This window comes from Lepus europaeus, chromosome 6, assembly GCF_033115175.1.
Source record: "Lepus europaeus isolate LE1 chromosome 6, mLepTim1.pri, whole genome shotgun sequence".
Lineage (NCBI taxonomy): Eukaryota > Metazoa > Chordata > Mammalia > Lagomorpha > Leporidae > Lepus > Lepus europaeus.
Window position 1 is genome coordinate 108,871,131 of NC_084832.1, and position 144,179 is coordinate 109,015,309.

At 38.2% G+C, this 144,179-nt stretch overlaps 1 protein-coding gene across 1 annotated transcript; it reads right to left on the reverse strand.

Moving 5' to 3' along the window:
• Positions 1-22,534: 22,534 nt before the first annotated feature.
• Positions 22,535-115,888, reverse strand: SLC15A5 (solute carrier family 15 member 5). Its single transcript, XM_062195508.1, has 9 exons — positions 115,528-115,888; positions 107,852-108,074; positions 92,385-92,554; positions 76,015-76,235; positions 70,683-70,869; positions 54,039-54,227; positions 47,139-47,270; positions 27,273-27,381; positions 22,535-22,682 (listed from the first exon to the last, which is right to left on the reverse strand). Exons 1-9 carry the CDS (start codon positions 115,886-115,888, stop codon positions 22,535-22,537), a joined length of 1,740 nt encoding a protein of 579 aa, XP_062051492.1.
• Between the last annotated feature and the right edge of the window lie 28,291 nt (positions 115,889-144,179).

The following is a 144,179-nucleotide window of genomic DNA, read 5'->3' on the forward strand; positions in this document are numbered from 1 at the left end:
GTGAAAGACCCAGAAGGAATTCCTGACAACTGGCTTTGGCCTGGCCCAGTAGACCCACCTGTTGCAGGTATTTGGTCAGTGAACTAATGTTTGGAAGACCTCTCTCTCTCTCTCTCTCTCTCTCTCTCTCTCTCTCTCTCTCCCCCTCTCCCCCTCTCCCCCTCCCCATCTCTTTCTTTCTAAATAAAAAAATAGATATGGATGTTTGATTCAAAAGCAGGCAAATTTAAATTTCTTTTTCTATAGCCTGGATTTTATCAGGGGAGACATCTCCTCACTTGGGTAATGGAGTCCTTGTAATAATTAGCAATAATTGAGACAGGTAGGCAGATTAAGTAGAAAGTCTGACAACTAAATCATTCATGTTGGTGTCCGAGGGGACTAGACTCATAGGTCCTCATTTAGTCACATAAATGAAGAAGAGAGAGGCAGAACTGATTGAGATTAGTAAGTTAGTTTTTAGGAGGCATTACATTTGTTATAAACAATTAGCCAAATATTTATTTGGGCTAAATGCTATGAAGAGAACACACACACACACACACACACACACTTCTCTCAAGGAGAATTTGATCACTGCCTAATTACAGGCAGAGATCATAGAACCAACAAGATTAGTTTTGAATAATATTCAGGTTCTGTCTACTAGCCTGGGGACAAGATCACATGTGTCTTAGTCATGTCCCTAGAGTATCTTTATGTGACTCTCACTTACTTTTTCTTCAGTTTCTCAATTACTAAAATGACCTAACCTTGTATTCTTTTCAGTTCTATGAAAATCCTTCCAGATCTCTGGAGAACTGTATTTGGAGGTGAGGCCAACATCAGAGAGAGCTGTGAAATTTAGAGATATAAACTCATTAGCTTTCTAGAGTCACAGCCTAGGTAGAGGGGGAAATAGAGTGGGTGTGCAACAAAGTCATTTAAAAGAAAACATTATATTTAGAGAGCTCACAGATGAGAAACAAATTCAACAAAACAATTGGGAGAGTCAGACTTTATGCTGTGGAAAAAAGATGTGTGTAGGTAAGATTTTGGTTTTGTCATATAGACCTAGGGAATTTTTGCCAACCAAAGTTTGCAGGATTTTGACAGTTGGTCTCTAGCCTTTCTCATGAGAATATAGTCTAACAAGTTTTCTAGATTGTATGTGGGTAAATTTTATGTAATACAGGACAAATGCAGCAGATGTTGAATCTATGAGTGTCAGCAACCTTTGCCCTGTTGTCCTTTGGATTTTTCCATGAGGAGAGAAAAGAAAACATTATCTGGATTGCAGTTACAGCTTTGCTATTCACTAGCTGAAAAAAACTCCATATGTCAGGAAGAAGGGATTGAACTGGATGATATTTAATTTCCCATTCAGAGCTAAGTTTCTGTAAGCTCAGCTCCACTATGTTTCAAGAACACTCAATTTAATCCAAAACAATGTTCTCTGTTAGAACTTTCCCTGAGAAATAGAGTAACATTTCTGTGATCTGTAACCCTGAAACTCCTCAGTCATAAGCAAGATCCAAAGTTCAGGTCTTATCCTGGCCAAATTCTTGAACAGAATTAATGTTCTGCTAGTGAGTTATAGGCTTCAGTCCAAGCTGCTGCCACCCAAAGAGTTCTGGGAAAAGAGAGTACTGGGCACCCAAGTTTGCTCTAACTGTTATCCTTTGTAGTTGAGCTTTAAATATATAAGGATGACCATTGTTTCCATCTTCTTGTTTCCTTTAATGCCTCCACAAGACCCGAGAATGCCTGGCTACTCTGCTTTGATATTTGGGTAGCAGAGGGAAGTACAAAATGGGTAAATTTTTTGGTATGGGTCATAAAGGAGGCTTCAGCAAATTGAGGGCTTCAGAATATAGACTCTAGAAAAAGCAATAATAATGCCTGCAACAGTCAAGATACCAAGGGGGCTCTGACAAGTGTATCTACAGTGGTGGTACCTGAGGTGGTCTTGGGAACCCTGGGAAAAGGAGCTTTTTAGTTCATGACCTCCCATTGAGAACATGCTGCAGCTGTGCTAATGGGGTCTTTGTGGGTAGCTTAGAAAGTGTGTGTGTGTGTGTGTGTATTGGGGGTAGAGGTGTGACACCATAATGGTGTACTCCATCCACATGGAGTATAGAAGGTTTTTCCATGAGAACTTGAGGGATGCCCTTCAGTGAGATGTTGAGTAGGACAGACTTTCACAGTAGCGGTCTAGGATCAGGCAAACATGCTGCCATCAGTGGAAATGTGTACCCCTCAGCTTTCACTATCCCTCCTCTATCCCATGTCTCCCCTAAACCCCTTAGTCAGAAGCAAAATCTCATAGAACATATGAATAGAGCACAGTTGAAATAGTTTCTCTTTTGGATATTTCTTTGTTTGAAAGCAATTTGTATAAAAGAAATAGAAATGATTTGAGGTATGCATGATTATTTGAGGTAAATTTGGGGTGATAATGACTAGAAGTCAGGGAAATGTTAAAAAGAAACACCCAAATGAAATGTCATCATGCAGAATTGGTACACATATCATAACTTATTTCTGGGAAAAAAGCTGCAGTATATGGTGTGTTGTACCTTATCTGGTGGTCTTGCTTGGAATGACAAAATAATAAAATAAGTTCTATGGCTTTTTCCAGCTCCAAATCAACTACAATTGCTAAGTTGCTTACCCTGACATCCAAGATCAGGACTACTGTCATAGTCTTCAACATTTTTAAAATTTTTCCTTCCTGCATCCATTTGTCCTAATGTTGACAACTACAACCCAACTTTGCTCTGGATAGATGCCTCTATGATGGATCTTTGAAAAGTTCATGGAAAGTGCACATTATGAAAAAGCTATGCACCAAATAAGCTAATATTTTAATTCTGTTTTTCCATGAACTATTTTGAAATGCCTAATTTTCTGTTCATGTACTTTGTTCCTATGGAGTCACATACATCTCTAGCACCAGTGAAGGGCAGTGGGATAGAACCTGGAGTAATTAGAGATTATGTTGATCAGTTTGCAGTGATTAGTTTAGAAATGGGCACATGGCCCATTGGAATCAATGGGATGAATGAGACAATTGTTGGAATTTCTGAGGAAAAAGATCTATCTAGATTGTTTTGTGCAGCCATCTGGCGACCATGAAATACATGACGTAAGAGCTCAGCTAGGAGTAAAGCCAACTAGGAGGAGAGTCAAAGAACCACTGGGTTATGATATTATCAGGAGCTTCCCATAACATCACATCAAGAGATCAGGATTGGCTTCAAGGGCATATGTCCTATACAGTTGCACTGAGCCCCATGATCACAAGGGCCCTGTGCTTAGTGTAATGCTTGACTGTTGCTATGTTAAAAGTTGTAACACATTTGTCTTTGAACTTGTCCAATGGGATCATGTAGTATGCATTGTGAAGAGGTGTACCTGTAATATGTGTCTGTCATTTTCCCCTGTTATTTGCATATGGCATTCATAATGACACATGAGCACTAATTTCAGTGACCCCATAGTGTGCAGAGATTCAGTGAGATTCAAAGTGAGTAAAAGGTAAGCCTGTGTGTCTATGACTAGGAGTGGAAGCAACTGCCCAGAGAGTCATGCTTCCCCTTGAAATGAGAACTTACTTTGAATGCACAGAGAAGGCAGTGACATTCTAAGAAGCACAAATGACCAAAGAATCTTGTCAGGTGCTTTCTTGTATTTTACTTCTCTGTATTACTCAACCATTTTTTTTTTCTAAAAATGATGACAGGATAAAAGAGAATGATAGGACAACCGTTAGCTGCTTTTCCTTTCAGTCTTTCCTTACACATCAATAAATCTGGGAGAGTGTTAGTAGAACGTAGGTGTATTGTATCAAGAAGTGAAATAAAAATAGTTAAATTAGTGTTTTCAGCTTTTCCATTGTTCTGGCAAGAATGATGTATGAGTGCACAGGCACATGTTCATATGAGCTATGAAATATGAATTGTGCAATTTTGGTGTTCTGCAGTTGAGTTAAGTGCTCTTTTATTTGCATTTAAAACTGGCATTTCACAATATAGAGATGAATAGTAAAATACATGCTAATAATTTAAAATTTTAATTTTTCTTTGCCAAGTAAAAGCAGAAACAAAACATTACCCCTGCCCAACACAAACAACAAAACCACCATTGCAAGTCAGAGGGAGACCACGGAAGAAGGGAAAAAAGCCTTATGCTTTAACACCATTAATGGCATCTTTTCCCTGCTTTTTGAACTATGGAAACGGCAGTTTTATTTTTCACTAGACCCTTGAAATAATAAAGCCAGCAATGCAGGGCACTTTTATTAGTTTGCTAAGGCTGCCATAAAGAATTATACAGACTTGGAGGCTTAAATGGTAGAATTTTTTTTTTTTTGTCATGGTTCTGAAGACTGGAAGTCCAACAAGGTGCTATCAGGCTTGGCTTCCTCTGAGACTTCTTTCCTGGGCTCACACATGGCCACCCACTTGCTGCCTGCTTCCATGGTCATGCTCTGTGCATGTGCACCCCTCATATCTCTTTGTATGCCCAACATTTTTCTTCTTGAAGGACGCCATTTGGATTTTTTTAAAGGATTTATTAATTTATTTGAAAGTCAGAGTTACACAGGGAGAAGAGAGAAAGAGAAAAAGCGAGAAAGAAAGAGAGAGAGAGAGAGAGAGGTCTTCCATCTGATGGTTCATTCCCCAGATGGCCACAATGGCTGGAGCTGCACCAATCCAAAGCCAGGAGCCAGGAGCTTCTTCCAGGTCTCCCATGTAGGTGCAGGGGCCCAAGGACTTGGGCCATGTTCTACTGCTTTCTCAGGCCATTAGCAGAGAGCTGGATTGGAAGTGGAGCAGCCAGGTCTTGAACCAGTGCGCATATGGGATGCCGGCGCTTCAGGCTAGGACGTTAACCCGCTAAGCCACAGCACTGGCCCCAGCCATTTGGATTTGACTGGGGACCACCTGTGTGATCTCATTTAATCTTAACCATCTCTTTATAGGCACTGTATGCAAATACACTTTCTGAGGTACTGAGAATAAGAGCTGTAACATCCAGTCATTCTCCTTTATCAGGTCAAAATGTGTTGCAAGACCTCCAGTAGAAACCTGAAACCATGGACAGTATCAAATCCTATAATTTAATGCCCTTTCCATCTTAACTAAGCAGTTACCATCTTCTGTGTGTGTAATTTCTGCAGTTTCAGGTATGACAGTAAAATTGAATGAATTTCTTTTCTTTCTTCACAGTTTTATAGATAGAAGATTCATTTTTATAACACATTTTAGCAACCTCAGCAATTTTTTTCTTCAAGTCAAGAACTGTCAATATTTTCTTTTTTCAAAAAGATTTGTGTATTTATTTGAGAGGCAGAGTTACAGAGACAGGGAGAGACAGAGAGAGAGGTCTTCCCTCCTCTGGTTCACTCCACAAATGGCCACAAAAGGCTGGAGCTGGGCCAATCTGAAGCCAGGAGCCAGGAGCTTCTTCCAGGTCTCCCATGTCAGTGCAGGGGCTCAAGCACTTGGGTCATCTTCCAGTGCTTTCTCAGGCCATTAGCAGAGAGCTGTATTGGAAGAAGAGCACCCTGAATGTACTGGTACCCATATAGGATGCCAGCACCACAGGTGGAGGCTTAATCTACTATGCCACAGCCCTGGGCCTCTACATTTTCAAACAAAGCACCTTATGCCTTTTATTTGATATATCCAGATTGCCAACATTGTTCCTTTTGTGCTTTGGGGCCATTATCAAATAAACTAAGGGTTGCTTGAACACAAGCACAATGATTATCAATCTGATAACCAAGATGACTACTAAGGGACTAGTGGTTGGATAGCATATACATTGTGGGTACACTGAACAAAGGGATGGTGATTCATGTCTCAATGGATTTTGTGAATTTTCTTCATGTTATTTAGAATGACACACAACTTAAAAGTCATGATTTTTTTCATATCTGAAATTTTCCTTTTAATACTTTCAGACCACAGTTGACCAGAGAAAGTAAAACTGCAGATGAGGAGGAACCCCTGTACAAATCTTAAGCAGACATAATTTTCAATGTCATAAACAAATCAATTCCCCCCCCCTTTATGTAAAATTCAGTTGGGATATTTTTTGGTCTCTTAGAACTTAGGAGAGGATAATGGAGGCATCTTTCTAGTGCAACATCTCAGCATCTACTCAATATTCTGCTACCCAGAGAGTATCTTTAATGGTCTTAAGCAACTTGGAAATGAGGGAAAAGAGATGGATACAGATGTGATTAAGAGGAACAGATGCTTGTGAAAATATAAATGCACATTTATCCATGCAGTTCAGAAGATATTTGTGCTAGTCACCAATACTCAGGTATCAGTCCATTTTCACAAAAAAACAGATGAAAGGCTTAGAGAAGTCAGGTTAATTCCACATAGCCCAAGAAGCAGGTACTGGAGTCCAGAGGTTTTGAGGACTATGTCTATCCTATCTTTCTTATCTCAGTTTCCATCTTACAGAGACAAAGGGCATATTTTTAATCCCTGAGTTGGTTCCTCTGTTGCTAAAAACCCATGTATTATGTTGCCTTTGTTTATTATTTAATTGTTCATTTTAAATTACTTATTTTATTTGAAAGGCAGAGAGACAGATTCAGAGAGAAATCTCCCATCTTCTGGTTCACAACCCATATGCCCTCAAAAGCCAGGGCAGATCAGGCTGAATTCAGGAGCCATGAATCAATCTGGGTCTTCCACATGTAACAGGGACCTAAGTACTTGAGCTGTCTGTCGTCTGCTACCTCCCAGGGTGTGCAGTAGCTGGGAGCTGGTATCAGAAGCAGAGCTGGGACTCAAACCCAGGTACTCTGGTGTGTGATGCGGGCATCTCAAGCAATCCTAATCTCTGTGCCAAATGCCCACCTCTGCTTGTGTATGTTTTAAATAAAGGATCATTTGAATGGAATATCTATGAAAATACTAAGATCCCTACCTAAGTCAAAGCTAGCAAAGGAAATGTTTTCTCATTTAAACAACTTTTTTTTATTAAAAAATAGAAATAATGCAAATGAATGCATTTCTCATTCATGAAAAATCATAAATACTGCAATATAAACAGACTTCAATTACACGATGTAGAAAGTAATCAATAATTATAGAAGTCAACTTCTCTAAGCACTAGTGGGCCTCAGAAGTGAGAGTGGGGTTTGAAATTTACAACACCTCCACCCACTCCCTGGAGTTAATTCCATATGCAGGGCATAGACTTTTGGTCTCCTGAGCTAACAGGGAGCAGAAATAGTACTATTTTACTTGCATAACTTTCTAAAGAGGAGTCACGTACAAGGTGGGTGGATATTTTTTATTTATTGGATGTTCTCAGCATTTCTCATTGGTGTCTCTAAGCAGCAGAACCAAGATCAATAGGAAGGCATAAAGTTGCAAGATGGGAATGAAAAATGAGATTAAGAGTAATGCTTGTGAAAATGCAAAGATACCTGCTTGAGAGACAGTGGAGGCTGTGTGACCAGGCTCTCTTAAGCTTTCCCCTCTTCTTGCATGAAGGTGCCAGTGCTGTGACCCTTTGGAAAAGTGTATGGAAATATAAGGCACTGTGGAGATAAGAGACACTGACAGAGGGCATGAGACTCCAAGGAAACTGTTTAGTCAGAGATGGGATATTTGTCATTGTCCTAAACGCACATGACTGTAAAATAATGTGGGTATTTTTAGTTTCTTGTGATCCACAAATAACTATTACACCATTCAAAATAGTTACCTTGACAATACATGTGTTGCAACACAATAGCCATTGCTTAAAAGAGTCTTATTTTATTTATTTGAGAGAGACAGAGACAGAGACAGAGAGAGAGAGAGAGAGAGAGAGAGAGATCCTATCCACTGGTCTAAAGCCAAGAGCTAAGAACTCAGTCCAGGTCTCTGATGAAAATGGCAGTGAGCCAGTTACTTAAGCTATCACATGCTGCCTCCCAGGTACACATTAGCAGACAGTTGGAATTTAAAGCAGAGCCAGGACTCAATCCCAGGCACTCCAGTGTGAGATGTGGGCTTCCTAAGCCATGTCTTAACCTGCTGCACCAAATGCCCACCCTGCCTGTATTCTTCTGGTAAAGTCAGTGCTAACGAACATTTGTCCATAGAGTTTTGGAAACTGCCATAAGCCTTTGAGAGCCAAGACTGGTGGATAAAGCCATGGTTTAAGTGGGTAATATTTCCCATCCCTCTCTTCCTTCTTTTCTTCCACAATCAAAAATGAGACTCGATACAAAGTAATGGCATTGATTTTTTTTTTTGTGAGGTTTACAAAATGATGCTGAAGGCTGAAGAGTCTGAACAATGACAGTATTACAAACAGAGCCTCTCAAGGTATCTACCATGAAGACTCCACTGCTCCAGTCCATTTGCCTATGTTTGTAACACACACGCACAGACACACACACACATGTATACATGTATACTTGTATATAGGTGGCACTACTTTAAAATATCTTGGTATTATAAAAAGTCACTAACTCTGTTTTATAGAAGTCAACTAAATATACATTCAGATACAATGCTATTCCATGGCCATCAACAATCTAAGTCAATCCTGAGTTTCCCTTCTTTCTGGTCTAACCTGAACAACATCAAAATTTCTTTTCAAATTGCATTTACTCAGTGAAATAAGCCAGCCCCAAAAAGGCAAATATCATATATTTTCTCTGATAGTTAATATAGAATACACAAAAAGCAACGAATAGGAATGGAACTGACATGTTATGACTTGAGTATTGTTTTTAGTCCTTGTCTGTATTCCTGTGGAACAGTGATATTCCTACTTTTTACTTGCTGAACATTATGGTTAGTGGTGCATTAAGCCTGTGATTTAAAGTAAGTTGAAAGTATGCTATTGAAAAAATTAAAATAAAAAAAAAGAAAAGAAAGCTGGGGGAGGGAGGGTTACAGAGTAGGAGGAAAGTGTGGTTATCTTTTTAGAATTTTATCTATTTAATGCATTAAATCTGTTCTTTATATTAATAAAAATTTAACAAAACGAAACAAACAACAAATTTCTTCTCTTTCCTGGAAGCTAACCTCATCCAAGAGGTGTCCATAGTCTCACAGCAATAGTAGGGAGGACAGATGATGTACTTGTTGCTCTTAAGATACTCAATTTTCCCCATTTGGTCCTCCATGCTACTTGCTACTGTCCTGAACTTCCATCATGTCACAAGAGGAGCTCGATCTCTTGTACTTGCTCTTACTGCCACTCTTCTGTCTCTTTCAGAGCTAATTTCTCTGTTAACGAAAATGTGGGGAGGTGCTAGAGACTTGAGGGAAATCTTGAGCCCTCTGCCCCAGACACCTCACCAAGTCATGTGGCTCTACAGCTTCTGGTTTAGTGACAGTCAAAGAATCAAACCTATAAACATATTCCTGGCTCTCAAAGGATCTCAATGAACATTTATTGATTAATTGACTAAACAAAATGTAGATATTCTTTCCTTACTTTCTAGAAGGGATGGTAGGGAGTATGTATTTCTCTCATTCTGGATTCTCCAAATTATGCAGGAATTTTATTTTCTCATTGACCATCTTTGAAATTAATATTGGATGGGAGTGGAGAGAAGAGAATGAAGCTCCTTTGAAGAGACCCTGCCAGAACAAATGTGGCTCTCCGGGGACTTATATTTTTATTTTTATTTATTTATTTATTTTTGACAGGCAGAGTTAGACAGTGAGAGAGAGAGAGAGACAGAGAGAAAGGTCTTCCTTCCATTGGTTCACCCCTCAGATGGCTGGTATGGCCAGCATGCTACGCTGATCTGAAGCCAGGAGCCAGGTGCTTCTTCCTGGTCTCCCATGCGGGTACAGGGCCCAAGCACTTGGGCTATCCTCCACTGCCTTCCCGGACCACAGCAGAGAGCTGGACTGGAAGAGGAGCAACCAGGACAGAACTGGCGCCCCAACCAGGACTAGAACCCCGGGGTGCCGGGCCCACAGGTGGAGGATTAGCCAAGTGAGCCGCGGCGCCGGCCTGGACTTTACTATAGAGATGTAGTCACTTGAGGAGGTTGCCAAGTGTCTCATCTTGTTTGGTTAAATTATACTAATCTTTAGACGTCGGATGAGACTTACTCCTTGATTCCATCCGAAACTATATGCTTTTTGAGGAGATATTTTTTGTCCTCATAATGTTTATATTATTAGGTATTGTACTTAGCATATCAGGTAATTAATACATATCTTTGAAATAATTAATGTGAACATAAATAATTGAAATATTTGAACCAGTGTATTTTGACATTTCTAAATGCCACTAGTGTTTTCTAGATTTTGGTAGTTTGGTGATCTCTAAAGAATGATAGTATTGTCTTTTTACTGGCTGAATCTTTGTGAACCTAGAGATAGTAGGTTTAGAGGGAAAGATCACTATACCCAAGTAAGTACCCTTAAACAGTGCAAAAGTTAGGGAAATAATATAGTTTTAAGGTACCATTTATCAGGCAGGCCAATGATGTGGTATAGCAGGTTAAGCCACCTCTTGCAGTGCCAGAATTCTATATGGGCACTGGTTTGAGTCCCGGCTGCTTCACTTCTGATCCAGCTCCCTGCTAATGCACCTGGGAAAGCAGCAGAAGATGACCCAAGTGCTTGGGCCCCTGCACCCATGTGAGAAACCCAGAAGAAACTCCTGGCTTCAGCCTGGCCCAGCCCTAGCTATTGTGACCATTTGGGAAGTGAACCAGCAGATGGAAGATTTCTCTCTCTCTGTCTCTCCCTATCTCACTCTGTAACTCTCCCTTTCAAATAAATAAAATGAATCTTAAAAAAAAGTTACTATTTCTCTAACTCTTTAGACAGGTGCTTTTAATAAACTTTTGCATGTATTTAATGTTCTATTAGAGTGCTTTGGGACAACTTAAGATAAAACAAAGTCAGTGCTCACTTGGACAGCACATATACTAAGATGTAACAAAGTCAGTAATCATATGCAAATTTTGGTTATATAATCAACAATCCATTTCTTATAGATCAGATTCCTCAGTGCCCATAAGTGACTTTGAAAGGAAGAATATTTCTCACCAACTAGTACAGGGAAATCTCCAATGGACAATTTCCACAGTGAAGAATAGGGATGGTTAGTAAATCTTTAGTGGACTATTGGCTCCATTCTTCATGGCTTATGAGAACAGCTGCATCAGACTTACTAATTTGAAATGTGCATTCTGTTGACAAGGGTCAACTTTCCTTGCTCTTCCCCTCTTCTCTTGATCTCTTCCTTCTTCTCTCCCTCTTTCCTTTTATCTCCCCTAATACATTTCTAGTCAATATGTCTTTAATGCAGTTAACTAGATTGCACAGAATGGTCTCATGATTAGCACATGTAAGGGTGAGAAGAGCGCTTGTGTCCATCTGGTTAAGCCACATTCATATCCCAGTCAGCTGTAATAGCAGCTGAAGTTTTTAGAGTTGACTGTAACTCAGGGAAGATACTTATAGTCTGAGACAGCCTCTGGACACCTGTCTTCCATCCATCAACACCAAAGACTCAGAATTGTTATATGACCTCAACGTCAAGACAAAAATTCCAATGTGTGCAATACTTACAAATGATTTAATTTAACTGATTTATTTTTATTCAGTTGGGAAGCAGAGAGAGAGAGAGTGAGACTCATACAGAGAGAAACACAGACATGGGGAAAAGAGTCCCACCCACTAGTACACTTACAAAATGCTTGCAATGGCCAGGGACAAAGCTGGGATCCAGGAACTCAATTCTTGTCTATCACGTAGGTGGCAGAAACCCAGTTACTTGAATCATCACCACTGTCTCCCAGGATCTACATTAGAGGAAAGAGCTGGGGTTGGGATTTGAACCCAAACATGCTGATATAGGATGTTGGTGTGTTAACTGACATGCTAATTGTCTGCTTCTGCAATATTTGATCTTTATGAACTTGAGTTAGCCACTATGAGGCAAGATAGGTAGTAGAAAAGGCAGAGGTTTTTTTCCTTTTCTTAAATTTGGGAAAGAATATTTAATTAAAGTTCTGAAATTTTGAACTTCTTGCACAGAGGCAAATACATACGTTCAATGTGCTTTTTATATCTCATTTCCTTTCCCTTAGTTTTGACATTAGATCCTGCAAACATTAGATGAGAAAATTGGATTATCAAGAAGCATCTGTTAAGCAACTAATTGCATATGTCACTGACATACTGATAGCATTTTTAGCAAATTAAAAGTTTTTATTATAAAATATTTCAAGCATACACTAAAGTAGTGAGCGTGGCATAATGCACTCTTACATGCCCAACCCTAGTTTCAAAAGGTATCAACTCAGAGCCAATTTTGATTTATCTAAATTTTCATCTACTTTCTTTCATGTTAAATTATTTTGAAGTAGATCTTAGATATCATGGCAATTCTATGTTTCTATGTGGATATCCAAAAATTAATATTCTTTCAAAAACACAATTATTATGTCAATATCACACCTAAAAGTTAGTAATAATTCCTTAACATTATCAAATATTTCCAGTGTTCAAATCTATCCCATTTTAAAAACTTTTGTTTATTGAATCAAGATCTAGTAAGTCCAACTATAGAATTGATAAGTGTAATTATTACCTTTCTTTTCATCAATAGTTGGCCCTACTATTTTCTTTCTTCTTCAATATATTTGTGGACAGAAATTGAGTCATTCATCCCGTGCATCTCCCTCAGTCTTCATTTTGCTGATTTCATTCCTTTGGTGTCGTTTAGCATATTACTACTTCCCTATGTTTCCTGTAAATTGGTAGTAATATCTAGAGGTTTGATCTACTTCATAGGCAGTGGTGGATTTTTCTATTAGGCAATATCTAATGTAAAGTTTTCTATCTTTTTTTGTACATTTTAACTTTTGATTATACATCTTACTTTTTTTATTTATCTCATTGTCCAAAGAAATTTTTAAAACTTTAACTTTAAGAGTGAAATTGACTTCTTGCATATTCTGTGTTGCAGCTGGACGTACAGTAAATGTCCTTCCTATACACAGTTTATTGCCTTGCTTTCTGTGTTTTAAACAATAATGTAGGGCATAACCTTTGGCAAGCATGGAAAAATAAGCATATTTGATTTTATTCTTTATTAAGAGGCTTAGGAGGATAGAGGAATTTGACAACTGCTGTTCATTAAAGAGGAAGATAAGTTAACAAAGGCTTACACTCCTTTAAAGAACAATTCTTATGCAAGCATTTAATGTGCAATCAAGACTTTATTTTACTTCTTATATGGTTATTTTCTGTAAGATAGTCTAACTCCATCTGTAATTCAATTGCGGGTACCAAGGAAAAGGAGACCTGTTAGTTGTGTATCTGGAGAAATTCCAAATTCCACAGAGTGGAGATATGTAATTATGCATCAACAAGGACTTTTTGTTTTGATAAATGAGATTCCTGATTCTTCATCTCTTCCAGGCCCCAAATTTGATGCACTTAGGATCTGTTATCAAGGTGATTGTTATTATTGGAGAAGAATTTTGTCTGGAGCAACATAAGTAGGAATGGCAGAGGATTTTAATTTTCCTGAAACAAAAATAAGAAATTTGATATTACTTAATGTATGTCCATAAATAATTTGGGAACATAGAAAATATACAGCAAATATTTCCTGTCAGAGAAGAAAAAATAATGTCTCTAATTTGTACTGATGACCTCCATATCTGAAGGTCTTTGCCACATGTTATATATGTTGATGTAGAGAGTACTATAATGCATATATTCTTATCTCTATTTTGTAGATGTAGAATCTAAAACTTAGAGAGATTCAGTAATATGTCAGAGACTGCTCAGCTAGGATCTGGTAGAAACTGAGTTCAAATCCAATCCCTTCTAATGCCCAACCCTCTGCTCTTTCCACCCCATTAGCATCTTCAAAGTGACTGGTGAAGAAGACCAGTGCTGAGATGTGCTCCACAGTACAGGATTCCATGGCCCTTTGAATATAGAATATACTGAATACCAAATCATCTTTTTAAAAGATTTATTTCTTTGAAAGTCAGAGTTACACAGAGAGAAAAGCAGAGGCAGAGAGAGCGGTCTTCCACCTGCTGATTTACTCCCCACTTGGCCGCAGCGGCTGAAGCTGTACTGATCTGAAGCCAGGAGCCAGGAGTTTCTTCTGGGTCTCCCATGTGGATGCAGGGGCCCAAGTCTTGGGCCATGTTCTACTGCTTTCTCAGGCCATAGCAGAGAGCTGGCTCTGAAGTAGGAAACAGGGACTTGAACTGGCGCCATATGGGATACCGGCACTGCAGGTGGCAGCTTTACCAGCTATGCCACAGTGCTGGCCCCACCAAATCATTTTTAAAGCAGTTTAAAATGCACATAAGAAAACTTTCTGAGGGATCCTGTAGAAGTAAAACTGAATGGAATTTGTTAAACGAGCCTCTGGCTATGGACACTCTTCTACTTCCTTAATAATTTCTTGGGAACTACATCCTTTACTGAGTTGAGCTGAGAGTCAGAAGTCGTTGGAAGTTTCAGCTCCTAAATAGGTGTTTACCTATGGATAAGTCACATCACCTCTCTAGAATTAGGTTTCCTAGTTTGTAAAATACAGTTTTGTCTAGACATTCCCTGAAGTCCTTTTTATGTATAAATGCTTGATGGCTGTGGTCCATTTCTATATGAACAAAAGGCATTATTCCTTGTTTAGATTGTTGGCAGGACACAGGACATTTCCCCCCAATTTTCTACAGATGTTTTAAATTCATCATACATAAACGTGTTCTTTTGCTTTTCCCTCTCCATCCCTCTTATACTTACTTATCTAGTTAAGTCGCATTCACAATCACTTAGTTGCTTGAGTCAGAAGTTGGTAATGTCCCTAGTTTCCTTTTCCTCTGTCACTGTATATCTAATCAGAATAGTTTAGTAATTAAATATTTAAGCTTCAGTGTTAGACTCCATGAGTCTTGGCTCTACTTGGGGATGTGGCTTGATTTCCTGTGCCTCAGTAACCTTATTTTTGATGGCAATAATAATTCCAAGATCTCCAGTGTATGTGAGAATTAGGAAAGATAATTAAATGCACAGTAGAAACCCAATGGTTGATTTCTTCTTATTATTCTTATTTCCATCCTGTGTACCACAACCCTAACTTCAGACCTTATTACTTTTCCTGATATGTTGCCAGTCATGTAAGCAATCTAACTCTTGTCTAGTCTCTGCTGGTCTATCCTTTGTCTTTTGACCAAATGATATTTTTGAAACACAAATTCTACTTTGCCCTTGAATCTTTGGTCCAGCCCTTCCACGTGACTTACAGTTCCCAGAATAACTGTATTGGTTCACACCTTGGAGTTTTACTTATTCCGCTTCCTAAGGTTACCTGGAGTGTTTGTGTTCTTGCCTTCTGTTTGTCCAGCAGATGGCTAGTCATCTTTAAATTTAATAATTCCACAGCAACATCTCTGGTCTCAGGTGAGTTTTGAGAACTGTGCTATTTCTCATCAAGAAATGGAGCTAATTTCCCCCTCCCTTTAAATCTAGGATCACTTCAAGCACCAGAATGCAGTGGTAGTGATGTTGTATAGTCCTTGAATGGGGAGCATGAGGGCAGTAAGTTTTCTGCCTGGCTTTCTTTCCTTCTTAGAACACTTGTCCTTGAATGCAAGCAACAAACTCTGAAGTGGCTGAGTTTATGGAGAGAGAAAATAGGAGAGCCTGACATGGAGAATCTCCTTGCCCTCCATCATCAGCTGCTGCCTGGTATTCCACATATATGAGGGTATTTCAAGGGTTCATGAGAAAAAGGGAATTGAAAGCTAATTTCATTTTGTTGCAAAATTGTTTGAAATCCAAGCACAATTTTTTCATCATATGCATTTTCCACAAACTTTAGGAAGACTCCTTTAACTCTTTTTGCACCAAAATAAAGTTATCTAATTATACTTTCACAAACATTTTGAAGCACTCATCTATTCATATATGGTGTATGTATATATCTATATAAACACATACATCTATACATATATATGTATATATATATCTGCATATTTAGAGAGACCATGGAAAATATCCTGTTAGATTTTTTTTCTTATTTTCAAAGATTTAGTTTAAAGTTAGAGTTTCAGAGAGATAGGGAGAGAGGTGGGGAGTGGTGAAGAGAGAGAGAGAGAGAATATCTTTCATCTGCTGGTTCACTTCCCAAATGGCTGCAACGGTCAGAATTGGACCAGCCTAAAGACGTGAGCCAGGAACTCCACCCTGATCTCTTCCATGTGGGTGGCTCAAATCATCTTCTGCTGACTTTCCAGGTGCATTAACAGTAAGCTGGACTGGAAGCAGAACTCAAACAGGCACTCCAATATGGGATGATGGCATCACAAGTGGCAGCTTAACCCTCTGCACCACAATGCTGGCCCCTGGATAGACTTTCTAATGTGAAAATTCATTTATTATTTGGCATGACTCAGAAAAGAAAGCTTGAAGGAGAGAATCCCTTTGAATTTTTCCACCTGCTTATCTAGTCAGTGAAGTTCATGGCCATTTATACATTCAAGCCTCTTTGTAATTTAAACCCTTTTTTGTGTGTTGCATATGGCAGTCTGGGCTGGCCGTCTGGGATGTGACTCCTACCTCAAGAGTAATGATAAAGTTTCTAACACTCAGTGTCGTTGTGGGAAGCAGACTGTTGTTGAAGTGTTATTATTAATGAGAATTACTGCTGGACAGCTTGAACTAGAGGATAATTTATTCCCCGTGAACTTCTAATTGCAGTGAAATGGTTCATTCACTGCCACACTTGTCCATCTTGTTTGTTCCTGTCTTTCAGGCATGGTTGGCTGCAATGAAATAAGGCAGAACTGCACAAGCTGCATGAGAAACAGAAGTCTGCCTTTCTGGGGACACAGTAGAAACTGATCAGAAAGAGGTAACTTGTGTAAGACAGGCATGGGGAAATGGAAAAAAGCAATCTGACATGCTTAAAAGAGTAATAATTAACTCATATGAATCAAGGCACCTACTATGTGTGAGGCTTTATGCCAAAATGGGAGACCAGTGTTTCCAGATGGCCACACACTGCTCTCACTTTTGAAGCTTGCACGTCCCCTCCAGCATTTCTGATAGAGAGCTTTGTCTTTTATTTTAAAATTCAGCATGTCCTCTCCACTCTCTTCTCATTTTGCTTCAATAGATTGCTTTGGGGAAATGAACTCTGTATGTGATGATGACATGCATGTATTCTTGATGCTATCTTTGATGGTGTGGCTCCTTCCCCCTGATTTTTGCCAAATTTCTGCTTCCCGTTGATTCCGTTCTCTGCCATCTTTTATCGTTGGTAGAATTGTTGCCATGCTTTTTGTGTAAATGTCATTAAATGTGCCTCTGACTTGCTGCTACCATGGTAATAGACACTTGTGACTGGCTCTTGACTCATTACTGTATTTATATGAGAGTTGGTCACTTGTGGTTTAGCAGGCTTAAGGAACAACTTGATTCCAAGCCAGTGAATGGATTCAAACTTGTCTGATAGATTAGAGTTTGAGTGTTATTATTATTTAACAGTTAGTAAAGTCTCTGACTGGACTAGTGACAGTATGTCCATCACCTAGGGAAATGATGCTGGCTGTCAAAGGGCATCTATTCTACTGTGGTTGACCTTAGTTGGTCATAGCACAAGTTATGGGGTGGTGGTCTTATCATTGCTAGTCTTGATTATCTTTGATAATTTTACACCCACTGGACAACAGGGCTGGAGGAATCCCAGAGAATGTCTGTGTAGATGCTGAGAAAGTGGAGAGCCTTGTTGATCTCCCATTTCAATATAAATAGAAAATAAATATGACAATTATTAAATTGATATACCCACTCATGGTCTGAAATTCTTTCCTTAGAATCTTGTCTTTGAGTGCAAGCCAGAGAGAGTAAATAATCATTAAGGAGAGAGGAGCACAATCTAGTGTGTTGAGAATCAGTCATTTCTATTTTTAAAATTATTTATTTATTTATTTGACGGGGTGGGGGTAGTTTCAGAGAGAGACAGGGAGAGATAGATAGAGAGATCTTCCATCCATTGGTTTATTACTCCCTAAATGGCTGCAATAGTCAAGACTGAGCCAGGTTGAATCCAGGAGCCTAGAACTCCATCTGGGTCTCCTTCATGGGTGGCAGGAGCCTAAGTACTTGGGCCATCTTCCACTGCTTTTCCCATTAGCAGGGAGCTGGATAGAAAATGGGGCAGCCTGAATTCAAACTGGTGCTCAAATGGGATATTGGCATTGCAGGTGGCATCTTAACCTATTGGGCCATAACTCTAGCCCTGAAAATCAGTCATTTCAATCTAGTAATTACTGGTGGAAGTCTCATGTGCTTGGTGTTGAGCTAGAGAAGGATTGAACTCCATTGAGCTAAGGCATTGTCCTCCTTGGAATTCTCCTGAGATTATATAAGAACTTATTGTAGATGACAGCTACACTGGGAAGCCATTATGTGAAGAGGGCTAGAGCCCAAATTTTGTAGCCAGACTCTGCTCTTGACTCTGAATATCCTGCCTGTATAACCTTTAGAAAGTTGTTAATTCATATATGCTTTGTGTTTCTTATCTGTAAAATTGGGTTAACCCTTGTACTTACAAGTTTACTGTGATGGTTAAATGAGCTAATATCCCTCAAACCACTTGGAACAGCATCTTAGCAAGTACTAGAGGAGTCTTCACAAGTAATACTTTCCAGGATAAATTTGTTTTCTCAAATTACTTTTTCCTAAGGCAATTTGGAATTGATGGTAGCTCATCTAGGTTGTTTTGATGAAAGTAGAAGGAAAGGGCACTTTTCAGCTTGACACCCACTCCCCAATGTGATAGGTTGGGTGGGTCTTTTCAGTGGGGTGCTTTTGAGAGTCCAAGGCCACACAAGGACAGTATCCAGCTCTTTAAGGAGAACCAAACCAAGGGAGAACAAAGAGAGAGATGCTTGGTTTTCATTAACTAACCATTTTGTCAGGGTGTTGTATCCTGACATGATCTTTTTTTGTCATTCTTGTTCCCTTTTGATTGCTATAGACAATAGAAAATGTTTCATGTAAGTGGTTGGGGATAATCCAGTACTGTGACTTTGTGTTTATAGAAGGAGTTGGCACTTTAGAAAGGTTTGAGTCCTGTCTGTGGCACCTTCTATGTCTGTAACTTTTGATAAATCATATAATGTCTGAGTTGCAATTTTTCATTTGCAAAATGGGCATGCTTAAATGTGCCTACCTCCCGGAGTGGTGGTGCTAATCCAATGTGCTAATATGTGCGACAGCGACTTGTAAACTGTAAAGGGTGACATAGATTTGAGTTGTTATTATTAGTGGTTCCTTCAATTTCCCTGCTCTCTACAAGCAGACCTGCATTTTAGCAGCACCTGTGTGCTGTCATCACTTAGTGGTAGATTTTATTTGAGGGCTTTACGCATGTGTCTGTGACTGGTAATTGTGTGCTGTCTTGTCTTGCAGTGAAGGCAGAATAAGCCTTTTACCAGACTGGCTCAAGGTACCAATGTGGAAGCTCTGTTACCCATAGAATAAGGGATCCTGACAGTTTTTTCAGAAAGGGTTATTCTCTCTTCTTCAATTTGTAAACCAACTATTCATAGGAAAACTGTTGGAAACACGAGCTGTTATTTGTTGATATGGTTACTCTGATAGTTGATAAAAAAAAAAGCACTTTCAGAAACAAAGAGAATTAGAGGTTGGCCAGTGTAGAATGAGTGCCATAAATCAAGATTACCTGAAAGGTATATGAGAGATAAGAGAGTAAGCAGAGTAAAGAGATAACAAGGGGAAAATATCCACAGAGCTTGAAAAAGTCCGCCAACTTCAGGAGCAGATCTCTCAGTGTAATTTTGTGCTATTAAAAAAAGTCATTCTGATGGAAACACTTTCACTCATATACGAGAGCATTCCTAAGAAAATAGAATTCTCATATGTATACAGACGCAATGCAGTGGCGTTTGGCCACATTGGACTGAAGTGCTCCAAGAGAAGAAAGGAGAAAGGAAAGAGCTGTTACAGTTGTGGATGGGATCAGATGGGGTCAAACCTGTGCTCTGTGGGTCCTGGAAAACATTTTCAAATACCTTGCCTTGCAGGTGTCAATCATAAGCACAAATGGAGACCAAAGGTGCTTCTTAGGGAAGACTTCATTTTTCCAACCTTTCACCACCACTGAAAAATGGCTGGGGACAGATCCTTGGCACCAAGTGGCTGGAGTTAACGGAACACTGCAGGGACACAGAACTTGGCCCCCCACGGAGCATATTACAGGAGCAGTGCAGTACAGAACCCAGCAGGCTTCTGCAAACGACGCATCCCTTTAAGTTAATTGGTGTTATATAGAAGCTGAAATGCTCCGCTTATTTACAAAGCTACAGATTTATGTAAAGCAAAACCAATTACACTTAATGCCTAAACTATTCCAGGTGCTCAATGATAATGTTGCTAGGCACTAGAGAAGAAACTGCTGTGTGAATGCATCCTGTTCCGAATGGAAGCATGTGTAGTTCACTGCAATTTAGCCTAATCACAAGTGTCAACCCCAGTGTGAGAGTTTTAAGCTCTTTTGGTGCTTGCTTTGGGTCAACTTTATAATTCTGTAGATCTTCTACCTCAAAGGAAGAGTGAAAACATAATGAGCATCATTCCCTATTCTAATGTAGAAATTAAGGAGATGAAGGCAAATTTGGGGGTGGAAACAAGAAAATCAGGCAGATCCTTTTTGTAACAGTGAGAGAGACTGTTAGAGTTTGCCGCTTGTACTGAGGTGAGGTGTTTAGAGATTTTGTGATCTTTTGGGTGTTCATTAAACCCAAATTGCAAACTTGGCATTTAACCTTTTGCAACAAGCAAAGCTTCCAAGGTCGTTTAGGAGCCTGCCTCACTGTTTTGCCACTGAACAAAGGCTAAACAAAGAAGGGTTTGGAAAAGTTGCAAGGCAAGACGTTATGACTAAAGAGCTAGTCTTTTCACTTGTCCTCAAAATAAACAAGCAAATGAAAAATAGTTTGAATAAGAGAAACACCTGGAGTTTTACAGCTGCTGTTTTGCAATTAAAATGCGTACCATGCCTAATCAAGTTGAATAAATCTTTTATTTTACAGATCTAAAATATTTTATGTGTACAAAGGGAGGTGTTTAATTACAAGATCATTTGCAATCGGGTGATAATCCCACCAATCCTATGCAGCAGAAACTGTTCTGCAAAGCAGTGGTTCTCAAACTTCAGAGAGCATAAGAATGATTTCTGTGTATTTGTTAAAATCATCCTATTCCTGGACCACAAACTGGAAGGAGATTTGGGTCACCGCAGTCTGTGTAGGGGCCAGAAAGACTCATCTGTAGCAGGTGGTTCTCAACCACACTTTGGCAAACACTGGGACAAAGGTCTGGATATTGGACTTATTCATTGAAAAGAAGAGTTTCTAGATTTATTTGCTTATAAAGGAAGAAACTTTTTTTTTTTTTAATTTGACAGGTAGAGTTATAGACAGTGAGAGAGAGAGACAGAGAAAAAGTCTTCCTTCCTTTGGTTCACTCCCCAAATGGCCGCTACGGCTGGCACTGCACTGATCTGAAGCCAAGAGCCAGGTGCTTCTTCCTGGTCTTCCATGCGGGTGCAGGGGCCCAAGCACTTGGGCCATCCTCCACTGCCCTCCCGGGCAACAACAGAGAGCTGGACTGGAAGAGGGGCAGCCGGGACTAGAACCCGACACCCATATGGGATGCTGGTGCTGCAGGTGGAGGATTAACCAAGTGAGCCATGGTGCTGGCCCCAGGAAGAAACTTTTTGAAGGTGATTTTTTCTGAGTACATGGATAGGTAGTAGTGAAGACTAAAAAGTATCATTTGGGTTAGGAAATCCCTTCTAGAAACTATTTGATTCTGTCACTTTCCCTCCTCTCAACACTTACTTTACCTTCCCTAATTTCCTTCTTTCCTCTACTCAAAATAATTCCATGATTTATGCTTATTTTCCAACTTCTTCAGTATGCGGATGTTCTGTCTTGGTTAACATTACTTTTGAATTCAGAGAAAATTTCCGTAATCAAATCAGGTCTTGATAGTGTCATATGAAGATCAAATACAGCAAAATCATATGTTTATTATTTATGCAGAATATAGACAGCATATGGTCACGATGCTGGGCCTGTTGTAAAGGTTAAATAAATATATTAAAAGGAAGAATATTAACATACTGTTATTTTGCCTTTAATGACTCATTAAAGCTCTAAAACATAGCTTAATGTTGCTTTTAATGGCCAAACCATTGTAAAAAATAGTAAAATATTATTGGGGTATAGGAAATCCACACTTTCTTGTCACAGAGTAATCACCCAGACTGTGCAATTACTTTATTAACTCTAATGCATATCATGTTAAATGGGAAAGCATAATAGTTTACAAGAAGGGTCATAATTGGTCTTTGTAAATAAAATACACATACAATCTTCACAAAGCCACTCCTAGATATATTGACTCTTATACTAAAATGCATAGTGTTTGAGAAGAAAACAATGAGCACTGTGCTCAGAAGACAGGCACAGTCAAGTTCAGTTTCATAGGGCTGTCTCGCAGAGATCAATACTTGCAGAGAATTCCTGCAGACTGCCATAAAGTTTCAGAGACTTCTCATGGAGGAGAAGTGTTTCTTCAAGATTACTTCCACGGATGTTCTGGGCATTAAAATGATTTAGATTACAATATCTAAAAAAGAAAGAAAGAAAGATTTTCTTAGGACCAGATGTAGATGAACTGATAAATCATTTGCTTTCCTCCTGTGCTTGTCTACCTTTTATGATGGGCTCATAGATACTGGCACAACAGTGATGATTATTTAAGAGCGCTGCTCACCAGGGGCAGTCTGTACAACTGAACAAAGGGAGTTTTAGGACATATTAAGGCGTCTCATAAGCACCTTTAGAGGGTGCTCTTTTAAAACCTGCAGCGACTGTCATTTTCCTTCTTTTTTTTTTTTTTTTTTGAAAGAGAGAGAGAGAGCTCCCTTACCCACTGGATCACTTTCCAGGTATCTGCCACAACCACAGCTGGACCAAGCTGAAACCGGGAGAGAGGGAATTCAGTTCAGGTCTCCCACTTGGATAGCAGGAACCCTAGTACTTGAGCCTTCACCTGCTGCCTCCCAGGGTGCATCAGCAGGAAGCTGGAATCAAAACAGGAGCCAGCACTGGAACCCAGGTGCTCCACTATGGTATGCAAATGACCCAAACAACATCTTAATTGTTACGCCAAATGCCTGCCCTGTGAGTCTCTGCAGAGAGAGGCTATGAAAAGTCTTAAACTTTATTGACTTCACAGAGTTCATGGCAGATGGGACTCCCAACAGATTATGTGATGCCCCAGGGATTTGTGAATTTGGTGCTGAGACTGAGTGGAAAACATCACTGTGGAAGTAAGAATCCAGGAATATATTTCTAGAATGTGCACTGTCCAGCCTTGACCTCCTTACAAAATAGCACCTCTTCTGAGTGCCTTCTAGGTACCAGGCACCGTGCTGGGATAGAGATGGAATCTTTCCATTTCATAGATTGGGAAGTGGAGGTTCCAAGAAGTTAAATAGCTTGCTTACTGCTAATATAAATAGTAGTTGGAAGATCATGTTTGGAATGAGAACTCAGTCATTCTGAATCCTGGCTTTTTCCTTCTATGGCTTGCTGACTCCAAAGTTAAATTATTTTCTTAAACACTTTTGGATAAGCTCTGGGAGGGTAGGAATTTGAGAATACTTTATTCACTCTTGTATTCCCAGTGCCCAGATCAGTGTCTGATACCTAGCAGTTGTTCAATAAATACCTGCAGAATGAGCAAATAAATATGGGCTACAAGTTCAGTTTTATCAAATACACATGAGTTTGTGTGGTCCGACATTTGTTGTTGATTTGTGAAGGTTTCAAAAATTAATTTTACCTTCTTTTCCTTCTCAATATATTGTTCAAAGTAGCTGTAAGAAAATGAATACTGCCTGAATAACTCCAGTCGTTTGTCTCTGATTTATGTTACTTTCAATAATTGTTACAGTTTATGCACAAAAGATTACTGGTATCATTGAAAAAATAAGTTCTATGACATCAACTTTATAAGATGTGTTTTACTACACTGGAGGAACAGTAATGTTGTAAAAACAATCTTCCCTGAAACATTTGTAATTTCTTTATCTTTTAGCATCCAGTGTGGGATTCATATTTCTATTAAGCAGTTTATATATGTTTCCCTAAGACTTTCCAGCAAGAAGAAGGCATTTTATCTGCCTACTTCCTTCATCCCCAAGCTGGAGAGCTTTGAGTATGGCATGCCACCATTGCATGTTTCAGATTTTTTTTAAAATTTATTCAAGTACTTGAGCTGTCACCTGCTGCTTTCCAGGGTTTGTATTAGCAGGAAACCGAATCAGAAGCACAGCAGCAGAAACTTGAATCAAGCACTCTGATATGGGATGTGGTGTCCCAAGTGGTGATTTAGTCACCGCTCCACACACTCATTCCAACTTCAGATTTAATATGGGAGGACTACAATAGAGAGGGAATTTGGGGCTGATTGTTCTGTAAACTTGAGAGATAAGTCTGGCCTGACATGAGTAATTCTGAATTACTCTGCTGGAGATTTGATGTGATACTCTAGTTATTATGACAGGATTGATTTCTTTGGTTCTAGGATTTACACTTATATTGTAGCATATTAATATGAGGGTACTTAAAATGCTAATGGAAAACAGAAATAAAGGATTTTTGGGGGGGCAAAAAAACCTCTAACTCCTTACATAAGGAAGATCTTTAAAAAAGTTCATGGAAACTGCATATTATGGAAAAATTTCCTGGATTTCAAAAATTTGGGGCATCAAAATAAGCATCTTTTAAATACATTTTCCATTATATTTTGGGAGTACTTTCATATTTAAGTTTGATGGTGAGGGTGCCTTTGGCTGCTATCACATTGTATTTAGAGAGCTCACAGATGAGAAACAAATTCAACAAAACAATTGGGAGAGTCATATTACTTGGATATTGGTGAGTTTCTATCATAATTAATCCACTTCCCTCAAGATTTTGGAGACAAATATAAGTCAAGACTGTCCTTGATAGATTTGCCACCATTACCTGGCACTGAAATCAAAGCTCTTGGTTTGATAAAAGTTGGACTATTATTGAATGTGTCCTGAGATAAATGCTATTTGACTTATTAAAAATACATTTCAATAATACTGTCCTTGGGACTGTGGTGCTTTGTTCTGTTTCTTTGCATACTTACAAGTATTGTTCATTAGTGTTTGACAACAGCAAACACTATCGAAATAAATCTGAATTATGTGTTCCTTAGTTCAGATGCTGATCTTAGTCCCTTAGATGCCATAATTCTTTTGTGTCTTAATCTTCTGACTTGGCCTGTCTCCAGTCGCCAATGAGTCCCTAAGGCCACATGTTCCTTTGCAATAATGTAGTTGGTTCTAGCTACTGAATCTTTAGAAGCAAATGTTCCAGACTCTTTTTTTTTTCTTTTGATTTGTGACATTCGTTCTCTTCCTGTGTGTTGCTTATCAATGAGTGGCACTAAGCATGATTACTTTAGCTGAGGTGTCTAATTTTCTTCCCACTTACCAGACCTAGGGATTATTAGAAAGAAAGTACAGGGTTCTTCCATAGCATTTATAAGCAGCACAGTATAGGAGCAGATGAGCATGGACTTTAAAGAGGAATAAATTTGGATTGGAATCCCAGTTGCACGAACTTGTTCAATTTATTTAACTAGCCTTATACTTTAGTGTTCTTATTTATAAAGTGGAGTGATCATATGTAAGAGGGAGGTGGTGGAGATTGAGGTTGTTTCTGTGTGTAGCATGCTGACCAATAAATAGAGGGTATTCAACATGAGAAATTGGCTCTTTTCCTACCTGATTTCTTTCTCTCTGCCTCTCTTTATTCCTTCCCTAAAATGTATGCAGGAGAGAAGAAAGTGGAAAGGTTAAGGAGAAAATGTGGAAAGAATCAGATTTATTTCTGAATCAATTCTATTATTTCATCCTTGTTGTTTTCCTAGTTTAAATGAAGCTTTAAAATAATGAGATTGGCTTTAGGGAAGTTAAATAAGTGAAGGATTAATTTGATAACATATACTTTGGATGGTTATAATTGTAAAAATCCAGGAATCTGTGAAGGCTTTTAATTTTGTCATCCATTCTAACCAGCATGGGTTTGAGGGGTCTCTTATACTGGAGCATATGGTCCACGTCAGCAGGAGCACCAATGGCAGTAAACCTTTACTGACTTTACTGACTGTGCATCCCTCTGATTTACTGTGCTGCCCATGGCATGGTTGATGTTCCAATGGAGACTGCTTAGATGAATAAAAGAATGCTTTAGGCAAAGGAGAAGTGATAATGAATGGGACAATTCATGACTAAACAATTAAATAGGTAAATAGGTGGAGGACATGAAGAAAAATGAACATCTATTTAGTTCCTGCTATGTAGTAGGCGACATTGTGCTTGCTCTTTATCCAAATCCACCCCCTTAAGTCCATAAAAAGTTAGTTCAAGGGTGTTTCATAATGTTCATGGGAAAATGCAATCAGAAATAAGGTTATTTTTGTGCAAAAAGATTTTGAGATTCTTGCATAGGTTTGTTTCATAATATGCATTTTCCATGAACTTACTGAAGATCCCTTGTGTTATTGTCCTTATTTTAAATATATAAAAGTATAGGCTCAGAGAGTTTAGAACATTTGCTTAAATGTGCACAGCCATCCAAGACTATGTCAATAAGAGAGACAGAGAGGGAAAGAGAAAGAGAGAGAGAGATGGGTGGCAATGGATGGATGGTAGATGTGCATATTAAGCCACTGAATGGTCTCAAGTGACTGACTAAGGGATTTTTCAGTTTGCTATTGACCTTGAAATGGTCACTGCTGATTTAAAGCTCCAAATGTGATCCAAATCTCAAGCATCATTAGATTCCTAGCTATTTGTTTAATGATATTTGCTTTTTAATGGTAGTGACTCATTCATTCTTATTATCAATCTGGTTATTTCTAATTCCAAAGTGTAGTGAAGAAAAAAAATTTGCTTTAGGACACATTGTAGAGTTGAGTGAAGCACTATTGTATTAGGATCATTTGGAAAGTGAAATCTAAATTGGAATTTTTGGCTGTGAATAATCTGTTAAATTTCTGCACTGTGCTAGTTTTTCCAGTCATGGGATGCTGGATTCCTGTTGACTCAGTGATGGTTTATACCAGTATATTTCAGAGACTTGGAAATTTTTTATCTTCCACAAACTTACATACCTTTGTGAAACACTCCAGAATCCCAGGACGTTCAGCAACGTTAATGATGCCAGTAGGAAAAAGAAGCTTCCTAAATTGCCTTTGTTTAATGTGTTTGGAAACCAATTGCCTGTTTGGAACAAATGTAATTGTTATTCAACTGCAGAGTTGCAAGTTTCTGTGAATATTTTATTATTCCACAATTCATAGAACTTTATTCACTTCAATAATACCCACTAAGCAAAAAAGCTCATCTAGAACTTCTTGTCAAAACTCATTTAGTTCTATAATTAATAATAAAATGATAAGCAAAGCACTCCAAATATTTTGGAGGTTAAAAACACTTTCTTTGCATAGTATAATGTAGGCATGAGAAGAAATGCATTGTAAAAGTAATCTTGCTTACGATGTTCATTTGGAGGAATTGTGTTTGTGTTGTTTATCCTCATATTTCTTTTTTAATTTATTTTTATTTATTTATTTGACAGGTAGAGTTAGACAGTGAGAGAGAGAGAGAAAGGTCTTCCTTCCATTGGTTCACTCCCCAAATGGCTGCTATGGCTGGCGTGCTGTGCCTATCCGAAGCCAGGAGCCAGGTGCTTCCTCCTGGTCTCCCATGCGGGTGCAGGGGCCCAAACACTTGGGCCATCCTCCACTGCCTTCCCGGGCCACAGCAGAGAGCTGGACTGGAAGAGGAGCAACCTGGACTAGAACCCGGTGCCCATATGGGATGCTGGTGCCACAGGTGGAGGATTAACCAAGTGAGCCATGGCGCTGGCCCCCAGAAGAAATATGCTCATATTTCTATCATCTAGAGCAGCACCTGGCATGTAGGGATTGTTTGGCAACTATGTGTTAAATAAGTGGAAAGCATTGCCATGATGAGATGGTAGTGAAGTGAGAGAGGTAATATATAGAGATGATAGATGTTGCATTATTTTCACAGCTTAGAAAATCCAGAATTATTTTATATTAATATCACAAGTCCTACTGGCCAAATTATTTGCAATCTCTGGTTGACATGCAGTGTTTCTTTTGATTGGATGGGTAATCCTTCAATTTAATAATCTCGAGTAAAGGACCCCATTTTCTTTGAATGTCAACTGAGTATATATGAAATTATTCAGGATTCCAAGCAATTGCTTCAATTTGCTCCTAAGTTTAGACTTGACTTTGAATCTTTTCTGCAACTTTCTTGCCATACTTATATCTGTACTCAAATCTGTATCTTTACGCACACTCAATTTTCTTCAGTGGGTTTTGAGGCATTATTGTTGAATATATTACATAAAGTATAATATATGTTTTATATGCACATTTACTTTTAGGTAGTAATTTAAAAACAGAAATAGAATCTAATATTACCAAATACATTACAGACACATAGTGTTGCAGAATTTTAAAAGGGGAAATTTATAACTTTATTTTTATAGAAAGAATGTAATTCAGTTGTTGTTCTGGATGGGTAAAATATTTCTAAAAAGTGTTGTGTCTTCTGAAAATAGAAACCAGTTGTCTTTGAACATTCAAATGCCAGGGTGTTGGCATTACCTGGCTTTTTTAAAAGGACATTTCCAACAATATGTGAGGAAAGGAAGTGTGGGATCAGTGCAATCTGTATTCGGGCCGATAGAGTTGATCTTCAGTGCTGTTGGTAACGGGTTGTGAGTTACTTCCAGAACTGGAAAATGGTTCTTGGGCTTTCCCCTGACAATGCATACTTTTAAGTGGGATTTGAATTAAATGCTGTATTCAAGCTTGATTGTCAGCAAGTGCCTCAGTATGACAGCTGTGATTAATTGTGCCATTGCCCATGGAAAACTCGTTGTCTATTGTCCCAATGACCATTATTAGGGATCAACCATGAAAATTAGCTCTGTCCATTACAGTCTGGGACCCATAAATGGAAGCTGGTACTGAGTTTAAAGCTATTTTCTAAGTTTCACTTCCCTATTTTATTAATCTGTGTTCTCTTCCAGTGGAAATTTATGGTCTTATCGCTATATTGACATGATGCCTTCACCTAGAGTTTAGATGAGTAGTTTAACTCAGTGTTTCCCTATGTCTGTTTTTATGTTGCATATGGTATCTTAATGTGTGTGTGTCTATGTGTATGTGAAGTAAACATGTGCTTGTAATTGAATAGGAGGAACTGGGGGAGAAGTCAACATAAGGTGACAAACGTCCCACTTGTTTTTGGGAAGAAATAAACCATACGGCTAAGCCTATTCAAACAGTCCTATTTTCTTTTTTCTCCTGAATTAATATCCCAGCCGTATTTCTGTCCTTTTCATTTCACATCAGCACTTTGCATGTCATGCGATTATACCATTTTATCACCCGGTTCTCTTGCCAGAGCAAGAGGAGTGTGCATGGGGTATGTGAAGCCTCAGAATTAACATGACATTAATTCTTCTTGGAGCATGAATTTTGGCCCGTAATCAGTAATTGAAAGGACTACCTTTATATTCTAACAAAGTCAGATGAGGGGGAAGAATATAAATTTTGTAAGATCTTTAAAGGTAAAACATAATATTTCTAAGAAATTGTGCAATTACAGCAAATACCAGCCTTCAGGAGACAGAACCAGATCCCCTGAGCATGCCAGCACACTTGCATCTGTCACTGCGGATACCATGGTGGGCACAAATGAGAAGCAGTGTGACTCGGCATATGAAGGTGTGGGGTGATGGCTCAGGAGGATATAACAGAAAGGTTAGAGAAAGGTAGTAGAAATTTGCAGAGATACACAAAACATTCTTGGAGTGCAGTTATTTTAAAAAATCAAATGAGAGATCACCATAGCACCTATTCAAGCTCCCGGTAATTTTCTTATATTCCTTCTTAAATATCATTTTTAGTGTTAATCTTTCTACCCAATGCCGGTCTTCCTTTTATTCTCATATTTCTGTCTTATTTAACGCACCTGAGTTTTTAGCATGAGGAAAATACTAGTATGAAATTTGACAGAAATTCTTCATGAATTGGAATTTGCTTTATTTACATACAGATTGTATAAAGATATAGCATTGTGTGTAACAAGATATTAGACACTGGAAATATTTTTGAAGTCAAATCTTACCTCTATTATTTAACAGTTTTGTTATTGGGCAAATAACTGAGCCACTTGAGCCTCAGTTTCTCTTCTCGAAAATGATGTCAACAATATTTCCCTCACTGGGAGTAGAAAAGAGAATGGCTTTCAAGTGTTGGACACAGAGGAAGCACTCCACAAACACTAGATGTTCACTCCCCTTTAGAGATAACTCACAAAATCACCTAGCCTGAGGTTGATCTTGGGCCCATTTCCTGTCAGATATTTCTTCATGCTCTGTGTGCCATTTTTTTTATCATTATCCCAGGACTGGTTATAAAATGTTCCATTTAACATTGTCAGTTGACTCAGCTCTTAGGTACTATAACTTTATTTTAGTAGCTTATAAACTTTTATTGTCGTAATTCACATTTGTGCCGTTTTTCATCTGACATTTCTAGCAGCTGATTGAAATCAGGGGCATCCTTGCAAAAGGAGACAAAATGAGGGCATTAGGTCTGCAATGAGCCTAACTAAACTTCCTAGATCTCGGCTTATATGGACAGGAAGGTTAACAACGTGAGAAAGAACATGTCACATAAAGAGTTTGGGGTCATTCATTATGTGCCATTCGTTAATGCTCATGGTGAAGCCTAGTCATATACTAATTTTTTTTTTTTTTGACAGGCAGAGTGGACAGTGAGAGAGAGAGACAGAGAAAAAGGTCTTCCTTTGCCATTGGTTCACCCTCCAATGGCCGCCATGGCTGGCGCCCTGCGGCTGGCGCACTGCGCTGATCCGATGGCAGGAGCCAGGTGCTTCTCCTGGTTCCCATGGGGTGCAGGGTCCAAGTACTTGGGCCATCCTCCACTGCCTTCCCGGGCCACAGCAGAGAGCTGGCCTGGAAGAGGAGCAACTGGGACAGAATCCGGCGCCCCGACCGGGACTAGAACCTGGTGTGCCGGCGCTGCAAGGCGGAGGATTGAGCCTAGTGAGCCGCAGCGCCGGCGTCATATACTTTGATAGTTTAACCAGCTAGTTAATAATGATTACTAGGCTGTGGAGAACAGAGCACTCACAAATATTTGGCATTTTCCAGAATTCCCTCAAATATCTCTTGCTCAGCTAAATTTCTTTATTCATTTGATAAAAATCATTTTTAAAGAAATTTTCATGTGTCAGGAAATGGGAATGCCAAGCTACTTAAGAAAGGGAGTTCATAGATGAGTATGGGACATGCAAATGGTAGTTACTCTAGAGTGTTAGACACCTTATAGATATGAAACAAAGTATTTCTAATTATCTTAAATTATCATGATCAGTTTTTAGAGACCAAAGGACTTTCCTAGACCAGCTTTTATTGTGCAGACTAAACAGTGAAAGCACAGAGGGGTAGAGCGAAGCATCGCTCAGTAGAACCTTCATCTTCTTACTCTTACAACAAATATACCCTCTATAGCCCACCTGTGGGTGCTAATGGACCCATCATTTTTATGACTTAATGACTTCTCAACAGTTCCAGAATGTCTTTGAAATAGCTTACCCAAAGTCCTTCTGAAATACCTAACATAACATCTCTCCTGAAATCCTGGCAGTGACATCCAACCCACTGTGAGAATCTTGGAGTAATTTACAATAAATTGAAGGCTTTTAAAACAGTCCTGAGAACCATATCCTCATATATGGTGACACACATGGGTGATGATAGTATAAAAAGCACAAAGTTGCTGATGCGAAAGGGAAAGATATCTTATTTCTTTCCGATCTTATGCCCTATACTGTGCAGCACAAATTTCGTGTGCAGCCTTGATATCTCTAAGCCTCCTAGGGCTCCAAAGGCCTAACCATGTGCTTCCCTGTTCTCACTAGAAATGTTGCCCACCCAGAGGAAGAGCCTCTTCACCTGACCGTTTCCCCTACCACTTAGACCAGCTGTGCTTTACCCAAACATAGACCCAACGAGTTTAACTTCCATGTATCCCTCAAGGTTACTGAAATCAAGCACATCCTCCTGCAGGAACCAGGGGCACCACACCCCTTTGTGACTATGAAGCCTACCACTTAGAAAACCTACTTCTTCATGCCGTTCCTGTGTGCAATGCCCATAGCCCCACATGGCATGCTGAATCTTTGCCTTTACCAGGCTGTGAGCATACGTGACTGATGAGCTGCTATCAGTCTCATCTGTGCCAGATGCATATTTTCAGCCATCTTCTACTACTTAGAGTGAAGGGGTTACTCCACCACCAATGGGATAGGTAGGAGGTGATCAGAACACCACTGAAAGTATAAACCATAGAGAGGGGTTGGCACTGTGCACAGCAGGTTAACACACTGGCCTGAAGTGTTGGCATCCAATATGGGCACCGGTTCCAGTCCTGGCTGCTCCACTTCCAATCCAGCTCTTTGCTATGGCTTGGGAAAGCAATGGAAGATGGCCCAAGTGCTTGGGCCCCTGCACCCATGTGGCAGACCTGGAAGAAGCTCCTGGCTCCTGGCTTCAGGTTGGCGCAGTTCTAGCCATTGCAGCCAATTGGGGAGTGAACCATTGGATGGAAGACCTCTCTTGCTCTCTCTGCCTCTCCTCTCTCTGTGTAACTCTGACTTTCAAATAAATAAATCTTAAAAAAAAAAAGGTATTAAACCATAGAGAAAGTGATTTTCACAAAATAAGAATAACTTTAAGAAGCATGATTTGTAATATCTGATATGAATATGTATCATATAATAGTTAAAAGGAATGAGACCCTAAGCTAAACCAAGAGACAGCTGAAAGGAACAGAATGGAAAGATAGCCCTGACATAGTTACAAGGTCTCCTAAAACTAGGGATGTGTTAAATATGTGTCACTGGGGGCAGGCTTTGGCCTAGCAGTTATGATGCTGGTTAGGATATCACATCTCATACCTAGGTTTAACCCCCAGTTCCAGCTCTCATTCCAGATTCCCATCAAGGTCGACCCAAGGAGGCAGCAGTGATTGCTCAAATAGTTGGATCACATGAGAGACCTGGATTGAGATTCTGGCTCCTGGCTCCCACCTGGGCCAGCCCTAGCCATTGTGGGCACTTGGGAAGTCAACAAACAGATGGCGGTTCTCTCTGTGTCTATGTCTATCTATGTCTGTCTCTCTCTCTTTCCACCCCTCCAATATATACATATACAAATATATTTAGCTACTTAATTTTATTCCATTTATCCTATAGTTATGGAAAACATCAAATTGTGCTGTGAAAGTTGGTTATATAAAGCAAATAAAGGTAATTTTTATTCAACATCAAAATGAAATTCATATGGATGAGAAAATTAAATTCAAATGTTAAATCACTGAAATTCCACAAGCAAAGATAAATGCAATGAAATCAGCACAATGGAAAGAGTTGATAGATTTGATTACAGACTTGAGCAAAACAGTCTCATCTATAAAGTTAAATGTTGAGTTGAAACTGGGAAAATGGTTACTAGTAAATGAGTAAATGATAATATCCTTAAAGTATAAGCTACATAAATTGGTAAGGAAACAATGTAAATAACTCAATAGGGAAGCAGGCAAAGAACAAGACCAAGCCCTTCATTAACAAGATGAAAATTTCAAGAAACATAAAAAAATTTCAATTTTACATCCTAAAAACCAGAAATTAAGGTAATAATAAATTATAATTTTTTCCAGATTCATCAAGATCAAACTATTATTGTGTTCAAAGATGAAATTAATATCTTGAGACAATATTATCATATGACATTGACAGCATAATGGATGCAATCTTTAGAAACAATTTTGCTTTACTTCTTAATTCCTCATTGAAGGAATAATTTCATTTCCATGATTTCATTCTAAGGAGAGAATAAGTGATGTACTTAAAGATTATACAAAAGAATGTTCTCCTTAGTGCATTTATAATATTGAAAAATTGGAAACAACCTAAGCATTTCATAAGAAGGGACAGGTATATTAAGACATAAAGATGTCAAAAAGTTCATGGAATGTGGAAATAAAAGACAAATTCATTTTGGTGCAAAAAAATGAAATCTATCCATTTCAAGAGCCTTCAAAAAGTTCATAAAAATATGTATCATGAAAAAACTATGCATGATTTCAAAATAGTTTTGATACTAAAATAAACTTATCTTTTAATTCCATTTTGCAAGAGCATTTTGAAGTATATATATATATATATATAATGAAATATATCATATAATGGTTAAAATTGAGGATTTTAAAAATTCCAAATGGCATGGACATATGCTCAGAATATTAGTTAAGGGATGATAAGATTGGAGATTGATACAAATTTATTGATTGAGCAATCAGCATTGTTTATTCAGAATCTAATTTTGTTTACAATCTGTCCATGCATATATGAAATTTTTAATTTCTATTTTTATTTTTTATTTTTTTACTTGACAGGTAGAGTTATAGACAGTGAGAGAGAGAGACAGAAAGGTCTTCCTTCCATTGGTTCACTCCCCAAATGGCTGCCACGGCCGGCGCACTGTGCTGATCTGAAGCCAGGAGCCAGTTGCTTCCTCCTGGTCTCCCATGCGGGTGCAGGGCCCAAGCACTTGGGCCATCCTCCACTGCTGTTCCGGGCCACAGAAGAGAGCTGGACTAGAAGAGGAGCAACTGGGACTAGAATCCGGTGCCCATATGGGATGCCGGCGCTGCAGGTGGAGGATTAACCAAGTGAGCCATGATGCCGGCCGCATATATGAATTTAATACCTGCACTCACATACATATGCACACAAATGAAAAAATACTGGGAGAAAATTTACCCAAGTCATAATTTAGACATTATATTTTCAGTCTTTTTCCCCCTTTATTATTTGGATTTCTTTTTATCAAATGTTCCCTTTACAGCAAATAAAAATAATAATAATAAAATAAAATGACTTCATCAAATATACTAGAAAAATTTGACTTCCAAAAGCCATGCTTAATTAATTGTAAAACAACAAAAAGGGATGGTTTTTCCACTACCAACAATTCATCTTCAGCAACTGAGCTGATCTTGGCAGCCTTGATACTGTAACTTAATGGAAATTAGCTACTCTCTACAAATCTGTCCTTAGATATCATTGTGGTACAGTGTATTAAGCTGCCTGTGATGCCAGAACAGCCCACCTCAGAACATTGGTTCGAATCTCAGCTTCTCTACTTATTAACCAGTTCCCTGCTAATGTGCCTGGAAAAGCAGTGGACGATGGCCCAAATGCTTGAGTTCCTGCAACTCATGGGGGAGACCCTGATGGAGTTCCAAGATCCTGGCATTGGCCTACCCTAGCTGTTGCAGGTATTTGGGGAATGAACCTGTAGATAGAAGATCTGTCTCTCCTTTCTGTCATTCTGTCTCTCTTCCTCTCTCTGTCAATCTACATTACAAATAAGTAAAAAGAATAAAATATTTTTTAAAAAAGAAACAGAACTTGATCTATTAGTTCTGATCTAAATGACCAGAACTAGTCAAGTCTGGACATTCAGATTCACTTAATTCAGTACTAAGTTACTCTAACCCCTACAGAAACCACAGAGTTATAATTACCTCCAGTATACAGGACTACTGTGTTAAGTGCTACAGCATGTTGCTTGTGATTTGAGACAGATTTCAGCTATCTCTTTTTGGAGGGAACTGCAAAATCCTTTTTTAACTAAATACCGTTTTGCTTTGAATTAACAGAATTTTGGAAATCTTACAATGTATCTTTTTTAAAAAAGATTTTATTTATTTATTTGAGATGTAGAGTTAACAGACAGAGAGAGGGAGAGACAGAAAGATCTTCCATCTCCAGTTCACTCTCCAAATGGCTGCAAGGGCCAGAGCTGGGCTGATCATTAGCCGGGAGCCAGGAGTCTCCTCCGGGTCTCCCATGAGGGTACAAGGGCCCAAGCTCTTGGGCCATCTTCTACTGCTTTCCCAGGCCGTAGAAGAGAGCTGGATCGGAAGTGGAGCAACCGTTACTTGAACTGGAGCCCATATGGGATGCTGGTTTTGCAGGCAGAGGCTTAGCCTACTGTGCCATATTGCTGGTCCCACAACATGCCTTTTGGAATCACTCTCATTAGATGCTCTTTAAAATTATTTTGTATTGCTGGAAATCTAGCAAGTGTCCAAAATTGTTGAGACAAAATTGGAATGGATTTCTGCCCCGCCTTATTTTGGGTTCTTCTTTCCCTTCACTGTGAGCTTTGTAGATTTGATTTCCAGTAGTGGAAAGTAAAGAATGTGTAATTAAAAAGATGTTAAGTCAGTCGTACTGCAAGGTGGATTTGCTCTTGGACCGTGGGAAATAAACTCAGTGTAGTGAAAAAGAGCTTTGGAATCAAGAATTCACCCTTGCTATATGATTTCAGCAACTTTTATAACTTTGTGAGCTCATTTTCTTCCAGTATATGTTGGGGTTACAAATATCTACCCCCAAAGAATTGTTGTGAAGATTTAATGAAATAATATCTTTGTGAAATGCATAGAGCAAGGTCTGCATATAACTGACACTTAATAAATGTTAATTTCTTTCCTTCCTCCTTTCAGTAACCTGATTTAAATGCTTCATTTGAGATTCATAGCTCTCCTACCTGAGTTAATTTTTAAAACACATTAATTTTCATGATACCTGAAGGAAATAATACCTAACAACTATATTCTAACTTTGACTTTTCGACCATTTTTTTCATTTTTATCTAATAAGAACTCAAATTATTATTACTTTTAATTTACAGACAAGGAATCAGAGGCACAGAGCAGCAGAACTGCTTGCCTAAAGTCATATAAAGGAGACAGAATAAATATTTGTTGAATGAATAGGTGAACTGAGATTGGGCCCCAGATCCACACATGCTCAATACTTTACTCTGGATAACAATACCTGCACCACAACTTCAATTTGCATTCCCAGTTCTTGGGAATTGTGGACAAAAATGAAGTCAGGTTGCTATTTCCAGGAAGGGACACTGTGCCTTTCAAAATTGTAGAGAAGGTGCCACACATTGTGATCTTTGGCATAACAAGCTTTCTTATAAGGGTGAATTCGTTCTCTTGATGAGCACTGGGAGGTAAAAATCCATCAAGATAGTGTGTTCTCATGATGATGTCAATGAATTATCATGGAAATGAGTTTTAGAAGAGAGGCAATGCTTTGTGATAATAGCCCGATAATGCCATTAGCTATGAACTGTAATTGTAATAGCATTAGTCAAATGAATATATCTGATATTAATTTGAGTGTCAAATATTTCTATAAGATTCTTCTTGTTAATTAAACATCAGTTGGCTTTAATAATTCAGTATCTAGCCAATGCCTGCACATAGTAGGAATCCAATATGTATTTGTGGACTGAATTAATAAATCAATCTCTTAGTAGAGTTATTTAATATAATAAAATATTGAATTTAAATAATTTCATGGATGTAACAGGAGCGGATTTTTGCCCAGGATCTGTTTGTCTGTACAGCCTGTTCTTCATTTGTAACTCCAGTTCGCTAATGGTGTAGATTTATTAATTTCAGAATTTTAGAGGAAAGTCTTTCTTATTTTTAGTATATTTGGAGGGAAATAGCCATTTTCCCCAAATTACTTAATTCAGAAGATCAATTTGTTCTTTTCATCCCATGTCTTGTGGTTTTCCAACCAGTTAGTCTCCCAGACATATTCATGCATGCACTGACCACCTGAGCATCACTGGGCAGAATCATGTTTAGGTAGTTTTGCACATTTCTTCATGGTTACCAACTCCACTGGAGTTTTAACATGCCAGCATTCCTAACACCTGTCTTCTGAATCATTTTTCCTGTCCTTGCAGTAACGAATGAAAACCTCTCTCTGCACTTCCCATTCCTCATTTGTGCGCTAATCCCCTTGGCTCGCAGAGATGAGGATTTATGAAGGAAATGGAGGGTTTCAAAAGGTCACTCCAGTATCTTTGCAATACCAGAACTACACATCTGTTTACACCCATGCTCATCCTCTCCTCTTTCTTTTGTTTCAGTGCAGGAAAGAAGGTGCGACCATGTGGAGAGCAGGCAGCAAGCACACTCCTCATCTGTCTGCTTCCTGGCTCACACTATGATCCTTCCCCTGCCTGTGTTCTGCCATTCACCATCCTCACTTATTAGATAGTCTTCATCACACCCCAATTCACTTTTCTTTACCATCTCAACACTGAAATGACTCCTGTTGAAGCTTTCAGTGACCATAATGTTGCTAAATCATGTGGACACTTTCTTCATCCTACTGGAGTCCACAATGCAATTTACAGAGTTTACCATTCTTGGTGTGAAACAGTCTGCTTTATGTAGTGAATACATACATATGCAAGTAGGTAGAGTCTTCAAAAAGTTCATGAAAAATCTATGTGTAGATTTCAAAATTTTTTTGGCATTAAAACAGGCTCATCCTTTAATTCCTTTTTCCATGAAGTTTTGGAAGTACTCTCCTATGTGTGTATGTATGTATGTATGTGTGTATAAGTGTGTGTGTGTGTGTGTGTGAAATTCATGGAAAATTCATATTGCCAAAAAACTACGCATGGATTCTAAATTTTTTTTTTTTGACAGGCAGAGTGGACAGTGAGAGAGAGACAGAGAGAAAGGTCTTCCTTTGCCGTTGGTTCACCCTCCAATGGCCGCCGCGGTAGGCACACTGCGGCCGGCGCACCGCGCTGATCTGATGGCAGGAGCCAGGTGCTTCTCCTGGTCTCCCATGCGGGTGCAGGGCCCCAGCACTTGGGCCATCCTCCAGTGCACTCCCTGGCCACAGCAGAGAGCTGGCCTGGAAGAGGGGCAACCGGGACAGAATCCGGCACCCCGACCGGGACTAGAACCCGGTGTGCCGGCGCCGCAAGGCGGAGGATTAGCCTAGTGAGCCGCGGCGCCGGCCTGAGGTATTCTTCTGTGTGTGTAAAATTCCCTCACGCTCGATCTATCTGGCTGTCATTTTTCTTTTCTGGCACCCATTTCCTTTCCACCCAGCCTCTACTGTTGAGGCTTTTTCAGATCTCAGCCCTGGATTCCTTTTCCTCTTCATTCTTAGAATCCCTACTAGGGAGGCTGGCGCAGTGGTGTATTTGGCTAAGTCTCCTCCTATGGTGCCAATATCCCATATGGGGGCCACTTTGTGTCTTGGCTGCTCCTCTTCTGATCTAGCTCTCTGTTATGGCCTGGGAAACCAGTAGCAGTAGAAATGCCCCAAGTGTTTGGGCCCCTGCACCCAGGCAGGAGACCGGAAGACGCTCCGGGATTGTGGCTTTGAATTGGCCCAACTCCTGCTTTTGAGGCCATTTGGGGAGTGAACCAGCAGATAGAAAACCTTTTTTTTCTGCCTCTCCCTCTACCTCTCAAGTAAATAAATAAACCTTTAAAAATAAAAAAGGAATCCATACTAGGTAGTTTCATTCAGTTCTTTGGTTTCAAATGTTATTTCTGTGCTAGATTCTTATAGTTACATATGTAGCAAATATCCTTTTTCTGGGATCCAGATATGTCTGTCTGAGCACCAGACTTATGTGCTAAAAAGTGAATGAGTGACAAATTTTAAAATCTGTTTTTCCAGTCTTGTCTATTTAGTAAATGGAATCTTTACCATCCCAGTTGCTCAGGGCAGAATCTGGGAGGCTTCCTTCATATCATCTCTTGCATCCTATTGCCTCTTGACTTTATCAAAAACAACACTAAGTGCTATTGATTCTACCTCTGAAATATGAGTATTGCTTGTATCCATTCACATCTCTCATCTACCCACTTCCTCTCTGGCTCATCTCTCCTCTCAATTTGCCTGAATTGCTACAGTTGTACCACTTCTGCTTCTCCCACATCATCCTTTTCCCCTTTTAAAGTATGCTGCACCCACAGTAATCCTAAAACATCAATAGATTGAGTCATTTACCTTATACCTTTATGATTTTTTTTAATATTCAAGTTGAAAATAATTCCTTTAAGCTAAAGGTCCTGTATGAGTTTGCCTGTGTAACCTCCCAATATCTCCTTTTCTGAATATTGTCAAGTTACTGGGTTTCTCTGGTTTCATCTTACACGCTTAACAATTCTCTAACTCTGTGCCTTGGCATGTATGTTCTCTACCAGAACTACTTCAGTCCTGTGCTCATCCAGCTAAATTCCATTTGTCATCAACTGTCAGCTTCAGTATCACTTCCAGGTACTCATAGTGTCTGGAATGTATGTGTCTCTACTGAGGCTTCTGAATTTGCCATGCAAGGAAGTCCTTTTAATGGCATGGGTCCACAAGGCATAGAAGAATCTCCAAACACTGCTCCATCTCATCCCAGTCTGGACCTGGAACTGAAGTAGAACAGGACGACTGAGCCCCATATTCATGGAGCTTATTTTTTTCTGAAGAGTTATGAAAGTGTCATACCATCTGGGATGTTCCTGGAAGACACTGAGACTTTACTCAAATTAGAGTAACAACTACATACATAATTATTTTTCACGCCCTTGTGAATATCTGGTGACATATCTATTTCCTCTTGTCTGCATCAAACTCTTGGAAGTAAGTTATTAATGACACCATTTTAGAGGAGAAACTTGAGACTCAAAAAGTTAAGTATGAAGGTCAAGATCACAGGCTGCATTGATTTTGAACTCAGGTGTGTCTGACTCAAATTCCTGCCCTTTCAACTCTGGTAAGCCAACAGCCATGGAGAGTTTCTTTCCATAGTCCAAAAGGTAATTTGGGTTCTGCCCCTGATATTTTTTATGAACCCAAAGTCCTTTGCATAACTCTAGGGATTCCTATGGATTCAAAGGTTGAAGGTGTAGAATAAATTGTGTCTGAGATCCACTATATTATTTTATAAGAAGTACCCTGCCTCTAATTCTCTCTGAGGATCCAGAGCAGGGTCAGACTGTGGGAGCTGTTGGGGTCTTCCCAGTTAGCCTTAGGAACGCTGACACTAAATCAATTGACAAACAAGTAGAGAAGGGGCCCTGCTAAAGGTGGGCCCAGCAAAAGTAGCAGGCCACTGCTGTTCCACTCTGGGTCAAAAATCTGAAATCCAAAAACCAATAGCTGAACCTAAGGTCTCCATCTGAACCTGAAGCTGTACATCTCTAAGAGAATAAGCGTGAGCCCCTGAAATCCAGTGGGATGTTTTTACGGATGTATAAATATTTTCTTCTTTCAAGTTTACTGGAAGTGCAGATTCCCGATTTAAAACGGATTCAGTGATTCATACTGACATGCCTTTCAGTGGCCTTAATAATCAAAGATATTTAAATGAGGATTTTAAAAGATCTCATTTTTAGTTTAAAATGAGATTGATTGGAATTAAACATTTAAATTCTTTGTTCCTTTCTGGAATTCTGAGAAGGAGGAACTAATGGGGACAGGAACATGTAAATCTTGACCCCCTGATTCTGCCCAATTTTCCCTTTTCTTTTAGACATTTTGCTTTGGATCTTTCAATTACTTGTACAACCATAACTAAGATGTCATTTGTCAGTGAATTCTACTTTGTTATTTTTGTCAAAAGCTAAGTTCGAACTCAGGAGTGTGAGAAAATTGATCTTGTTGCTAATGGGATATAGCCGAAATAAGCAGTTTGACTGACTTCTTTACTCCCTTATATTAGCATTGCTACTTTTAGATAAACTATTCCTGAAATGATTAGTGTAGGAGGATGGGTTTAGTCTTGTATCTTCTCCTTTAAAGCACTCAGAGTTAGAGATCCCAGAAGGATCAGTTTTCTCACTTGTACTGAAAATGTCACTCTAACAGTTATCTGTCTGCACAGTCAAGTTTGGAGAAATCTTTTGAATTTACCGCATTCACACTATTCTCCATCATGGTGCTAAAAATGACTAATGCAGCTTGGAGACTGTGATAGCTGATCTTCACTTCCAATGATACACTAACACACACACTCACATGCACACATGCTCAAATGACATGAATTCTTAAAGGCTGGAAATATTCTGTATGCTAAGTGAAATGGTGAGGGATGTGGAGTACGTAAATATCCACTAGTTTTTGTTTCATTACGATCACATCTGTAAAATAATTGGACTGGTTATTTCAATAGACTGAATGGACCATTTTAATATACGACTCAATTTTATATTTAAAAATAATCTCTGAGGGTATGGGCATCTTAAGCCGAACAGTTACGATGCAGTTAAGACAGCCATGTCCCATATCAGAGTACCTGAATTCAGTTCCTGGATCCAGCCCCAGACTCCAGCTATACCTGTTAATGCAGATTCTGGGAGACAGAAGTGATGGCTCAAGTAATTGAATTCCTGCCATGAAGGAGAACTGAACTGAATTCTCTACTTTTAGCTTTATCCCAGTCCTGTACCCCTGGCTATTTTGGACATTTGGAGAATGAACCAGCAGATAGGAACTCTCTCTGTGTCTCTCAAATAAATAAAAATTAAAGAAAAATAATCTCTGGCATTGAAAATTTTCCAAACTTTATTTTATCATCTCATCATCTCTGAGAAAAGTGAAGTGGGTCATTCTCTTTTTTAATTAAAAGGAAATAGTCTGAGAGAGATAATGACCCACACAGAGTGTTGCTTATGTTCAAAGGGTCATTCTTTTTAGGGCCCCTAATTAGTCAGTATAAACCAGCATGGGATCACTAGCAGCAAGTCATCCAAATGAACCTCATTTCCTTTCTTAAGGGATGCTGTTCTGATAGCTAAAGGAATAGAAAAAGTCTATGTCTGTCACAAACACAGACAAATACGACTTGCAGAAAAACATGACAAAGTTTCCTGTGATGTCATTTAGGGAATGATGGAGAAGTATGTGGGCTGAATGAGTGTAATTAGATGAATTGGGAGCTGATTACATCCAAAGGGGAGGAATAATTGATTGTCATTAACTTGCAGTGAAGTCTCTAGGAATTTTCTATAAGACTCTATTTTTGGTCCTGTCCAATTCAACAATTTTATCAATTACCCAGAATATGTCTGGAAGTTTGCTTACTAAATTTGCAGATGACACAAAATGAGTAAAGGAGCAAAGATTAGTAATTCAGTGGATGACAGAATCAAGTTTCAAAAATGTCTGTTTTTAGGATGATGGATTGACATTTATTATGAATAAAGTCCTGCAGTTAATTGGAGAAAAGTTGTGATAGGATGAGTGGAGCTGAATTGAGAGCAATTGCTGAAAAGAAAAACAAATATTTTGAGTTTGGATTGACCATCAGCATGATGCAACCACTGGAAAAGTCAAACACAATCTCTGTTGGCCTTCAGAGAGGGGAGGGAGAGAATGCAAAATTAACCTAACTATCCTGGTTGTACCCATCTTGAGTAATTTGTTTGGTTTTGGAACCATGCTTTTAAGAAAGATACTTAAAAATTATCATTTGTGTTATAGATGGAGGGGCCTTGTTAGCGAAAAAATCAGACAATCATGCAATATGAAACAGTTGGAGTGGTTTGTCTATAAAACAGAAGTAGATCATGACTGTTATTTTAATTGAGTGCTTACTTTACATATTAATTACTTAATCCTCAGAACAACATAGTGAATTATTTATTGTCTCTACTGACATGGAAACTGAGAACATGGAGTATCTCACTTTAAATATAGGTGGTCTGACTCTAGTTTTTAATCACTATACTACATTATTTCTCTGAATATTAACCAAATGTTTGAGGAGTTGCTGTGTGAATGGAAAATTAAACTTACAGCCTAATTAATTAGCCTATATCTCATCATAGAGAATTTTTCTTGACTGTAGAAAATGCCAGTGCATCTTCCATTTTTTGGTACAATATTAGACCAGAAGAGCACTTTGCTTTGTTTATTTCTTTTTCTTTTTCTTTTCTTTTTTTTTTGACAGGCAGAGTGGACAGTGAGAGAGAGAGAGAGACAGAAAGGTTTTCTTTTTGCTGTTGCCAATGGCCGGCGCGGCCGGCGCACTACGGCCGGTGCATCGCGCGGATCCGAAGGCAGGAGCCAGGTGCTTCTCCTGGTCTCCCATGCGGGTGCAGGGCCCAAGCACTTGGGCCATCCTCCACTGCACTCCCTGGCCACAGCAGAGAGCTGGCCTGGAAGAAGGGCAACCGGGACAGAATCCGGCGCCCCGACCGGGACTAGAACCCGGTGTGCCGGCGCCACTAGGCGGAGGATTAGCCTGTTGAGCCATGGCGCAGGCTTTGCTTTGTTTTTTTTTTTTTTTTTTTGTTTTGTTTTGTTTTGTTTTTTTCTGACTGAATTGTGGCACTTAAAAAAATAAGGATATCAATTACAAGATTGCTGTAATAAATGCAATAATGTATTTTAAAGCTCCTGTCACACTGTGCAGATTGTCAATAAAGATTTAGATTTTCATTGAAACGTTTTTGAAAGAATAGTTGTGTGTAAGATTTTCCTGGTCTGATTCCTGGGAAATAAACTCTAAATCCTTCTAATTTCTTCAGTGGTTGGAATGCTTTTTTTAATTTATGGTAGGCCTATTGGACCTAGAATGATAATTTATGCTAATGAGGTGTCTCATAGAGACTCCAGAGATAGTTTATGTTAATAAGGTGACTCAGAATGCCAGAAAGAAAAACCAATCATGTAACCAGAGGGTTGGGAATCTCCATTGCATAAGATCTGCCCAACTTCTGGAGAGGGCAAGGATGCTGGCGATAAGCTCAACCACCTGATAATGATCCAATCAACTGTAGCTGTGTAATAAAGACTCAGTGAAAACACTGGATGGTGAAGGTCAGTTAGCTTTCCTGGTTGGCATCAGTCTTCCTACTGCCACACTTTGATGTGCCTGAAAGGGACTATGATGAAGGGTGCCTCACTTCTGAAACCCTACTATTTTAAGCTCAGCATGTCTCTCCCTTTGGCTCGTTCTGATTTGTATTCTTTTACTATGTTAGAGCTGTAATCATAACTATTTTTGCCTCTCTGAGTTCTGCAAATCATTTTAAGCAAATGATCAAACCTGAGTCAGTCATTCATATTGGTATGTCAGAAGTCATGATAGCCCTGGAAATCTTCAAATTTGGTGCTGTGCATAAAGTGCAGGCTGCGTTGGGCAGAATTTGACTGATGATGTTTGGTCTAACTCTGGGTTAGAGCAAATTTGGATTTATATAAAAGATACCCTAGTAGTAATATTTGACTTTTCAGTTTTAAAATGTCAAATATAATTTTATAGAATTTTAAGCAATTTTTTAGAAAATCCAATAATGTATGTGAAGAAAGAAAACATATGTCCAACACCTAAAATATTTTGAATGCAGATTTAGGTAAGACTTTTCCAGTTTATCTTACAAAATCTTAGATCCAGTGCTTTACCTCTTGTTTATATACTAGAGAAGTCAGCAACTTGGTGCAGTTCAAATGAATTCATTATTTTAAGTTGGATTTGAGATCTTTGAGAATTGAAACTTTATCTCACACAATTATTTGTAGCACAAGGACATGGCACAAAGTAAATATTCAAGTTGTATTTTTGCTTAACATTTTCAGGTAAGTAAGGAAAGTGCAGAATCTGACCTTATCAGCCATATGTCAAAGATTAGTGGGTTTGTTCCTTAGAATCTACAATATCTATTAATTTGCTTATTACCCCCAATTGTTTTTTATATATATGAAGCATGCTTGAAAAGCAGGAAGAAACAAAGAGACCTTCTGTTTGCTGGGTTCATCCCTAAAGGCCTCCCACATCCTGGGGGCTGGACATAGCTGAAGCAAGGAACTCTGGATCTCCCATGTGAGTGATAGGGACCCAAGTATTTGACCTATCACTTGCTGCCTCCCAGAATATACATTAGCAGGAAGCTGAACAGAGGCATAGGAGCTAAAACCAGAATTGCTGTGCCAAATGCCCACTGCTATCACTCTTAATTTTTTCTTTTTGATTTCATGCCCCATGGAAATTTTGGGAGGGATTAGAAGTATATATTTTGCTTGCCCTGGTATCCCTAGTCTTCAGTATAGTGCCTGGAAAAGAGTGAGTCTTTGATAAATATTTTGTGAATGGAGACTTGAAGTTAAGATGAATTTCTCTCTCATCACAATTATTTTTTCTACAGTTTGAAATCAGGTAAATTAAATTTGTCTGTTTAAGATAATGCAAACCAACATATTTTTATGTTCCTTTAAAGTGATTAAGTATTTTTGAACATAGAGATGAAAAAAAGCTTGTGATATTTTTTATAAAATAAGCAAAAGTAAATTAAAATAAAATGTAAGCAATATCAACATTTTAGAACAAATAAAGAAAAAAGTTTGAGGATTTAAAATACAGCCAACGGCATTTCACTATGACAACTAATCATTAAATCATTATTATCATCCTAATTTTTTTTTACCAACATTTGTAACTGAAAAGGAGTACTTTAATGTTTGCATCTGAATTTTTCTATTTTTTTATTCTCCTGGCCAAAACCTCTACTGAGAAAAATTTTCAATATCATTTGTTGTTCAACTCATACTTTCTCTTTGGTTGCATAGACAAGATTCTTGGCAGGTAATAAAGCAAAATAATCCAAGTACCTCTCTTCTACATTATACAGGTTTTAACTTTTCTGAGAATTGTCTGTACCAGCTACAAAGCATTATTAAATGTGATCTTGTTAAAGACCTAATAAGAACATAATGACCAGTTTGTTTTAAACTATGCTGAAGAAAGACGGCAGACGGAGTCTCATGAGAAGTGACATTCTGTAATTACCTTGTCCTATCAAAAGAAAAACAATTCCCAGAAATTAATGAATACAGCAAGAGTCTATTTCCTATCTTAATTCTATCTTAATTGCAAAAGTGGATCAATTAAAAAAAACTTTACTAGCAAAACCCGTCTATTAAGGTTTTGTCTCTGAATTCCCTAGTTATCAAATCAGTAAATATATATAAGCATACCATGAATCTGTTTTTACCTTCTGAGATGAGACAAACCAATTCCACCAGCAGTGCCCCTGTGAAACAACCAAATCCATTGAACAGTGTCAAAAAATTCATAAAGGTTCCTCTGATGGTGTTTGGAACATGTCTGTGAGATATTACAGAAACTGAGAGAAAAAGAGAAGGTCAGAATTTAGAACATTTAAAACACTTTCTAAATTACTGTTTAAATTAATCAACTTGATCAGGCATCAGACATAATTTATTCAATGATCCAAATTTGGGTTGTAATTTGTTTAGGCTACTGTAGTAAGATATGTTATGATACAACTTAAAGATGTGTTCAAAGAATAAAATATGGCAAAACATACAGTTAGACAGCTATGACGAGAATTTGATTACTTGGTGGTTGAGTGTCCTAATATATTCGCTCAAATTTCACTCCAATTTGAGTATTTCTGATGAATTTTGAATTGAGGTGAGGCCTGTACTAGCTAATATCATGACAATCTGTCAATGAGATCTATGATTCTGTGATTCTATGTAAATCATTAGTTTCCTTATGGAAAACCTAGATTTATTAGGTAAAATTTGCATAGAGTCTAAGAGCATGGGCTCTGGAGTTAGACAACATTGTGCTAAAATCTCATGACAATCATTTACTATCTATGTGATTTTAGGCAAGATGGATAAACTTTGCAAGCCTCAATGTCCTCCTCTACAAAGTGGGAATAATATCATTACTCACTTGCAGAGGTTCTATGATACTTGATGTAATACACATTAAGTGCTTAGTACTATACTGATCGCATATATAGAATAAAAATTAGCTACTTTAGCAACATTAATCTTACCAAATCAAATTGCTCTTACTTGTGCAAGGTACTGTGCTAAGCCTTTTTGATATATTATCCCATTAAAAAGATGGTGCTCTGACAGAGACAATAACTTAAGTTCTGAATCTCCAACATGGTTATCTTTTCTTCCCAAATCATTATTGTGGTACTAGTAATGGTTGTGGCAATAGATTGAAAGAGAATCATGGGGGAAAATGTTTTTTAAAATTTCAACAAAAGGGGATGACATTGCAGTACCGCTGGATTAAGCACTTCTTACGATGCCAGCATCCCACATCAAAGTGCCAGTTTCAGCCTGGGCTACTCGAATTCCAATGCAGTTCCCTGCTGATGGGCCTGGGAAGGCACTGGATGATGGCCCAAATACTTGGGCCCCTGACACCCATGGGGTAGACCAGGATGGAGTTCCTGGCTCCTTGCTTTGGCCTAACTCAGTCCTGGTTTTTGTGGCTATTTGCAGATTGAACCAGCAGATGGAAGATCCCTCTCCGTCTCTCCTTCTCTTCTTGCCTTTCAAATAAATAAGTACATTAAAAAATTTTTTTTCAATTAAAAATATTTTTGAAATCAGAAATAATTGAAAATATATGTGATTTTATATTTGTAGTATTAACAACTATTATTAAATGTACATGGCAATCAGGAATACATGTTAAAATATTTGATATCTATTTTAATATATCTGAAATTTGCTTTAAAATTACACAACAGGGAAAATGAAAATGAGTGAATGAGAGCATAGACGAAATAAATTTGGCTATGTATTGAAAATTGTTGATACTGAAAGATGGATACATGAAATTTATTATACTAATCTCTATTATATATGTAACAAAAATTATAAGGAAACAGATTAAATAACATTAACTAGTTTTAGCTTTGAGTAGTTGAATTATTTGATTTCTAATTTTCGTCTTACTCTTTTGTACTTTGCATATTTTCTACGGTACAATCATCAATAAATATTAAAGTTCATTTTAAGAAGAAAAGTGACAATTGAAAGCAGATGTACTAAACAGCAGTAAAGCTTTAATTTCCTTTTCTATAAAGAGAAATAAATGTTATTATTTCCTCCCTTTCCTCTCAGGAATATCTTCTACCTGGTTTTCTTGTACTGTAGCCCAGGAAAATTCTGCATCTGCCCAAAGGGCTCCCTTATAGATAATGTACATGTGTCGATGCTCCTGCATAAATTTCACATTTCTGTTTTACTTTCTGTGTAGCCTCCACCTATTTTTATTTATTCATACAACAAACATTTAAAGGAATCTCTGCTTGTGTTCCAGAGTTGCTGTGTGCAGTGCTGGTGGTAAGAAAATTGTACAGTTTATCTTTTCAGGATTTTTAAACTTTGGCTCACTAGGCTAATCCTCCGCCTTGCGGCGCCGGCACACCGGGTTCTAGTCCCGGTCGGGGCACCGATCCTGTCCCGGTTGCCCCTCTTCCAGGCCAGCTCTCTGCTGTGGCCAGGGAGTGCAGTGGAGGATGGCCCAAGTCCTTGGGCCCTGCACCCCATGGGAGACCAGGATAAGCACCTGGCTCCTGCCATCGGATCAGCGCGGTGCGCCAGCCGCAGCACGCTGGCTGCGCCGGCCATTGGAGGGTGAACCAACGGCAAAAGGAAGACCTTTCTCTCTGTCTCTCTCTCACTGTCCACTCTGCCTGTCAAAAAAATAAAATAATAATAATAAAAAAAACTTTGGAAAGGTGGAGAGCAGAAATAGGTGCATTATCAAGGGCAGTGATCCCACAAGTACTAATTGAAGATGAAGATAACAGTGGCGATAAATACAATACTGGGGAAAAAATCCTGGTGGCAATGGCTCAGCTCTTGTATGTAATACAAATCACCAGCAGCAGCCCGAGTCCACGCCTTGGAGAATTTTAAGGAAGGTCCAAATGAGAGCATGAAGGTAACACTGAAACAGCTTTGGGAAGAGATGATTCACAGTTACAGTAAGGATTTGGCTTATGAACTTTCCTCTCTGTAAACATGTGAAGACAAACACTGGGCAGAAAGAATAAATAGGTCTATTTCTTTTCCCGAGAAAAGGCAGAATGTACAAGCCTGTTATTACTCCACTAGTTAATTATTAATTCTATGCTTTTCTCTTGCTAGAACTTCTGGTGTGGTATATAATTCATGAACACACTTTGCCAGCTTTCTGCCTGCTGGTTAATCTCTCTTTGGTGTCATTTTAGTCGTTTTTGAAAGCCCCTAGCTCCCTTTTATACAACTTCATTTTCAAGTCTTCAAATCTCCATTTTTAGGCATCTACTTGGATGTTCTGATCTTTTTCAACTTCAGTAATCATCAAGTTGATTTCTTGGGTTCCAAGGTACTTCTTTCAGCCTGTTATAGCATAGATATTATCAACAAGTCTGTCACTATTCTAAAATTCCCATTATAAAATGAAGACACAATAAAAATTATTCAAAGTGTATTGGAAAGCTGATCTTCTTGCCAATGAGAGCTGAAAATGTGCCTCCAGGTAGTAGCTGGTTAGTGTCTGCAAAGATGCCACATCACAGCATATGCAGAATCTACAAAACACAGGGCCATAACCACCTTCCTGAGGCACCTGGTACTTGGGACCCACTGCTGAGAATTTTTTTTTACTCTCATTGTTCTTAGCTAAAACATGTTCATTGTGTTTGGTGAGATGTTATTTGGAACATGTAAAGGAGAGGTATCACAATCTGAAAATGGAACTTTCTCCTATTGCCAGCTTCAAACCATTATACCTAAGAAACTTCAGCTTCAAATCTCATAATAACAGACTATATCATCTGTTACTTCCTTTGTGTTGTCATCTCTAGGAAATTTTCTTCTATTTCTCAGGGTTGTCAGCTCTATACTCATTGTCATACTTTCAAGCACTATTTCTGACTTAAACTATAGCAATATTAACATATATGTAAATCATCGTTCCAAACTTTCATTGGTTTCTCACTTCCTTGACCTCCAACATCCTTATTTTGTACTCTGCCTTAGCTTGCATTCCACTATCACTTATGATTATGGCCTGTGCTTCACACTGTAGACCACGGGATGTTCAACTATGGTCCGATAATGTCCAACTCACCACACATTTTTAGAAAGCTCTATTGGAACACAGCAAATATTATATGTTGTCCTTGGCTGATTTGGCACCATAATGACATAGTTGAATAAATAAAGACAATCCTGGAAAGCCTGTTTACTATCTACACTTAAAGGAAACAGTTTGCTAGTATATGCCCTGAATCAACAATCATGATCGTTCCATAGTCTCAACTCTGTGCTTCCCCCTCTGACTACCACCTTTCTCTCTGCTACTCAACTACAAAAATGCTATAGGCTCTACAATGGCAAAAAATTTTGTTTCTTTTTTTTTTCTTATTGATATTTCTACAGCTCCTAGAGCAGTGTCAAGCACATTGTAGTTGCCCATACAGTATTTTTAAAATAAATAAACAATTACAAGTTATGAAACAGCTAGGGAATCTACTGCTACAACTAAAACATACTTTGAAAAATATTCTATTGTTTCTTTTTTTCTCTCGTAGCTCACCTCCAATGTATACATGGCTTAGCAGGGTAAAAAATATGCACTGGCATCTGTGGAGTGAGATACTGTGTTTTCTTGCTCAATGTCATCAATGTAGGGTGTAGTCAGTGATTTAATAATATATTTATTCTCCCATGTAGAAATAACTGCAGATGTCATTTAGTGGTCATCAGTCATAATAGAACCAGATGTAACTGGAAATGTATGAATAGGCCAAATCATGTAGTCTTCACAAAAAAGAATTCACCCAATGGCAAATTGTAATAGTGGGATGGTAGGGCTAACATCTTTGGAAGAGCATTATAGTTCTTTAGAAGAGAATGCACACATGTTGCAGGAGAGGAAGTAAGTTGAGAAGCTCTGCTAGAATTGGGGTTAATGATGATGCTGTTGTAGACCATGAGAATGATTAAAGAGGTGGTGAGATCTGCCAGGTCTAAGTTGTGTTTCAAGAATAAGACTTGCCTTGGGATTGGAGATGAGGAGTAAGGAAAGAGAGGGCTCAATGATGACTTGTGAGAAAGACACCAACTCACCACACATTTTTAGAAAGCTCTCTTGGAACATAGCAAGTATTATATGTAGTCCTTGGCTGATTTGGCACCATAAGTCCTCTGGTATTTGAGTTTTTGTTAGTAAAAAGAGCTGAGAGCAGCATGTCTGACTTTGATTCCTGAGTCTGGCACCATTGATTCATATGGAGAAATAATAATAGTATATACATATAACAGCTGCCAATTTTTATGTGGTGTCTATGACTAGGCATTGTTTTTTGCTTTATATAAAGTGGTTTTACTTAGTCCTTTAAATAACTCTTCATCATTTTATCAACTATCAGAAAGGGTTAGAAATGCAGAATAATTTTTCCAAAGTCAGCAATAGAAGTGCGTTTGAACTCAAGTCTGTCTAACTTTAAGACCATAGATCTTAACCACTATGCTGTACAACCTCCCAGCAGAGTAATACTTGATTTTATAGCTCAACACATTCTTTCACATTTCATGTCATCTGACTTAAAAAGTAACCTCTCATTACCATTGCTTCATTCCTTAATGCTGTGGTACAAGAAAAAAAGGATACTTATTTCTATTTTAAATATCATGAAGGTGAAGCTTGAAGGTTAAATGGGTTCCCAAGGTCATGGAGGTAGTAAATGAAAAGATCCCTAGCCTATCACTGCTATAGCAGATAAATCAATTAACTTATCTGGACCTCAGATTTACTTATGGATTTACACATTAGCAAATCAAGGAGGGATGGTTCAGTGATTTATAGTACATGATCTGCCTTTTTAACAGTCATTGGCTATCAGTACCTTGCTTCTGTATGTTGAGCGATGATTGTAAGCTAGTTATTAATTTGTCACTGTATTCATTCACCATGTTCATTCATGATCTTACTCCACATCCAGCCCAAAGAATTTTGACTGAATACTTCCAACAGTTTTCTAGAAACATCACTAGGGAGAATCACAGATCTTTGTATTGTGGCATTCGTTCATTTATGCTTCTTTTATGTTCTTGCACATTAAACAATGACATCCCCATAACAGAATCTCACATAATACTCTATTCTTGCAAAATATGTGGAATGAAATTATTCAACATGATTAAAAAAGAAGTCTGACACATGTATAAATGATTATAACTACATACAGTTATTTAATTAACAAGTATATATTTATTAAATATATATTTAAGGAATTTGGAAAGCATGATTATTCTAAAGGTTGTATGTTGGTTGATAGAACAGGGAAGATACTTAGAGGTAGGAAGACAGAGGTTATAAAAATATTCTCAGTAAAGTGTAATGAGGGCTTGAGTTAAAATCAGGTATCCCACTGCAGGGACATATAAGGAAAGTAGAAACATAAGATGTGATCGATTATACTGATAAATATATAGACACACATACAAGGAAGTCACTTAAATGTTATAAATTTTAACATGGCTAGTTTGATTAATATAAGCGATCTAGATAATCCAGAAACCTTTGATATTTAATGAAATTATTTCGTGCCTATCTTATGCAACATTTGCCATTATGTTTAATCAAGTGCAATTTAATTTAAAGACTGAGTTATCTGGAAAATTGGCTCAAATATTCATTTCACTTGCATGTTTATACATGATCAAAGTACATTAAATATCATTTTTTGCAGATATGAGCAAGAGGGACAGATGAATAGTGATTTTCTCTGAGTGTGTTAGAGTTGTCTTCTGAGTTTTAACATTTTGTTCCCTCTTGTCAAGGATCTAACCAAATGGTTATAGCCTTCAGCCAAGTTAGTAAATCTTTCATTCCATCTACACCCAGGCAGAATTGATAGTTTTTCTGTATATGATAGAGGACTGAAGAGAAATGAAGAATTTTTAAAATGAGGGTGATAAACAGGCTTGCTTGCAGCATTGTGGGAAATCCCCAGGGGTGAGTAGCTCATCACCCACTTTAGCTGTCCCTATTCAGGTGACTTGTCTGTGCAAAGGTTCAGGATGTTCTCACAGTAGTTCATAGAAATGTTACTCACAGGCTGGGTTTACCAGTGTTTCAGCCACTCCAAGTAAAATGTACTGAAGAACCAGGTAGACACAGGGCATGGAGGAAACAATGATAACTTTGCCCGAAAGGGGCTGCTCCATGGGAGGGAAGCGTTTTCTGTGTATCTCCATGAAGCCAGCGACCATCACTGACAATGCAGCAGACAGATTTCCAGCAACTAAAGCAGAGAAATGCCAAAGAAAAAATGAATAAAGAAAGAGCTGCGCATCAATGTAATAAGCCATGTATTTTATTCGTTCATTCATGTAATTATGAGGCAGAGAGACAGAGAGAGACAGACTGATACAGAGATAGACAGACAAAGAGAGATGGGGGGAGTATGCTCATCTTCTGGTTCACCTCTCAAATGCTTAATGGCTGGGGCTGAGTTAGTATCCAGGAACCCAGTCCAGGTCTGTCGTGTAGGTGGAAGGAACCCAACCATTTGAGCCATCACTATTGCCTCCCAGGGTGTGCATTAGCAGGAAACTGGAGTCAGGAGTCAGAACTGAGCATGAAACCCAGGCACTCTGATAAGGGACATGGACAGCCCAACCTGGTGTCTCAGTCATAGGCCAAATGCCTGCATTCACAGCATTTCATATACATAGACAAGAGGGGATGATTCCCAACGTTTTTTTTCCCTGTGGGTTATCTAGATGCCAACCATGTTGTATGGGCAACCATTGCTAGGTTCTGACCAGAGAGAGGGCTGAATTGACTCCTTATTGCCTGACCTACTGATTTTATGATCTCAGGCCAATTACTTAAGCTTATTATCAGTTTTGTTAGCTCTCAGATGGGGTTAATGATACTTACTTTGTGAGGTGATTGTGAGATTTAAGTAAGATAACATACTGCTACTATCATAAAGGTTCTTCATAGCAATTAGTAATGATTATTATTCACAATAAAGCAATGGTTTTGAACTTTTATCCTCAGGTAAGATACTCAGATATCATTATAGATAACCTCTTAAGAGATATTTATGAATCAAAATGATTTAGGGGAAATTTAAAATAAAGTTATTTCTTCATACAGTTTTAATTATTATCTTAAAATGGTTTTGAAATTACCTGAAGGCATTATCAGTCCTCAGTTTTCTGTCACTTCTCTAATCTTTGCATAAAAAGTAAAAAAGCTATTAGAGAATTAAGGGCTAGAAACTTTTGTTTTGGAAAAAATGTTTTAAAGAGCTGAATTAATGTGGGTAAAGAGTATAAATGCAATTATTCAAAAGATGGTTAAAAAGTAGATCTACTCTTCTTTCTACTTTTAAGGAGTTACCTAGGAAATTGTGGTTGAAAATGAGTAAGGATTTTGTTACAGGTTTTTTAAAAATTTAATTTATTTAATGGATAAAGGGAGAAAAGAGAAATATCTATTTTTAATTAATTGTACAAATTTCATAAATTATATATATAGGTTTAGGAACATAGTGGAACTCCTCCTCCTCCCCCCCCCCCCCCCGCCTACACTACAACCCTTCCTCCCCATCCCTCTTGGATTCCCATTATTAATTTGTACAGTGATCTATTTTCAGTATACTTAATGATTATATAGTTAACTCTACTCTAAGTAAAGGAGTTCAACAAATAGTATGAAGAGAAAGAAAACAAAATAACACAAAACAAAACATTGCTCCCCATTGGAAGAGACAAGGGCTATAAACAATCATTTATTTTCAAAATGTCTATTTCACTCCAATAGATTACATTTCAGGTATTCTATTAGTTACATTGGATCAGGGAAAACATATTACAACTGTCTTTTTGGGACTGGCTTATTTTACTAAGTATAATGATTTCCAATTGCAACCATCATGTTGCAAAAACAGGATTTCATTTTCTTTTACAGCTATGAGTAGTACTCCATAGTGTAAATATACCATAATTTTTTTATCCAGTCAACAGTTGGTGGACATCTGGGTTGGTTGATTCCATATCTCAGCTATTGTGAATTATGCTGCACTGAACATGGGGGTACAGATAATTTTCATATACTGATTTCTTTTGGTTTGGGTAAATTCCAAGGAGTGTTATGGCTGATTCTTATGGTAGGTCTATATTCAGATTTCTGAGGTATCTCTATACTGCCTTCCATAGTGGATGCATCAATTTACAATCCCACTAACAGGTACCTCTTCCCCCACATCCTCACCAGCATTTGTCATTAGTGGATTTCTGTATGTGAGCCATTCTAACTGGAGTGGGGTGAAACCTTCTTGTGGTTTTGACTTGCATTTCCTTGAGGCTAATGATCCTGAGCATTTTTGCAAGTGTCTGTTAGCCATTTGGATTTCCTCTCTTAAAAAATGGCTGTTTAAATCCTTTGCCCATTTCTTCACTGGATTGTTTATTTTGTTGTTGAATTTCTTGAACTCTTTATTGATTATGGATGTTAACCCTTTATCAGTTGTGTAGTTTTCCATATTTTCTTCCATTCTGTCAGTTGTCTCTTCACTTTGCTGAGTGTTTTTTTTGTATTTGCAGAAGCTTCTTGACTTGATGTAATCCCATTTGTCAATTTTGGCTTTGATTTCTTGTGCTTCTGGGATCTTTTCCAAGAAGCCTTTGTCTATGCCAATGTCTTGTAGAGTTTCCCCCATTTTCTGTAATGATTTGATAGTATTGGGCCATAGATTTAGGTCTTTGATCTATTTGGAGTGGATTTTAGTGTGAAGTATAAGGTGGGGGTCTTGTTTCATACTTCTGCACATGGAGATCCAGTTCTCCCAGCGCTATTTGATTGATTAGAGCTCCTTTATCAAAGATAAGTTGGCTGTAGATGCATGGATTGATTTCTGGGGCTTCTATTCTGTTCCATTAGTCTACAAGTATGTTTTTGAGGCAGTACCAGACTATTTTGATTTTTTTTTTTTGACAGGCAGAGTGGACAGTGAGAGAGAGAGAGACAGAGAAAAAGGTCTTCCTTTGCCGTTGGTTCACCCTCCAATGGCCTCTGCGGCCGGCGCACTGCGGCCGGCACACCGCGCTGATCCAATGGCAGCAGCCAGGTATTTATCCTGGTCTCCCATGGGGTGCAGGGCCCAAGCACTTGGGCCATCCTCCACTGCACTCCCTGGCCACAGCAGAGAGCTGACATGGAAGAGGGGCAACCGGGACAGAATCCGGCGCTCTGACCGGGACTAGAACCCGGTGTGCCGACGCCACAAGGCGGAGGATTAGCCTGTTGAGCCACGGCACTGTCTGACTATTTTGATTTTAACTGCCCTGTAGAATGTCTTGAAATCAGGTATCGTGATGCCTCTTGCTTTGTACCCTTATCTGTTGGTTCACTCCCCAAATGCCAAAAATGACTGAGGCTGGGATGGAGATGAGACCAGGAGCCATGAACTCCATCCAGATCTTCCATGTGAAAGAACCCAATTACTTGAGCCATCCCTGCTGCCCCCCAGGATCTGCATTAATAGAAAGCTGGATAAGGTGCAGAAGTGGGTGTTGAACCCAGGCACTCAGATATGGGATGCAGGCATCTTAACCAGTGTTTTCGCCACCAAGCTAAATGCCCACTCTTGTTACAGAGTTCATATCTACCTCAACCATTTCATTTCTCAATTTGTCGTTCATATTACTGGATTTAATTCTGTCGTTAGAGCCCAGGCAAACTTTAGCTTGATGGGATTTACTTAAAATTTAAAGATAGTCACATTTTGCTAACTTGCATAAAATTTCAGATAAGGCAGAGCTTTCAATTCAGAAAAATCAATCTAATGTTTAAATAGCTTAGTGTTTGTTTTGGTTGATAGAGAAACTGGTAGGTAAATTTTTTGATAATATCTCAGCATTTAAATGTACCTATAAAGACTGCTCTTTGCTGGGACTCTAAGAAATGGACAGTGTAAAAAAGGAGAAAACACAAATAACAGTTCAAAAATTGGAGGAATTTTTAATTTATTACCATTTTAAATTAAGTTCTATATAGGCTCATTTATAGTGAAGTAGAGATTTTGTTTCTCGAAACAATTCATATTAAAATAAGAATTTTTATATATGATCTGCCTTTAAGATCAAAAGCATCACATAGTTGCACTTATCTACATAACTCAGTACATTATAACCTCATCAGATGGAGTGCTAATATGTCAATCCAACTTAACATGTACTCTTTGTTATATGCTGTATGTATGCTAGGTGCAGTGAGGAACATAGAAAAAAGATCTGTTCTCAGTCATTGTCAACTTGTATTTTGTTGGGGAACGTAAGCAGAAGAACTTCTTGTTGAAGAGAGGTGAGAGGCATCATTTTATGCTTGCCAGAAAGGTTTCAGTATGAAAAGGTAAAGGCAGCACAAGTGAGGGCAAAGACACAGAGTTAGGAAAGTGTCAGATAAATTTCTGGAACAGCAAGAAGATCCAGTTATTTGGGAATCAAGGGAGAAGATAGATTGAGGTCAGATTGTAAGAGGCATTTAAAATACATGGAATTTTGAAATGACCATGAATATAATAGAATTATTGAAGATTTTATACCCTATTGACAAGATTAGTGTTTTTATTTAGGATGATTGCTCTACAGGTCATGTGATAGTTGATAGAATGGGAGACGCTGGAAATTGCAAAACACGAAGTTACAAAAATAATCTTGGTAAGGCCGGCGCTGCGGCTCACTAGGCTAATCCTCCGCCTTGCGGCGTCGGCACACCGGGTTCTAGTCCCGGTCAGGGCACCAATCCTGTCCCGGTTGCCCCTCTTCCAGGCCAGCTCTCTGCTGTGGCCAGGGAGTGCAGTGGAGGATGGCCCAAGTCCTAGGGCCCTGCACCCCATGGGAGACCAGGATAAGTACCTGGCTCCTGTCATCGGATCAGCGCGGTGCGCCGGCCGCAGCGCGCCGGCCGTGGCAGCCATTGGAGGGTGAACCAACGGCAAAGGAAGACCTTTCTCTGTCTCTCTCTCTCACTGTCCACTCTGCCTTTCAAAAATAAAAAATAATAAAAAAATAATCTTGGTAAAGTGTAATGGGAAGCATGAGCTACAATCAGGGATTCTAATTCTGGGAACTATATGGAAGGTAAAAACATAAGATTCAGTAAAATACACTGATAAAACCATAGCAACTGAAACAAATAGCAAAACAGAGGCAGATGTTAATATTAAATATGAGTCCAGGTGACTGGAAAGATGGCAGTGACCATGATCCAAATAGAATCCATATGTAGATATGGAGAAAACAAATTTAATTTAAATTGAATTGGGGTAATAAGGGGTCACATAAAGAGAAGGGCTCAGGAATCAATTGCAAATGTGAATCATAGCTCAGGATATTGGTTGAACCAGGAGAGAAAGATGAATGAATCATCTGCTAGGGTGGGAGTTTGGGGTCAGGTGAAATTGAAAGAGGGTTCAGGAAGGAGAGAAGAGAATGTGTCTAAGCAATGCCTTCCAACTTGTTTTCATTTGCAGCAAGAAAATAGAAATTAAAACTCTTGGAAATGAAGTCAGATAATGTCTGAGAGAAGGTTTTTGTGAGGATACACAAAGAGAACTTTCAGTCTGTTCCTCTGATTCTTTTCCTTCACTCTTCTCCATTCTCCAAATATGAGGTGCTCCTTCTGTCCTCTCATCTCCAAATATGTCATTAAGCTCTGGAGATTCTATTTCCAACATATATTACAAATCAACCTGTTTCTCTCCAGAAACACTGCAATCATCCCTTGCCAAACCATTTTCATTTTAAACCCAGACTATGTGTAATAGCATATTAACTGACCTTTCTGTTTCCAGTGTTGTCTACTATTAACCTATTAAACATGTAGCACTTAGAGTACTCTCATGCAAATGCAAATTGAATATTACTCTGCTACTCAAATTCCATTCTGTGTGTTTCCATGCAATTGAGAGGAAATAAAAACACTGCCCATGCATGGCTTGTGTGATCTTTCCTGTGCTTCTCACTTCACTCTAATTGTTTGTTACCTTCTGCTCATTGACCATGTTCCAATCACATTGATCTTCTTTGTCTTTCTTGATTATCTCAAAGCTCTTTCCTACCTTAGAGACTTTGATTTGTTCTTCCCTCTGTCAGAAACTTTTCCCCTGCTCATTACCTGTCTAATTCTTATTTATCTTCTGATTTGCACTTCATAATATAAATTAAATACTGCCTATTATTCTCCCCATAATATCCATTTTCACCACACTTTTGCATAATCTGAAATGAAAATTTTTCAGTGTATCCATTTGTACATGCTGGTTTCAGTTACTTGATTAGAAACTTCATGAGCATCGGAATCAAATTTTTGTTTGTTTACCACTCTTTACAACCAAGAAAAGCACTCATGTTCACTGTAGTCAACCTATACACACACATGTGCACATGCATGTACACACATGTGTGTGTTTATATATTAATAAATGGATAAATGACCATAGAGTGACATGTTTTGAGAAACAGAAGGTGATAAAATATGTGACAAGTCAATTTTATTGATGATTGGATTATTAGTTTCCTTTTATACTTCACGGAATTCTTATGATGGAATCAGAAGCAAGGCACTACAGTATAAGTGACTGGTGAGTATGTGTATCTAGTGTAATCTACTCTTCTAAGAAGCTTAGTGTGTTGTAAAGAAGGAAGCTAAGCAAGTTGCTTAAGAAGTTAGCAAAATCACAGGAAGCTTTTTTATCAGAAGTGAAAGGCCTGGTTGTGTTTTGTATGCAGAGTGGAGGAGCAGATGGAGATTAAAAGGTGTAAGCAAGAAATAAATAACAGAAATATCCTGAAGTAAAAAAGAAAGAATAAAAGATTGAGGTCTGAAAACAGTTTTAATTGTTGCTAGGAAGGAAAACTTTCAGAACTTCAAAGAAAGAAATGCATAGAATATTTAGAATAGAGAATACTGAGAAGTGGAAAACTGAATTTGAGGTGATATTTTTCATATGACCTTGATATTGCAATTTAAAGAGGCTAGTTACTTACTGAGTGAGTGCATGGGGAGAAAAATGAATGAATGGGGCAGAGAGAGAAAGTTTCAACAACCACTGCGATGAGTTTAGCTACAGATGGAGCAATGTTAGAATCTGTGCCTTTGATTCGCAACTTATGTAACTGAGCCCTTTCTTTCTCTTGACGGTACAAGAGCTAAACTGTCCCAGACAATGGACGTACAATTCAATACTTTTGTCACTATGCTTGGCTTTTGATATTATAATAAACAAGTAGAATGATGATGAATTTTGTGATTTACTTATAGAATTTAAATGAATTTTTAAAGTGTTTTCACCAAGAGAATAAAGCATTTGATGATTTTTAATTTTTTTTATAAAAAGGACAAAAATTACCTTAAAGAGGCTAGTTATGATTTACACAAAATTTAGTATTAGATAATGTGTGTTAAAGGTGAAAGTCTTTTGCAAATTGGGAAGAAATATGCACAAGTAGAATAATTTCAAGACCCTACACTGTAATAAAATGAATTTTTATCTATATTCCAATACTTGAAGAGAAATAGAGAATTTTAGATAAGATGCTGATTAACTATATAATTTTATTTCTCTCTTTCCTATGATCCAGTAAAATGATAGAAAAGAAATATTAAATAGGTAAAAAGTCAGAGGAAAGAGAACAATTTCAAGACTCCATTTTGCTTCATGAAACCAGGAGTATACTCATGGTCTGTTGCCTACTGAGACTAGAGATTACTCTGCAGAATTTAAATAGGTGTGATCATGGACTCAGAAAGAAAGTAACTGAAAATTGGGGGCCTAAATCAGGGGGTTGGTGCTGTAGCCTAGTGGGTAAAGTGGCCCTCTGCAGTGCTAGCATCCCATATGGGCACCAATCCTGGTTGCTCCACTTTGGATCCAGCTCTCTTCTATGGCTTGAAAATGCAGTGCTTAGGCCCCTGCATCCATGTGAGAGGCCTGGAAGAAGCTCCTGGCTCCTGGCTTTGGATCAGTGCAGCTTTGGCCGTTGCAGCCATCTGGGGAGTGAACCAGTGGATGGAATACCTCTCGCTCTGCTTCTGCCTCTCTGTAACTCTGCCTTTCAAATAAATAAATAAAAATATTTTTAAAAAATCCGGATTCTGACTGTGAGGTACACCTCCCACATACACACACACACACACACACCTTACTTGCTCTTAGCACTAGGGAATTTAGCTCAAAGCAGGAGATTGAGGGAGTCTTCTATCAATAAATAATAAGTTGAATGATTCCATGGAAAGATCTCTCCATACAGTAGTTAGGGAGAGGTCCTCACAATGACATGACTTGTTCCTTGATAGATGATTTTTGTAGAGAAGTATACCTTTGGTTGGGTTCCATGTATGTATATAGTCATGCTATCCTCAACAATAATATAGCCTCATAGTCATACTATCCTCTGTCATACTATTGTCTCATACTCTATATGAGTGGATAACAAAAGATAATCAAACATTTGAGAAGAATTTCCAGTGTAAAAAACAGAGATAAATGTGTAGAAAATGAAAATAACTTACAGTTAATATCCTCAGAGATAAAAGAAGCTCTTGCATCCATAAAATATGAATAAATTGCCATGAAACAGAATGGTAAGAAACCTTAAACTAAACCATGAAATCACTACTAAAATTCAAAATTTGGTGGAAAATTGTAAGATAAAGCTCAAATAAATTTCTAAGAAATTAGACTAACAGCTGAAAGAGGGGAAAAAAGCAACAAGTACACAAGTCAAATAAAAAAAATCAAGATTATAGACATTTACATAGAAAATATTAAGAGGATTACTGGATTATTTCAGGAAGGGCCAATACCTGATCAATAGGAATTCAAACAGGAAATGTAGAGAAAATGGAAGGGAGGAAATTATTCTTATAAAAGAAAGGAAAATTTTTCTGGTTGAAAGAGCAATAATATAAAGGTTGAAAAGACTTTTGCAAAAGCAAAATCAAGTGAAATTTAAGTGCATAATGGATGCTGAAAAGAACATCTCTGTTAAGAAAAGAGATCGTAAACACAGAAATGAGAGATGGAAGAGAATTGGGTTTCTCAATAGTAATACAAATTGTTTACTTTGGTTTGGCTTTTGGAATTTGAATTCTATGAGTATCTTCTGAGACACCCCTCATTCTAATTTAAGGTAATTTAGATTTTAAAAAAATCCTGCACTATTGCTTTTTAGTTATCATGGGTACTCTGTTAAAACTTTATAGTTTAGGAATGTTTGTGGCATTTCAGGCAATATTGGATACTTGGGTCAGAAATTTTATTTTTCTATAAAAGATCAGTAATAAACATTTTAAACTTTGTGGGCTAAAAGGCAAAGTTGAGGATATGTGTGTACTTACATAACAAGACTGGAAATAAATTTATTCAATTTTTATGAATGAAATTCAAAATAATTATTTATTTGGGGAGAAGTGATAGAATTTCAATTTTAAATAGGTTTCAAATTATTTATTTAATTGTGGGGCAGAGAGAGAGAAACAGAAAGAGAAATCTTCCAAACACTGGTTTTACACCACAAATGCTTACAAAAATTGGGACCTGGGGCCAGGATAAAGCCAGGAGGCAGGGACTCAGTGAAGGGCTCTCTTGAGGGTGGTAAGGACTCCATTTAAGTAATCACTGCTGCCCACCAGGAAGCTAAAGTTAGGGACCAACATGGGTGTCTCAACCAGTGATTTAGTGCTAAACCAAATGCCTCCCCAAAATTTCATTTTTAATTAAGACTCAAAGTTAGTGTTTCTTGTCATCAGATCAATTGCAAAATGTTCAACTATGACAAACATTTTTATAAGACATAAAATAAAGATGGAAAACCAAATATGGTGCATGAGTTGCAATGATTGGCAAACCCCTAGTTCAGTCGCTCAGTCATCAGCTTTTATTGCCTGTTTCTGAATTTTAGCTCTGGGCTAAATTGTAGCATTTTACCTGGGCCACTGTTACCTATAAACAGGCATGGTGCCCAAGAAGGCAGTGTTTTGGAATTTCCCTCTGTCCTAAATATTCAAAGTGTTATGCCTGAGCAGTCATCTTCTTGGGAATTTCTGGAAGATGCAGGATCTCAGGCTTCCCTCTTGAATGACTGAATCAGAATTTGCACTTAAAATTAGATCCCTAGATGATTCCTACACATGTTAAACTTTGGGAAGTGCTGATCAATAATAGAGTACTTTTAGGCTTGATCCCTAAAATCCAATGAAAGACAGGGCTCCAGACAATTTCAAACAGAGTACACATATCTCTGTATTTTAGTCCATTTGTGCTACCATAGAAATTACCTGAGGCTGGGTAATTTATAAAAAAAGAAATTTATTTTCTCCTAGTTTTGGAGGTTGAGAACTTCAGCACCAAGTTTCTGGCATGTTCAGTTCAGTTGTCTCATGAGGTCTGCTTTCTGCTTCCAAGATGGCACTTTGGATAGGGGAGGAATGCTATGTTCTCACGTGGCTGAAGGAAAAGGATAAAAGAGACCAATGTCCTTTGTCAAACCCTATGAAAAGGGAGCTGAATCCCATTCTTGAGGGACTCAGTCACCTCTCAAAGAGCCATACTTTCCTATGGTGTTGCACTGGGGAGTAAGTTTCAGCATAGATTTTGGAGAGAATCAAAATATGTCAACCATAGCATTCATTTACCTAGATATTTTAGGATAAAGCACATTTTACCTAATGGATGTAGATAATTGTGTTTGCTTTTGTTTGCTGTTGCACACTGGTGCCAGTGAAAAATGGTTTGTTTAAAAATTCAAAGCAAAGTTTGATTCCAGCCTAAATTTCACGCACACCAGTTTTAATTCTTAACTTGTATGAGATCATAACACACCCAAAGCGGAGTGTAGTTTATCAGAATGCACAAATTTTAAAACTCCGGCAGATCTTTACAAGATAAAGCACAATGGCTCCAAAGGAGATATTATATTCAGATAAATAATGTATGTTTTAATATTGCTGTGTGGTTGCAGACAAATCCATGAGAGTCTTCAAACTCTTATAGTTTATTTTGTTATCCTACCATGTAATAATTTTTCAAATTAGACCCAGTGAAATAAAGAAAAGTCATAATTTCTTCAGACATTAGGGTTGTACTTCCCAATTCGTATTGAAACAAAATCTAATCCTAAAAAGTAAATATGTTAAGATTCTTTGTTGACTATGAGGTTTTTTATGAGTAGTCTGGTGTCTGATGTCTCTGACATGTAAATTTGCAACCAGGAGTACAAAATTCTGTCGAATCCTCGAGAAATCCTCCTTGGATCCATGACTTTGGCAAATTTCCAAAACAAGAAATTAGCTCATGTGGGAATCTAATGGTATCCATGAGCCACTTTAATAAAGGTGCCTATATTTGACTGTCACATGTATTTCCCACCTCTGGGGAAGGTATTTTTCATTCATATTAGGATGACATTTAAAGGCTTTTAAAAAATTGTTTCTACTATAAGCTGCATGTACTATATTTTATTTGAGCAATCCACCTTCTCTCTTTTGTTTTTGTTTAGACCACTGGAACTCATTTCAACAGAGGGAGCTTCAGTTTGTGATGTAAATACTGAATTGGAACAGATAACCTATATACATAGAGATCAGATATACAAATAAATATAAGGCATCAGGTACTGCATCAGGTGGTGTGTGATAGTCTACTTCACCTCAAATTTAATTCCAATTTTGTCAACTTAAAGTACCGAGAACATTACTGTGCTTTTTTAAAAGATCAAATGAATAATTGAATAATGATTTATTTATAAGTTACTTCTTTTGGTGTTTGACAATTCCTCCAGTCCAGTATTTTTTCAAGGGTATTTGTTGATATTTCTGGAAAATGTATCAGTTTGAAAACTACACAGAAAAAAGTAATATTTTCCTGAGATAATCCTACTTATGATGAAAGTGAGTGGATCGCTGACTTTGCTTTTAGTTTATCAATCACTTTGGTTCCAACCAAAGCTGGGACTTCATGTGACTGCAAGTTACTAGAACCAGTAGTGGTTATGTCTAAACAAACCAACACTTTGGCTAACCTGTATCATACACAACCTTTAGTTACATGTTGAATTTTCAAGTTTTTCTTTTATTTTTTTCAACTTTTATTTAATAAATATAAATTTCCAAAACACAACTTTTGAATTATAGCGACTTTTCCCCCATAACCTCCCTCCCACCAGCAACCATCCCATCTCCCACTCCCTCTCCCATCCTATTCTCAATCAAGCTTCAATTTCAATTATTTTTATATACAGAAGATCAACTTAGTATATACTAAGTAAAGATTTCAACAGACTGCTCAGATTTTTCTTTTAAAGGGAGGGTTCCAGGGTGAGCTTTGTGGTGCAGTGGTAAGCTGCTGTTTGGGATATCTACATCCCACATCACATGTTCCTCTGCTTCCAATCCACCTTCTTGCTAAGGTAAACCTTGGGAGGTGGCAAATAATGCCTCAAGTAGTTGGGTCCCTGTCATGCGCATGAACAACTTAGATGGAGTTCCTGGATTTTGTCTTTTGCCTGACTAGGTCCTGGCTGTTGTGGGCATTTGGAGAATGAACTAATGAATGGAAAATTCCCTCTCTCTCTCTCTCTCTCTCTCTCTCTCTGTCTTCTTGCTCTGCTTATAAAATGATAAATTTTAAAAACAATCTTACAAGTTATTAAAAGAGAAAAGTTAGGAGAATATTTGGATATACTTCATCTGTATTTCAATTTAAATGTTATTTAAAAGCAAGATAATTGCTACCTACTGTGTTGTACATTTCTGCTTTGTGTAAGACTTAATAACAGTCTTAATTAGGCTAATTTTAGTCAGATTAATACTTGTGTATGTCAGCACTAACTGCTGAATGCCACATACTGCAGGATTTTAATTAATGCTACGAAAAGGAAATACTCATGGTGTAAACGTTTTTAAACTGAAAAAGGCTAAAATGGAGTATGCTCAATAATGACAAAGGATAAATCACTATGATATCATTAATTTTAGATTCTTAGTGAATTAAAGTTGAATTTTAAAAAGAGAAATCTACTTAAGTGTAATATTAGGAAAATAAAGCCTTTGTACAACATTCTGAGCACATGAAATCTTTGCTTTTCACAATCCTGGAAAGTTTAATAATTAAAAAAAATAATTGGTACCCTGGATACTTGATCTCATTAAGTGATGAACGTAGGAATACCATTTCTTGAATAAGCACGTCTGTTACATTGCAATTTAGAAAAAGACAATAACCTAATTTTAAAAATCTTTTTCCTTTATTAAATTTCTAGTTTGACCAATGGGATGAATTCCTGGCTGGGGTTTTGCATGTCAAACGGGCTTTGGCATTGTTTTCACCCTCTTCTTACTTAACCATCACCCTGTCTGGAAGGAGTGTGACTGAATACAGAAGGGAACAAGATTGTAGAAGGAGTAACTGCTCATTGAGGTGACAAAAGGAGCTTTCCAGATACTTCAGACTGCTGGTTGGAAATCACAGTGTTTTAAGTTAACACTGATAATTTAATTTGTATAATCTGACCGCTACATATTGGTCAGTAGGATAGTAATAATAATGATAATAATAATAGTGCAGTGGCCTTAGAATTAGAACCCCTGATATCAAATGACACTATCTTTGTGACTCTACATCTATTAAATGATGGTTTATCATAAGGCTAAATGTAGTATACACAGGAAGGTGCCTAGGTTCAAGTCAGGAACTCATAAATACATGTTCATTCATAATTCATAAACTTATGTGCTTCACCCCCATTTTCAGACACTTGAGTTCAAAGTGAAAGGAATTTTAATTCACTTATATAAATTAGCATCAAGGTACCCTACATTTGTACTTTTATGTCTTGTGTTAATCTTCCGTAATCATAACCAGAATATGGAAAACAAGCAAATATCTAGTTAAAAGATGTGTATCATCACACTTTTATATTCCCTAGCAAAATATTATGCAAATAAATGAACAAATATGCAAATGAATGAATGAATGGAGTCTGGTTCAGGAAGAACTGAATTCAGTATTCTGTCCCCAGTGGAATACAACTTGGTTTTCTTTTGAAGTAGATCTAGCTTTTCCTTTTGCTTATGCAACAGGTCTTCTTACCATCTTGAAGGGGAATATTTAATTCATTAACAACATTAAACAATACACTTGATACTGTGTCTACCTTCCCTCAGAAAAGAAAACTTCTCTCCTTTAAGAATAGACATGACTTCAAATATGCAGGAGTGCAGAACTGTCCAGGAGAAAGTTACTCATATTTAGACTGAATTTAAGATTTCTGACTCTTAGGGTGGGAAGATTTCTAATTTAGTTCTTTAGCAACGTTGTATAATAAATTCACTCAGAGTTTTAAATGTTTAGTAATTAAACATCATTTGGGAGCTCACACATAATATCTCATGCTTCTGAGAAAGATTGCCAAGATTTTTGGCATTTTGCAGTTTAAATTTACACTCATTTTCTCCTTTACTCATTCTGTTTCAGGAGCATTGAGGCTACATACATATAACTTTTTAACTTTTTTTATTTAACTTTTCTTCAAAGTGTCCAAGATAATGCAGGACATTCACTAAAGACTTACTGATGTTTGGGTTTCTACACTGGCCGACAGAAAAAGCACTTCTTAAAATCTGGGAGTTGTCAAAATCTATTGAAATTTATAGTTTGCTAAAGCCTATTACCAGAAGCAAAGTCAAGGTTACTGAATTAAGAAATAAATCGAAAAAGATATGTACTATGGGCATCTGCAATTGAAGATAATAAAGTACATTTAGGTGAGTTTAGTCATTTTGTGTTGTTACCCAGAATAAACAAGTCTTGTGGAGTCATCTGGTTGACAGCTTTGATAAGTCCATGTGCTAAAATGTTGCCTCTGTAAACAGAGAAACAGCAAAAAATATGTGTGTCTAAAAGATTTTAAGGTAGATTCTTTTTAAAAAATATTTATTCATTTATTTAGAAGTCAGAGTTACACAGAGAGAGGAGAGGCAGAGAGAGAGAGAGAGAGAGAGAGAGAGAGAGGTCTTCCATCCGCTGGTTCACTCCCTAGATATCCGCAACGGCTGGAACCGTGCCGATCCGAAGCCTGGAGCCAGGAGCCAGGAGCTTATTCTGGTTCTCCCACGCAGGTGCAGGGGCCCAAGGAGTAGAGCCATCTTCTACTGCTTTCCAAGGTCATAGCAGAGAACTTGATTGGAAGAGGAGCAGCCGGGACTCAAATCGGCGCCTGTTTTGGATCCTGGCACTGTAGGTGGTGGCTTTACCTGCTACACCACAGCACTGACCCTCCATAGATTCTTTTTCTTTTTTTAAGATTTATTTTATTTATTTGGAAGAGTTATAGAGAGAGGCAGAGACAAAGAGAGAGGTCTTCCATCTGCTGGTTCACTTTCCAGATGGCCGCAATGGCCAGAGCTGAGCTGATCCAGAGCCAGGAGCCAGGAGCTTCTTCCAGGTCACCCACATGGGTGCAGGGGCCCACGGACTTTGGCCATCTTCTGCTATCCCAAGCCATAGCAGAGAGCTGTTTCAGAAGAGGAGCAGTAGGGACTAGAACCGGTGCACATATGGGATGCCGGTACTTCAGGCCAGGGCTTTAACCTGCTGTGTCTCAGTGCAGGTCCCAGCCCTCCGTAGATTCTTAAAACAGAGATTAAGAACAAGAGGATCCTTTCTATGCCTGACCTTGACTATTTCAATGAGATTATTTTTCAAGTAAAAGGCAAAACTTTGGGTACCACTGTATGATATTTCTTAAGAGTTTCAAACTCCCTTTGCTTTCTGTTTGTGCCTGTCACACAATGAGAGGTGTTCTGTGCAAAGGCCAACTCCTAATAATAGCTAACATTTACAGAGCTTTCCCTATGTGTAAGGGCTATGTTCCGGGCATAAGTGTCATCCTGAGTGATTTCAAAAGTCTTACAGAACAAAGAGACCAAAGATTGATCCAGGGTATGCACCTTAGTGAAAATATTAAGGAAAAGTTAGGTGTCTTTTTCAAAGACACCTAGTAGTATACCAGTGGCAGAGTAGGTGTTAAAACACTTTCTTAGATTGAGACTGGTGGTACTCTACCAGCCCTTGCTCTCCTGTTTCCTAATGATGCCTTGAGGAACACAATTAGGCAGAGGAGAATGGACTTAGAGTTCCTTCTCTCATTTCAATCAGATAAAATTTATTTTATGGTCTGTTGATTGTGTTCTAAGATATTCTAAAGTGTTTCACTTAAAAAATCTTGCAATCTTGCAAAAATCATTGCCACATACATTACTAGATGAAAAATACTATAGTGAAGTTGTGAACATGATACAAATTTTTAATAAAGTTTACTACCAGTTCAGCAATTACAATTATTTTTGGTGATTCATTAAATATGTTCATTTGTAAGAACACATTTAACCTTGAGCTAGTATCAAGTACTGCCTCAGTTGACCATAGATAAGCCCTTTTATAAAGGGTGCTGGAAATTTCATTGTCTCATTATATCAGGTGTGTTTTCTGATGAGGCTAAAAGGAAGGGGCACTGATATCCAGGTAGAGATTTAGGAAACTGGATGTTCTTACCCAAAATTCATCTTCTATCCAACTTGTCAAAATCTGATCATACTCAGAAACATATTACTTATTTAGATCTTAGCAGAGTGGTTTTGTTAAGTTGCAAACAATTCACTTGAAATAATAAATTTTACTTACTGATGAATGCTGATAGCAATGGCCCATCTTTCTTAGAAGGAAACAGGCAGGTGCTGAAATACTCCATAAGTGGTGTCAGTATGAAGAAAGGTAGGATGCTGATGGCATTCATAACTGCGATGGGCAGAAGGAATCCATCCACAAGCAGGTTGGAATTCATGGTCTGCAGATAATATCCTGAAGGAATCTGTATTTGAGGAGTGAAGCACCCAGGCAATAAAAAGGTGGTTTCACGTTGAAGAAAGTGTTCTCTGCCTGATGCACCACCATCTCCACCCCCCGCCCCCCACCCCTGTCTGATGGGTCAGAGGTTCCTGAGCTTTTCAAGGTCTCAATTGCAACTTGATCTTTATCTCTAGCAGTAGCAGCTCTGTTTAGTCTATAGACAACACTACTGAATCTTTGTGGAGTTCCCTTTTGCCATTCTGTCTCTTAATTTCGCTATGAGAAGTAATGGTGGCCTTAGTTTTGTGCTTAAGATGACACGTAACAAATCAAATAACTGAAGTTCTAAATCTAAGCACCACTTTTTTTCAGGAACATTAAAGCAAAAGCCAAGGACAACATATTAAGGATTTCTCATTTTGCTCTGATGAAAAAAGATTGGTACTATAATAGATTCTCTGAGTAACATTTGTTTGGTGGCAGAATAGGTTGGAATGATCTTTTTTTCCCCTAGGAAGAAGGGCCCAATGTGGACACATTATTTGTTGTGAGCTGTCCTTGTGGGCTCCCTGGGTTGACTTTGTTTCTGATGTGAGCCAAGTAACATGAATAAAATGAAAGAAAATCTTTCTGGACCTCTTTTTAATTTCATGATACTAGGATACAGCAAAGGGAATTACGTGAAAAAAGTTTGCATAATAAACTAAAAGATAAGAATTATTTTTAAAAGAAGATTCTGTTGTACCTCAAACCCTCAAACCCCAAATTGTTAGAATTCCTTCATTTTTTAAAATAATCCCAAAGCTAAGTATAATTCTATTACTAACATGCATTCCAGGCCTGTCGATAGGTTGTAATATCAGAATTAATGATGTTATAAGAAAGGGAACTATTTAATTCATAAACTTAATTACAATCATCATATCATTATTATAACTAGTACATAGTACTTTCTTTTTTTTTTTTTTATTTTTTATTTTTTGACAGGCAGAGTGGACAGTGAGAGAGAGAGAGAGACAGAGAGAAAGGTCTTCCTTTGCCGTTGGTTCACCCTCCAATGGCCGCCGTGGTTGGCACGCTGCGGCCAGCGCACCGCACTGATCCGATGGCAGGAGCCAGGTACTAATCCTGGTCTCCCATGGGGTGCAGGGCCCAAGCACTTGGGCCATCCTCCACTGCACTCCCTGGCCACAGCAGAGAGCTGGCCTGGAAGAGGGGCAACCGGGACAGAATCAGGTGCCCCAACCGGGACTAGAACCCGGTGTGCCGGCGCCACAAGGCGGAGGATTAGCCTAGCGAGCCACGGCGCCGGCCCATAGTACTTTCTTAGTACTCAGTAGCACCTAAAGTCACTGAGTAGCATGGACAAAAAGTCAACTGTTCTCCTTGAGGAATAGATCCTGTAAACTATTCTTCTTACACAACAATAACTGCGTCAGGATTCCTGCCTTAGCACCATCCTGGGAGAGCAATCTTGCTCAAACATCCTCATGGTAGCTTCTCATCTGAAACCTTCTTCCATCAGTTGTACATCTTGAGAGGTATACACAGAATCAGAGACACGGAGTCAGCATGGCTGATAAGTGCACCAGTTATAAAATGAACCAGTTGTTTTGTTGACTGCCTACACAGAGAAGAGGAACACACTGTCTCTGAGGCTCTATCCAGGTGAAACATTTCCTGGTGATAATTTATCCTCTGATCTTCAATTTGACCCATAGGATAATAAACAAAGATCACTTGGGTTGGGAACAGATGACAAGAGTGAAGGGAACATCAGCTAATTCTGCCCTACTTCAATAAAATTATTAAGCATGGATCCCCAGTCAGAGGGAAATGAGTGATGTGTTTTTTAAAAAAGTGCTGGCAGCAGAACAACTGTAAGACTAAAAGGCTCCCAGCACAACTTGGAAGTTTCTGTTACTGATTTCAAACGAGAATTACTGTTAATAGGAATAAAGTTATTATCGGCATGAATCACAGACACAGAGACCTGTTAACTTAATAATGTGGCAAATGTACTATTAATCTTTAGTGAAGCAATATTAATATATTGCCTAATCTAAGAAAAGGCTCCAGTGTCTTGAAAGCTTGAAATCATTTCTGCTTCTGCCTCAAATTCTGAAATCATCCCCTTTTAAAATTTTAAATACTTTTATTTCACACAAGCCTCTGAGTATTCAAAAGTAATTGCTGTCAATAGAGATTCATTTTCACCTTTGAGTGGCCAGTAATGTCAAATGGCTACCTTATTGGCTGAAATATCAACATATTTTAAATGTATGTCTTGGAACTGAAGGTCAATAATGGCTACTAAATCTAAAATATGGAACGCTATGATGTTTTATTCTTGGTACTTTGATTGCCTTTGTAATGGTGATTATTTCATCCAGGGGCAAAAAGCTAGTCTCAGCCTATGCTGGTGGAAGTTTCTTCTGCCTCCCGGGAAAAGTGTAGTCTAACATTTCCTTTGAAGTTCCCAGTATAATATCACTGTGTATAATTTTGCAACCTATATATCAAGGATTTGTATTCTAGAGCAAAAGAGGTACTGTATGTGAGAGCAAGGCATGGGGCTTAATACTGGCCTTGAGCTCAGATGACCGCTTGGCCATGCACCTGCAAGGTAACCACAGCAGGTTGCAAGTTACTGTATTTGAGCCTCTGATTGAGGATAATACTGCTAGTAATGCAGGCTTGCTGCAATGATTAGATACTGTTAGACGATGTTATGCATAACACGTGACCAATAAATATTAGTTCTTACTGTTTGCAATAAGCAGGTCATCTAGATGTGATGATATGCTTAAAATTAATTTACCAAAACTTACAATTTCTTTCTAATTAAATTATATATGATAATTTTCAGGGAAGGCTCCAATTAAGTGGGAAGAAATATCAGGTGTTATTGCATTATGAGCATAAAGAATTGGAGGGGCCAGTGTTGTGGCATAACAGGTAAAGTCGTGACTTGTGATGCTGGCATCCAATCTGGGTGACAGTTTGTGACCTAGTTGCTCCACTTCCAGTCCAGCTCTCTGCTAATTGCCTGGGATATGCAGCATAGAATGGCCCAAGTGTTTGGGCCCCTGCCACCCACATGGGAGACCCAGTCTCAGCTGTTGTGGCCATCTAGGGAGGGAACCAGCAGATGGAAGATCTCGCTCTCTCTCTCTCTCTCTTTCTCTGTGTGTGTCTCTGTCTCTGTCTCTTCCTCTCTCATTCTCTGTAACTCTGACTTTTAAATAAATAAATCTTTTTAAAAAATTGAAAATGTGGGACATTTGTATAGAGATTTTAAGATTAGCTATGGATCACTTGCTACATTTGTACTCCCTATTAGTTTTTCTATTTTACTATTTTTTCATTAAAATTTACTTGAAAATCAGAGTTACGTAGAGAGAGAGAGGAAGAGACAGGGAGGGAGAGAGATCTTCCATCTGCTAATTCATTTCCCAAGCAGAAACAATGGCCAGTGCAAGGCCAGACCCATGTGAGTCTCCCACATGGCCCAAGCACTTGGGCTACCTTCTTTGCTTTCCCAAGCCATTACCAGGGAGCTGAACTGGAAATGGAGCAGCCGGGACTTGAAACAGCACCCATATGGGATGCCAGCATTGCAGGCTGTGGTTTACCCACTACACCACAATACTAGTCTATATTTTAAGAAGTTTTTATGATAGTAGGGCTATATATTAGGATACATGGAAAAGTTTGTGGAAAATAGAAGTAAATAATAAGCTAATTTTGATTAAAAAATGAAGTTTTTGAGCATTTTTATCATGATATACATTTTCCATGAATTTTTTGGAGACCCCTTGATTTGAACTTTTTGCACTAAAATGAACTTATCTTTTTATTTTTCATGAGATTTAAAATATTTTAGTTGTATTCTATTTTTGTGCCTGTTTCTATTGTTGAGTCAGGAAGGAGGCTAAATTTCCTAAATGAGACCAGCTTTCATGCATGGTTTAGGCTAGGGTTCAGTCAACTTTTCTATAAAGGACTAGAGAGCAATTATGTCCACATCGGGGTCCTGTAGCGGTCACTAGATTCTGCTGTTTCTGAGCATCAGCAGGCATAGATAAGACAAACTAATAAGCATGGTTGGGTTCTGATAAAACTATTTCAGGACACTGAAATTTAAATTTCACGTTTTTTTAATATGCTACAAAACATTATTTTTCTTTTGTTTTTTTTCTACCATAGAAAAATGCAATAAGCCTTCTTAATGTTCAGGATGTACAAAAAAAGCAGTGGACTGGATTGGGCCTGTAGTTTGATAATATTTTTTCTAACTTCTGATGTAATGGAGTCAGCATTATTAAGTGTCATAGAGTGAATTCCACTTTTCGTTTCACTACTATTACCTAGGGCCTACTATCCACCTACTCTCTCAGCTCTCTGAAAATATCACATAATTTTTCTAAGCCTAAGCTTTATCATTACCAAATGATGTAGTTGTTTATGACTATAAGTCATTCAAATGCCTTCTAAATCCCAAGTTAGGAGTTAGCAAGAAAGTCATAAATTTGCCCAGACTTTTATAATCATTTATTTTTTCTCTAAGTTTGTCTTTGACTATAACCACACTAAAGAAAAATTTAAATTCCTTATATCTGGAAATGATACTTTGGGCTTAGTGTTTTCTCTTTGATTTCCTCACAGCACAGGGACTGATTCCCCAAGGAACTAATAGAGTGGGTGGAGAGAGAATCAGTTGCTCATTAGTACTTCCACTTCAGAGTACGGCGAAGGTGGTGCTCAAATCAGTCAAATTAGTTGCTTGTTAGTACCACTTTTTAAAGGTTTAATGAGGGAGGAAAGCAAAACCTTTGGCTAAAGAGAGGTTTGGTAATTGCCTATAGATTTGATGTTTTTGTCTGCATCTCTTGTACCTTATACTTCTGCACTCTGAAGTGTGGTCTGCACCCACTGACGACCATTTATAGTTGTACAAAGGCAACACATACCCAGGGATCCTTGGGTTTGCCCCTGCCTACCCCTCTTAGCTCTTGAAATCAACCCCCACAATGGTTAGAAGCATCTGTGGGCTAACCACCCGACTGTGCATAAGAAGCATGCTGTTGGATGAAAATAAATGAGACTGGTTATGGTACCACACGATCACTGTGTTGTTGACGTAGTACCCATTGTCCCTCCTTACCTGCACGATGCACATTCTGTATGGAAGCTGAAACACGAAGAGAGGGAGGAGGGTAAAGAAATATTTTGTGTCTTCTACGTGGCGTTCACTGTAGCAGCCACCATTTGTTTCCTTGGCATGGTCTAACCAGCTTGTCACATCTCTGCCACCTTGGTAAAATTGCAGGCAGCATGTTTTTAGGGCGTTAACAAACACCCCACATGTTGTTACGAGGGAACGACCTGCAGATAATTGGAGAGATTATGTGTCAGTATAGGAATTGCTTTCCCATTTTCCAAGATGCCAATTAGAAAGATGGCAATTGCAAGGATGAAGGGCAGAAAAGTGACTGAGAAGGTTTTAGCACCCAAGGGGTTGGATTCAAAGGAATAAGCTTCTGACAAGGATTCTGGCATCCTGATGACCAGCGCAGGGTGGTGCCTGACAGCTGATGTAAAAAATGAAAAAGGTAAGATCAATGGGAACATATTAAAAAGGGAAGAAAGGTGACAAAATAAAACACCAAAGTAAAGGATTTCAGAATCTCTCAGAAGTCTCTAACTTTAACTTATTAATGAATAAGATAACCTGAGCTTTCTTTTATATCCTTAATACAAAGAACTCCATACTATTTTTTAAAATATAAATCACTATATAAATAGTCCTCACTTTCCTTGGCGGGTAGAGGGTGGTTTCTTATTTTGACATGGAGATGAAGGGAAATGTATTCTCTGCCTTGACTTTATCCTTGAATTTCAGACATAAGGTTAAACTTTGAACTCTTTAAATGACTTTATGCATGTTGATAGTGTCACTAAAAGTTCAGATTGGATTCGTTGGCTTTTGGCTTTTCCAGTAGTTTCCTCTGCATTTATATGGCTATGGTGTTAGTATCAGAAACATTTTATTGCCTAGGACGTCAGTAGTTGCTGATTGCTAGTGATTTGCAACCTCATTGTTGCTTCCTTTATGATCTTTCGAGTTCCACCTTTTCTTTGAGTTCATTAGGACTTCTTGATGCAATGACAGATAAGAGATCCCCGTTTAGTGAGCAGTTCACCTGTGCCATCATAATAGATATAATCTATCATAGTACTCCAATTGACCAGATAAATCCCTCAACAAACTATATAGACACAAAACTGCAGGATAAATGGTATAATAAAAGTGAAAGCATTTGAGTTTCTCCAAAGAAACTTGCTATAGAAGCTCAAAGTATACATTCTGAATGTATTCAAGTATGCTGTAATAAAATTCTAGATATAATGCACTCTGATGTCTTGTATTTAAATAGCATTGAGTATTTGTATTTATATTTAAATACTATTTATTAATGTTTCTTTATATAGTTATTAAGTGATTATATTGATTTGGTCTAGTCCTTTTTTAAAGAGGTGTGGTAGACCCATTGTGTCAGCCTTTGATTAATTGAGGGAGCTGGGGGCCTGGTAATTGAATATGGAGCCTTTCACCTCTAAGTCACTGAATCAAATCCAGCCCAAATTGGTAGTGACCAAGAATGATTGTGGTTGTGGCTTTTTGGTGGCCTTTGTGAAGTGTGTTTAGGTCATGTGGAAGTACTCAGGGATAATTACTGACAAGAGATGGGCTCGTATCTATAGTTACTATTGCCTCTTCACCATCAGTATTGCCAGAGAAGAAGGCCCAGAACCAAGGCCCAGGGACCAAGGCCAAGGAAACAGAAGCACCTGTGTGTAAATAGCCACGATTTATATCTCTTAGGAAGGAAGTACTTTATTACTGCAGAAATAACGGCTCTATTATGAGACTTTCCTATCTCAATTAGTTTACTTAAGGTTTAAGTAAGATGAGAACTGAGATTGTGCTGATGAACAGTCGAGACAGTGCATTTGGACAGGCATGGGCCAGCATGCTTAACTCCCTCACGTTTCCTCACAATCTTGTTTCTGTAGCTCATCGCCTGTTCTCTGCTCAACTCTTGCAGTATAGAGACTACAATTATAGTATCGTTGATTCAGATTCCTCTATTATTTCAAATAGACTTTATTATTAAATGATAACTATAAGCAGAATCAAAGACTATTTCCAACAGTATTTTCCCCAATTCCCCCTCCTCCTACCTTGTATTGTATTTTTAAACTCAGTATTCTTTTGGTAGAAACAAATTACTATTTGCAGCAAGATAAATTTGGATCTGCTCCTAACGCATGATAAATTGAAAATTATAACCTTATTAAACAATTAAGTATTGCTATCATATTACTTCTTCTCCAAAGCTGTTTATTTTATTCTATTTATTTGAGAAGAAAGGGAGAAGGACAGAGAGAGAGAGAGAAATCTCCTATCTGCTAGGTTCACTCCTCAAATGCCCACAAGGGCTGAGGCTGGGCAAGGTCAAAGCTAGGAGCCAGTCCAACTATTTGCACCTTTACCTGCCATCTTCCATGGACTGCATTTATAGGAAGATAGAATTGGGAGTAGAGCCAAGACTTGATCCAGGCACTTCAATATCAGATATGAGAATCTTAACAAGTGCATCTTAACAGGTATGTCGAAAGTCCATAGCTGCTATCATATTATTTCTTTTTTTTAAGATTTATTTATTTATTTGAATGTCAGAGTTATAGAGAAAGAGGGAGAGACAGAGAGAGAAAAATGTTCCATCCATGGGTTCACTCCCAAAATGGCCATAATGGCCAACCCTGGGCTAGGCCAAAGCCAGGAGCCAGGAGCTTCACCTGGGCCTTCCACATGGCTGGTGAAGGCCCAAGCTCTTGGGCCATCTTCTGCTGCTTTTCTCAGTGTATTAGCAGGGAGCTGGATCAGTAGTGGAGCAGCCAGTGCTTGAACCGGCACCCATATGGGATGCTGGTATTGCAGGCAGTGGCTTTACCTGCTAAACCAGAAAGCCAGCCTTGGTCATATTAATTCTAAAGAGAGGTGGTTTAGATTAGTAATCCTCAAACTGTCTTAAAGCATCAGTTTTCCAAAATTCTCAGTTGTCATTGTCAATATATTTGTGAAGCACAATAAAAATGGAATATCTAAAAATATAATAAAGGCATAAAAATATAAGCCTTGATGTTTTTATTATTAGATTCAACAGACATAAAATGTGATTCCATAAATATTTCTATGTGTTTTCTCATATTATCTGTATTTATTTTGTTGCATGCTGGTAAAAAACAGTTCATAGTTCAGTGCTACTCTGTGGCTCAGGTTTCAATTAAATATGCACTTTGGAAAATGAATTTTTAAAATAAAATTGTATCTGATAGACTGATAAGGAGTAATGTAACAAGATGGTCAAAACCCAAGAAGTATGAAAAGAAGTTTAAAGTACTAGCTAGTACATCAAGTGTGCATAACTGATACCAAAGAAATTTGAATGTAATCATTCATTTGTTCAGTGTATTTATTAATCACTATGACCCAGGGACTTTTCTGCATCCTGAGAATATAGCAGTGAAAACGAGCTGTAAACTCTCAAGTCTTCTTTGTGGACGGAGAGATACCACAAATAGGAAAATAGTAGGCAATTCTATGGCTCAAGGATTGAAGGCCTGGAAATAAGCGAAAAAGACCGCGTAGTCCCCAAAAGACAGATATCAAATGTTTCCCCTGATTCGAGATAACTAATAGATTACCTAAAATGTAATGTATTGGAGTGAAATGGACATTTTGAGATCTGATGAATGTTTACAGTCCTTGTCTCTTCCATTGAGGAACAGTGTTTTACTTTTTTTTTCTTCATACTATTTGTTGAGCTCTGTTACTTAGTTAAGGGTTAACTTTACAATCATTAAGTAAACTGAAAATAGATCTTTGTAAAAATTAAGAGTGGGAATGGGAGAGGGAGGAGGAAGAAGGGTTGGAGCGTGGGTAGGAGGGAGGGTAGTGTAGGAAGCATCACTATGTTCCTAAATCTGTATGTATGAAATACATGAAACTTATATAACTTAAATAAAATTAAAAAACATAAAAGTCATATCACAAGTTAAAAATAAGATTGGACAGACAGCAAAGGCCAATGAGGCAGTAATTCAGTGAGAAGAAGTTTGGGAAGAGATGAATTCTAAGAGGTGGTCAGAGGTCAGACCATAAAAACAAGGTAAGGAACGTGAGATTTATCATCAATTTATGGCAAACCACTAAAAAGTCTTAAGAAGAGTAATCATGTAATGTGTTTTTAAAAAGTTACTTATTCATTTGAAAGGGAGAGAGAGAGAGAGAGAGAGAGAGAGACAAAGAGAGAATCTTCCATTTGCAGGTTTACTCCCCAAATGGCTGCAAGAGCCAGGTCTGGTCCAGGCCAAAGCCTGGAGCCAGAAATTCCCTTATAGTCTTCTATGTGGATTGCAGGGTCTCAAATACTTGGGCCATCTTCTGCTGTCTTCCTAGGCACGTTAGCTGGAAGCTGGATCAACGTCAGGGGAGCTAGAACTCACACCAGGCACTCTGACATGGGATGCTGACGTCCCAAGTGGCAACTTTATCTATGTCACAACACTGGCCCTGTGAAGTATGTGTGTGTGTGTATTGTGTGTGCATATAGACACATACATATATACATATATGATTTTATTTACTTATTTGAAATTCAGAGTTATAGAGAGAAACAGGGAGAGAGAGAGAGAGAGAGAGAGAGAGAGACTTCCATCTGCTTGTTCGCTCCCCAGATGGCAAAGATCAAAGACTGGGGCCAGAAGCGTCTCCTGCATGGATATCAGAGGTCCAAACAGGTGGGCCATCCTCTGCTGTTTTTCCCAGGCCATTAATAGAGATTTGGATTGAATGTGGAGAATCTGGGACTCAAACCAGCACCCATATAGGATGTTTGAAACATGGGCAATGGCTTTACCCATTAGACCACAACCAGTCCCCTTGATGTATATTTTTAAAGAGTGCTACTCTGGAACCCTGATAGCTTCATGAATTTTGGATTTTAGGGGACAGAGAGGCAGCTAGGAGACAGGCAACAGAAAGTGATGGCTTGGATTAGTAGAGTAGTAGCAACAAAGAGAAATGAACTCAAAAGTGTTATTGAAGAATCAATAGAATTTTTCAATGTGGAAAGGGATGAGGAATTAGATTTTAAGATGACTCTTTTTTTTTTCTTGTTATACAGTTGGGTGTTGGTGACCTACACTGATAAGGGAAAAATAAGAAAGGAGGCAGTTTGCACTTGATGAATCAGAAGTTGAGGTTTGGTCCAGTTAAGTCCAAAAAATTATTAGATAACCAAGTCCAAATAGGAAACAGGATGTATACTTCTCAAGGTGAAAAAGAGTTCAAGGTGAAATCAAGCATTTGATGTGTAGATGGCATTAGAAGCCCCAGAACTAGAGATTACTTAGGCAAAGAGGATGGGAAGAGAAGACACAGGGGTCCCTGGAATGACAAGCTAGTCTAGGAACTGAGAAGAGAAAACTGCACACTATATGGGTTGTAAACAGGAAGGAAGGAAAACAGCAAAATAATAAACCTACACTGATGAGTTGGACTGAGACAGAGTAAAAAAGCCAGATAGAAAGTGCAAGAAGAAAAAACACAGGAATCTGTCCACTCAAGGGGGAGTGGCCATGAATCGTAGCTACCACTGAATGTCAGGATGGGTATCCTGTTGAAAGCATTTAAACATTGCATCATCTCTTTGGATTAATCCATTGGACTTAGTAGAAAACTTATTGTCTCCTATACAAATAATTTCAGGTGTCATGTAGACACAGCCTTAAAAATATCTATTGTCATTATAATCCCCAAATTGCTTTTCTGCACCAGGAGCAGAAAAGGGAAGTTGAAAAAAATTGGAATGAAAAATTCAACTGACACTTCAAGCTCCTGTTTAAATGTGCACGGCAAACACACCAGGCGTGCACATTTTAAAATAAAACAGATGAGCTATTTTAAATGTTTTATTGCAAAACTTAAAAGAGTGTAGCTATTACTATTTTAAAAAAACTTTCAGGAAGCAATTTTTCTATTCTTTGTACCTTTAAGTCCTTGGCTGTGATGTTCTGCTCTTCTGACCTTGATCTAATCATGAATATCTATGCTACTTAATTATAATAAAAAAAGCCTACATTGCACTCTAGATGGTAGATGCACATTTTTTCTTCTTTGGTCACCTGCCAGTTCTCAAAATTATAGCAGTGGGAAGAAATGCAAATGAAGGCCGTGCTTGACAGCTAAACATAATGGAATGCATGGTCCACATTTGAAAAGTTACCTTAAAATAAAAGGTAGCATATAAAAAATCATTTCTTTAAGGTCACCTATGGCTTTGAATTACAGCTTTGAGGGATTTCCAATTTAGTCATCAGAGAGGAAGGAGCCAAAATAAGGATTATATACTTTGCTGGAGGGAAGACAGAGTATAACTTCAGTTTTGTTGGGTGATCTTACAACTTGGAAATAGTAAACAAAAAATAAAATGAAAATGAGCCCTATGATATTTATTTCATAGAACCTGGTGTGAAGTAAACCATTGGCAAACATTTTCTATGCTAATCATTCTTGCAGCTAATAAACATTTTCATTCTAGCATCCTAAGAAAGTTTCCTTATCACATGTTAAAATATACAATATATGGACTATGATAGGCTAGCAATAAACAGAGTTGATTACATAGATCTATATTACTTTAAGAAAAATTGTATTTATATGGCTATGTTCTTAAGTAGATTAGGAAGCAAATGGATGGGAGTTGAATAGTTACTAGCAGATTTGTATTTTGTGTGTGTGTGTTCACAAAAAAAAATTATTTGATTATTGAACAGTCCAGAAAGTACCAAAGTGGTCTTTCAACAAAAAACATATAATTTACATTTTCCTTTTTATTTATTTATTTATTTATTTTGGTCATTTGAGACTGACAGAGGCACAATTTTGTATATTGACTCCATCCTATAGACTACAAAGAGGACTTGCAGTGCTAAACTGTGGTCCTCAGACTACAGAACTCAAAGAAGAAGGTACGGGGGGCTTCGGTGGGTGATATTTGCACTGTTTCACTGCCTTTGGGTGTGGTGTAATAGAATGACTTTTAGCCTGGGAAACTAACGCTTAAAAGTCCTGGTTCCACTGCACCTATTTTCTGTGAGATTCTCATTTAATTGAAATATGTCTCAGTTTCTGCACTCAGTTTAATGATAAACACTGAACAACTATCATATTTGAAGTATTTATAAGACAGAAGTTTTTAACTGTATTCATAAACATAATTTCAACACGTGTAGTAAATGACATGGTAAAGAGTCACTCAGGGTGCCACCAGAGCAGAATCAAGCCATACAGAGTCGGAGCTGCAAAGGGATACGGTGTACTCTTCCAGTCCACCTCACAGGTATGTGGTATTAATGTAGTAAATCTGGTGAATTTGCATAATTTTTAAAAATACAATTCATGCCATTGCTATTGGTTGTACAGATAAATAGTAGAGACAATGGTAACAATAAAAGAAAATATGTTAGAAATTAAGATCAGAGTTAAGCAAAATGGACAGAATGAGCAATGGAATAGAATAGATGGTCTAGAAAATCAACTGAAAGTGTACAATGAATACGGCATCTCAAATGAGTAAGAGAGGCCAGGACTTTTTAAAAATAAAATTGAAATAATTTGATAGTAATATGGGAAAACGGTACAATCGAGTTTTTTCTGAAAACCTATTCTAAAATAATTTCCAAATGGCTCAGAGATATAAAAGGAGAATAAAAAGAATTAATACAAAAACTAAAAGAGGCTGGCGCCATGGCTCACTAGGCTAATCCTCTGCCTTGCAGCACCGGCACACCGGGTTCTAGTCCCGGTCAGGGCACCAGATTCTGTCCCAGTTGCCCCTCTTCCAGGCCAGCTCTCTGCTGTGGCCAGGGAGTGCAGTGGAGGATGGCCAAAGTGCTTGGGCCCTGCACCCCATGGGAGACCAAGATAAGCACCTGGCTCCTAGCTTCGGATCAGCATGGTGCGCTGGCCGCAGCGCGCTGGCTGCGGCGGCCATTGGAGGGTGAACCAGCGGCAAAGGAAGACCTTTCTCTCTGTCTCTCTCTCTCACTATCCACTCTGCCTGTCAAAAAAAAAAAAAAAAAAAAAAAAAAAAACAAAAAAAAAACCTAAAAGAAACATAAGGTAATTCTTTTATAATCTAGGAGTGAGTATAGTTTTTCAAACATTACACAAAATCTGGACTCAATAGTTGATAAATTTTGGTATGAACATAAGCCCCAAAGATAAGACAAACAAATAAATTTTAAAAATGCTTGTGCATGGAAAATAATAGAAGAAAACTTAGATACTATATGAAGGTGGAATTTGACACTATCACAGTGATTATTGTACCAATATTAACTTGCCTGTTAGGTAATCCCAAATCTTATGGAATAAGCAAAGTCACTAAGATAGCCTGCTGGGCTGAACTTTGGAATGTTCTTTATTTAATGCCTGGAATGTTACTGTTTCTTGATAAAGTCTGAATGCACTTAGGTTAACTGTGGGCCACCTTTGTCTTTTTTTTTTTTTTTTTTTACTGGCAGAGTGGACAGTGAGAGAGAGACAAAGGTCTTCCTTTACTGTTGGTTCACCCTCCAATGGCCACTGGGGCCGGCGCACTGCGCTGAGCCGATGGCAGGAGCCAGGTACTTATCCTGGTCTCCCATGGGATGCAGGGCCCAAGCACTTGGGCCATCCTCCACTGCACTCCCGGGCCATAGCAGAGAGCTGGCCTGGAAGGGGGGGCAACTGGGACAGAATCCAGCGCCCCAACCGGGACTAGAATCCGGTGTGCCGGCGCCGCAAGGCGGAGGATTAGCCTGTTGAGCCACGGCACCGGCCACCTTTGTCTTAATATATAAATCTCTAACTACTGATTGGAAATGCAGGGATCTATATGTTCGTAGATGCCAGAGACTACACTTCTGTCCATCAGAACCCCAACTAAATCACACTTTGTAAAATCCTGGATTGGTCTGACTCTTTCTTTGGTCTCTTTGTACCTTCTGTCTTTGGAAGCCAGTTCTCATACACTGCGTTTTCACAAAACAACATATAATAAATGAGGAATGATATTTGCAATTTTTATCATAAACAAAAGGTTAATATAACCCAAATATAAAATTTTTCTAAAAATTGGCAAACAAGAGGCTACAAAACAAATCACTGTAAACAACCAATGTATCAAGGGATAAATCACAAAGAAATTTAGAAAATATTTGGAAATGAATGAAAACAAAAACACAACAAACTAAAACTTGTGGGTTGTAGCAAAAGCAGTAAAGATAAGAAGACGTTTATAGGGCAAATGTTACATTAAAAAAGAAAGAAAGGTGTCAAATCAACAGCTTAACTTGACACCTCACGGATCTAAAGAAAGAAGCACGAGCTAAACTAAAAGTCAAAGGATGGAAAGAAATAAGATTATGGCAGAGAATAGGCAATAGGAAAACAATAGAATAAACTCAATTGCTAAGTGCTGGTTTCATGAAAAGAGCAATGAAATTGACAAACCCTTAGCTAGATATATGAAACAAGGAAAGAGGATTCAAGTAAAATTTGGAAAGAAAGGAGGGATTATTATTGTTAAAGAAATAAAACAGATAAAAAAGATTCTACTATGAATATATACCAACAAATTGTATAGCCTAGAAGAAATGGATAAATTCCTAGAAACAAACAACATACTAATGCTAAATTATAGGATCCATTGTTGTGGTGCAGTGGTTAAGCTGCTACCTGCAATGCCAGCATCCCATGTGGGCACTGGTTTGTATGCTGGTGGCTCCTCTTCTGATCCAACTCCCTTGTAATGCACCTGGGAAAGCAATAGAGAATAGCCTAAGTACTTGGGTCCCTGACATCCACTTGGAGATGGAGATCTGGATGAAGCTCCTGGATACTGGCTTCAACCCGGCCTAACCCTGGCTGTTGCCATTTGGGGAGTGGACCAGCAGATGGAAGATCTCTCCCCGTCCCTCCCTCTTTCTCTCTGTAATGCTGCCTTTCAAATAAGATGAATCAATCTTTTAAAAACAGATTGAATCATAAGAGAAATTAAAAAATCAGAGAAGACCTATAAATAGTGAGTATATTGAAGCAATAATAATAAAAAAAAAACTTCCCAACAAAGACAAGACTGAGACTTCAGTGGAGAATTCTACCATTTAAGGAATAATTGACACCAATTTTAAACTTTTCCAAAGAATCTAAAAACAGAGAAGGCTCCCAAATATTCTACAACATCAGTGTTACTATGATACCAAAACCAACAAAGATGACACAAGGGAAAAAACCTGCAAATTAATATCACTGATGACTATTAATGCAAGAATTCTAAAAAACATGCTGCAAAGCCAAATTCAACATCACTTCAGAAGGATCATATACCACAACCAAATAGGATTTATACCTGGAATGCAAAAGTGATTCAAATGTGATTTGAAAACAATTAATGTGAAACACTACATTAAAAACGTTGGACAAAACCCACATGATAATCTTAATGAATACAGAAAAAGCATTTGGCCAATGCAACACCTTTTCATTATTAAAAAAAAAAGCACCCAATATCTAGGAATGGGAAGAAACTATTTTAACATAATAAAAACCATATATGAAAAGCTTACAGATAATAGTGAAGACTGAAAGCCTTTCCTCTAAGGTCAAGAACACGGCAAGGATGCTCACTGTTGCCTCTGTTACTGAATATATTGCCTATATAGAGAAATTAGATAAGAAAAGAAATAAAAGTCATAAAACTCAGAAAAGAATTAAAATCATCTCCATTTACAGATGACGTGAACTTAAAAGAACTGAAGCCAGATGTTCCACGAATAATTGAATTCAGCAAAATTTCAGGATACAAAATCAACACTAAAAAATTACTGTGTTTCTGTACACTGACCTAAAAAGGAAATTAAGGAAACAATCCCATTTAACATTACATTAAAAAGTTATCTAGGAATACACTTACCCTAGAAGGTGAAAGGCTTATTGTACATTGGAAACTGCAAAACTGGCAAAATAGATTGAATAACATACAAATAAATGGAAAACATTCCATGCTTTTCAGTTGATAGATTTAATATTGTTAGAATATTCATCCTACCCAAAGTAATCTACAGATTCAATAGAAAAAATATCTTAAAATTCATATGAAGGGGCCCCAAGTAGTCAAAACAACTTTGAAAAAGAAAAAAGTTGGATGCTCCACACTCTGTGATTTCAAAACATGCTACAAAGCAACAAAATTTAGTGTGTGATTCTGACATAAAGATAGATATATAGGCTAATGTAACACAATTGAGCGCCCAAAATTACACCCTTGCATAAGTGACCAAATGATTCTAACAGGGCACCAAGACCACGACTGGGGAAAGGACAGTGTCTTTAGCAAACAGTACTGAAAAAATTGTATATCCACATGCAAAAGAATGAAGTTGGACCCTTTCCTTATATCATATACTATGATTAACTCAAAATAAATTAAAGATCTAAAAGGAAGGCCTACATCTGTGGAGGAGTTTTAAAAGTTCAAGGAAAATGCATATTATGAAGAAATTGCAAAGATTTCACAAATGTTTGCACCAAAACTTGGCTTTTATTTTCAACTTTTTGTATGAAATTTTTCAAAGAAAACAACCAACAGAATAAAAAGTCAACCTACAATTTGAAGAAAAAAATTTTAAATCATGTATCTTATTTGAGGTTAATATCTCAAATATGTAATGAACTTTTGCAACTCAACAAGAAACAGACAAATAATAAACAAAAAGATGACAGACATGAAAAGACACTTATCCAAATGACCAGTAAACCCAAAACAAGATGCTCAGCATCTCTAATCACTAGGGAAGTATAACTCAAGATCATTATGAGACATCAATTCATACTCTTTATGATGACAATTATTAAAAAAATTAAGAAATAGCAAGTGTTGGCTAGGATATAGAGAAATTGTGAAGAACTCTGTTCTCTGTTGGTGGGAATATAAAATTATGTAATCATTATGGAAAACATAAGAAAGATCCCTCAAGAATTTAGAAGTAGAATTGCCATATGACTCAGCAATCTCACTTCTGGGTATATATCCAAAAGAATTAATAGTAGGATCTTGAAGAGATAATATCACACTCATGTTCTTGCAGCATTGTTTACTTAAGCCAAGAGTTGGAAGCAACCCAAATATCCATTAATAGATGGGCAGAAAATGTAGCACATACACACTACAGAATACTATGCAACATTAAAAATAAAGGATTCATATCATATAATAGGAATATTAGGCTGATCAAGGATATTAGGCTATATAAAATGTCAATCATTAAAAGACAAATAATGCATTATTCTATCCATATGTAGTGCCTAAAGTAGTCAAAATTGCAGAAGTAGAAAGTAGAAATGTGGCCGTTAATAACTATAGAAAATAGAGAGGGTAAATGAGAATTTACTGGTTAGTGATTCAGGGGTAAAAGATGAAAAAGTTCTAGAGATATGTTGTATAACAATGTAAATATTCTTAACACTATTGAACCTTATGCTTAACAATGATTATGGTGGGGGCTAGCATTGTGACACAACAGATTAATCAAAGATCGGAGCATCTGTCTCTGTCTCTCTCATTCTCTCTCCTCCCTCTCTGTAACTGCCTTTCAAATAAATAAATAAATCATTTAAAAATGATTATGGTGGTAAATTTAATGTTATGTGTTTTTTACTGCAATAATCAAGGACTGCAATTTTATTGAAAAAAATAGACTGGAAATGTGAGCATATATTCCACAGGAAAGGAAATACAAACTACTCCAAAATCAATGAAACAGTGCCCAAATTTTCTCAAAACAAGAAAAATATAAGTTAAAACTATAGTGAAATGTCATTTCCCACTATCAAATTTGCAGAAATTTACAAGTTTGTAACATTGTTGGAGAGACTATGGAGAAATAAGTGTTCATGTACATTTTTCTTAGAAACACAAAATAGCACAACCACTATAGATTTGGTGCTATATAACAAAATTATATATTTACATACTTTTTAAAAAAGATTTATTTATTTATTTTGAAAGTCAGAGTGATAGACAGAGAGGGAGAGACACACAGAGAGAAAGATTTTCCACCCATGGGTTCACTTTGCAAATGGCCATAATGGCCAGCACTGGGCCAGGCCCAAGCCAGGAGTGAGGAGCTTCATCCGTATCTCCCACATGGATGGCAAGGGCCCAAACACTTGGACCATAGTCTGCTGCTTTTCCCAGGCCATTAGCAGGGAGCTGGATTGGAAGTGAGTAACTGGGACACAAATCCACACCCATATACGATGCCAATGTAGTAAGCTGTAGCTTTGCCCACTATGCCACAATGCCAACCCCATGGACTTACTTTTTGATTTAGCAACCCTGCTTCTAGGAATATATCATAATAGTGTACTAGCAGAGAAAAGCTGCAAAGAGAAGTATGCACAAACCTATTCTTTAAAATCTACTTAATATATAAAATGTATAGAAAAACTCAGATATCTAACAATGAGACAGGTAAAATTAATGGACACTCTTGGCAGAATAAAGCAATGTAAGAAGTAAGAAGGAATGAAGTATATTCTTATATACACTTGTAAAATGATCCCTGGGCAATATTAAATGAGAAAAGCAGATAAGAAAAGTTCAAATAATGTTATTGCTTATATAATTAGGAAAGAAAACACATACACACATATATAATTTTAATACCTACCATTATTAAAGAAATGGAATGATAATCCATAAAATGCAAAGAAACAATGAAAGACAGTAAGAGGCTTGTCTGAAGGATTCAGCCATCAACATATAGAGGAACTCATTGCCCAAATATAGAACAATTTGAGCATTTCTAACTGTCACCAAAATGCTTACATTCATGAATTTAGAAAACCCAACAGATCACTGTTCCAAACTGTTGAAGTTCAATTCATTAATTTGAAAATCTATAGATAGATGGAAAGAATTAAACATTTATCTTCTTTTCTTACATAAATTATGCATCTGTTTAACTAAATAGTTGATGAGAAAGATATTTTTCTTTATGGAATTATTTCGGCAAATAAAAGAGAAAGAAATGTATACTATCACCATGTTAAAACCCCCAGTGGAGTGGTGGATTTGGGAAAATATCATCAATGGATACTAACACTGCAGAAACAAAGATATTACATTTCTTGTTTGAAATACATGATGCCATCTATGTAAGAAATGTCCGAAAAATTGAATTTGATTAAGTCTCTAGGCTTATTAGAAAATTTACAGGAAATATAGCAGGTAAAAAAATTGTGCAGTGACACCATGCTTGTGTTTGCCGCGGACCGCCTCTCGCGGAGTCTCAGACCGAGGGAGAACGAGGGGCGAAGGCTCTTAGGAGAATCAGGAATCGGCGGGGAAATGACAGACAGACACACACGTTATGAGTATGCTGCTGTGATTTATTGTAGTAAGGCTTGGGTTTATATAGTAAAGGACAATGCTACAGGCAAATGTAAAACTTTTATCACAAAGGTTGACAAAATGAGTTAAAACAATGATGTCATATGAGTGGTTTTATGAGGAACATAGTGGGGACATTGTTTTTAGACAATTTACTGAGGATGAGAATTGACCTTTGGCTTAGTTTTTTTTTTATGAACTGTTTAGGGGAATTACTGCCCAAAGTTTTGCTTGCCTTTTAGATACTTGGAGATAATCCCTGAGCAATCTTAACATTTTTCTGTCACTATAATGGGAACCTAATGATATGTTTTGACTTGCATTCCTAGCTCCCTCGTAAACAGCTTTAGTAAACAGAGGGGCAAAGATTGTTTGAATTTCTCCATAATCTTATGGGAAACGTTAACTTCTTTTTCTTGATTTTCTTGTTTCTGATAATTGTGAGAGCAAGCAGTAAAGTGTAAACACAGCTGGTAGATAATGCATAATGAGATCATCAACAGAGCAGAGACATAGTGTCCCCAAAGTCAGCAAGGACATGTCTTCGGCTCCCCTCATGTGAGTCGGGGGTCATTACAACCGCGGACTGCACAGGAACCGCCTGAGGCTCCACTCCACAGAGCGCTAACCTCAAAACCCTGCAGCCTTAGACCCCCAACGCAGCAACATCTTGCCATGGGGGTATCACAGCTGTGGGCGTGGCACGTGTTATTAGCAAAATCCAGAGGATGGAAAATTTTCATATTTCTTTAAAAAGTAATAATATAAGTAGAAACAGAGATGAATGGGAAAATATATATGGCTTAAGGTAACATCTGTCTTTTGGAATAAATGGGTTTTATTTGGGTTTGATATGAAAAAAATTATAAAGAAAAATGAAACAATGAAAACAGTCCGAGAGATTTTACTAATGACCAGATCATTTGACAATGCTAAGAAACTGGCTTTTCAGGTGGATGTTGTGATATAGTGGGTTAAGTTGCTGATTTGAGTCCCTGCTGCTCCACTTCCAATTCAGTTTCCTGCTAATGTGCCTAGGAAGGCAACAGATGATGGCCGAAGTATTTGGGTCCCTGCCACCTGTTTGGTAGACCAGGATGGAGTTCCAGTCTCCTGGCTTTGTCCTTGCCTAGCCTCAGCTGTTGTGGTTGTCGTTTGGGGAGTGAGCCAACAGATGGAAGATCTCTCTAACTCTAACAACTCTAACTCTAACTCTGCCTTTCAAGTAAATAAAATAAATCTTAAAAAACTGAAAATATGGGGCTGAGGCTGTGGTGCAGTAGATTAATCCTCTGCCTGCAGAGCCAGCATCCCATATGGGTGCGGTTCTAGTCCAGGCGGCTCCTTTTCTGATCCAGCTCTCTGCTGTGGCCTGGGATAGCAGTAGAAGATATCCCAAGTTCTTGGGCCCCTGCACCTGTGTGGGAGACCTGAAGGAAGCTCTTGGCTCCTGGCTTCGGATCGGTGCAGCTCAGGCTGTTGCAGCCATTTGGGGAGTGAACCAACGAAGACCTTTCTCTGTCTCTCCCTCTCACTATCTTAACTCTACCTCTCAAATAAATAAAATCTTTTTTAAAAAAAGAAAATACATATAACAAAGTACACAAATTAGATGCTATAATATTTAGTTTTTGCTTCAAAATTACCACAGTGGGATAAGGATAAAAGTGAGTGAGGATGAGTTCAAAATTGAGGAAACTGAGCGCTGTAGAGGTCATACTCCTATATGATTTTTTTCTATTTTGGTTTACTCTTGAAATATTTCATTTTAAAAACTTTTCAACAAAGGGAAATAAAAGAAGACATACATTATAGATATTCTTGTAGACTCTATCAGGCATAATAATTGCCAGAATATTCAAATTGTGTGGGTTGAAAGAGCAGTTATAGGAAATAAAAGAGGAAGGAGATCTGTCAAGACTACAACAAAATCTGACAAGATTAATGCAAAGTATGATTTACTTACATTTTTCTGGTTGATAAATCAGATTACAGTACATCATATGAAGAGTTATCAGAGCCATCAGCACAGACACAAAAGGAATAAGTAAAACAATCGCTGAGGCCCCAGTGTGCTGGATGCAAGATATTCCCAGAAAGACAACAGTCGCATTTAGGTTCCTGAGCCAATAAAACCTGAGCATACAGACAGAAAAAAATAAAAAAACAATTGCATTATTTTAGATGATAAGAACGAATTTCATTGCTTTTATTCCAATGCAAGCTATGAAATGGTGACATGTTAGCTAAACCAGATTTTGCAAATATTATTTATTGTATTTCTGAAGTGGATACATCAGCCATGTCTTAGTAATTTCATTATGTTTGTTTCATTCTTATTTTTTGAAAAATTGTGCTCTCTTGTGTCTAAATCAAGTGGTCACAAGTGTAGGCCCTTAACCTACTATCCTTTTGCTTTTTATTGAGATAAAATTAAATAAAAAATGCTAGTTACAATGCCTACATACCATATCAAGGTGCCTGGGTTCAAATCCTGGTCCCGCCTCTGGTTCCAGCATCCTACTACTGTGCATGCTGTGAGGCCCAAGTGATGGCTCAAATAATTGAGTTCCTGTTACCTTTGTGGAAGCCCTGGATTGAGTTCCTGGCCTTCAGCTTCAGCCCAGCCTAACTTGGTACACTGTAGCCTCATTTGGGAAATGGACCAGTGGATGGGAGTTCTCTCTCCATCTCTGACTCTCTCTGTCTCTCTGTGTTGCTCTCTGAGTCAGCCTCTCAAATAAAAAAAGAATTTAAGTAAAGGCTTGACATATTTTTTTCCATAAAGGATCCCATAGTGTATCTTTTAGGCTTTGCAGGCCATACCATTGCTGCAGCAACTACACAGTTCTATGTTGTGGTGCTAAAAGAAGCCATGGATAATAGTTAATCAATTAAATATTCCTAATGAACCTGAAAAGGTTAAATGGTTAAGAAGTAGAATCTTTCTATATAGTCAAGTTTTCAAACTATAAGAAAACATAATTCTTAGGAATATTCAGTTTATGCCCAGTGTAGGTGTTAAACCAAAAAAATGAGAGATATTTGAATAAAATTTTCAGTTTAACTTCTCAATGATTATTATCACAAATAGATACCTACTCCTGTAGCCTGGTTTGCAGGTTCTTTGTCTCTCAACTTTTCATTGGTTCTAAATCCTGTCATTAGAATCCTGTTGCAAAAAAAGAGCCTTAACGTTAACTTTTTTTGTTTTGTATTGCGATAAAATTAAATTTGTAACAAAACTTACTCATTGAAGTATATGGTTTCTATATATGAATCTGGGGAATTTTTTGGTGGTGCAAATACTGATAGATGATAGATTTAAGGTTTCGTATACTTACATAATTACTAAAAATTAAAGGGTTCACCTAATTAGATGATGCTTCCCCTGAACCTCTCTCCTTTGATAAACTCAGAATCCACTAATGAGGAACCTTAATCACCTTTGCAAAATACCTTCACCTTTTCCATTTGACATTATTAGTAGAGTGATATTCCTCATCTTTGCCACATTTTATCAGTCAGGCTCAGGCCACAGGTTGTGTTCATGTACTGGGGGATGGGTGTATAAAAGCATGATCCCCTCCCCCCCCCCCTTTTTTTACAGGCAGAGTGGACAGTAAGAGAGACAGAGAGAAAGGTCTTCCTTTTCCATTGGTTCACCCCCCAAAGACCGCTGTGGCCAGCGCACCACTCTGATCCAAAGCCAGGAGCCAGGTGCTTCTCCTGGTCTCCCATGCGGGTGCAGGGCCCAAGGACTTGGGCCATCCTCCACTACATTCCCGAGCCACAGCAGGGAGCTGGACTGGAAGAGGAGCAACTGGGACAGAATCCGGTGCCCGGACCGGAGCTAGAACCTGGGGTGCAGGCACCACAGGTAGAGGATTACCTATTGAGCCACAGCGCCGGCCCTCCTCCCCTTTTTTTAAGGTTTATTTATTTATTTGAAAGTCAGAGTTACACAGAGAGGAGAGGCAGAGAGAGAGGTCTTCCACCCGCTGGTTCACTCCCCAATTGGCTGCAATAGCTGGAGCTGCGCAGATCTGAAGCCAGGAGCTTCTTTAGGGTCTCCCTCACTGGTGCAGGGGCCCAAGGACTTGAATCATCTTCTACTGCTTTCCCAGGCCATTGCAGAGAGCCAGATTGGAAGTGGAGCAGCTGGGACTCAAATCAGCGCCCATATGCGATGCCAGCACTACAGGCTGTGGCTTTAGCTGCTGTGCCACAGCGCTGACCTTCATAATCCACTTTTAGTCTGCCAGTCTGTATCTTTTAATTGGAGAATTTGGGTCATTTACATTCAATGTTACTATTGTAGCAAAATTGGCATTTTGAGATTCATTGATTGTTTACAGCCTTTGTCTCTACTCTTGAGGAACAGTGTTATTTTCTGCTGTTTTTTGAATTCTTTACTTAGTGTAGGGCTAATCTTATGAATATAAAATAAACTGAATGTAGATCATTGTAAAAATTAAAAGAAAGAGTAAGAAAGGAATGAGGAGGGAGGGTGGCCACATGGTTGGAGAGAGAGTAGGGTGGGAAGTATCACTATGCTCCTAAATCTGTATATATGACATACATGAAATTTATTCACCTTAGAAATTAAGTAAATAAGTTAATTTTAAAAAACAGATCCATTGGGGGTTATCCTATGGCAAGTCCACATTTTCTAACTGATCTTTTCCCTTCCTTCCATCCTTCCTTCCTTCCTGTGTACTTATTTTTTCCTTTAAGAGATAGAAGAAAAGCCAACAAGAATGATTGGCTATGGGAAGAGAATATTGAAAGTTTGAGAAGAAAGGAAAGGCTTTAAAAATAGTTACCTAAAAGAGAAGCAGACAGATTGAATGGACAAGGCACACTAGGCAATGGTGAAGGGCCATCTTGGTGGGCATGGACTTAATGGGAACATAATCAGAATGACTGCATGTTTTTCTCCAGACTTGTTTGGTAACATGAATACAGTCATGGAGCAGGTGGGGTCTTGTTTCCTCTGTCACACAGGAGAGTGCAACAAGGTAGAGAGTAGAGGAGGATGTGGGGTTTGGATGTTAGCTGATGGAAGACTAGCCTCGTTTGCACTACTTCATTTTGCTTGTGGTTGAGGGTGGTTGGTCAGCACCCTCCTGTTCCCAGCTGACACACTACCTGGGCAGATGAATTAGATCACTAACTGTTTCTCTTGGGGGTCGGGTGGAAAATAGGCCCCTCACTTTGCCCCAACACCACTACAGCTGGGAGTCATTGTCCCTGCTGCTTTTGTTGGTGTGTGTGTGTGTGTGTGTGTGTGTAGAATATTAGATTTCTGAACATTTCTGCTAAAGCTATGGAGCCAGCAGTTGTGGAGGGGACAGTTTTCTCATGTTTCGCTCTAACAGGGCAGGTATTAGTAAAAAAAAAAATATCAGCAGGGTGGGCATTTGGCACAGTGGTTAAGATTCTTTTAGGAATGCCTGCATCCCACATTGGAGTACTTTGGTTTTCCAAGAGGCAGCATGCTATGGCTCAAGTAGTTGAGTTTCTCCCACCCACATGTGAAACCTGAATTGAGTTCCCAGCTCCTGACTATGGCCTGACTCGATCCCAGCTATTACCAGCATTTGGAGAGTGAGCCAGTCAATGGAAGATCTCTCTGTGTGTTTATCTATGTGTCTGTCTTTTTACCTCTGCCTGACTTTAATACAAACGTCAATGTGGCTGGCACTGTGGCATAGCAAGTAAAGCTGCCGCCTACAGTTCTGGCATCCCATATGGGCACTGGTTTGAAACCTAGCTGCTTCACTTTCTAGCCAGCTTTCTGCTATGGCCTGGAAAAGCAGTAGAGGATAGCCCAAGTGCTTGGGCCCCTGCACCCCTGTGGGCAACCTGGAAGAAGCTTCTGGCTCCTGGCTTCAGATTGGCTCAGCTCTGGCCATTGTGGCCATTTAGGAGTGAACCAGCAGATGGAAGATTCTCTTTCTCTTTCTCTTTCTCTCTCTCTGCCTCTGCCTCTCTGTAACTCTTTCAGATAAGTAAATAAATCTTTTTTTTTTTTTTTTGGAAAGATAGACAGTGAGAGAGAAAGAGACAGAGAAAAAGGACTTCCTTCTGTTGGTTCACCCCAAGTGGCCGCTATGGCCGGCGCTGTGACAATCCGAAGCCAGGAGCCAGGTGCTTCCTCCTGGTCTCCCATGTGGGTGCAGGGCCCAAGCACTTGGGCCATCCTCCACTGCTGTCCTGGGCCACAGCAGAGAGCTGGACTGGAAGAGGAGCAACCGGGACTAGAACCCAGCGCCCATATGAGATGCCAGTGCCGCAGGCAGAGGATTAACCAAGTGAGCCACGGTGCCGGCCCTGAGTAAATAAATCTTTAAAAATTTTTTAAAAAATAAATAAATGGAAATTTTTTTTTTTAAAAAAAGATTATCTCCTATGTATGGCTAACCTTTTCCTAGCACTTTGGCTAAGGGGAAAAGATTTTTCTTAAGGCTTCCTGCTCCCTCCTACCCCTTGCCAACCCTACCTCTTGCCCTCATATGTGCCTATTGGCTGTTCCAGGTTCCAGACTTCTCCATTGGCCCCAGAGAGAAAGAAAACCCAGAAAACTCATTAATGTCTTTACCCAAGTTCCAAGGCCCTTGTCAGAGTATCTTGTTCCACTGTTCAGAATCTTCCTATATTTGTTGTGCTGTGTCCAAGGATTTTTAATGTAATAGGGAGTTCCTGAAAGGAATAGGGTATTCTATCCTGGCCAGTACTGAAGTCTTCCATGCTTTCTTTCTTAAAAAAAAGGGAGGGGGTTTGTCTTCTTCTTACTGATTTGTGAAACTTCATATATTCCAAATTCATGCCTTTTGTCATGTAGGAAGATTCTTCAAAATAGTTGTAGAAAATGTAAATTATGAAAAAACTATTCATGAATTTTAAAAATTTTGGAACAAATTAACTTATCTTTTAATTCCATTTTTCATGAACTTTTTGAAGTCCCCATATAATGGTTTTTTAAATCTGTAGCTTGCCTATTCATTGTCCCTATGATATATTTTGATAACCAAAATAGTTTAATTTTAATAAATTTTCATCATTTGTGTCCTATGTGAAGAATACTTTCTAAACACAGATTTACTCCTATAATTTTCATCTATACATAAGGACAGTGATCCACTTTGAATTAATTTTCGGTAGAATATAATAGTTAATTCTTTTCCTATACAGATATTTGGTTATTCTAGCACAATTTATTGAAAAGGTCTTTTCCTCAATGATGTTTTGATTCACTTTTTGACTCTCAATTCAGTTCTACTAATCTATTCTCATACCAATACCATAGTGTCTTGCTGACTCTTTTTTTCTTGATAGCTTTCTTGAGATATAATCGGGGTTTAGTAAATGGCATATATTTAAAGTGTACAATTTGATAAGTTTTGAATAGGTGTGCACTCATGAGCTCATCACCATATTCAAGATAATTAACATATCTAACTAGTAAAATTTTTCTCACATTTCCTTGCAATCCCTCCTTCTACTCCCCGCCCCCCTTACCATCCTCTTCCCATCTCTAAGCAACCACTGGTCTTTTTTCCTTCACTATAAATTGGTTTGCAATTCATGGAATTTTTCTAATTCAAATTACCCATATCGATATCTTTTTCTCTGGCTTCTTTCAGCATAATTATTTTGAGATTCATCTATGTTTTCATATTTATCATTATTTCATTCCTTTTTATTGACAAGGATATTCCTTTAGGTAAATTTACCACTATTTGTTTATACATTTATCTGTTGATAGACATGTTTCCCAGTTTCTGGCTATTACAAATAGTAGTCATGAAAATTCATGAACAAGTCTTTGTATAGATACAGGCATTCATTTCTCTTGTGCAAAAATTTGGGAGTGAAATGGTTGGATGATACATTAGATGTGTATTTAACATTTTAAGAGGTTTCCAAATGATTTTTAAGTAATTGTGATATTTTACATTACCACAACATATTCTGAGAGATCTATTCCTTCCAGGTCTTGGCCAACACTCAGTATGGTAGATGTATATCGATAATTTCATTGTGATTATATTTTGTATCCCCTAAAAAGTAATGATGTTGAATATCTTTCCACATGCATATTGGCCATCTGTCTGTCTTCTGTGGTAAGGGTTCTATTCAAATCTTTGCCCAGTTGAAAAAAAATTGTTTTCTTATTACTGAGGTTTTTTTTTAAGAGTTATTTTATTTATTTGAAACTCAGAGTTAGACAGAGAGAGGAGAGGCAGAGAGAGAGAGAGAGAGAGAGAGAAAGAGAGGTCTTCCATCCGTTGGTTCACTCCCTAGATGGCCGCAACGGCTGGAGCTGCGCCGATCCAAAGCCAGGATCCAGGAGCTTCTTCCAGGTCTCCCATGTGAGTGCAGGTGCCCAGGCACTTGGGCCGTCTTCTACTGCTTTTCCAGGCGGCCATAGCAGAGAGCGGGATTGGAAGAGGAGCACCTGGGACTAGAACTGGTGCCCATATGAGATGCCAGTGCTTCAGGCCAGGGCGTTAACCCACTGTGCCACAGTGCTGGCCCCTCTTATTATTGAGTTTTAAGAGTCCTTCATGGGGCTGGAGCTGTGGTGCAGTAGATTAATTCTCTGCCTGTGACTCTAGCATTTCATATGAGTGCTGATCTAGTCCCAGCTGCTCCTCTTCTGATCCAGCTCTCTGCTATGGCCTGGGAAAGCAGTGTAAGACAGCCCATGTGCTTGGGTCCCTGCCCTTGCATGGGAGACTCAGGAGGCTCCTGGCTCCTGGCTTCGGATTGGCTCAGCTCCTGCTGTTGCTGTCATTTGGGGAGTGAACCAGCCTATGGAAGACCTTTCTTTCTGTCTCTCCCTCTCACTGTCTGTAACTCTACCTCTCACATATAAATAAAATCTTTTAAAAGAGTCCTTCATATATTTTGTATACAAAGATCTTTGTCAATTATGTGATTTTCAATTATTTTCTCCAAGTCTGTGACTTGTCTTTTCATTCTCTCAACAGTGTCTTTTGAAGAACAGAAGTTCTTAATTTTGATGAAGTCAGGTCATCAGTTTTTTGTTCATGGTGTATACACTTCTTTAGGACTGTTTCTATGAAATCTGCCTAACACAAAGTCACCAAACTGTTCTTAGTCTTTCTTAGAGAAAAGAATCTGAGATCTAGAAAACTGAAGCGAATCATTCAAACTCATCCGATTCTGCATGCAGAATCATGAGCAAAAGGCTTCTGTCCTACATCAGCCTTTTAGGAGAGCTTATTGACCTAACTTCTCTGGACTTCTTTGCAGGCCTTTGCAGTTACCAATTTGTCCATTTCATGATGCTATCATTTCCTTATTTATCCAGACCTTACCACTAAAATTACCTTTCTCCCATCCCTCTCACTGTAATCTATTTATTATTAGTTATAAATATTATCCTTCCTGTTTGGAATAGTGGTCAGAAGATGAATTCAAGTCAAACTCTAATAATCACATGATCTGTGATCTTGCAGTTTCTGGAATTAAGGGTAATATTTAAAATGATGATCACGTCCACTAAACAAGATTTTTTAAAGAACTCAATGAAACCCACAGACTGTAGCTACATAGTGCTATACAACTATCAGCATTGTTCATTTTCCTCTAATCCTAAATTCAGGGACAGAACAGGAAGTGGTTCAGAAGCCTGGTAAACAATGGTTGGAATGTTAGAATAGATCAAGCAGGTAAGTTAGGTCCAGATTATCGAGAGCCCTGAAGTTTAAGGGAAGAATTCTTAGAGCATTGGGAAGCCACTTGTAGGAAATTGAGCAGGGAGGTGGATGTGCTCTTATTTTAAATGGAAAAGGGAAAAGGGAATAATTATTGTGTCAATTCTGTGAATTAACAAGGGAACATAGCAAGAAGACCAATCACAGCTATTATTGTCCTTGGATAAGAGCTGAGAGTTTGCTGAGCTAGGGTGGTTGCAGAGGGAAGGAATCATGGAAGACAGACATGGGATAGATGTTTGGAAAGGAGACGTGTGTCTGATCAGGAGAGCCTCCTCACTGTCTCAGGACATACCAGCTCATTTTTGTCTCTATCACTTTGCATATTCTTTGCTTGTCTTGTTTCACTATCAAAGCCCCATATCAAGTCTCTTTTCTTTTATTCGATACTTTCTTGAATATTCTACTTGTTTTCTACTCTGAATTTCTAAGGTAAATATTCATTCTCCAATGAGTTCACTTTTGTCAGTTTTTCTTCTCATTTTACATTGTGAAGCTCTCTGATAGCAAAGTATCATTGCTTATATCCAGTTTCTTGATCTCCACAAGACCTAGTGCAGTGCTAGGTCCACAATAAATGGGTAGGAAATAACTATTTGATTGATAACCGCTAATCAATTAAGAACTAATTAATTAATGGCCTCTCAAACAACAAAAAACTGTCAATAACTGATCTAGAAAATTAATAGAATGCCAAACATGGCAATGCTAAGTAAACAGATTCACTTAGTCCACTGATAGAAATTTATTTATCATAATATAAGTAAGGAACAAAGTTAGAACTCTCTAGGCCACCTGGATAGTATCCCTAGATGCGACCTCGGTTTACTCTTTCATGCTGTTACAAGCTGTACTTCAATTGTGGCTGTCACACCAAAGCTAGAACTGAAATCAGTGTTGTAGTTTTTGGAATCTTTCTGAAACCTTTTAAAAAATGTTAAGCATTGTAGAGAGAATCCAAGAGGACACTGTGCAGCTCTTCAGTATACCACATGGGGATGCAAATTGAATTGCTCTAAAGCAGGTCAAAGAAAATTACAATTATTCCAAAACTTAAATCTTGTAAAAGGTAGTTAGAAACCAAAGAATTATAGTGCTGAATATCTACATATGGGAAGAGATTTCACATAAAGCACTAAATGCATTTTAACAAGTGCCATCCCCCAATTGGACTGTGTAATTTCCTGGAAGAATTACTGAGCACAGGCGTGTTTTAAATATGTCTTTGTTGATCCATGGACAGGACAAGACATAGTTAATTAAGAAATTGTATATATATATATATATAGTCTGTAAGAAAAATAAAAGAAATAAAAATCCACAGACCTCAAACTCACCATTAAGACTCCTTTCATCACATAGCTCACTAGCAAACTGAATATATAAAGCACCTCTCACATAGAAAGTCAGAGAGCAAAGCACTAAAGCAAAACAAATAACAGTGATTAAGGAAAATTGAAAGCAGCAGTGAAAATATGTTTCTTTAGTCTACTTTTAAATACAGAGTGGGAACTGCAAATAACTGGGAGTATATAAAAGTGGTAATATTTTTTTGTCTTTGTGATTCTATGGTGCTGAATATAAATAAGAAAAAAATGTTGCTGCAAAACTCAGCAATCCTTTTGAGATTATTTATTTTAAAGATTCGCTTGATTTATTTAGTAATAATTTTAAGGTCATGCAAGTATTTTGACATTTCAGATACTGGCCAGTTTTGACATGATTCAGATTAAGTGATTTTAAGAGAAACTATTTAAAATGGCCTTTCCTAACCTAAGAAAGTATAGAAGAGGAGAGGCAAACTTTCTGCAACTTTCAGGTTTTTATAGCATTAGTGGACAATTTAAAGGGTCCAGGAGAGTATTTTAATTTACACTGAACGTTATTGAGATAATTCACCAGGGGATTTGTGACTCTCCCATGGGATAAAGCTGAACTATTTGGAAGAGTCAAAGAAACATGTGGGTTCTGATTTAAGCATGCATGGCTGTTGTTAATCCTTGATTTTTTTTTTACCAAAGAATATTCTGACAGATATGCATTTGGGGAAAAAAGGAGCAATAGAAATTTTATAGTTTTTTATAGTTGTTTCCTTTTTATCTGTAAGTTTTTTTTTTAGCAGAGCAATAAAAGTCAATTTAATAAAACAAGATCTTTGCTTTTGTTGAATAGATGGCAATATTATAATAGTAGCATTATATTTTTAATTAAATTTGTGGGGAATTCTTCATCTTTCACATTGCTCTTTTGCCTTCTTTCCTCTTTTATCATTCCCTTTCTCTGCACATTCCCCCCTTCTTTTGCGAACACTCCAATTTTAGCAGTTGTTTTTATATATCATTTTCTCATTTTCTGTATTTAAGATATTTGAACCAGCATGTGTCTTAAAGTTTACTGATGGAAATAAGTCCTGACTCATGGGGCTACTGAGCTTGAAAAGAGATCAAGGAGTACTTAGGGAAAAATAGGTAGGAGCAACAAGAAATGTAATGGATTTTTCAAAAAATATGCTTTGGCTTTCACAGTTATATAAATACATATATGCATATATATGTATACATATATATATATATATATATATATTTGAAGAGGAATTCTAAGTGCATTATTCCATTTGGCAAGGATAAAGAGGAAAGCACCTGTTGTTATTAGGGTGAAGGGTATAGCATTTGGTTAAAGTTGTCTAGGGCTGGTTCAAATAGAATTTTCGAAGGCTGAATGATTTTTCTGAAAGGTAATTATAGACTACTCTTCAGTATGCAGCTTAGAAAATATCATAAGTATTAATAAGATTATCCTATGAACTGCTTTAATTTTGTTAATTTTGAACTGTACCTAATAAATTATGATTTTATTATTGAACAATATATGTAGGAGTGAGCATTTGGCCCAATACTTAAGATGCCAAGATATTCATGTCCTACATCTCAGTAACTAGATTTGTTACTCAGATTCTAGTCTTGGCTCCAGCTTCTTGCAGACCCTGGGAAGCAGCAGTGATTTCTCAAGTAATTAGGTCTCTGCCACCCACCTACATGGGAGACCTGGATTGAATTCCAGGATCCTGGCTGTTGCTGGCATTTAAGGATTGAACCAATGGACCAGAACCCTCTCTCTATGTCTCTCTGTCTCTTTCTCTATGTATAATTGTGTCTCTGTATCTCTGCCTTTCAAATAAAAAAGTATGTATTTTTTTCTTCTGAAGTATTACATAGAATTCCTCAATCAGATTTCTTAGTGTGTTGACAGTTGTTACAAATCATCAAAGATTTTCAGAGCAGCCTGGCGCAGAGTAGGTGTGTTCATTCAGTGTTTATTTCGATTTCTTATCTAAGTTATCACTTGAGCACATTTTAAATCCTTTTTCCTTATGGCTCTGGGATGGTTCTTGATATTTACTTCATCTTCTGGTCGCCTGAAGCACTTTCTTTGGGCTGAGTGCCTACTCTCAAAATGTATGTACTGAAATCTTCACCCCCAAGATGATGATGTTAGGAAGTAGGACTTTTGACTGTAAGGGTGGAGCCTACATGAATGGGATTAGTTTCCTTTAAAAGAGGTCCAGGAGAACTCCTTTGTCTCTTCCACCATGTGAAGATGCCACAAGGACTCAGGAATCTGCAGCTCGGAAGAGGGCCCTCACCAGAACGTGGCCATGCTGGCAGCCCGCCCTCAGACATCCAACCTCCAGAACTGTAAGAAATCAGTGTCGTAAGTTGCCCAAACTGTGTTGGTTTGTTATCCTGGCATGAACTGACTAGGACTTTACTTGTTAAAAGTGTACACTCCAGTTGTCATCCCAGGAAAATCTGATGCAAGAGATTTGGGATGGACCTGGAAACACTTTTTTAACAAGGCCTTCCAGCCAGTTTAAAAAACAGCCAGCACTGCTTTAAAGCAGTGGGTCTCAGCTCTGGCTATTTAGACCGCTTTTTAAAAAACTATAGGTTCCAGGGTGCCCCCTCAAACCAACAAAATCAGAATCTCTGGTGGCAGGGCCAGGCATTATTGTTCTTTTAAAGACTCCTCAGATGGCTTTAATGTGCCATCCAAGAAAGAGAGTCACTGTTCTCAAATAGGGCTTGGATGAATATTGACGCATCTTCTGGAATATTCTGTGAGATAAAAAGTTTATCTCCCATATCTTTTTAAATTTTAGTAAGTATTAAATAAAATCAGAGCATTTCAGTATAGACAGATATCAGATAGGGTCAACTTGAGTAGCAAATACTCAAAATTTCTGGGTTGAAATAAATCAGTCTCTAGATTTTTTTCAAGAACATTACCAAAATTCTATTTGGGTCTTTAATGGAGTAAATTTCACTCTTGTAACAGCTTAGCAACAGACTGATATGCAGATAGGATGCAAATGATAGAGGCAAGTTTTGAGGTGAATTGTGGTAGAACTTTAAATTTTGACCGTGAACCGATTTAGTTATCCATGTTCTTTATGCTTCCAGAAAACAATCTGCGCAGGTGTATTCGCCTAGGTTCTCTCCAGTGTGACTACTCTTAGTTCTACACCTCAGATTTTGGAAATCAGTGCAGGAGCCAAGCCCCAGGGTGGATAACTGTACAGGGATGTTGGCAGATTATGAAGCCTCGCGATGTCAGGGAGTTTTGCTTTATTCTTTCAATGAAGTGTGTAGTTGAGGAAGATCCAATACCAGATGGTAATGTTGGCTAGAAGTGGTTTTCTCACCTACATTTGGCAGCTTTACTCGGAAGTGGTGCTCTCAGTGCCTGAGACTTCCAGTCTATACTTTAGCATGATTGTTGGGACGCTTTAGGTACTGGAGAGGCAGCGATGCATCTTGCTAAAGTTCGTGTAAGTACCAACATCTGACATCTGTGCTAAAAGTAGGACTGAATGCAGCCTTCAAGGGGTTGTAGATTAAAAAGTGGTATGTTGTTTCTTAAAGGCACAAATGATATTCATTATCTGTCAGGCTTACAATTTCAGAGGCATTTTTGACTTGAAGGAACAGATTATGAGTTAATGAACTGTCCTCTGAAGATGGCTTCCCCTTAAATGGCTTCCCTGTTTCCTAGCATTAATGGGAAACAATGGTTTTAGGTGCAGACTCCTGGCAGTGGTTAAGTCACTGCTTGAGATGCCTGCCTCCTACATTGGAGTGCCTGGTTTGAGTTCTGCAACTCTTCTTCCAATCCAGCAGGCAATGTGTCAGATCCTTGTGTCCCTGCCACCCTGGCTTCTGCCTGGCCCAGCCTCTGTTGCTGTGGGCATTCAAGGAGTGAACCAGTGGATGGAAGAACTCTGTCTTTCTACCTTTTAAATAAATTGGAAAAAAAGACAATGGTTTTACCTGATGATTCATTCATCATTTAACAACAACAATAATAGCTATCGTAATTGGAATATCTACAGTGAGCTGGGAGACCTCATGTGTATGTGATACAACTGCTCACTAAGGTGTTCCCATTTTGTAATTGAAGCACCTGGGGCTTTGCAAGGCTAAGGAGCTTGCCAAGGGCCACAAAACTCATAACAGAACCAGGATTCTACCAACTGTCTGGCTACCCATTGAGCTCTCCATCCCTCTTGCCACCAAACCCTGCAGAATATACAGGAATAGAATTAGCTTCATTTCTATAAATCACACTAAGTGGATGTTCATTTAAATAAAATAGCAACAGAGCTGAAACAACCAGATCCAGTCTTCAAGGAGCTTATTATCCAAATAGTCTTACAACATGAAAGAATAACACCTTGATTTTTTTATAAACATTTCTAGAAGCTTTAACTTTAGGCGTTTGAAACCTTAACCTGATTGTATCACAGATTATAATGCAATTTAAAAATAATTTTTAAAGAGCAAATGCAACTGTGTTCATCCTGAATTTGGCCTGGTTCCTCACAGCTGTAGAAATTCGTTTTCACCCCAGGCCCCATCCCCCTTCCAAAGCCTTAATGCACAAACCCATTGGGAGTCCCCTCCATTTCCCAAAGGAAATATTTCATTCATATAATGTCTCCTTTGTAATCAACACTGAGAAATGTCACTTTGATTAAACACAACTCTGAATGACTAAGACCACAGTACAATAAATTCTCCAGAGCTATCTTTCAGAACAACTGATTGCTCTACAGTCTTAATCCTCCAGAGTCTTATTTAATCAAAATGATGTTGCTAATTAAGGATTAAAGCCTCCGAATAGAATAAAAAAGAAGGATTTTTCTTTCTCCTTTGGGCAGGTCAAGGAGGCAGAATCTGCTGTAAGGAAGCAGTCTCTTCCACCTTTGGTAAACTGCATTGTTCTCTGACATTAGGACTCAATCCAAAATAGGTCTCAGTGCTTTGTAATATTAATATAATTGGAGAAAGAAAAAGAGAGAGAGAGAGAGAGAAACTGCCTTGTATTGCTACAAAAGTACTGGAGTACTTCCAAAAGTTCATGGAGAATGAAATTTAAAGATAAATTATTTTGGTTCAAAAAATTTAGAAATCCATACATGTAAGGAGACTTCAAAAAGTTCATGAAAGTGTATATTATGAAAAACTAATCATGAATTTCAATTTTTTTAGTGTAAAAGTAAATTTGTCTTTTCATTCTATTTTCCCATGAATCTTTGAAAATACCATTGTATACCTAGATTATGTACATTAATTTCTTTTCATTTAATGCTTTTAATTTGAATTTTCTTTGATTCTGTCTGCATTTTTTAATCCAAAACTAACATTGATAGAATGACAGAATAGTTTAGAAAAATGTCAGTCTATTTCACAGAAAAGAGGGAACAAAAGACTTTTTGTGTCTCACATCTATTTGACATCCACTGATGAATAATAACAACCAAAAAAAAAATTCTGTACTAAATGCTGAACTCCTCTTCCTGAAAATCTAAATTTCAATTTCTTTTTCCTGAACTTGTATTGAATGATAGAAACCAGCTTCTTAAAACACACACACACACACACTCACACACACAGTGATCGCTGTGTAAGAACTCATTGGAAGAGACAAAGAACAATAGTTTGGCTTCCATTCAGGTGTTGAGGTGAAGTGCATGAGAAATAGAAGTGCAGGTTGATGTTTTGATAAATTTTAAAGTGCTTATTGTTTTTTTTTTTCTTTTGTCATCTTCTCTTTTCACTGCCCTGTAGATTATATCCCCTGCCAAATTAGTTTGCAGGTATTATGATGTGGACATAACCAAAATAATAGTTGCCCCCTTTTGTTTTTGATCACATGCTATGTGACGAATTCTCTGCCAGTCATATACATACTATTGTCTCTTGTAAAACCCAAGAAGGCGCATTATTATTCCCCTTCAGAAATGAATGAATAACTGAAGCAGAGGATAAAAGCCTTGTTGAAGATTGGTCAGCTCATGTTTAGTAGAGTTGAGATTTCTACCCAGGCCTCCTTGGCTCCTGCTTAACATGGTAAGCCAATTCGCAGCTTTTAACTTGGAGGATAAATTTATCAAGGGGTCTTTGGAAGGTGAAGGTTAGGTACCCTGGTCTGCATCTGACTCCTACGTGTCCATGATCACTGACTGAGTCATCCGAGACGTCATCACATCATCATTAACCCAGCCCAACTAGTGACAAAAACAGGACAACTCCTATCCAAATGGGACCAAAAAGCAAACAATACGAAATTCCAAATGGGAGAGAAATATCATAAACTTGGTTTTCTCCTGACTCGGACTACTTACCAGTTAAAAAATGTCATTTGTTGCTTGGATCCACACTCCCGGTGGCCATAAGCAGCCGGTGGACACACAATGGCTCTTGTCCCTCCTGTGCCAAGGCAGATGGCTGACAGTGCCACATAAAACAGCCTGTTCTGCTCCTTTTTGGATAAGTTGTTGATCACGTGGTGTCTGCCTATGTGGGAATCTTCCAGTGGAAAAGCAATGGCCGATAACAGAGCAGTGCCTGTAAATGGAGAGATAAAGGAGAATAGGCACTGTTTAGCTCACCTCAATTGAATCTCCAAATCTCATCCTAAGTAAAGATTTTCCTCCACAAGTAACATCATCATGAATGTACCTCAAAAAGTTCATAGAAAATGGAACTTCAAAAAGTTTATTTTGAAAATTTTGAAATACATGCGTATGAGGAATCTTCAAAAAAGTTCATGGAAAATGCACATTATGAAAAAACAATGCATGAATGTCAATATATTAGCATGAAATAAGCTTATCTTTTAATTTTTAATGGTTTTGAAGATTTATTTATTTATTTGAAAGTCCAAGTTATAGAGATAGAGGAGAGACAGAGAGATCTTCCATCAGCTGGTTCACTCCCCAGATGGCTGCAACAGCTGGGGCTGGGCCAGACCGAAGCCAGGAGCCAGGTGCTTCATCCAAGTCTCCCACATGAGTACAGGGGCCCATGTGAGCCATCTTCTTCTGCTTTCCCAGGTTCATTAGCCGGAATCTGGATTGGAATTGCAGCAACCAAGACTTGAACCAGTGATCATATGGGATGCCAGCTTCACAGCGATGGCTTTACCCACTGTACCACAGTGTTAGCTCTTAAACGTTTTTTAAAACTTTTTTTTATTTAAGAGGCAGAGAACGAGAGAGCACTTCCATCTGCTGGTTTATTCCTCAAATGCCCGCAATTCTTGAGGCTGGGCCAAAACAAAGCTGAGAGCTGGGAACTTATATCAGATCTCTTATGCGGGTGGCAGGAATCCAGTTACTTGAGCCATCCTGGGGTTTGCGTTGACAGGAAGCTGGAATTGGAAGCCAGAACTGGGACTCTAACCCTGGTATTGTGATATGGGGTCTGGGCTCCTTATCCAGTATCTTGACTGCTAGGTCAAATGCTTGCTCTTATATCTTAATTTCATTTTTCCACAAAGTTGTTGTAGTTCTCTGGAATGCACCTGACCTTTTAAAATATTCGTGTTAATCATTGCAGTTGGGGGAATAGCCTAATTTTTTAAGTGTAAAATTTCCTTTGGTATATGTTTTAACTAATCCAAGGATTTTGTTTTCCCCTTAGTCCTACACTAACTTTTCTCTTAGGATGTTTAACAGGTCGTGTCCATTTTAACAAAATTCAAACAGTTCAGAAATGCACCAAGTAAAATATCAAGATGTGTGTGTCCCCTTTCCTCCCTTCAGAGAAAACCACTGTTAATAAAGTTTATTTTTTCTTAATCAGTAGAGTGACAGAACTTCTCAGAAGCCTGTTAAATTCATTGAGAACATTAAATAACATTACAGTTAGTGGAGAACACAGCCTCTGTTTTCTTTTTCTAATTTTCTCTCTCCTGTTATTGCATTTCTTATATCTCTCATTTCTCATGAAGCTGGTGAGAGCCTTCTTTGCCACACATAGCTGTGAGAAGGCTGGGGAGGGAGGAGTTTGTGTTGGGAGACCAGTCTGGAGGAGGGCAATGCGTTTCTCAACTCCACTTCACAGACTGCTTTGCAAATTGCCTTGAGAAAAAGTTAACAATTTCATGCCTTTGCTAAACTCTAGATTGTGCAACATATCTTACATGGTACATATTTTTCATCTTGGAAAGACTTTGTGATGTCAGGGAACAGATTATCTTTCCTTTTTTTTTTTGTTTTTGTTTTTGTTTAAAAAAAAATTTCAGTGAGGTTAAGGAACTAATTGAATATGACCTTCAGAGCAATGAAGATAAAATCTTTCTCTTCTTATCATTAAGGGATCAGATCATCAAGTGTTTTTATTTGTTTTTTGCTTTTGCTTTTGTTTTGTTTTGTTTGGAAATAGTATTTTCCTCTGTTAGATTACAACAGTAGAAATTTTGAAGGATGCATATGGCCTATCACTTAAGACGCTGGTTAAAATCACAGACGCTGGTTAAAACCACATTAGAGTGCCTGAGTTCAAGTCCTGGCTCTGCTCCTGATTCTAACTTCCTGCTAGGGAAGACCCCCAGGAGGCAACAGGGCACGGCTCAGCCAGTTGGGTCCTTGCCATCTACGTGGGATACTCTGAATGAGTGGCTGGCTCCAAGTTTTGGCCTGGCCAAGCCTTGGCTATTTTAGGCTTTGGGGGAGTGAACCAGCAGAAGAAAGTGCTCTTTAACTCTCTGTCTCTTACATTAAAAAAAAAAAAAAATCGAGAATATAGGCAAACACCCAGAATAATACAAAATGTCTTTAATGTCATGAGCTAGAGAAATAAACTTAACTATGTATTATATTTTCATGAATATGTGAGGGTACGTCACAGTATTCATGGAAAATTAAATTAAAAGATGATTTTTTTAATGCCGTTTTTGAAATCCATGCATAGCTTTTCCACAGACTTTCTAGGGACCACACAAATGTGTATATTTCAAAGTGTTTTTGCATCAAAATAAATCTATCTTTTATTACTATTTTTCAGAAACTTTTTGAAGTGATCTTGTATTTTATTTAAATAACAAACGGACATTACACTGCTGATTCTTTTTAGCATAATAAATAATATGAATAATTTGAAATATCTTTACAATTTTTAGTTATTTGTTTATTTTTATTTATTTGAAAGTTACATTTACACAAAAAGAGAGAGACACAAAGAGATCTTCCATATGCTGGTTCACTCCCCAGGTGGCTGCAATCGCTGGGACTGGATCAGGCTGAAGCCAGGATCCAAGAACTTCATCTGGATCTGCCACGTGGGTGGCAGGAGCCCAGTCAATTGGGCCATCTTCTGCTGCTTTCCAGGCCGTTAACTGGGAACTGGGTTGGAAGTGAAGCTGCTGGGACACTAACCGGTTCCCACATGGGATGCTAGCAGGCAGTGGCTTTACCTGCTATGCCACAATGTCGGCCGTATTTATTTATTTTGAAAGGTAGAGGTATCCCATCTGTTAGGCTACTTCCCAAATGCCTGCAACATCTGGGGCTAGGCCAGGCTGAAACCACAAGCTTGGAATTCATCTGGGTCTCCTATGTAGGTGGCAGGAACCCATTCACTTGAACCCATCCACCTGCTTCCTCCCAGGGTTCTTGTTAGCAGGAAGCTGAGTCAGAAGCAGAGCTGGGAATCAAAGCATATCAGGGACACTGATATGGCATGCTGTGTTCAAAGTGATTTAACCCCTGTACCAAATGTCCACCTCCAGTTTTAAGTATATTCATATATTCTCAAGATTATTTCTAATGATCATCTGAGATTCATAATGTGTTTTACAATCCCTATTTATTGTAGATGAGTATTGCACAAATTTCCTGACACATTAATTTTGCATTTATTTTTATTATTTCCTTAACCTTAGTACTTAATCAAAGGCATTGATATTTTTATGGCTTTTTCATGCCACTGGCAAATATTCTTTAGAAATATAACAGTTTAATCTCCCACCATCATTGTGTGAGTAAATTCATTGAATTAGTTGTCATCATTAATTTTTCTGTTTTGCCAATGTAATTAGTTTAAAAATAGCTTCTCCATGTTAATTTTGTTCCCTATTTTATTAATTTGGCATTAACATTATTTGGTATTTTTCAAATATGGTTGTTCTATGTGGTTAGTTTTCTCAATTAGACTATTAAGTTCTTTATAGATAAAAACTGGATCTAATTCTTCCAGCATCCCTCTAGTGGCTTTCACAAGGTGAAGAATATGTGCACTCCATAGTTATTTGGTAACAGATTGATTTGTTATGAGCATGAGCCCTTAAATTAGTTTGTTTGAAATATTTCTTTTCAAGGTTAGCCAGACATGGAACTCTCTGCTTTCTCTCCACACTTTGTCCTCTCCTCTCAAAGTGTTTTGTGAAGCCTGAGTAGGCAAAGGGGTAACCACAGAGGGTGGTACAGGAACTTATTTCATGCAGCAACCATTTATTCAAGAGCAAGGCACTTTTAGTCTATGTGGTACCTTTGCATAAGTTAGAAAGGCACCTTACTTTCATCTTCTGACAAAATGTCATAATAATACCTGTTTTGTTCAATCAAAATTGTATTTCTCTCTGCTATAAAATTGATGTCACAAAAACATAAACCTATGACATAGGTGATATAAAGTCTCCTCTTTTATGTGTGGCATTGTGTACTGCATAATCAGTGTGTCTGTATTTGGCAGCTCAATATAAAGCATTTCAGTGTGTCATACACTGTATAGGACATGTGGGCCCCCTGATTCTTCTCTTCAGTAGCTAATGAGTTCATCGGAGAAGTGAAAAATGCAGTGGACAATGACATTGAAGTAGCAAATGCAATCATGCTATGATCAGGGTGTTTTGAATGCAGAGAAGTTAGCAATAAACATGATATGGGACTTGAAAGAAGAAAAGGAGTTTTAATGTCTTGAATATTGGATGGGAAGATTAGGGATGGTGACAGTGTCAGGCAGAGGGAAAAGCATGTGTGAGATCAGAAAAGTTGAGAAGTAGGCAAGGAGAAATTTGGCATGGATAAGGTCACATATTGAAAGAGAAGTCTGCAGAGGTGAATATGGAGTGAATTTGGAAAGTCCTTGCATGCTAACTTAAAACATTTGGGCTTAATTTTTTGGGATTATAAAGCCAGTACTTAGATTTATTTCCTGAATGTCAATGTTGATATAATGGTGTAGTCAGACTGGCAAAAAGCAGCCTAGGGAGCAGGCCTTTGTAACGGTCAAGTTGAGAAAAACGGATGCGAGAAGATGCTGTAGCAATTTAGACAGAAAAAGACATTTCTGTTAGAACTTCTGATATTTAGTATCTGTCTGGAATTTCATGGCAAATGTGAGCTAGGGATACAAAGAAATAACTTCTAGTAGGAAAATGCATGGATATGGAGTTGGCTTTGTACTTTTGGTTGCCAAATTCCAAAATTGGGACTTTCCTTCCTGGTCTGGCAACTTACTTTGGAATTTAATTTTTAAAAAATGTATTTGAGGGGTGGGTGTTGTGATGCAGCAGGTTAAACTGCAGCTTGAGATGACAACATCCCATATCAGAGTGTTGGTTTGAGTCCTGGCTTCTCTGTTTTCAATCCAGCTTCCTGCTAATGCACTGGGAAGGCAACAGATGATGTGTTAAGCACTTGGGCCCCGTGATCCCCATGTGGGAGACCTGGATAGAATTCTGGGCTCCTGGCTTCAGCCTGGCCCCGTGCTGACTGTTGCCGGGGAAATTTAGGGAGTAAAACAGAAGATGGAAGAGCTAGTGCTCACACTTGTTCTCTCTCTCTCTCTCCCTTTCTCTCTGTTTTCCTCTCTCTCTCTCTCTTTTCATACTCCTTTAAGTATATGAAAATAACATTTAAAAAACATCATTTGAGAGAGAGAGAGAGAGAGAGATCCCATCCTTGTCCTAGCCACAACTGTTGCAGCTGGGCTTGGCCCAGGACCAGGACCAGGACCAGGACCAGGACCAAGATAGGGAGCATAATCCAGGTCTCGCACATGATTGGCAGGAACTCAGTTACTTGAGCCATCACTTGATGCCTTCCAGAGTTCACATTGGTGGGAACCAAGCCCAGGTACTTTGATACACGATATGGATGGATATCTGAACCATTAAGCTAAAGCTTGCTTCCTTGCCCAGGAATTTAGACTGATAGGAATTAACATGTTAAAGAAGTTACCAAATGCTACTGATGTGGCCTCTTACTAAGTTAAGAAGAGTGAATTACTGAGGTCTTTGCTTAAATGTTTTCTCATCAGAAATAATTCTCTGATACAAAATAACAAGCCTATCACTGTCCATTCCATCCTGTCCTCTTCCTCAGATTTATTTTTCATCTTAATACTCACCACCATCTGTTATAGTCTATTTACTTGTTCATAGTCTCTCTTCCCTCACCACAAAGTCACCTTCAGCCTAGAACAGAGTACTTTCCTCCCTGCTGCATCCTTAAACCCTGCAATAATCCTGGTGCTGAGTGATCAAGTGGAAATAATTGCTGAATGATGACTGAGTATTTGCCATTCAGCAACTTAGTTTTTATTTCACGGTACTTAAGCAGAGAAGTGTACAAGTTCAAATCTCACTCTAACGAATTCCCTGAATGCCAGTGCCCTATAGTTGTGTACTCTGTTGGGTTCCTGATATTTATCCATTCCTTCCCCATCAGTTGACCCGACCACAGGCATTCTTGCTGCACTTGTCGTTATTGGTGGAGAGCACATTACCTTGACAAGTTTTCAGCTCAGCTCTTGGAGTTACTTTTTCTTCCCCTATCATATTTATACCTTTGTTTAGTTGCCAAGTTTTTAAAAATAGTTCTCACAGGTTTTCTCCTGAACTGGCACTTCTCTATTGCTTAGACCATCATTCTGTGATTTTTCTGGTTTCTATCTAACCTCTTTCTGTAGCTGTTCATCCTGTTTATTGAAGAAAAGCATTTCTCAAATATTATTTCCATCATATCTTAAGAGATTTCTTGTCCAAGAAGAATAATTTGAACTTTGCATTTTAAAATTCTAGCCTTTTGCAGATCAAACTATCTTGATATTCTCCCCAGCATTACTCACTCCCAATCACCTCACTCCCAACTTCTGCAGGTATATTTATTTTTCTGTATATAAAGTAGCATAGTGTAGTATATGAACTCACTTATTTTTTAAAGCATATAGATATAGAAGTCATTCTCTAATATGCAATCTTAATTACTATAAGATTAATTAAAGACTACATTTTCATTAAAAAATTTATGAATAGTTCTACATGAACTTTGAAAATGTTTTTAGCACTTTTTTTTATATCTTTTTTTTTTTCTTTTTTATGACAGGCAGAGTGGACAGTGAGAGAGAGAGACAGAGAGAAAGGTCTTCCTTTTTGCCGTTGGTTCACCCTCCAATGGCTACTGAGGCCGGCGGGCTGCGGCCGGCACACCACGCTGATCCGAAGGCAGGAGCCAGGTGCTTATCCTGGTCTCTCATGGGGTGCAGGGCCCAAGGACTTGGGCCATCCTCCACTGCACTCCTGGGCCACAGCAGAGAGCTGGCCTGGAAGAGGGGCAACCGGGACAGAATCTGGTGCCCTGACCGGGACTAGAACCCGGTGTGCTGGCGACGCAAGGCTGAGGATTAGCCTATTGAGGCGCGGTGCCGGCCTTTAGCACATTTTATCTTAGTTGTGAAACAAATGGATTTTGTTTTGCATAGAGTTTACTGTAAATATGGGCTTGGAAGAGAAAGGGGGTACAGAGGGCAGAGGAGTACAGAGGACAGACATGTAAACAAATAGGTATTGTAGAACATAGTAAGGGCAATGACAGAGGTATCAAAGCATCCGCTAAAACATACATATTTACTAACATATTTCAAGTAATAGGGAGATCAAAATAAGTTTAAGCAGCATTCTTACTTCATTGATCACATTTTATGCTAAGAACAAGATGGGAATAATAGAAATAAAAATATTAAGACAAAAGTTCAATTAAGTTGCAAAACAATCCAACCAGTAAAGCACACTTACCTAGAAAATGTAGAAATAGGCAAATATACACCAGCTTATGTCTTCCCAAAGAGACATCAGCAAGCCATCCAGCCAGCACTGGGGTGAGTATGGAAGTTCCAATGAAACACAAGTTCAATATGGCTGCCTGGTAATTGTGATAGCCAAGATTGACAGTGCAAAATGGGACCATGTTGCAGACAATTTCAAAGAAAGTAAACGTCTCACACAGGTCCACCAAAAGCAAGCAAACCCAAACCTGAATTTTTTTCACAGAGTGTGATGAAGAGAAACAACCTATATGTCTTACAGTTGTCTCCTTTTCAATGCTGTGATTGAAGAGTATTTTCTCATCGATTATTGTAGAGTCTGTATTAGACATGACTACCTTCCTTGGGAATAACTTATGTTAATAGTTAGAACTTGATGGCTTTTACCCCTGCCCCTCTAATGAAAAAATAAGTAAGACCGTTGCTTTGAATGTCACATCTCCATGCTAAAACTTTGTAAGGTCTTTTGCAGATTGATGTTGTTCATTCTGATGATCCAGGAGCACAGGAGAGAAGATAGAGGTTATTTGGACATTCATGGTAGCTCAATGTAGCCAAATCTGATTTGTTTGTTTAATTACTTAGAGACTAAATTAGGCTATTCCTCCAAAATTATATTGAATTACATGAATCCAGTTGCATATGTGTGGAAACTCATCTGCCTCATGCTGATAAAGTTTTAAATACTGAGACAGAAGATGCAGTTTTTCAGGAGAATTTGAGCATTAGATCAAGAAATAATTTGAGTCTAATAATTTCTGATATTTTAATTAAACAAGCCAGAACACTGCCAAGAGATAAAGCGCAAAGGAAATCTGTTTTGAGAGGGCAGAATACCTTATCATTATTACATTTCTTGTTATTTTTGGTTGGGATTCTGATAAGAAAGTTAATTAGGTAACAAAAGTGCTAGTACATTTAGGTAACAAGCAGAGTTTACAAGAAAGTAATTTAAGTGCACTAATGAAAGGAGAAAATATTAAACAAAACCTTGCTTCCTTTAAGTTGACCCTATGCTTGTAGAACAGTCTCTCAGAGGAAATCAGAATCAAAAGGCACTATTTGACTCCCTTATTATTAATCAGCAGTCAGGGATACAGCAATCAGCCTACACATGCTCAAGGGAATATTGAATCTGGTATCACCCTGACCCTCCAGCTGGGTGAATGTATGTTAGCATTTTATTTTGGAAGCAAGCGGGTAGCAATTAAGCTAAGAAGCAGCAGCAGCAAAAGAGAACACTTTAACATTTGGGAGTTCAGTTGCAAGGACATAGGAAGGAGAGGGAATGGAACTGTTGAGCCAAAGTCATAATGATCCAACACATGACTATGGGGATGTTATATTCTCTTATTGTGTCTGATTCTCATCATTTGTCCTGGGAGATTGGTAGCAAAACACCATCTTTGATCACTTCTTACAGTATCACTATAAGGTTAACGACACCGTATTTTTCTTGGATAGAATGATCATGCAATTGATTTTTGAAAATTAGATACTTTTTGTGAGTAAAGTGATGCTATTTATAGTTACTTCTGAAAAACCACTATAATCCAGGATTATCCAGGACAAACTCCAACATGTGGTCACTCTACCTTTGTGGAATGATTCCCATCTAAACAAGCACATGATGGGGCTGTCAACCTAGGTATTCCTTTTCTTCTGGACAGAGGGGTCAATACATGGCTTGAGAAAGTTCTTTTATTTTTCTTCTCTGGAGTTTCAATCTCTAGTGGAATGACTCAAGAGTGGACATGGTGGAAGCTGAGTCATTGCTCAAAAAGGATTGGTCATGAGACCTTGGTGGAAAACTCAGCACCCTGGTTCTTACCCTGCTGAAGGCAGGACTACTTGGTCCTTCTGCAAAAGACTCATATGATTCTAATCTATTTTCAGTTGGTTACATTTGGTTTCCTTAACTTCCAAAAAACCCTAACTGATACCTTGCTGTTTTTCTTGCCCCAGATGCAATGGAAAGTATTTGCTAGCCTCTGCGGACATAAGTAGCCACTGACAAAGTGTTTCTGCAGTGTCATTTCCTGAGGACCTGATGAAGATCTTGTTTGAATTCTTTAACCCCTCTGTGTATTCTTTTTCCCTCGTGGAGGCCACAGGTTGTAGGACCTGTGGTTTGGAGGTAGTTGAGTTGGTGACAATAACAGTGTTTGTTTTCTTTGAAGGAGCTATTTTTAACTTTTCAAAAGAGTCACCTAATCAAAAATAAAATTTGTTTGAGTTATCTGAGGGGGAGGGGGCAGCATTTAAGTAAATATAAAATAATTAGCAAAAAGGGCATTCATTGAATTGAGAGTAGGAGAACTACATACTCTTGACCCTGTACTACTTATAGAAAATTCTTTTTTGTCATAAGCCTATTAATTACATGAGCTGTAAATAATAAAATACAGTGTAACTGACCTCAGAAGGTCACTTCTGAAGCTTGATTTAGAAAACGACTGATAAAATGTCAAGGATCTTACAGGGGAATGCCTTTGTTATTACTTGCTCCTATGTTCCTTTGTTTAAAAAAGTCTTGAGAGAGGGAGAGAGAGAAAGAAACTAACTCCTCCTCAATGGCTGGGGATGGGCCAGGGCCAAAGCCAGGAGTAGAGAAATCAATTCAACTCTCCTGTGGGCAATAGGGACCCAATTACTTGAGCCATCACCTGCTGTCTCCCAGGGTCTACATCAGCAGGAAGCTGGAATCAGGAGCAGGCTTCAGGAATTGAATGCAGGTACTTTTATTTGGGATGTGGGCACTTTAACCAATGTCTTAACTGCTGGGTTAAAACCCACCCCCTATTCCTGTATTTTCTAGCTGCTGTAACCAAAGAGCCAAAGAGAAATGTCAGGGAACTATCTCCAAGTTCCAGTTTGCACAAAAAATGGAAGCAAGGAGAAACAGATCATACTGAATAGAGTTGAAGCAATAGAAAAACATCTCCTAATTTGCCATTTCCCACTGCCTGTGAAGCTGGCATCCATATCAGAGTGCCGGTTCAAGTCCTGGCTATTCTACTTCCACACTAGCTCTCCACTAATGCACCTGGGCAAGCAGCAGAAGATGGCCCAAGTACTTGGGGCCCTGACACCCATGTGAGAAAGCAGCTAGATGGAGTTCCCTGCTCCTGACTTCAGCTTGGTTCAGCCCCGGCTGTTGAAGCCTTTTGGGGAGTGAACCAATAGAAGGAAGATACATACACAAACACACACATGCACGCACACACACATACACACATACACACACAGTGAAAGGGAGAGAGAAGGAAGAGAGAGAAGAGTTCCTATCCATGAATTCCCTCCCTCTGCCCAGGCCAAAATCAGGAGCTAGAAACTAAATTCAGGTCTCCTACTTTGGTGGCAGGAACTCAATCACGTCAGCCATCACTGCTGCCTCTTAGAGTCTACATTACCAGGAAGCTGGAGTTAGGAGTCAGAGCCAGGAATTGATCTCAGATACTCTAATGCAGGACATCTGTATGTTAACTAGCATTCTGACCATTTGGCTAAACAGCACACTTTTACATTTTTATTTGTATTTTCAGAATAACTTTTCATAGGTCCTCTAAACCTCTTTTTTTTTTTTAAGGGAAAACCTTTTCTAGACCAATAATTATCTGTAAATGGTGTACAAAAAGGTCAGTTGAGGATATTTATTCTTTTAGGCTTATTGATTCCACTTAATTCCATTGACTATAAATTTGGCAGCTGGCTTGAAAGCATTGACAAGAACTTGGGGATTGGTTTCATGATAATTTAACTATTTAAAATTGTACATCAAACACTTGTCTTAGTGATTTTTTTTCTTTTTGCTGTATTGTGCAAGATGTAAAGCAAAAATGGAAAGGTGCATATTGGGTCTTATGTGAAAATGAAATGTTTATGTAATTCCCTATATTCCATTTTAAAGAGGCCCCAGAAGTTGTATGGCACCTGTACCCTGATCCTTTTATCCAGTGTGAAGCAGATTTACTTTACCCTCCAGCAGGTTATAGCTCATACAGTCCCAAGAACATAGAAGGTAACCAATCCTTCTTCAAAATAGTATGTTTTTGTCTTTTCTTAGGGATAACTAAGAATGAAGGCTACTGTACTCCAATAAAGTTTCTCTTTTGCACTGTGCAATGAACCTTTCTATTTTGTTGAATCTCACATAGATGACTTATCTATGTAAAGTAAGGAGGGAATGAGTTAACTGTCACACAGACCCTGTGATGGTTAATTCTGTGTGTCATATTGGATGGGCAATATTGCCCATGGATTTGGTCAAATGACATTCCAGTTGTTGCTGCAAGGGCGTTGTATGGATGGGACATTTAAAAAAATTATTAAAGGAATACAAACTTCATGCATTTCATATATACAAATTTAGAAACATAGTGCTTCTTCCCACTCTTCCCTCCCTCTCACCCGTACTCCCACCATTCTTCCTCCTGCTTCTATTCCTATTCTTATTTTTCACAAAGATCTATTGAGGAGGGGTCAGAGTCTGTTCTGTTATGAATTTATTTATCTTTGAAGTCATCTTATGAGAAAGATGCTCTTGATGAGCCCCACTTTACTGTTACAAAAATTGAGGTACAGAATGTAAATAAATTATTTTGGATCATTAATAAGTAACAGAGCCAAACTTAGATGGCCTGATGCCAACCTGAGCTGGCTCTTAACAGGTGATTTTCTTTACAGAATAAAAAAAGATGGAAAGATCACACATAAACAACTGCTTTTTCACTACAGGATTCTGCACTATCTAATATACAAACTACTTGTCAGCCAATATAATTTCAATTTCCAAGATATCAGGAAACATTCTTCTATTTAATCTTCTCTAAACCTCCAGAGATTTTTTTTAAAAAAATCTGAAATTTGGAAAACTCTGAAATTTGTTCCATTTACTCCTCTACTTAAAATCTGTGAGCAGTTCCTTGGGCTATTGGATCAAGTTGAAAATTCTTGGCAAAGGGCCCTTTATGACAGGGCACCCAGGTCTTGATCAGAGTCTTCCTTTGGCGTATGCAGGATAACTGGCCCACAACTTGGCAACTGTGCATGATCATTTAACTGTTTGTGTTCTTCACAAGCTATTTCTTCTGCACGGGACATCTTCATTGGCCATTCACTGTGGGAGCATCTCTTCATTCTTTAAACTTTTGAGTATCACATCCTCAAAGAAAGTGCCTCTGATCCTCTAGGATAGAATCTTCTCTATGCTTTTAAAACGCCATGTCCATCACTCTTCTATTTAACTTTCTTATATAAAAAAAAACATTTGTTTATTTATTTGAAAGGCAGAGTGATAGAGGTAAGAGGGATAGACAAAGAGAAAGAAATCTTCCATCCACTGGTTCATTCACCAAATAGCCCCAATAGCTTGGGATGAACCAAGTCAAATCCAGGAGCCAGGAACTCTATCTGGGTTTACAATATGGGTTGCAGGAGCCCATGCACTTGAGTTTACTCCCAGGTGCATTAGCAGGGAGCTGGATAGGAATCAGAGCAGCTGGGACACAAACTGGCACACTGATATGGGATGCAGGCATCATTGGTAGTGGTTTAAGCCCACTGCACGACAACACTGGCCCCTCTTCTCTCTTTTAATGAATAGCATTTTATATCAGTTTCTTTACATGCCCATTTTCCTTAATAATCATAAGGTTTTTTGAGAGTAGGAGCAAGTTCATACTTTATTCCACCACCCTCCCCGCTACACACACACTCTGCATGGCACAGTGCCTGAATATTAGTTGTTTCACTACAAGTCTAGTGACTAATAGTGGCAGTGCTATGTGACATACTCAGACATAAACAACCTTCATCCCCTCAGAGTTCTGCAAGAAATGTGCTCATTAAAGTTTTTCCACTCTGCTACCTGGATCTCACTCCAATAATGGTAAAATTCACTTGTTGAATGAATATGAAAACATTTTAATGCATAAATGACTGATTCACTTCCTGAATGAATAAATGAAGTAAAGGTTTAGATTTAGACACTGTAAGGATGTCAAGAAGGAGGTAAAAGCGTGACTATGAAGCAAGTGGGCTGTAGTTAATTAACAAATATTTATTGAGTGCCCAGTAAAAGCTAGGCACTGGGGCTTCATGATAGCAACTTTGACTTATGGAAGCTTACAATCTAGGAGTGGATACCAGCAATTAAACAAGAACCACAGTGCGGTGAGCTATGTGCTAGGATGGAGGAAGAAGAGAGTTTCATAGAGGCATGTAGCAGGGTGTGTATCCCCACCAAAGAGAGGTTTCTATGGAAGTCATACCTATGCTTGGATTTAAAGGAGGGACAAAATGCATCTTGGGGAAGGTTTGAAAGGTGAGGATTGTTCTTAGCAGAGTATTCTTTCTGAACCTAAAGTAGATTTTTATGGTTCCAATCAGGTGCAGATTTGGAAGGCCTGCTTCAAGAAACTATAGGAATGTAGGAATACATGAGAGATGAGATTGGAGGTAAGAAAAAGATCATAACTTTATAAAATGGAATTTCATTGTTAAAAATCATTCCTTTCATATATTGTAGAATTCTCCAAAAACAGTGAATTTCTACCATAATGCAAGATGTATAGGACTGGAGTCCTTCATACAAGACTTTTTTTTCTCTTTAAGATCAGTGGAATCGGCACCCATTAAAAGGTGATAGCTAGGGCTACATAGTGGGCTAAGCCTCTGCCTGCGATGCCAGCATCCCTCATGGGCACCTGTTAGTGTCCTGGCTGTTCCTCTCCCAATCCAACTCTCTGCTATGGCCTGAGAATGCAATAGAAGATGGCCCAAGTGCTTGGGCCCCTGCACCCATGTGGGAGACCCAGAGGAATCTCTTGGTTATTGGATTCAGATTGGCCCATCTCCGGCCATTGCAGTCATTTGGAGAGTGAACCAGCAAATGGAAGACTCAGTGATTTTTAGCTACTTCATTTTCTATTGCTACTAGTGTAGTCTAGGCAAAAATAAAAGAAAAAAGAAGTACTAGGATTTTATAGAAAACTGGGAGCAGAATCTTAAGACAGAAATGAGCATGCCAAGGATGGTGATCAAGTTTCTCATGTAGACATCTTGGTGGACAGTAAGGCTATTTAGTGCAAAGGAAGGAAAGTGGGACAGAACATGACTTTACCATTTCACATTCGACGTTTGACCATATCCAATAGTTAAGAAAAGAAAGGAATCAAACTTTTTCTGTGTGTTTGGGGACAATCATTTCTTCCTCTAAGTGGAAGTGATTTGTATCCCCAGTTGTACAAAAAAGAACAAAATGATACTTTACTAAATTGTTAAACATTCCCCAAGCAAAGGCAGCTTAGAACATGATTGTTTAAAACACCCTACTGAATACTACTTGGATTGCATAAGACATTGTTCCTGGGCAAAGCTCCTAGAGATGGCTGGGTAATGCCAAATGTAAACTATAGAATGAAAAAATACATATGAGCAAAAGTTGAAATTTTTATTAAAGTGGGAAAATGGACAGGTCTTGGTTATTTTGAAATTGTGAACTATGAATCTAAATTCAATTTTAATTTTAATTTCTTTGAGTTACTTTCTTTTTTTGTTTCTTAGAGAAAACTAAGTAATTTGGCTGTTCTTTTAACATTAGACTATGTTTTTCCATTAAAAGTAAAACATAAGCACTTTGATCATGTATGCTGTTAATAAAAGTAAAGGTAAATGAATTCTCTTTTGTTCATCTCAGATTTGGGTTTTGCCTACAGTAATTTTGAGGATCGTGTGTAGGAGGAAATTCTCTATTACTGGTCTTGAAAATTTGAAGTGTGGATGAGTGCTAAAGCCTCCACTTTTAAAACCACTCATTTTCTTAGAATATGAGATAACAAATGTGTTTTGGGTAAAAGGCATCTCCCTTAAGAAGAGGGGGGAAGGGGAGTGATGATGGCAGATTAATAATTAGGACTGGGGGCATCTGATTTTTAGGTTCATCATTTTACATCAACTGTCATCTGATTTAAAAATTCTACAACAACATTCTCTTTAGAAGAGGGCCTTTTTGCCAAGCTCCTTCAGTGTTATACAACTGAAGGTCTCAGAAGTGAAGGGACTAGTCCAGGCTCACTCAATCAATTAATGGCTTGTCCTGCAATAAAATTCATGCCCCTTTTGTTGTGAGTCCAATTTTATTTCTATAACATTGGAATTGGGCAAAAGTCAGTCCTAGAGCTTTCGACTTAGGGTTTCCAAATATACTCCTGACTGGACCATACAAAAATTAGAAATTGACCTGGGTTACAGAACACTTACCTAATCAAATGTATAATAATGTGGAAATACTTTTAGATTCAGTTCTTCCACTATCTACACAAATTTGCACAATAAACTTCTTAGGACCTTGTTTTCTTGTACAGTAGTTGAGAACTTTGTGTTTAAAAAAATGCTTAAAACCCTTTCTAGTGCTGTAAGTCTAATTTCCCTTGCTAAAGACCCTAGAAATTTACAAGAAGTATTTCTTTTTCACAGTAGTAATAGAATCATCTTCCTATAAATTTTACTTTTCATATATATAAACTATGCACAAGGCATAAGTAAGATTTAACTATTTTAAGAGATTCAATTACCATGGTTATGGCTTGGTGTGTTATCTTTGCAGTACCGTCCCTGTGGATCCAATTTGAGAGGTGGGGATGGTGGAAAGCAAAGGAAAAGTTACTCTATCTCTCTCTCCCCATGGACCCCAGAGTTAAAAAATTATCCTTGGCTTTTCAAAATTTATACAGGAGAAAAACGACAGAAATTTTTAGAAATATGTAGTTATAAATAGCTCTTTCATTTTGATTTCATTGTTTTTTCAAACTCTGCAAATTTTATTCCTGGGACTTCATTCAAACACATGTAATTACCTAAGCTAAGCAGTTTTTCATACTTTCAAGGCTCTTGCATTATTGCACCTGTACAACGGCTTTATAATCCAGTAGTAATTGAACAGCAATTATTTTTCATGATGCATGTACATTTTTATATCAGATTGTTGGCAGATATTCTTTATGATGATGTCGTTTTCACTAATGAGGAAATTAGAGTGTGTTATCTCATAGAGTGAGATGTCTTTTTCTGACCCATTTCCTAGCTCTTGACATTGATTTTAGAACTTTTGCACTGTAAAGCAGTCCATACAAATGGGAAAAGTGTTATCTCTGAACCCTTAGGGGTGAACTATTTTATAGATCCAGAAGGGTCTTGTCTGTCCTGTCCATCCTTATATACTAAGCTCTGAAAGTAAATTAGATACATACTCATTGAAGTACACATCTGGATTAGAAAGTTCTAAGAGAAAAAGACCAAGATTATACCACCTTTAACCTTTGCATAGTGCTCTTCCAAAAATAGTCCTCAAATGACTGATAGACTGACTTAATAGTTTGGCATAGAACAAGAAAAACAGAGTGCTGGCATAATTATTCAAAAAACTCAGACACCAAATTAGCTTAATGTAGACAATTTACAGCTAATCAAAACCCAACACTTATTGAGCACCTGCTGTATGCCATGCGCTGTATTTTATCTTAGGGATTCAATGGTAAAAAAAAAAAAAAAGTCCTTATCTTGGCGGGCAACGCAGCTCACTAGGCTAATCCTCTGCCTGCAGCGCCGGCACACTGGGTTCTAGTCCTGGTCGGGGCGCCAGATTCTGTCCCGGTTGCCCCTCTTCCAGTCCAGCTCTCTGCTGTAGCCCGGGAGTGCAATGGAGGATGGCCCAAGTCCTTGGGCCCTGAACCCACATGGGAGACCAGGAGAAGCACTTGGCTCCTGGCTTCAGATGGGTGCAGTGCCGGCCTCAGTAGCCATTGGAGGGTGAACCAACGGTAAAGGAAGACCTTTCTCCCTGTCTCTCTCTCTCTCACTGTCCACTCTGCCTGTCAAAAAAAAAAAAAAAAAACCTTATCTCTAATTCTTAATTTACTTGAGTAAGTTTATTACATAATCTGGATATGCCATAGGTATACATGCAGGTAAAGGTATCTCCATCCAAAATATTTGACAGTTTTGTACTAGCAAATGTGTCACATGTAGGGAGGACCCAAAGAAAAAAACACAGACTTAATCTTCAAGGAAATAGTATTCTATGAGCGGAAAGAGAAATGAATATATATATATATATATTAAGAGAAATATAAAGAGAAATGAATATATAAGAGAAATATAAAGAGAAATGGATATATATAACTGCTTTATATATAGATATAGATATAAATATAGATATAGATATATAGCAGTTCAAAAACAGTGACAAAGGCAAAGGTAGGGCTCTGACCTAGCAGTTAAAATGTTTGTCTCCCATATCAGAATCATTGAGTTCAGTACTGGGTTCTGCTCCTGAATCTAGCTTTCTACTAGTGCAGACTCTGATAGTTCCAGTGATTGCATTCCTGCCACCCATATGGTAGATCTGGATTGAATTCTCAGCTGTAGGCTTTCACCCCATTGTGGGAGCCATTGTGGGCATTTGGGGAGTGAATTAGAGGATGAGAGTTTCTATCTCTCTGTTTATGCCTCTAAAATAAATAAATAACAATACAATAAAAACCCAGTGACAGGTGTTTGCATAGAGGCACAACACAGGGTGCTATGGGATAAAGGGTGAGGTGTACCTAAATGAGATTGTACAATGAATATTTTCCAGAGGAAGTCTTCTTAATAAGGGTTGGAGAGTTGTGTGGACTAAGAAAGTAGGGAAATGCATTCTTGGAAGGAAGGAGAGAGCCAGAGGCAATAATATGTGAAAGCAAATGGAATTTGGGAACTGCAGATCCTTTGCTAGTGTTAGAGAATGATGTGAAGTGGAGCAGTTAGAGATGAGTTATATGGGACAAAATTGTGGAGAGCCTTGTGTGTCATAAGGAGTAAAGACTTTATTCTAAATTCAATGGGAAGCCATTAAAAGTTTCCAACTGAGTATCAGCGGGGTGAGAACTACATTCTACACGAATGAGCAATGAATAGTTTTCCTAGTGGCAAAAAGAAGGTCGGGCAGGTCATAGAAACTGGGGAGTATAGAAATAATCTTAGTTGTAAGTACTGAGAGCCCATTAACAGTCTCTATAATGGGATAGAAAACAGGTACACATAAGCAAGTCATTAAGGAAGAAGAATTATGGGGAAAAAATGTACTGATTTAAATATCTGTGCTAGGGGAGGGTAGCTCATTTTTAACTCCTAGCTCTCTTGGAATAATTACACAGTACTATGGTGTTAGACACTGATTAGTGGACAGGGCTGATAGTAGACACTACATAGAAGTGAGGGAGATAATGAACTGGATGTTTTTGTATTGCTTTTGAGAAACCTATAGGGCATATAGAAAGGTGCCCAGAATATTCACATCTGAAGTTAGGGGGACAGTCCTGGGCCAGAGATACAGATTTGAGTCATATGTTTGTTGATCATAGAGGGAGCCACAAGATGGGGATGAGACCACTTAAGGAGGGTGAGGAAAATGAAACAGGGATGAAACAAGGGCAAAACAAATGATCTTGAAAAATTTCAATAGAACAGAAACTGATATCCTTAATCAGAAACCAATTTCATTGGTGTCTTAAGTACTATACAGAGGTGTTTTCAGGATGCTCAGGAAGAGGGAGGGATTAATCCCCCAAACATGAAGAAGTAATTAGGTGGTATTTGAATTGGGTAGGAAGAAAGTGGGAATTTATCATGTGGTGCATGAAAAAAGTGAATCCAAACCTGAGAAAGCATAAATAGATCCTAGAGGCCTGGGTTTTAGCATTTGACACAGTGGCTAGGTTGCTGCTTGGGACACCCGTATCCCATATTGGGTATCCTTGATTTGAGTCTCAACTCTGATTCCAAGCTAGCTTCCTGCATATGTGCATTCTGGGAGTCAGCAAATGATGGCTCACATACTTGGGTCCCTAGCATTCCTGGGAGACCTGGATCGAGTTTCTGGCAGTTGTCTTCAGCCTGGGCCAGTTCTGACTGTTATGAGAATTTGGAGTGAACAAGAAGATGGGAAATCTCTCTCTCTCTCTCTCTCTCTCTCTCTCTCTCTCTCTCTCTCTCTTTCTCTCTGCCCTTCACAAAAAGCAACAAACAAATATTTAAAACAAAAAATCCCAGAAGCCTGATAAACATGGAGTGTTTGGGTTTCAGTTCGGTGGAAATAACCTGACCCTCCCCTTTTCCTAAGCCTCCAGTTCTCCACATGTGCTCCCATTGATCAAAATTAAGTAGAAGCCAGTAGGTAAGGGACAATCAGTAACACAGATGGCAAAGGGCAACCCCCAATGATAGAAGGCAATCACAGCTGATTTCTCATCAGAAACCCTACAGGTTAGGAGACAATGGAGAGACATTGTTCAAGTCTTACTATAGTAATGTGAGACTTCAACACCCCACTTTTCACTTTCAACTGATAGAAAATCAACAAAGAAACAGAGCTAATCTACACTATGGACTGAATGAACCTAACTGATATCTACAGAATCTTTCATCCCACAGTTGTAGGATACACATTCTTTTCATTAGTGCCTGGAACTTTCACTAGGAGAGGGCATTTGCTAGGTCATAAAGCAAGTCTCAGGAAATTCAAAGAAATTAAAATCATAACATTCATCTTTTCTGACCACAATGGAATGAAGCTGGAAATCAACAATTCAAGAATCTTTAGAACATATGCAAACATGTGGAGACTGAACAATATGCTCCTGAATGAACAGTGGGTCATAAAAGAAATCAAAAGGGAGGAGTCAACGCTGTGATGCAGCAGGTTAAAGCCCTCAACTTCAGTGCCAGCATCCCTCATGGGTGTGGTTTGAGTCCTAGCTGCTTAACTTCCAATCCAGCTCCCTGCTAATGTGCCTGAGTAAGCAGTGTAGCATGGTCCAGGTCCTTAGGGCCCTGACCCATATGGGAGACCCAGAGGAAGCTCCTGGCTCCTGACTTCAGATTGGCTCAGTTCTGGCCGTTGTGGCCATTTGGGGAGTGAACCAGCAGATGGAAGACCTCTCTCCCTCTCTACCTCTATCTGTAACTCAAATAAATAAAATCAATATTTAAAAAAAGAAATCAAAGGGAAATAAAAAATTTCTGGAATGAATGAAGATGACAATACAGCATATCAAAACTTATGGTACATAGCAAGAGGGAAGTTTATAGCAGTTTGTGCCTACATCAAGAGATAGGAATGGCACCAAATAAATGAGCTATCAGTGCATCTTAAGGACCTAGAAAAACAACAAACCAGACACAAAATTAGTACGAGAAAAGAAATAATTAAAATTAGAGAAGCAATAAACAAAATTGAAAGAGAAAGTGTAAACGATCCATGAAATGAGCTTGTTTTTTTCGAAAAGAAATAAACAAAATTGATTCACCAGTGGTTGAACTTACCGAGAGAGAGAGAGAGAGAGAGAGAGAGAGACCAAGTCAATAGAATCAGAGATGAAAAAGGAAATGTACCAACAGATACCACAGAAATAGAATGAATCATAAGGAATTACTACAAGGAGCTGTATGCCAACAAATCAGAAAATCTAGAAAAAATTGATAGATTCCTGGACACACACAATCTACCAACATCAAGTGATGAAGACATAGAAAACCTGAGCAAACCAATAACTAAGATGGAGATTATATCAGTAATAAAGACTCTCCCAACAAAGAAAAGTCCAGGACTGTATGGCTTCACTGCTGAATTCTACTAGACATTTAAAGAAGAACTACTTCCAATTCTTTTCAAGCTATTCCAAACAATTGAAAGGGAGTGAATCCTCCCAAACTCCTTCTATAAAATAAGCATTAAAGAAAAAAATAAGACACACACAAAAATAGAAAAATCTTCCATGTCTGTGAATTGGAAGAATTAATATCATCAAAGTGTCCATACTACCAAAAGCAATTTAGAGATTCATTGTGATCCCAAACAAAATACCAAAGACATTCTTCTCAGACCTAGAAAAACCAATGCTTAAATTCATATGGACACACAAGAGACCCTGAATAGCTAAAACAATCTTATGCAACAAAAACAAAGATGGAAGCACCACAATACCAGATTTCAAGGCATAGTACAGGGCAGTAATAATCAAATAGCCTGGTACTGACAAAAAAAAAAAAAAGACATGTAGGCCAGTGGAACAGAATATAAACTCCAGAAGTCAAATCACCTATCTACAACCAACTTGTCTTCGATAAAGGAGCTAAAATCAAACCCTGGAGCAAGGAAAGTCTCTTCAACAAATGATGCTGGAAAAATTGGATCTCTGTATGAAACAAGATCCCTACCTTACACCTTATACAAAAATAAACTCACAGTGGATCAAGAATCTAAATATATGACCTGATACCATCAAATTATGAGAAGAGAACATTGGGGTCAATATTAAAGAGATTGGCATAGACAAAGCCTCCTTGGAAAGGACCCCAGAAGCACAGTCAATCAAAGCCAAAATTGACAAATGAGATTATATCTGGCTGAGAAACTTCTGCACTGCAAAAGGTACTTTTAGCAAAATGAAGAGGCAACTGGCAGAATGGGAAAAATATTTGGAAAGTATGTAACTGAAAAAAAAGTATGCAACTGATAAAAAAATTAATATCCAGAATCTATAAGGAGCTCAAGAAACTCAACAACAAAACCATCAATCCAGTTAAGATATGGGCAAAGGACTTGAACAGGCATTTTTCTTTTTTTTTTAATTTTTAAAGATGTATTTGTTTACTTGAAAGTCAGAATTACACAGAGAGAGGAGAGGCAGAGAGAGAGAGAGGTCTTCCATCCGATGGTTCACTCCCCAGATGGCCACAACAGCCGGAGCTGTGCCAATCCGAAGCCAGGAGCCAGGAGCTTCTTCCCAGTCTCCCACGTGGATTCAGGGGCCCAAGGACTTGGGCCATCTTCTACTGCTTTCCTGGGCCTTCTTCTACTGCTTTCCCGGGCCATAGCAGAGAGCTGGACAGGAAGTGGAGTGGCCGGGTCTCGGGTCTTGAACCGGCACCCATATGGGATGCCGGCGCTTCAGGCCAGGGCATTAACCCATTGTGCCACAGCGCTGGCCCCATGAACAGGCATTTTTCAAAAGAGGAAATTCAAGTAGTCAACAGACACATGAAAAAATGGACAGGATCACTAGCCACTAGGGAAAAACAAATCAAAACTAAAATGAAGTTTCACCCAAATTAGAATGGCTCTCATACAGAAGTCAACAACAATAAATGCTGGCAATGATGTTGGGGAAACGGTAGCCTAATCCACTGTAGGTGGAAATGTAAACTAGTACAATCAATTTGGAAGACAGTATAGAGACACCTCAAAAATCTGAATATAGACCAACCAGATGATCCCACCATACCACTCCTGGGAATTTACCCAAGGGAAATGAAATCAACACATGAAAAAGTTATCTGTCCCACCATGTTTATTGCAGCTCAATTTACAATAGCTAAGAGTTGGAATTAGCCCAGATGTCCATCAACTGATGAATGGATAAAAAATTATGGTATGTATACACCATGGAATACTACTCAGCCAAAAAAAAAAAAAGAATGAAATCCTGTTTTTCACAGCCAAACAGATTCAACTAGAAACCATTATATTTAGTGAAATAAGGCAGTCACAAAAAGAGAAATATAACATGTTTTCCCTGATCTGTGGTAACTATTAGAGCACCAAAAATGTAGCATATAGGAGTGAAATTGACATTTTGAGTTTCAATGATTGTTATAGCCCTTGTCTGCTGTTGAGAAACAGTTTTTTTCTTATTATTTGTTGAATTCTTTACTTTGTGTAGGGTTAATTTGATGAGTATAAAGTAAACTGAAAATAGATCTTTGTAAAAATTAAGAAAGGGAATAGGATAGGGAGGAGGAGGATAGATAAGAGTGTGGGCAGGAGGGAGGGTAGAGTGGGAAGTATCACTATATTCCTAAATCTGTATCTAAGAAATACATGGGCTGGCGCCGCGGCTCAATAGGCTAATCCTCCGCCTTGCGGTGCCAGCACACCGGGTTCTCATCCCAGTCGGAGCGCCGGATTCTGTCCTGGTTGCCCCTCTTCCAGGCCAGCTCTCTGCTGTGGCCAGGGAGTGCAGTGCAGCATGGCCCAAGTGTCTGGGCCCTGCACCCCATGGGAGACCAGGAGAAGCACCTGGCTCCTGCCATCGGATCAATGTGGTACGCCGGCCACAGTGTGCCAGCCGTGGTGGCCATTGGATGGTAAACCAACGGCAAAGGAAGACCTTTCTCTCTGTCTCTCTCTCTCACTGTCCACTCTGCCTATTAAAAAGAAATACATGAAATTGGTATATCTTTAATAAGATTTTTTTTAAAAGTATGGAAGAATTGGGAATTGATCTGAGAGAAAGTAATATTGGAAATAGCCGGGGCCTCAGCTCACTAGGCTAATCCTCTGCCTGCGGTGCTGGCACCCCAGGTTCTAGTCCTGGTTGGGGAGCCAGATTCTGTCCCGGTTGCCCCTCTTCCAGTCCAGCTCTCTGCTGTGGCCCGGGAGTGCAGTGGAGGATGGCCCAAGTGCTTGAGCCCTGCACCGGCATGGGAGACCAGGAAAAGCACCTGGCTCCTGGCTTCGGATCGGCGCAGCGCGCCAGCCGTAGTGGCCATTTGGGGGGTGAACCAACGGAAGGAAGACCTTTCTCCCTGTCTCTCTCTCTCTCACTATTTAACTCTGCCTGCAAAAAAAAATAATAATAATAATATTGGAAATGGACAGAAAGATAAATTCAATAGACAGGTCATAGATATCAATATGTAAATATGCTAATTCCCTGGAATGGGCCTCTGTTATTGGGCCCAGAGGAATATATAAGTGGCACCTCCAGTTTTCTGCCATCCCCCCATCCAGTCCATATACATTTGGGTGGGTGATATTTAACGGGGATGGAAAATATAGAGAAAAATCAGGTTGGAGTTGAGTGTTCAGCTTGAATTTGGTCATAATGGTCAAAGTTATTGGAAAACACTGAGATAATGATAGAAATATGGGCCTAGGGGAACAAGAATATGAATGAAAAAGATGTTCATCTGGCAATCCTCAATGTTTAGACAATCGTTTTAGTCAGTGGCGTAGTTACAGTCATCCTGGAAAAGTGCTTATGGTAAAGAAATAAATAAAATAAAAAAAAAAAACCTCCAAAGAAAAACCCCGTGGAAGACCCAAGATTGGATATTTATAATATCAGTTTTCATCACTCACCTTTCCAGATTTTAGTGTTATTGTGGCCAAGGGTGCTCATAATAAGTATGTAAATATGAAGTTGAAGTTATTCTAATATTGCTAAATATTCTAATGTTTTATTTTTAAGAAGAATTTCTAAGGGCAGGCCTAGTGACTGGGTTACTGGTGTCCCATATCAGAATGCCTGGAATTGATTATCACCTCTAGTTCTTCACTCTGGCTTCCGGCCAGTGTAATTCCTAGGAAGCAGTCATGATGACTCAACTAACTAGGCTCCTGCCATGCATGTGGGAAACTTGGATTGAGTTCCCATACCCAGGCTTTGACTAGGCTAGTCCCAGACATTGCAGGCTTTGAAGAGCCAACCAACAGAGTAGATCTCTGACTGTTTTTTCTCTCGCTCTGTCTCTCTGCCTCTTAAATACATTTACAAAGAAAGAAAAAAAAAAGAACTTGTATTACTGAGAGGAGAAAAGTGTAGCTTATTTAATTCTTTGCTGCAATTTTACTTTTGTACATAAAAATTACTGTGATTATTTGGGTCACTCATATAACTTCATCATCTGATTTCCAAATACCACTCTTTTGGGGCTTGTATACTTTTAGGATACCCAGTTAATCTGCTTTAAAAAAAAATTTTCTACTTTAAGTCTTACTTTGGCCACCTTTACCAAGACAAGTCAATGACTATTTCCTGAATCTTTTTGCACTGTGCTGACAGTCTCCATTTAACACCCAGAGAGCACAGAGCATTTAGTTGTTGCATTCCCTTACATTTGCAATTCATTTTCTGTGTCAATTCATGTGGTTGATATTATAAAAATCATTTTAAACCTAGTTTAACTTTTCTTTTTTAACGTTTGGCTTATTCATAATTTTATGAGCTATAAATTTTATTGCATTGTGAATTGCCTTTCCCATCTGCAGATAACTCTGAGGAAGTCCTTGGAGGAATTGCTTAGGATGTGGTAAAAAATGAAAAGAAAGGGACTTATGTTGTTATTGGGTATATATTAGCCCAAAAATGTATACTTGAGTAGAAAATGACCAGGCAAAAAAGATTTGGGCTTTGCAAGTCTGGTTTTATTTTAAATATTTACTCTAACTGAATAGGTATACTCTGCCTACAATGTGAGAAATCAATATGAAATTTAAAACAATTGTATGGCTTACAAATACAATAGCTCTAAACAATTCATATGAAGTCCATCTCAGCTAATGATGTTCTTTGGTATGAATTGTCCAGATAAGTTGTCAGTAACAATTAAAATAATAAGAAAAATGCAAGTTTCTGCTTTTCTTGTGAGGCCTAGTCTTTGTACAGATGGAGGATTAGGTTACCAAGGTCACAGCAAATATTTACTGGATGTTTTAGGATTCTTCATGCCTATATTTTATCATTAAGACAAGGCAGAAACTATGTACCACCACAAGTATGTCCAAGGAAAATCGAATTGATTGGTTTTATGTTGTTTATTTATATTGACAAAGGGTAAACAACTCAATGTATGCACACCAAGCATTTCTCCACCATTATGCCTTTTACTTAGCTCTTGTCTCTATAGGATGCTTGTCTCTCAGGTATCCTACACATGTCTAACTTCCTCGTCGTCATCAAGATTTTGCTTATTCGCCATCTTTTCAATTAGCTGACACCAAGCTTCCTTTTAAAAATTGTTTACCACATCCCCACTCCCTACTCTTAGGGTGACCAACTTGTCCTAGTTTGCCTGAGATTTTCCTGGCTTTTAAACGGAAAGCACTACATGCCAGGAATTCCATTGAACCAGTCCAATACCCTTACTTGATCTAGTTTGTATCTATCTATCTACCTATTTATCTATCTGTCTATCTAAACACACATGTACACACATATTTGTTTACTTGAACATTTCCCCATACTGCAGTTAAGTTCCATATTAAAGGAAATTTTGCCATTTTTTCCATCATAGATATATCATTCCAAGGGCACCTAAATAGTGCTCAGTGAATATTTGTTAAATGAAAAAAAAAAGTCTCATGGAAGATTAGTAAAAATGAGAATAGAAAGGCCATGTTGACATTGTTCCTTCTGTCCAAATAACTACCAAAATTATTTCTTGATTCTTATAATTTTCTTAACTCATACTTACAGGAAAGCTCTGAATGAGTCAGAGATTCCAAATGGCAGGAAATGCACCATCTTACATACTAGTAGTTTGCACTACTAATTGAGATAATTGAGATTTTTATAATGAAAATGCTGATTCATATCAGAATTATGGTACAGAATGATTAGATTGAACAGAGACTTTCAGTTATGCTTCAGTTTTTTGGAGACACTGATAGAAAAATAGACAGAAATGATGGGTCTAAAAGAACATGATGGAATTAAATTGCCATTTGACTTTAACATAGGCATGGTACAGTAAGTGCTGGCAGATTTAGATTGAAATTCAATCAACCAAAATGTACTTAGTCACTTTTATGTATAACATAATATATGTTATCTAGTAAAAAACAAAAGCAGAAAACAAATATAGTAGACCTGGCTATGTTATTAGATATTTTATTTAATCAAATAAAATGAGTACGTTAGCCCAGGGAAATGACATGATTTACCTATGATTCCTCAGATAGCCTCTCTCCCTCCCTGTCTCTCTCCCCTCCCAACCCTACCCCTCCCGCACTTCTCTGTGACATTATCAGTTTCTTTCAGCTTCTTATATTCTGGTCATTTTGTATTTGAGGTTCTCAGGTTTCACATATTTATCCTTCTCCCTCACCATCTTCACATCCAGTCATTCATCAAGACCTGTTCATCTCATCCTTGTCTGTTTTCCTCAGTCTCCTTCTCCTAGTCCTGCCCTCATCCTCCCTTTTCCATGATTGTTGTAAGAGCCTCCCTACTAATCACCCTCTCCTCACACTTGTGTCATCGCAGTCTCTTCTCAGCTGGCAGAGTCTTCTATTTATCAAGTGACTCCCCAGAATGAAGCTCAGGCTGCTTGAGAGGTCTCACATTTCCCACCCTGGGCTCTTCTTCTTCCTCACCTTTCAATATTTTCTTTGCTCCATTAACACTGAATGACTTGTTGGTCTCAGTACAACTCTGGTGCTGGTTTCTTTCTTTGGCTTGTGCTCTCTCCTGTTTCATAAATATTACCCCCTCTGGTTGCCTTGGTGTTATTCACATTTTAAGATTTATTCCAGGTGTCCTGTCCTCCAGGAAACTGTCTTCATCTCCTAGTCCTCTACAGATGACTTGTTTTACCTCTGTGTTCCTGTAACATTGTACTTTGGGATACTACATTGCAATTATATACTTCTATGTCCTTTTAAAAACTGTCTGGGAGGATGGGTACGGTGGAAAGAATCACCATATTCCTAAAGTCGTATTTATGAAAAAAAAAATAAATAAATTGTTATACATTTAAAAAACCTCTCTCCTCCTGTTTTGCACACATAGACCATGCGTCTTAGTCCTCTGTATTGACAGCATTTATCAAAGTATTTGGTGATAAAATACCTGTTGGTTGAATGAATGAATGAACAAATGCTTATAGACGTCACTGTTATCAGCATTACATCTATGCGCACACTCCAGTTATTCATTGACCAGCAAAGGCATCCTTTTTTTTTTTTTTATTGTCACAGGCATCTTTTTTATTTCTCTTCTGGAGAATCCTCCTTTACTTCAACACCTGACAGATGAGTCACATCTGAATGTAATAAAATTTTCCTTATACTGCCAATTCTCTGTTCCTGATGGAAGGATCCATGTTAAAACTTTTTATTTTATTCCCTTTGGACTATTGTAATGGCATTTTGGCTGGTGTCCCAGCACACATAATGAGCAGACTTCAGTTGGTATGAAATGTTGCTGCTAGAATCAGATCCAACACTGGATCAAATAAGCACATCACTCTGGATTTTGTGTCATCAAAATTAGAGATGGAAAATTATTATTAGTTTCACCCAGAGCCTGTTCCTCTGGGGAATTCAGGCAAAATTATTCCCCCTCTGGTGTTTTGTCCACTGAGTTTAAGTGAATTAAGCAACAGGTCCTCTCCTATTTCCCTTGAGAGATTCTTTCATTGTCAAATAGAAGTGATTAAAAAAAAAAAGGAAGGAAAAAACCCTTCAACTTATATTAGGTTTTCTTTGCTATTTTCTTTCTAGTCTCTGTTGGGTTGAATTCCGAAGCTTCGATACATGATGGACTGTGTCCTTTGGCCATAAGGTTTCTTTTCTTTTGTGATGTTCCTTGAAGTCACTGCCTTTATAATGACCCATTTAATCCTAGTCACTTGAAAATGAGTTAACTTCTGCCTCCTGCACACAATCTAAATTGGTTTAACATCTTTCAATGCAAGTTGCTTGTGTAATTCCCTGCACATGCTAATGTATACACCTCAGTCTGACTACATAGACATCAAGTCCAAACAAATGATTTCAGGGGCCCAGGAGCGAATTACTGTATTGATCTATTAAATAGACCTAAAATGCTTGTTTGGATTTGGAAGTCACTTGCAATCAACAGCATTTTAGTGAAAGGGTTGCCTGTGAATGACTTAGTAGCAACAGGCAAAGCTATGTTCCCTAACTACCTCTAGAGATTGGTATTCCAAGAAGTTTCTCCAAAGGCCTTTGTTACTGGCAGTTTTTACTGTGAGGCTCATTGTTAGTTTTCTCCATTAAAATAATCCTCAAAGTTAGATTAGGAACACAGGGAAAAATTTCTCATACTACCTGTTCACAGTTACATATGACATTCATTAGGGAGGATTTTAACACAGAGGAAAGAAAGCTTGCTGGGATTTGAAGCCAGATGGACTACAATTCAAATACTGATTCTCCCACCTTCTAGTTATGAGACATTAAGAATATTATTTGGCCTTTCTAAATCTCTGAGTTCTCATTTATAAATTGGGAATAGTAATATAACACTCATATGATTGTTGTGGGGATTAAATGATATAATGTATGTGGTATGTCTTGGCACAGCATAGACACTCAATAAAACTTAGATTTCTTTTTCCCTTTCCCTTTTGCTAAGACTATTCTGCACAAATAAATGAGGGTATGTTGGCAAATGTAGGTGAACATCTGGGATGAATTTAACATGTATTTTATGGAGATAGGAAACCAAGGTATACTTTATATTTAATTATTAATAAATTACCACAAATGACATTAAATAGAAAGTTCCTTATAAGTTCAAGATAATACTGCTACTGCTAATGTTATTATCCACTTACTGATCAGTCATAGTCCTTTAATAGCCCCTGTTGATCTATAAAGTCCTTCAAACTTTTTTCCAGTATATCTCGATATACTCAAATATTGTTTGGGGCAACTCAGTCTTGCCTGTTTGTGTCAATATTATGTAAATGTATCATGCTAAAAAAGTTATTTCAGACATCCTTGAGGTCATTTTTCCTTCTCTTGTTTACAACTAATTGATCAATGATATTGTTAGTTTTCAGAGCACACAAAGTATGTGTGTATGTACATGTGTATGTGTCAGGTAGGAGGAATATTATGCAAAAAGTGATAGAAATGTCAAGCCTTTTGACTGGATTCAGTCTCCCAAGCTTCCATGATATTCCAGGCTGATTTTTGAAGTCCCCAAAGTTTTATTATTTGTTTTTCATGACTGTATGACATCTACTTTGATGTCCAAATAATCTAAGGCAGTCGAGTTACAGGATGCAGGATATGGGGATGGGGAAGATGAGCATGAGCATCCCAGTCCCACACTACCTGATGGATTTCTCCAGATTCCTAGTCAAGCCCACAGGAAGTCAGCTTGATCAGGGTCCTGCAGGAAACCCCTAAGAAATCGAAGGGCTTCCCGGATTGTGGTCTTAGGTAGAACACCTGCAAAATAGCTAGTGGTGACAGGATTTCCACACTGTGTTTCAAGCAAAATTATGATTAAATGAGAATTAAGCCCTTTGGGGGGGCTTTCTAATTTATTTTTTTCAATAAAAGAAAGAAATCATTGCTTTAGCATGTATTTTTCACATCATATTTTTCTTTAAAGATTTATTTATTTACTTGAAAGTCAGAGTTACACAGAGGAGAGACAGGCAGAGAGAGAGATAGAGAGAGAGAGGTCCTCCATATGCTGGTTCACTCCCCAGATGGCCGCACCAGTCGGAGCTGCGCCAATCCGAAGCCAGGAGCCAGGAGCCAGGAGCTTCTTCCAGGTCTCCCATGTGGGTACAAGGCCCAAGAACCTGGGCCATCTTCCACCGCTTTCCCAGGCCATAGCAGAGAGCTGGATAGGAAGTGAACCAGCTGAAACTTGAACTGGCGCCCATATGGGATGCTGGCACTGCAGGCGGTGGCTTCACCTGCTACGCCACAGCGTCAGCCCCGACACATCATATTTTAAGACATTTCTAGGGGCGGCTGCTGTGGGTATGGTGAGTTAAGCCACCGCTTGCAACACTGGCATCCCATATGGGTGCAGGTGTGAGTTCCTGCTGCTCCATTTCCAATCCAACTCCCTGGTAATGCACCTAGGAAGGCAGCAGAAGATATCCCAAGTGCTTGGGCCCCTGAACCCACATAGAAGACCTATAGAAAGCTCCCTGGCTTTGGTCTGGCCCCAGCCCTATCTGTTGCAGCCATGTGGGTAGTAAACCAGCAGATAGAAGGTCTCTCTCTCTCTCTCTCTCTCTCTCTCTCTCTCTCTCTCTCCCTCTCTTTCTGTAACTCTGTCTTTCAAATAATTATTTTTAAAAAGACATTTCTAATGTCTTCAAACAACTCTTTGTGAAATATGACAAATTCAACTCTGTCAGAGTGCATGAGTCCAGTTCCTGGCTCTGGCTCCCTATTCCAGTTTCCTGCTAATGTACACCCTGGGAGGCAGCAGGTGATGACTCCAGTACTTGGGTCCCTACCATACATGTGGAAGTCCCAGACCGAATTCCAGGCTTTTGGATTTGCCTGACCAGCCCTGGCTGATGTGGCTATTTTGAGAGAAAACCAGCAGATGTGAGGTCTCTTTCTTTCTCTGCTTCTCAAATAAATAAATAAAATTTTTGAAAAATACCAACTCTGGGGCTGGAGTTGTGATACAGTGGGTTAAGTTGCTGCCTACAACACCAACATTCCATGTGAGTACTTGTTCAAGTACTGGCTACTCAACTTCTAATCCACCTCCTTCCTATGAACCTGGGAAAGGAGGAGAAAATAGCCTAAGGGCTTGGGCACTTGCCAACCATGTCAGGGTCACAGATGATGTCCAGGCTCCTGGCTTCTACCTGGCCTGGCCCCAGGCATGGCAGCCATTTGGAGAGTGACTCAGCAAATGGAAGATCTCTCTCTAACTTTGCCTTTGAAATAAATAAATAAATCTATTTTTAGAAATAGAAAAATATCAACTCTAGTTGAAGAAAGTATTTGTAGAACCTAAAGGCAAGGTATATAATTTATCTTGTTTCTATTTAGAGCTAGACTCGATTCACTTCAAAAGAAGGACCAGAGCTGTATTAATTTGGTTATTTTTACATAAATCTGCATTAATATTGAAGAGACCCTACTCCATGTATGCAAAATTAAGCATCATTAATTAATTAATGCTACCTCTGTCAACTATATTCAAGCCTGAGATTCAAAGCATGAAATTGTCTGAAACACGCAAATATTTAAATCAGTCAGTGCTTATTTGTGCTTAGAGAAGACACAGGAAAGTTTTCAGACATATAGGTACAAATTAGAATGTCTGCTACAGGTACATTCACATTTGTAACTGGAAATCTGACCACTCCCTTCCAACTTCTTCACCCCAAATCACCCTGCCTCAAAAAAAAAAAAAATGCATGGAGAGTAGAGAAATAGAGACCCCTAGCAAAAACCTGAAATTCTATATATTATTTTTTTTTAATTTTACACTAAGGTTTTATATATGCCCCATTCTCAAGAATTAAGGTATAGAATTAAATGTGGAAGTATGGTATAAAGAGAGATGAATTTATGTTCATGAGTAAATAGTAGTGACATGCGGGTTGGTTTTGAGGAGCCGCAGAGAAGGGAAAGAAGAAAGAGTGAAGATAGGACAAGAAGGAGGTGTGAGCAGTGAAGGAAGACTCGAGCCAGAGTTGCCCCTCTGATTCTTTGGAGCAGATTATCCTGAAAAGGGAGAGACTATGGAGAAAAGGACCAGACGACAGGGGAAAACTTAAATTTAAGAAGAAGTGGAGGAGATTAGCAACAAGTTTTCCTCCTCTTAAACCTACTGTCTCTTCTTAATTTTCATAAGACAGATTTCTTGCTCAGGGCAAGGTTAGCTCCCTTGTGAATTATCACTAACATCTTCTCTCTGACCTCTGGACTTTGTAGAAAAATTGGAAGCAATCTTACTTTTCAGCAACAGGGAACTGATGAATAGCTTGTCTTACAGTCACAGAATGAATATTATACAGTAGGTAAATTGTGTGACCTAGAGCTACCTGTATCAATAAGGAAAAATATCTCAAAACATAAGTCTGAATGGGAAAAAAATGTAAAGTGATACATCCAGTATGATATCATGCATATAAAAAGTTAAAAAATTAAATCAGTAATTGTCACTGAAAAATACATGTGAATGGGAATGATAAACAGCAAATTCAGGATCTCCTCAGGGAAGGAGTGAAAGGAATGGAATTGGGTAAAGGCTGATATAAGAAAATGCAATATATATATATATATAAATACATATATATAGATATGCATATATATATATATATATACATATGCTCTGCTAAAGGCTGAGGGTGTCTAACCAATGTCTTAATCACTGGGCCAAATACCCCTGGGCTTGCTTGTTTAACAGTAACCCTTCTGAGAGTGATGCCCCCAGTACCTGATGACCTTCCTCTATTGCCCCACATCTTGAAGGCTCCACCACTTCTTAAATTACCACACTGAAAAATAAGCTTCTAATACATGGACACTTGGAGGACACATTCAAAGCATAATACTATCTTACTTGAGGCACTGTATTATTTTTTAACCTCTATTACAGCAGGTTATCCTAAGTGTTGACTAAAACAATTAGAGGTCATTTTATTTTTCTCTGTTCTTTTTGGTTTGCCTAGGTAGAATTTAAAGGCTCATCATAGATCTAATCCTCTATAGTTCTGTGATGTATCTCATGCATTCATTCATTCATTCATTTAATATTTATTGAGTACCTATTGTGTGTCATACTGTAGGCAACATAACAAGAATATATGATGAACAAATCTGAGGTAATAGTGACCTTGAACAGGCATGCTTTTGCTCCTAAAATCTCTAGATGTGAAATAGCTGATATAGCTTCTGTGTTTCTGCTCTACACCTCATTTGATTTGAAGGAATACTGCAGAGAGGTAGTTATTTCAAATGACTCTCCACCTAATTAAAACAATTTGAACAAAGATTTTGAAGAGGACTTCTGGGAACTTTCAAGAGTTTTAAAAGTTAACTATTCTGATTCTTTAAAAATGTGCTTGACTATTGTGAAATATATCATACACACAGAAGTGTATCAAACCCATCTGTATAGTTTAAAGAATAATTGTAAAATAAACATCCATGCAACCATTACATAGGATAAGAAATGAAATGTTATGAAGGCCTTGGCAGCCCCTTGAAGGCTCACATTTATTGAATTTCCTTCATCCCCCACCCTCCAAAGTAATGTATATGTCCCCAGTATTATGTATCATTAGATACATATACTTAAGGGTTTAGCAATAATTCATTAACTTTTCTTCTATGTCTTATTTTACTAGGTGACTACATGAAAGTTTATTCATGTTATAAGATCTGTTCCTTCATAGTATTTTTCTACGGTATTTAGAAATGGAATTTCTGGATCATTGAATATGCTGATGTTTAATTTTCCTTAGTAATGTCAGGATAAATTTTTTCTAAGTGGCTTTAACAATTTATGCCATCAACAGCAGTGGGTTAAAGACCATCACTTTGGTTTGGCTGCTTCTGAGTTTTGAACCTCTTATCATTTTAATTCTCATTAAAAATTAATGAATTGCGGGTTGGTGCTGTGGCGTAGCAAGTAAGGCAGCCATCTACAGTGCTGGCATCCAATTTGGGTGCCGGTTTGAGTTCCAGCTGCTCCACTTCCAATCCAGCTCTCTGCTATGGCCTGGGAAAGCAGTAGAAGATGGTCCAAGTCCTTGGGGGTCCCAGAAGAACCTCCTGGCTCCTGGCTTTGAATAAGCGAAGCTCCGGCCATTGCAGCCATCTGGGGAGTGAACCAGCAGATGGAAGATCTCTCTCTCTGTCTCTCTCTGCCACTGCCTCTCTGTAACTCTTTCAAATAAATAAATAAATAAATAAATAAATGTTTTAAAATGATTCATAAAGAGAGGTATCTTTTGAAATATACAGGGCCTTATGTGTTGTCTTTCTCTTGAAATGTTCATTCACATATTTACCTATTTTTCAATTGTGTTGTCTTTTCCTTATTGAATCTATATGCGAATCCTTTGTGAAAAATGGGTATAGAAAAAAATCACGCTTTCTCTAATTTGTCTTTTTTTCTGTTTAAATTGTCTTATTTTATTTTATTTTTTTTGCCTGCCCAAATATTCTTTTATTTTTTTTAATTTTATTTAGTAAATATAAATTTCCAAAGTACAGTTTATGGATTACAATGGCTCCCTCCCCCCATAATTTCCCTCCCACTCGCACCCCTCCCATCTCCCGCTTCCTCTCCCATTCCATTCACATCAAGATTCATTTTCAATTCTCTTTATATACAGAAAATCGATTTAGTATATATTAAGTAAAGATTTCATAGTTTGCACCCACACAGAAATACAAAGTGTGAAATACTGTTTCACTACTAGTTATAGCATTACTTCACATTGGACAACACATTAAGGACAGATCCCACATGAGAAGTAAGTACACAGTGACTCCTGTTGTTCACTTAACAATTTGACACTCTTGTTTATGGTGTCAGTAATCTCTCTAGGCTCTAGTCATGAGTTGCCAAGGCTATGGAAGCCTTTAGAGTTTGCTGATTTTGATCTTATTCCGATAGGGTCATAGTCAAAGTGGAAGTTCTCTCCTCCCTTCAGAGAAAGGTACCTCCTTCTTTGATGGCCCCGTTCTTTCCACTGGGATCTCACTCGCTGATATCTTTCATTTAGGTCTTCTTTTTTTTTTTTTTCTTTTTTTCAAGAGTGTCTTGGCTTTCCATGCCTACAATACTCTCATGGGCTCTTCAGCCAGATCCAAATGCCTTAAGGGCTGATTCTGAGGCCAGAGTACTATTTAGGACATCTGCCATTCTATGAGTCTGCTGTGTGTCCTGCTTCCCATGATGGATCATTCTCTCCCTTTTTTTATTCTATCAGTTAGTATTAGCAGACACTAGTCTTGTTTGTGTGATCCCTTTGACTCTTAGACCTATCAGAGCCATCAATTGTGAACTGAAATTGATCACTTGGACTAGTGAGATGGCA

What these genes read in the sequence shown, in the direction of transcription:
- SLC15A5 (XM_062195508.1), bottom strand. Translation starts at nt 115,888, where the DNA reads ATGTCTAATACAGACTCTACAATAATCGATGAGAAAATACTCTTCAAT. An exon ending in GATTTATCAACCAGAAAAAT is followed by an intron (nt 76,236 to 92,384) that starts GTAAGTAAATCA and finishes AATTATCTGCAG; the next exon opens with GTCGTTCCCTCGTAACAACA. An exon ending in AACACTGGTAAACCCAGCCT is followed by an intron (nt 47,271 to 54,038) that starts GTGAGTAACATT and finishes TTTTTCTCTCAG; the next exon opens with TTTCTGTAATATCTCACAGA.